At 47.7% G+C, this 144179-nt stretch overlaps 1 protein-coding gene across 4 annotated transcripts; it reads right to left on the bottom strand.

Annotated features, from left to right (window-relative positions):
* Positions 1 to 61985: 61985 nt before the first annotated feature.
* Positions 61986 to 143934, bottom strand: LOC144937210 (tyrosine-protein phosphatase non-receptor type 14-like). 4 transcript variants are annotated; one of them, XM_078864562.1, is made up of 19 exons: positions 143713 to 143934; positions 137895 to 138064; positions 117571 to 117668; positions 115230 to 115297; positions 114050 to 114120; positions 105592 to 105679; positions 101461 to 101549; positions 99953 to 100006; positions 97934 to 98021; positions 94987 to 95069; positions 86698 to 86764; positions 80858 to 80942; positions 76278 to 78034; positions 75472 to 75618; positions 73682 to 73900; positions 68782 to 68910; positions 67929 to 68163; positions 66465 to 66625; positions 61986 to 64660 (listed from the first exon to the last, which is right to left on the bottom strand). In XM_078864562.1, the coding sequence occupies exons 1-19, from the start codon at positions 143881 to 143883 to the stop codon at positions 64532 to 64534; spliced, it is 3909 nt and encodes a 1302-aa protein (XP_078720688.1). In that variant the 5' UTR covers positions 143884 to 143934; the 3' UTR covers positions 61986 to 64531. The 4 variants fall into 4 exon arrangements, with proteins under 4 accessions (XP_078720688.1, XP_078720689.1, XP_078720690.1 ...); XM_078864563.1 differs by having other exon boundaries at positions 61986 to 64657; XM_078864564.1 differs by having other exon boundaries at positions 80858 to 80939.
* Positions 143935 to 144179: the final 245 nt, after the last annotated feature.

The following is a 144179-nucleotide window of genomic DNA, read 5'->3' as shown; positions in this document are numbered from 1 at the left end:
TCCCTCACGGCTCACGTGAAGCAACACTCCACGTGGCTCTAGATAATCTCATCGCTCCATCTCCCAGCCGGATGTCATCTAGGACATTTTCCCTTTATTTTTGGCTGCTTTTGGATGTCCAGCCCATTCACGCTTACATTTCATTTAAACACTCAACGCTGTTTTCCGTCCCGTCCACGTTGTTTCCTCTTCAAGTCTCTCGGTGTAATTCCCAACACGCACCCCTCCCAACGTTTCTTTGCGAAGTTCCGAATTTGATCCATTCTCTTTTTGTCATCGTCCACGTGACCGATCCACGCACCGCAACAAATCTTCCGGGATCGATAACGTTTCTTCAGCACGTACGCATGCGGAACTTCTTTCACACCGTACTTAGCCAACCGCGCAAAACGGAGGTGCAACCGAGTGAGAGACTCGATCGCAGTGTCAGCATAATTGGCGCATGGTTCTGTGACGACGCCGCAAGGCTCACAGAGCCAGCCGGGGGCACACACCCCTGCCGATCCTTGCGTTTCGATCCTGACACCCCTCGTCGCCATCCGTCTCTCCCTCCCTCTCTCTCCGTGTCTCTCCCTGTCTCTCGCCAGGTTCCCGAGCGTTTCCTGGAGGTGGCGGAAATCACCCTGCGCGAGTTTTTCTCCGCGATCCAGGCAGGTAAGGACGTGGACCCGTCGTGGAAGAAGGCCATCTACAAGGTGATCTGCAAGCTGGACGCCGAGGTGCCCGAGGCTTTCCGCTCCCCCAGCTGCCTTCACGAGCTTCTGGGCGACTGAGACAACATTCGCTTTTTTCGTCCGCGGAAAAAATCTCCACCGCGACCACCGCCACCACCACCACCGCCGCCGCCACCGCCGCCTCGTATTATCTCCTGACGCGACCACCAACAGCCCGGCAAGCGGAGCCTCTTTTTGATGACACGGAGGGGGAAGCTCTTCGTCGAAGCCGACGGAAGATCGGATGACGTTTGTGAAGGCCTCTGCAAGGTCGGGGCTTCGAGGGTGGGGGAGACTTTGGCCCTCACTGCGAGGCGGTTCCAGCACTACCGATGGACTTGACTCCCGTTTGCGGGGGTTCTTGATGAGAATAGATATAAATTAAGCATTTCTTCGGGTTTTTTGTTTCTCCCCCACGCCCCCGCCACCCCCACCCCCCTCTTGCTGGGTGCGACCGTACCATATTTTCCCTGATTACGAGTACTTAAATCAGAGAGAGAGTGAGAATTATAGTGATAATAATGAGTTAGCCGTCATCGCGTGGATTGAATAAAATGTCCAAACTCCGCATCTTAATCCAACTGCTCAAGCATCATTAATCCTGCAGTCCCGCATTGCATCATGGGTCAGTTTTGAATTTGCGAATTTCCCTTTGATTCCTCCCATTCCCCCCCCACCCCTCCCACCCCGTCCACCCCATTGTCGTTCATTCCTACACTCTCGCGGTGTCAATTTCCGCATCGACAAAAAAAGGTCGACGTTTCAAACTTCGATTGACGTCTGTCCACAGCAGTTTATATCTCTCTCGACATACATAAAGCAGCGGGGGGTTTTTAAACACATTTGGTACTCAATTATGAAAAACTAAAAAAAACGCAAAAACTAAAACGATGATAAGAAAACAAATATATTCCTACGGTCGTTGCGAATGGGCCGTGCGCGTACACTCAGGCTGTGGCAAGGCCTGCGTGCAACATTCGCGGGTTTTACGCTTCAGAGAGGCTTTCTCCGTACGAGTTACGCCCGTCGTACGCACAACAGGGGAAGAGCCGTTGATTGGGCGGAGGTCGTTTTTTTGTGCGATTCATGAATCAAACCAGCCGTGTTCTTTGCGTTCACCTCCCGAGGGTGAATGTGAGCGGCCGGGTTTTAGTTTGAGTCTCGAGTCAAGCCCACGACGCAACAAGCGCTCGCCGCCACCGTGCGTACATCGCAGAGTCGGCGGGGACTTAGAAACTTGCGTCCGACAGGAATTTTATCCCTCTCATCGACGCCCCCTGACCCCCACACAACCACCGCTAATCTACGACGCGCTAAGCCCGTTAGCCACGTCCATGTCAATTGGCGTTCGCGAAGCTAGAGGTACAAATGAAGCCAAGGTTTTGACTGCATTACAAAAATGGTGCTTTATCCCAGGCGGCGTGCAGAGAGGGTTGGCCGGAACTTTGTGGAGTCGTACGACTTGATCCAGGAGCTCTACGATGCTGGGCCCGGTCAACCCGTGCCTAGCGCCGTGAGCCACCACTAACAAGGCGGGTGGGGTGGTTGGTTGGGTGGGTGCGATGAGAAGAGGGGGATGGGGTTCTTCGGTGTCGCGTTTTGGGCTGGGGGTGTGGTGGCGGATGGAAGACGGAGCTATTGTGGAGTGGGGGGGTGGGGGACACGTGGGTGAGCGAGAGGCGGGCGCGGGAATCGATGTGAAATGAGTTCGGAGCGTTTCAAGTCACATCCACAATCCACTGCTTGTATGCCATGTCAGTCGTGGGGGGCTGTTCCACCATATTTCACCACAGTGGTCAGTGCGGGTTGGTAAATGGTGGGGCCCGGCACCAGTTCAGATATAATTCACCACCGATGGTGAGCAGCGGCCAGGAATCGAACTCGGGTTGTCGGGTTCAAGCGCCCCTTGCGCGATCCATCTCGTGTAAGTCCTCATTCCGAAATCGCTGCTGCAGTTTGGAATCGTTGTCGGGGTGAAAAATGCGCTCGACCGTTCACGCAACTCCCCCCCCCCCCATCGCACGCTCGAAGCGATGGGGAAGTGGGGGGGGGGTAAAGGGGGGCGCTACGTGGGCGTCCGCATCTGGTAACAGCTTGCACAGTCCGCTACACCGGTGGCTCGACCGCTCGACGGTGGATTTGGGCCGCAGCATCGGTGTTTGGTCGTGGAGAAGGCCAGGGCACTTCGGATCCTCCCCCGGCACCCCCCACGTGACCCCTCATTCTGTTGGTGCTTTGAAGTCCCTTTCCTGAAAAGTTTCCCCCACTTTGCAAGAAGACGGAGCGGTTTAACCCCCCCGCCCACCCACCCGCCCACCCGCCCGCCCGCCCGCCACCCTTTCCCGAAGGTTTCAGGTGAAAAGGTTAAATCGGTGGGCAAAGAAAAAAGATAAATGAACCATTACTATAGCAATGCATTCCTTAACTGATTTAAAATGTTAGAGAGACTTGGATTTGTTTGATATAAAAAAAGGTTTATGGTTATTACCCGTTTTTGATCACTGGATTTCCATCCCTTCACAGTTTCATTAAGCATAGCGTTATCTGTATCATATTTAAGACATCATTGATTGGTTTGAATTAGGAGTATTAGGTATTTTAAGAGTTTTATGTATTCTGTGTTATAATAAGATAGTTGTATATATTTGCATTTATCGTGTTGTATTGTACTTCATTGTACGATTTAAAACAAATCTCGGTCAACATTTTCTTTTGAAGTATATTAAAATTAACTTTTGAAGTATCAATATAAAAAAAAAATAGTTTTGGGATGGCTTTAATAAATGAAAATGTAGTTGCTTAGGACGAGAGAGGCAGACAAAGACTGGAAGTACATTGGTCGTGTGCATTTGAGGTTCGATAGATTGTACATTTGACCATATTTAAAGAAGAATAAGAAGAAGAGAAAGACAAACTGCAATTTGTCACAATGAGACAAGATTACTTAAGTGTGGAAATGGCAAGCGCCGCTCACAGGGAACCACGTGGTAGGCTTTCGCGACCAATGCCATGGTTAACAATTGACTTCATTTGATCGGATCGCGCAAGTAAAACGTGTCGTACACCCTCCTCCACCCGACACAGCAAAGTATCTCTATAATATCGTAATCATGAAAAAATAATTGCATTCAAAATCACTATTTATTGGCTGTGTCGGGTGGTGGAGGGTGCACGACACGCTTGCGCGATGGGTTATCGGGCCGACAACACATTTTCTTTGTTGTACGCAAAACAAATTACGCAGCCAATGGAGTTCGTAAATAACGTTTCTCCATTCTTGCCTGTCAAGTGCGACAACATTGCGCCGTGCACGGAACAGACCGTGCAGCACTGGAGGTGGGGGGGGGCAGTCAAACGCCGCAGAGATCACACAAACATCCCCCCGCACCCCCCTCCCTCTCACTTCTGCACCAGCAATCAGCGGCTGCCAACAATCACTGCTACCCAAATAAGTTCACCTGCGAGTCCAGTTTAATTCTTGCTCTTGTTATGATTATTATTACGCATTAGCATTGCAGCAGCATCAGCTGTGACTTATCGGATGTTATTATGATTATTGGTGTGACCTAAGTTAATATTTTGGAGAGGCTGGGGGGGAGGGGAACCCTGCATAATAAACCAGCAGGAAAACGAACAGCATTAGTAAGATTAGTGGCCTATGTTTACACACTGTTTTTTTTCCAAATACATAAATATATATGCGTGTGTCAGTTTAATGTCATTCACTAATATGATGATGGTGATGGTGATAATGATGATAACAATTTACAGCCCTTTATCACAGTCCACTGCTAGAAATAGGCCGTCTCCACAACGTGACCAACCAATCAGCTTGTGCGACCATACTTCACCATGTTGGTCAAGTGCACGCTGGCGAAGAGGAGAGGCCCAGGGCCGATTCAGATTTTTACTCGCGGAGCACAGCGAGTCGAGACCTCGAGTCACTTCAGCTCAATCCTGCGGTGAGCTAACCACTGCGCCACCACTCCCGCTATAGCTATCCAAACAAACGTAAATTTCCCAACGAGTGGAAGGCGTCCAAGTGTACGTCCCCGTTGGAACTGCTTGTTGTTGTGCTTAGTTTGTTGTCCTTCCCCCGCACCTCCGATTGGATACGTACGGTGCAAAAGAAGTTCATAATGCATGCATGCGTGCGTGCCAGGTGTATGAAGAAGGATAATAGGTTCACGCGAAGGGGCTTGGAGGATTGCGACATCGCAGGGCCGTGAGAGGGTGGCAGCGGCATGGGGAGGACTTCATCGAGCAGTGGATTGACCATTGCAAAGTTATGATCACACATTTGATGAGCATGAACCGCCTACTTACTGATGGCAGTGTGAAACATCCCCCACATGATGCATTCTTAGAATTAAGGGACAGGATTTCTCCCATCACCTTATCAATGACAATGTAAGAGTCCCGTATTACAAAAATTCAAACAAGTCTAAATCGCGGTATCCTGCTCCGTCAAGAATAAACAATACTATTTGGCCTCCATCTATTATTTAAACTACTCATGGAATTCACCTTTTGTGGTGCTAATCTTTGTTGGTAGCATACAGCCTAGTGCTGGAAATTCCACATTCCCATGGCAGGTGACAGTCTGCCCATATAAGGTCCATAATTGACTTGGTCCAAATTGTGATCACACGTACGTGTGGACGTACAAATAAAAAAAAAGGTCACGATGCAGCCCTGCAATTATTTGCTCAATGCCACTGCTGGTGGGAGGATCTGCACCAGTGGGAACTCCAGAGAGCTTCTCTATTGAGAAGATATTTGGCCTTAAAAATACTTTTTTTTCAATGTATTTTTGTTACGCTTGGTTTTCCTTGCCCGAGTCAAAATCAGAACTTTAATTTCTCCTCCCCCCAAGCCCATTGAGCTATATAATAATTCATTTTCAAGGAACACTTCACAGATCCCTCCTCTCCACGATTAGCGTCACTTCCAAACCACTCGCATTGTGAAAAACCCTGCCGCCGCCGCTTCTGCTCCTTTTTGCCCAGCTGATCCGTGACGTAGAACCCCGGCACGTTGTAAGGGAAGATGCCCACGACGCCTGTCCACCACAAAGCCAACGCAAAAAACACGCGGTGCGGACAGTTCGCACGGAGCGCCAAGCTTATGTTGCGGAAGAGCGATTGTCTTTGTTTGGCTACTATGTACATGTGCAGCACGTTTCTTGCCGATTCACAATTCTTTTGACCATACTTCACCATGATGGTCGGTGCGGGCTAGCATCGGTGGGTGTGTACTCGGAACGACAATGGATTTTGCTGCTCTGCCTTCCCATTGCCGAGAGACCCATGAATATACATTGTCCACAATGTTTACCACACCTGGATGTTGCGCAGGGGGAGGCGGTGACCCCCTGCTTCTAAGCGTCCGAGATCCGACAACGCATCAGGTGCATGCTGGGAGATTTGGTCACAAGACGGCTCGGGCTTTTAATCCGCCGACTTTCATTCCTGCGCGTGGTTTCTTTGCCGAGTCCGATGTCGAAACGAGGTATTGCGAGGTATTGCGAGGGATTCCAGGCAGCCGGTGGTCACCGGTGCCGGTGTGGCGTTTGGTGTGGGGGTTTACACGAGGGCATTGTGTGACCGAGCCCCGCCCCCCGCCCGGTGGTGTCGGGGTGAGACTTCGCGATGGAAGGCCGCACGTGTTTACGGGAGTTTGGTAAAAGAGAAAAAATTCACGGAGGTGTCCCCTTCTCCCCCCGGAGCCCGAGTACCGACCCTGATGAGCGAATGGATATGTAGACATACATATCCATTCGCTGGGGGTTGAGTTTTCTTTCGGCGTTTCCAGGCCTCAGTCGCCAATAAGAAATGCGTCGTGTGAATTAGATTTTTTTTTTTAAACATATAATCAAGGATTGATTGCCCGATTGAACTTCTCTCTACTAAAAAATAAGTAAAATAACCTCCAAGAGAGACGATACAGCGGTTGGGCTTGCTGTGATGTTGGACTTGTACAGCCAGCCCCTTGAGTCTATCCACTGACGTCTAAGGGCATCCCCATACCTCGTAGGGTCACGGCGGGGTCATTTGACCCACGTTTCACCCACGTGGGTCAGCACGGGTTGCAGAAGGAGCACAGGCATGGGGACATTGTAGAGGACAACAATTGACTTTTGCTGCACTGCCTTCTGTTGCCCAACAACTTCTGCCCACAATGTTTACTGCACACGTATGTATATATATGCATCTCAAACAGAATTAGACGTGTTTCAGAAATGTTTCACGCCGCCAGTTTGAATCCTAATTCGGTTTACCAATGCCAGCTTAGTCTCTCCCTTGGAGGCCCTTGCTTGCGATACGAACAATTAAAGCTTGAGATGACTTTGAACCCAGATTCAACACACAATGTCCCTCTCCTTTCACTAAGCGCGGTGATTCGAGCCAAGCGTGTTCAAGCAAACGTGGACACGGATTAGCGACTTTTTATTTTGCGTCGTTTTTGGAAACTATTTAGCGGCATTTTTACGCCCGCCGGGTATCTAATAAACTAACCTACAGTATTTACAAAGCTTGCCTCGTGACTGATCGTTGAAGAAAAAAAAAAATTCGAGATAGGAAAAAAACCGCAGGAAGAATAAACACAATTATTATTATATATTGCAAAATAAAAAAATACTGCCTCGGTCTAAATTCATTCGATGAAAGTGTGCGCAGAGAAAAAAAAACTCGTGCTTTTTTTTTACATCTTAAATTCTTAACTTCACTGTGTGTCTAAAGTCACTGTGTTCACGACTGTTTGTCCGTGTTGAGTATTTGATAAGCATTCTACTGAGTTGTGCGTTTCGGACGATCGTGCTCGAGAACGGAGAATTAAATTAAGAGGTCAGCCGCTTTTTCGTTTTCTCTTCTGTACGCGGCAACTGTGAACGTGCATACTGTATGGTACCACCGTTTCTGGATGAGGAGGTTTTTTTTAATTTATTATACTTAATTTATTTTGTAATTTATTGGTCAACTTATTGATTTAAAAAAGAAGAGTTTCAAATTTGGTCCGAAAATGACATTATTTTTTAGAGTAAAAGTGTTTTGCAGAAGTGGAAGGGGATGACTGCTGATGTGATTCTTGTTGGTAACCTGTTTGTCAATTTGCTCGTTTTAGCGATACTTCGTACAAGTTGCGTGTGATTACTTTTTTTTCTGGTATTGCGTTTTGCAGTAGGGGACTCCGATGTATTCTCGCCTTGCCTTGTACAGACGGCATTGTGTTCACCACTTCTCTCTGGCTTGTGTGCCTTCCAACCCTCTGGAACAACATGAATGTACCGGCTTTGTTTGTATGCAAACCTTGGGTACAATAAATTGCATTTAACACAATGACACGCGTCTTTTTTTCGAAACCCATTTTCTTTTGCGCGCGCCAGAATCAACATTTAAGTGCGCGGACATTAAAGTGTTTTACCGCTCCCGCCCTCCCATTATAGCAATATGTCATTTGCCACCCTTTGCCAACTCATTGCTTGATGGTCTCCAGTCCATGCCGTGTTGGTCAAGGGGGGCTTTGACCATACTTCACAGGTAAGAGAAGACAGGAAGGTGGTGGGGTGGGGGGAGGGGGGCAGGAAGGTGGTGGGGTGGGGGACAGGCTCTAGACCAGTTCAGTTACCACCCACCACTATTGTTAGCCGTGGCTATGAATCGAACTGAGGTGGCCAGGTTCACATGGCAGTTAGCTAACCACTGCACCACAATTCAACCATTTTTTCCATCATAAGGGAGGGGGTTGATTTAAAATTCGTGAGAACAAAATAAACCAAGGCATGCTTTCTGGCTGTCGCCTGATTAAGCGGCTGGTAATTGCCAGAGAAACGAATGGTAAATGTTGTGGGTTTACCCTCCAACGCGCCGGTGTGCTGAACGAGTAACGCTGTGACATGTTTTGTTCACTTGACAAACCTTACTAATAGGTTGTGTCGGGTGGTGGCGGGTTTAACGACACATTTATGCGATCTAACCCAAGAAACACCTTCTATTATGGATCACAGTGGTCGTGAAAGCCTACATCCAAGTCCTTTATGTCCACGTGAAAGCCATCGGGACCGGTACACCTCTTTGAAGACTGAAACTAGGGGTGTGAATCTAAGTCATGCGGGTTTCAGCAGATCAAACACAGACGTCACATGTCTTTTGGTTCTTTCGGTAAAGTCACGTAGATAGAAAAATAATAATGATAAAAAAGAAAGTGAATTAAAATAATAAAAAACACTAATGTAGACTGTAGCCTGATTGTTAATCGGATTAACATTAACGTACAGTATAGCGTGGTTCTTAATCGGATAAAAAACTAATGTAGACTGTAGCCTGGTTCTTAATCCGATTAAGAACCAGGCTCCAGTCTACATTAGTGTTTTTTTATTCACTTTATTTTTATTATTTTTCTAACCACGTGACTTTACCGAAAGAACCAAAGGATATGACTTCCTGCAGAACACGAACGTTTCAAGTCAAAATTTAGACTTAACATGGTTCAAGTAAATCCTACACACTAGAGTAGTTCCTGAACCCCTCTTGAGAAAGCCTTGCCAGGTCTAAAGGCTCATTATCAGATGAGACCTGATGAGGACATTTCGCCAAGTCACTACGATACCGAGCATCTTCGTGCGTGGGGAGGGAGGGAAACGAGAGTACTCACGGAAACCCCACGCATACCAAGGAAGCACATTTACAATCTGTACACAGAGGTCAGAAACTTACTTGCTGTACTCCCTTACCAATGAAAGCCAACTGCCCTAAGCCAGCTTATGCCACTGACAATCGCGCGATCTCACGACGATTCGCCAATGCCCTCATAGCAAAAGATCAAGGATGCAATCGTCGCGGCCGAAGCGATTGGCACCGACTCACCTTGCCCTCGCTGCCCTCTGCGCTGGCCTCTCTCGGTGAGCGTCCCCACGGCCAACCAGAAAAGATCCCCCGTGTAGCCTTAACAGACTGTTGGGGCAAGTGCTGGCCGCCTTTGTCTCCCTAGTGGCGATGTTTACACACTGCACCAGAGACTCGTTGGAGGCCGAGCTGACCTAGGGGAGGTCCAGGACCGGTTGAGATAATCGGCTCTGGGCTTCCCCTAGGCCAATCACACATGCACGCACGCGATACTCGCACTGACACACGCGACAATGAAAAGCATTAATTACGCGAGAAAATTGTCAACTTTAAATGTTTTCGAGTAGAGGTGGCTGGGCAGCTCAGGTGAGAATGCCGAGTTTGCACCGCTGAGATCCCACGCTGTGATTGGATCCGAGCTCCCACGTGCACTGAGCGGACGGTCTACAGCCCAATCGCCGCTGACAAGAAGAGATCACAATGAAAGTGGGTTTTTTTCCTATCAGGGTGTCTCATGCCACCTCTGAGAATGAAACGCATCCGTTTGATTGGCAAGCGTTCGACACTCGCAGCAGGGAATATAAAAGGCGTTCACCAGAGTGTGAATAGAGAGGCCTATTATTAAAGTCAAGTTTATTTAGTCTGTTACACTGATGATGATGATCCCGTTTAGCCAGTTGCCTGGCTATTCTGAACGGGAGATGCGAGGTGCTGCGTGAGCACAGCAGCAACAACAACAACGACAACAACAACAACAACGACAACAACAACAACGACAACAACAACAACAACAACAACGACAACAACGACAACAACAACAACGCAAATATTAAAACGGCGAGAGTACAGAGGAGGAGTACAGTAGACTCCTTAAGGAATTCTAGATTTGAAGTTTTCGTGACTGCAAGGATTCACACTCTTTGGTTTTTTCGGCACAACTAACAAACGAGGTGTTTCACGGTCGTACGCTTTGGAAGTAGCTCTGTGACATATCTACCAGGGCTGGTCTCTCACGGCAGGGCGATGCACTGCTTGCCGCAAATCATTCAAAAGAGAAATGCATTCGTTTCAAAATGTGACACCCGTAGCACAACTGTAATAAAATAAACGAGTGGCGGTGGCGTGGGTGGAGGAAAATGCATTTTTTGCGTAACGTTTCCAATTTGACAAAACTGCTTCGTAATAATAAATGATTAAGAAAAGTCCCGACCCGTGTGAATTAATTTGAATAACCGGTATCGCAACTCTCGATAAAATATTTTTTTGAAAAAAGGTTATCGTCAGCGTTAAAAATGTCAAGGCGAAACATGAAATCCCTGGCGAGCGATGGGAAAACACTAAGGGCACGCGACCCAGTGGCGAACTGTCCCGCTCGCAATGGAACGGGGGGGCGACGCTGACGATGCTCGTCTAAACCCAGTGTTCTCATCTGCAAGGCCCGCTCCTGGTGGCCTTTAGTGCGGCCCCCGACAATACACGGATGATGTCTTCTCAGCGAAAGTGCCCGCCCACATTCTCTGAAAACGAGTGAAGAACGCTGCTCTGGCGTGACGGACGAGCGCCTCTCTGCGGCCACCTCAACCCGAGCCGGGCCCTCTTACGTCAAAGGTCACCGGTCACGGTCAACTCCAGGTCCAGGGAGTGAACCTGCAGCTGTTCCTCCGTCGAGAGAAGACGAGTTACCGTGCCGAGACGCTTGCCAGCTAAGGATGGAGGCGTCAATGCATTAGCTCTCTCCGCCTGCCTTTGTATCTGTCTGTCTGGTCGTCAACCCATGAGCCCTGGGTATGTGCCGTGATCTCCTGCCAGCGAGCCTTCGACGCTACACGTGGCCTCAAAATGCACCTAGCCTGGCACCGGCGCTGCGGGGACGTCACCGCCACTTTGCGGCGAATGGCGGTCGTTGTTAAGACGATCCAATGTGAATGAAATTTCACTTTAAAACTGGTGGATTCGACGCGGGGGTGGGGGGGTTATCAGGGCAACCGCTCCCTCACCCACCCCCTCCCCCCCCCCCCCCGTGAGACCCCCGAAAATAATTGGTCAGTTATTGACTTTTCCCAGAGAAAATGCGAAGTTCCAACGGCGACGTCTCCGAGAGGAAAGCGCGACGAAACTGACCGGGGGCTTTTTGCCCTCTGGCCGATTTGTCTCGGAGCCGCTCGTGACGTCGCGATTGCCATTCGGCGCGTCCGAAAAGCGGGGAGGCGCGTGGGGCTTGTAATTCGTGGGGCTTGTAACGCGCGGGGTTTGTAACGCGTTGTTACACAGCCCCCCTCCCTCTCTCCGGGGCGTTGCGCGTGAGTTTTTTTTCACCTTCTCTGATTTCTCCGTAAAAAAAAAAACCCAGAAACCCATAAAAGCGTCAGTCGACTGCAGCGAAAAGTAAAACGCAAAAGGTGAACTTGCGCACGCGAGCGATCGCGGCAGTGAGTCACCGGATTGCGGCGGGGGGGTGGGTGGAGGGGGGGTGGGGGGGTGCAGGAGGGGGTGGGGGTTCAGGAAGGGGGGGGGGCATGAGGGAGGCAAGCCCCAATTCCCGTGTAAGCGCTGCTGCTTTACGGGGCGATTTCAGGATACTCCTCTACTTACGAACGAATTCGGTTCCAGAGGTCTGTTCGTAACTCGAATTGTTCGTAAGTCAAACTTTACTCCTGTCGATTCCAAACGTGTTGTACGGCAATATACACTAAAAACACGGGGAATGGCTTTAGAAATTGTACAATCTCATGTAGTTGCCATCGGTTCTTCTTACTCCCATCCTCAACACTTTCACCACTCTTACGCTTCTGAGACATGGTGGGGGTTGATAATGTTCGTGAAGAGCACAGAGAGAACGTTGCAGTGAAACGCACAGCGACAACATGACAACAGACGATGGCGGAAGTGCTGGGAATGCTGGGTAATTCTAGATTTGAAGTTTGCGTGACTGCAAAGATTCATACTCTTTGATTTTTTCGGTAAAGTCACGTAGGTGAAAAAATAAAAAATAAATTCAATCACGACGTTTCGGGCGCAACACAAGCGTCCTTCTTCAGGTGGGGAAAACTTGTGTTGCACCCGAAACGTCGTGATTTAATTTATTTAAATTTTTTACCTACGTGACTTCACCGACAAAACCAAAGAGTATGCTGGGTAATAACACCGAACAACCACCGCCATCTATAGCGTGGAGATTGAACTTACGACGCTTGGTCCGAACAGGCAACTTGGACATACGGACAGCTTTGTTCGTATGTCTGAAAGTTTAACACGTAGGCTTTCGCGACCAATATCATCCATAATACAGGGTTTTTTTTGGGTTAGACCGTGTAAATATATCAATGTGTCGTTAAACCCCGCCACCACCCGACACAGCAAGTTAGTGAGGTTTGTCACGTGAACAGAACATGCCAATTCGTTACTAGTACAAGACACATTTTTAAGATAGTTACATACCATTTGTTCAAATCAAATTACATTTAAAACCGTTAGCAACAGCTACGTAATACATCATGACCAAAATGAGGACAGCTAAATCAAGCAATGAAACTTTTAAAAGGAACATTTCTTAAAACCAAGGCCCCTTTACGCTAATGTATTATCCTTCATTGAAATTAAAAAAAGCATGCAATTAAAATCGTAACTGGGTCAGTCCACAACCATACCTTGGATAACACTACATTTACTCATCATCCGTGAACGTCAGGCTAAACAGGTTCACGTTTTAAGTCCTTTATTAAAAAAAACTTTAGACAGTCATGCTGTCGACTTATCTGTTGACGTTATAGAATTCCACAGTGTGGGAGCCATGTAAGCAAAGTAAAATATATCAAACCAAAACGAATATTCAAATATACACCAGGGAAAGACAATACAGACGAGACGAGCAATTCTATTAAAGGTTACAGGCAAAGTAAAAACTTGACTATTACCAGAAAATGTCGTACTCGAATGGTGAATGTTGTGGGTTTACTCTCCAACATCCCGTGTGTTGAAGTAGTAACGAATTGGCATGTTTTATTTACGTAAGAAACCTTAGTAATTGGCTGTGTCGGGTGGTGGCGGGTATAACGACGCATTTATATTTACATGATCTCACAAAAAACCTCTGTTATGGACAATATTCGTCGCGAAAGCCCACGTGTTAATCTGCCCACTAAATTGCATGATATAAAATGCTGTGTTTTTCAAACATTAACATGCAGTTATTACCTGCTACGGACACGTGGATTGGACACGTGGACACTGCCAAGGAAACGAGGACAAAGGATGAAAGGTGCACAGAGAAGCGCGAAGAGGATTGTCCCACTTGGACTTACGATGAGACCCAGGAAGAGGAGGAGGAGGAAGAGGAAAAACGTGGATCCGAGATCATCGTATTGACTGTCAAGAAGAGCATGAGAGGGCTCAGGGCAGGGAACGTTGCTGGAAGGAATAATGTCCATTTGATGGAGACTAATGACGGATAGGCAACCAGAGAAGACGATGTCCAACCAAAGAGATGAAGATCGGCTCACGCGGGCGAGCTGATGAGACGACATCAACCGGCATCCCCAGCTCACAAGATCAGCACGCTCGCGGGTGTCAGCCGAACCGTCGCATCGCACAACCACGGGAGATGGCGACGGCATGGAGGAGGCCTTCATCCAGCGGTAGATAGACCATGGCAGGCGGCGGCTATGAAGATGACGATAAGAATATAAAAGTGGGGGAAAAAATGCACACGTTCAGATGAAATAGGGAAACACGTGGCAGTACTTTGCACGGCCAATTCTCAAAGAAAACTACAAACGATGCAAGCGCAACAGCGCCTGGCTCATACACAGAGGCAATGGAGATGGCATTGGAAACAAAGCGTAAACCATCACGCAAACTCCAGGTCATCCTCGCAGCGGTTTTTGGCTGGCCATCAAACAAAGACGGTCGCTTGCATCGCGTGCTTTCAGATGCGCTTCTGCGCCCATCTGGAACGCTCTTCCTTCCGAGGTAGGAAGCCACTGGAGCGATGCCCTTTTAAGTCTAGATTGAAAACTAATTTCTTTACAATTGATGTTTGTGTTCAGTTTGTTTTCCTTCACCCGCACCTCCGATTAGCACGGTTGGCAACGTACGTGCGAAAGAAGTTCAACATGCATTCAGCATGTTCTCTAATCAATGCGTTGTAACCCCCATCGGACCTCTCACTACACTCACACACCACAATTATGGCTCTTTCATGCCAGGATTGTTTCTGACAGCGTTGATGTTCAGTGCCTCCCGGGGTACACGAGAAGCTCCCTCTGGGCACCTTCTTCAGAATTAGAGTTTTATTTTTTGCACCTGCTCCGAACCGCAAAGATCCATTGGATTTCAAAAGCTCTGCGCTGATAAGGCAACAGTTACCTCCAGGGATCGTGGGGAAAAATCATTTCAGCGGCTGGAGGGTCGCACTTAGACCAACGGCGGTTGATGTCAGCGTAGTCTTCTTGCTAAGTAAGTAATGTTTAGTTAGAGTGCAGCTTCTTGGGACGCAGTTGTAGTGCTTCGATTGCCATTCGGTATCCGTTCGGCTTTGCCTTTTGGTTTCTCTTAATTAGCGACTGACGACACGGTTCACGGCGGAAATTTGGATGTGAAAAAAAAACAACCTCAGTGTGTGCAGCGAAGGAGGCGTGGAGAGATGCACGCTGTAAATGATGCTGAGAGACAGAGTAAGAGAGGTCACAGGTCAAGGACTTCGTTCTGACCTTTCAGACAAAAGGGAGGTGGGGGGGGCGGGGGAGGTTTTGGCAGGAACAAGTTGTGGTTAGAAGGGACGACCGCTGATGGTGGAGGGCAATGATGGAGTGGCAGCAGAGGAATGGAATGCGTTCCGAGCTGACCTCTAACTGTAGAGACGGAGCGAGATGGAGCAATGGGATGCAGCTCTAAATAATCATAATAATCAACAGAGACTCCGCTGTGGCTAACATCAGCGGCGAGTAATATAGATGCCGGTCCTGGGTGCGCACACGCCACTAGCACCAACCCGTACTGGCAAGCGTGGTGAAGTATGGTGGAAAAAATACACAAACACCCGTGACCCGACATGACGAGGACTTTACCCACTAGTGGATTAGCGATGAGTCGCGAAGTTATTCTGTGTATAAAATCTTGATCAACCCTTCAATCGAACATTTGCTCGCTTTGCGCATTGTACTCCAATTCAACCCAATTATGTCACAGATTTGCCAACTCGATGGGATCTGTTAAAGCCTGCGGCTTCAAAACCCAACCTCTCTTTACTCACCCTTGCCACAATTAACGGTATCTGCCTGCCGGGCAAGTCATTCCTGCCAGCGATATTATTCTGAACACCTTTAATATTCACCCCCCCCCCACCAGCCGAAGCGAACGTATGTAGGAAACTATTATTTTTGGCCGATTTTGCAAAACAGAATAAAAAAAATGTTGAACAAAAAAATACCCCTAAAAACAAAAAAGAGAGCTAAATTTAAAGAACTGCGTTGCCAAACACGAACGAACACCCACGCGCAGAGCTTGCTGACGGCCCGTTTCTTCCAGGGTATTTCCCCCACCACCCACCCCAAATACGGCCCACGTGGGCGATGCAACCATGGGCTCTCGCGCACGCGCGCGCGCGCGTTCATCCTAAAATAAAGCGGCCGTGACATTAAAAGGAATGTCTGTAGGAAAGTTCGTAATCGCCCCCGCCCCCCCACGCGCCGAGCCGTCCGCGCTGCGCTCGCAATTCATAAATGTTATATTGGAGGCGCGGTGGCGAGATGTTAACTATCTCGCCTGGTATACATCAGTTCGTGGCTTCGATCCAGACCCTGACGCCTGTTGTAGATTTGAAGTTTGCGTGTCTCTCTCTCTCTCTCCGCGGTCGCGTGGATTTTTCTCCGGGTCCTCCGGTTTTTCTCCTCCACATTTAGAAGCATGCGTGGCTGATATTAATTTCCACGTAAGTCACTTCGGTGAGCTATCATTTGTGGTCAGGGCTTCCGACAAATATCTATGCGGCTCAGTGGGCCTTACCTGGTAAACTAAATATAGGTTAATAGTTTATATATGACCACGAACAAATATATTTAATTGGAAAAGTTTTTTTTTATAAAAATTATCCGTCCGCCGCAAAAGGTCTTTTAACATCCCGAAATGAGCGAATGTAGATATGAACATGATAAACTCACGACGTTCATCAATAATACTGCCTGGTGGCATTTTGGTCAAATGCCCTTTCTTCGTAAGCGCGTTGATGTCGATCAACCAGCGCTGGAGAAACATAGGTGGCTGGGGGGGGGGGGGTGATGCTGGCCCAATGGGGTCCTCATGCTGGGTGGTAATATGCAAACACTGCCCAGTCACTGGACAGCGGCGACAATGTGCAATGGCTTACGTCGTATCGTGCGACGTCACAGAAGGTTTTTTTTTCTGAGTAACATTCAAATGCGATCGTAAAGATGAACGATAAACTGAGTATTTTAAGTCCATTCACTCCACTCTATGCACTCTCCGCTATGAATAAGAACAGCGAAGCAATACATCACCTACCCATTCATCACACTGAACATTTCGTCCAGAATGCTGTCGGTTCTCATAGGATCTCAGAAGCTAAGCAGTGTTGGGCCTGGTTAGAATTCGCATGGGCGTCCACCACACACAATTGCTTGTTGCCCGCCGCGTGGTGGGCATCAGAGAGTTGTGCCCATCGTTGTATTGTACTTCTGTGCTCCCACGTCTGCTCCTCACCTTCAGCAACTCTCAGTGACCATCGTGGTTAAGTATGATTTCATTAACATCCCCCCCCCCCTCCACAACCTGCATACTGTTGGGATGTCCTCATCCAGCAGTTGATCGAGAAAGGGCCGCATAAGGGGCCGTCCATAAATGACGTCACGCACCTGGGGGGGGGTCAGACATTTGCGACGATGTGTGACGAGATTGGGGGTTGAGAAATGTGACGTCACATCAAAATGCGCAACTTTAAATAATAAAGACAACACGTTCTACTTAATTAAATAGACTTTTTAATAAATGTTTTCTCCTACAACATCAGAGTGCAGCGCCACATTAAATACGCACTACAATGACAATAGTTTAAAGCGATTTGAAACATGTTTAATTTTTTTTGGGGGGGGTCTGACTTTTTGTGACGCCGTGTGACGAGGTGGGTGGGTCAAAAATCGTCCAAAATCGCGTGACGTCATTTATGGACGGCCCCCAAGTGCACACACGTGCAAGGCAGTGGTGTTGACTTGGGCAAGTTTAACATTTTGTCTGCGCAAGGGCGACTGATACAGACTCCCTGCTAAGTAACGAGGGTGCGATCGGATTGCAATTGTCAGGGATGACCGAGAGGCAAATCTTATTAGGAAATAAATGAAAAAAAGAGGACACCCACCGGGTCTAAGGGCTCCTCGTGAGTTTGAACAGCGCGCCCGACTCTCATTGGCCAGGAGCCGTCACATGGGGGAGCCGACGTAGGGGGAGTCATGTTTGCATAGACCACAATACCTGCAGTCATAATGCAAACAAAAACACAACTCTGATAATGTGCTGTCTCGGGTGTGGACCAATCAACTTCAAGGACAGTGCACATTATCAGAGCTGATCTTTGTGTTTGGTTTGTTGCCCTTGCCCGCACCACCGATCATCACGGTTGGCTACGTACGGTGCGAAAAAGTACAAGATACATTCATACTTACACAGCTACGCCAGTGGGCAGGAGGCAAGCCTGACGCTGCGCCGTCAATTTATTGCATTGCCCCCCCTCCCACACCTCTTGGATTCTCAACATTAGCTCCAGGGCTGCTCTCTGACAATTAACTTCAAAAATTGTTCCCACGTACCAACAGTAGTTGCCAGAGGGACGCACCGATACTTAAGTGGCCGTCACGATTCGCACGATTGGCCACGTACGGTGCGAAATAAGTTCAATGCACACGCGCGTACATGGCAATCAGACCGCCTTCGAAATCAATGACTCTGCTGTGGGTGATGCAGGTGACCCCACGGCGTGTTTGGGAGAGGGCCTTGTAACTCCACGGTGCGTTGCTCAGGCCACGGTTTGCCAGACGCCAGTCCTCGCGACCCCACGCCCCAGTCTGCCTCTTTACCACGGTGACCAATCGTCTTCGTTCAGACAGGAATCACGCCGTCACGCACTGCACGCGCCTGATGACTGCTACCCTCCCCCCCCCATACAGCCTTCAGCAGACTGTTGGGGGAAGTGACACGGATAAGAGAGGTGGATGGTGTGACGCATGGTTTATTCACGCTGCACAGGTGATTAAGGCTGGGTTGGCCTAAGATAGGGCGGAGGTGTCAGTTATGATATCACTCGTAGACTCACATTAGCCACACATCTCAAAGACAAAGGTCACCCGTGTAGCCTTAACAGACGTTTGCGGCAAGAGCTGTCAGCGAGCGGCACCTATGAAAGCAGGCACGGCACACGAGGGGGTGGGTGGCCAGCAACCACGCCCGGCCACCTTTTAGGCCGTCCATAAATGACGTCACGCACCTTGGGAGGGGGGGGGTCAGACATTTGTGACGATGTGTCGCGCACGGGACGGTCGAGCAAGCATCAGGCTCGTGCAGCGCGTAACGATTCAATTTACATTTCACCGGAGGAGGAGGGAGGGGGGAGGAGGGAGGGGGGAGGAGGGAGGAGGGAGGTAGGAGGAGGGGGGGTGGGGGAAGTCACGAAGAGCGGCGTCAGGGATGACATCGGCACCGGCTGGGGCAGCGGCGAGCGAGGGAGCCTGGAGTGCGTGCGGAGGAGCCGCGGCGCATGCGGCCCGGCTCATTAGGAGGCGCCTGCTGCCAGCTGCTTGCGTCGCAGAGCCGCCCCCCCCCCCCCCCCCCCCCATTGCCTTTGCCACCGGCTCAACAGAGGCCCGCGTCGCCCCCGCCGCGAGGTGCAACGCTGCCGCGATTATGCGCGTCCACGCCGCCACAGCTCGCAGCGGCAGCAGCCCCCCCTCTCCCTCCGCAGCCCCCCCCCCCCACTCCCTCCCCACCCCTCTCCCTCCCTCCACAGCCCCCCTCCCACTACTCCCGCAGCCCCCCCCCCCCCACTCCCTTTGCAGCCCCCCCTCTCCCTGCCCACCCCTCTCCCTCCCTCCGCAGCCCCCCCTCCCTCCCTCCACAGCCCCCCGCCCACTCCCCCCGCAGCTACCCCCCACTCCTTCCCCCAACCCCCCCCCTCCCTCCCGAACCCCCCCCCTCTCTCCGCAGCCCCCCCCCCTCTCACCCTCCGCAGCCCCCCCCACCCAACCCCTCTGTTCATACCCCCACCCTCCCCCAACCTCCCCCAACCTCCCCCAACCCCCCCCCCCCCCCTCGTTCCAGCAATGGACTCGAGTCAGCCACTAATCCGGTCAGCATTGTTTTTTTTATTTAAGTCGCCGCAGTCTTCGGCTCGTTGATGACAACCTGTGGAATTGTGTTGTCAATTCTTAGCAAATCGGCCGTGGATTACATTGTCATTCTCTCGGCCTCGACAACAATCTGTGGAATTTTAGTTGAGAGGTTTTTTCTTCCGATTTCAATGGAATGATCCATTTTCTTAGGTTGGTCAACGTGAGCCGTCAACCCGTTTCGTCCACTTTTCGTTATTACATTTCATTGTGATGGGGCGTGAAATTTTTACACCCCCCACACCCAACCCGCACAATATCATCAGGTCGGCCAATCAGCGAACTCCACTAAGTATTTGTATACACACATACATTATCCAATTACCACCGTCGGTTCTCCTCGGTCCACAACTGAACGTTGTCTCTTCGTAATGTTTGCTGCGCGATCTCCGTTTGAGTCTTCAAAAACGCGACGAGTTGGTGTCCCATGGTCGTGGTTCCGGCGTGCGCTGGGCGCCTCTTCAGTGTGCAGTAGCCACATCAATGGTCACGCGGGGCGAATTTCGTCCACGCGGTCCAGGTTATGAATTACGCATCGGTTGATTCAAACACTTCGCCGACGAATGTATTCGTCAACAAAATAACTCATAAATGTTACTAACAAATGTATTAGCAAATTTGACACTGGGTTTGATTCGGTCGCCCTGCTATGAAATGTGTGGCTGTTGCGTGCACGTGTCAGCGCGCAGCGGTTAGCACGCTGCGCTACTAACACCCGGTGGCCTGAGTTTGATTCCCGCTCATGGCCACCAGCACCAGTGATGATTCATCTGAACCGATGTTTCACCTCCCCGAGGTTGACTCTGCCTCGAGTGAGTATCTGGTGCAGTGTGCAAACATCGCCACTCGGGATGCAAAGGCGGCCGGGCTTGGTGCTGGCCACCCACCCCCTTGTGTGCCATGTCGACCATCATTAGGTGCAACGATAACACTGAGTGACGTTCAAAGGTAAAATATATATAATCGGTGACGTTTCGGGCAATGGCTCTTCTTTATAGCAAGTACACAGAGAGGTCACAGAGACGGAGTGGATGACAGCTGGATATGAAACGTCACAGCGTGGGTCCGAGGACCCTGATGAATATTTTTACAAAGTTTTCTGTTTACCAGTTTCTTATTTTATTGGCGGCAATTGAAAAGGCACCGAATAGTAGCCATTGGCTATCAGACAACCCCGAAAACTATTAAAGTGTAGAGTATTTCTAAATGAAGAAGTCCTTTGTATAAAACAAAATTACATTCACAAAATGTACACGCCAACGATGTGTACGGTTCGTGCACCACATTTGTGTCTGCGATTTCTACACAATCAACCGCTGGGTGGGCTATGCCTTTATCCAGCAGTGGATTGTGGTAAAAAAAGGCAGCGAATTGTGATTACTATTTGCGATGAGACCAAGTGCAATGGCAAGGAGTGCAAACACACGAGCACATGTTGTAAGAACACGGGCCCGGTACGACTGATGGGTGCGGGAACCGAAAACCCCGCGGCGGGAGTGCTATCGGCGTATAATAGCCATATTTAGGTGAGGGTGGTAGGCTCGATGCCCCAACACATGGGGTTCTTCCGTCGGCGGGGCGGAGAGGAGGGGTGGGGAAGAGATAACCAACATTCGAAGGGGAATCCGGATGTAAGGACGGAGCGGGACACAAGCAACTTTTCAAGAGTTGTCTCAAATATCTTTGGACGACCACCTCGACCACACCCATTGACCCATGCCGAAAAATCAACTGCCGTTCGCCACTATGTGGCAGTGACGGTCACCATGACTGTTGGGCCAGGCTAGGTGCCACGCGAAAGGAGGAAGGATCGCTGGTCGGTCATTGGTAGCAGACCCAGGTGTTATGGGTCGACTGGACCGATGATTGGCAGATGAACCAATCATCTTGCATTTGCGTCCAGGTTGCCGGAGGGATAAATCACGAGATCGCACTCACTAGACACAAAGTGCTTGCCACAAATGAACTACAATACCTTGCTGATCTCTTTCAAGGAGCATAAACCAATCACATGAACTCCGGTCACCCTCGCAGCGGCTTTTGGCTAGCCATGGGATAAAGGACAATTACTGCATTGCGCAATTTCAAACGCACTTCTGCAGCCGTCTGGAACGCTCTTCATTTTGATATTAGGAAGCCACTGGCGTTATGCACTTATAAATGTATATTGAAAACGAATTTCTCGAGAAATAATTTGTGTTGAGTTTGTTGTACTACTCCCGCACCTCGGATTAGCATGGTTGGCTACGTACGATGCGAAAGAAGTTCGACATAAAATTAATTATAAACCCAAACCTTTTATTTTACCAGGTAAGGTCCACTGAGCTATTAGCTTCTTTTTCAGAAGCGACCTGGCCACAAATTATAGCTCAACGAAGTGGCTTATCACGTGCAAATTTATATGCAACCAAATACTCTAAAGGCGTGTTTCTAAATGTGGGAGGGAAAACCGAAGGACCCGGAGAAAAATCCACGCGACCACGAGGAGAACACGCAAACTCAAAACATAGGAGGCATCAGGATCGGGATCGAACCCACGACCTCCTGTCTACCATGCGAGGTAGTTAACATCTCGCCACCGTGGAGGATATATACATCCTAACATACACACAGAACACAACAGCAGCGGGGAAATGGCACCTGATGAATTTTCCCGGTTAAAAAAAAAGATTCCCGTGTGTAAAAAAAAAACCTCACAATTGTCGTCACGACTGTTTTTCATTCTTAAAGAGCCATCTGGCAGCCCAGTTGCGAAGCGGCCCGTGTCGGTCACCGAAGCCCTCTCAGAGGCAGAACTTTTGATGAATACACGTGGACACTGCGCAAGATTCACCCCGCCCCCCCCCCCCGACAACTCGCCCACCCCCTTACCATATTCTTAGGTTTTTTTCGGTAAAGTCACGTAGGTAAAAAATTAAAATTAATAAAAGTAAAATAAAAATGAAATAAATAAAATTAAAAATTAAAAAAATTAAAATCACGACGTTTCGGAGGCAACACAAGCTTCCGTCTTCAGGTGGAACCGTCACAGCCCGACAGCTGTATCAAGTAAATGAGAGATTACAAGAGATACCACTCCGTATATATAATGGTTGAAGGGGGGTGGGGTCCAGGAACGGCACAATTTTTATTATTATGGGCAGAACCAAGTCCACCGGACGCTGCAGCGCCGCTTCTCTTGACAAGTCCACGGCGGCTGCGGCCGAGGGAGAAGTCGGGGGAGACGATGGAGAAACAAAGGAGTGAGAGACAGGCCTCCAAGTCAGCTAAATGAGTTCCTGTATACTTCTTAGATCTTTCTTCAGCTTGGCCAACGATTAATTTATATATTTACGCGACGTACTGCGCTTTATTAGAAAAGCTTTTTGTGTGTGTGTGTGTTATTAATTGTCCTTGTTATTAGTGAGAAATATAAGTGGGTAGGTTTAAGGAGGATCGTTTTGCTTGCGCTTTGCCGAGGATGGTTTGTCCTAGCGGTGGAGAGAGACTGGGAGGAGGGTGGTGGTGGTGGTGGCGTCACGCTGCAGAATGCACTCCATAGCCCCGGACCCTTTGACCGAGTAGCGGACACAAGTATCGTGAATAAATATCCTACAGCTGTTTAATCGTTTCATAACCAATTGTGGTGCGTGAGTGTGCGTGTGATCGAGAAGGACCGCTACTGGTCAGTTAGAGGCAGTGGGCCCTCCAGCTGCAGAGAAGCGACGCTCACAACGACGAGCGGAGCGCCGGGTGGATTCAGTGCAGCAAATTGGCACAATCTTTATTTTAAGCTTTCGTGACTGCAGGAATCCATACTCTTTGGTTATTTCGGTAAAGTCACGTAGGTAGAAAATAAAATAAATCACGACGTTTCGGGCGCAACACAAGCGTCCGTCATCAGGTGGGAAAGCCAAGTTGGCACAGTAGGGGGTACAACAGCGGGTGCATCTGCCAGTCATCTCAGTCAGTCAACCCATGGCACCTGCTGGGTCTGTCCCGCGACCTCCTCTCAGCGAGCCTTTGACACTCCACGTGGCCTCAAAGTGCACCTGGCCTGGCACAGGCGCCGTGGTGACGTCACCGCCACTTAGTGGCGATTGGCGGCTGTTGTTGTTGTTGTTGTGCGCTGCGCTAAGAAACCCGGCGACCTGAGTTCGATTTTCGCTCACGGCAAACACCGTTGACGATATCTGAACGGGTCTTGAGTCTCCCGTAGGTCGACTCAGCCTCAAATTAGTACCTAGTGCGGTGTGTAAAACATCGCCACTGGGGAGACAAAGGCGGCCCGGGCGTGGTGTTGGCCACCCACCCCCTCGTGTGCCGTGCCGGCCTTCATTAGGTGCTCGCTAACAGCGCTTGTCCCAACAGTCTGTTAAGGCTATACGGGGGGTCTTTGTCTTTGCGCACTCGTTGCACGGGCTAAACACCTTTCCTTTCGCAGCCCTTTGTCAATCCACTGCTGGATGAAAGCCTCCCAATCCCATGACCATACTTCACCATGCTGGTCTGTTACTAGTCGGTCCAGATATAATCCACAGCGGATGTTAGCCATGAATGGGAATCGAACTCGGGTCGCTGGGTGTGCTAACAACAGAGGCCCCTTTGCTCCACCCGTGTCGTGAAGACAAGTAGTATTATTATTATTATTGCTGCGATCTCTTTAATTGGTGACCAGATGACCTATTTTCCAAAATATCCTTTTAAGAGGGTCAGCTTGTTTTAACTGGAGGGTGGGGGTGGTTGGCGGTGCAGTGGCCTGGATCAAAAGGTTTAGAAAGGGGTGCACATTCCAGAGTTGGAGTGTAAACACTACCACCGCTGTCTGCGGGTCCACCTTCCTTCTGGCAGAGAGGCCGACTGGTTAAAGTGGATCACGAACACGAGCTGTTGATTGGCATCTGCGCAACAGGAGGGACTTTTGTTTTGTTACGGCAGTTACTGCCGCCAACACGTGCTCGCGTGACGCAGAGACCTTGGCAACATTCTTACGTCTGTCAATTGTGCTCGAAACCAACTGCCCTAGCAAACTGCAACGTCAGCTTAACTGTGTACATAACTATACAACGCACACAGATCCGGAACCCCTCCCATTCCGTTTAACGCCACCATTTCAAAGCTCCCTCTACTCTTCTTCTTGGTTCTTTCGGTAAAGTCACGTAGAAGGGAAATAATAAAATAATAAAAATAAAACATAATAAAATAATTCTCACGACGTTTCGGCCACAACGCAAGCAGCCGTCCTCAGGTGAAGAACAGGTCTGTCGGGAAGATAGCGTCCCTTCTACGTGACTTTACCGAAAGAACCAAGAAGATGAATCCCTGCAGTCACGAAAGCTTTAAATCGAAATGTAATTATTTAATGTTTAATTTTTATTATTTTATTATTTCCATTCTACGTGATGACTTTACCGAAAGAACCAAGAAGATGAATCCCTGCAGTCACGAAAGCTTTAAATCGAAATGTAATTATTTAATGTTTAATTTTTATTATTTTATTATTTCCATTCTACGTGATGACTTTACCGAAAGAACCAAGAAGATGAATCCCTGCAGTCACGAAAGCTTGACATCGAAATGTCCTCTCCTCTCTCAAACATTAATTGGCAGGGCTTCAATTGTCACTGGACGTGCATATTGAACTTCTTTCGCACCTTACGTAGCCAACCGTGCTAAATCGGAGGTCCGATACCTCCGACTATGAAGCTTGTGGCCAGAGTTTGCGTTCCCCAGTGGTGTGCAATATCGGAACCAGTCTTGGGGAGCCCTCCCTTCAACAGACTCGCATTGACCAGCGTGGCCAAGCATCGTCAAACAATCCTCTCCACCGGCGTGGAAATCCAACAGTGGGATGTACATGGGCATTGCCAGCTGCACAGGTCGAAGTTGGCGAGGTCAAGGCACCCCATATACGAAGTTGAGAGAGGGGGGGGGGGTCTTACCCAAATAGCTCCAGGCAGCTCACCAGCATGATATTCATGAGAGCCCGAATCCGCTGGCGGAGACCCTGCGTGTCAAAACCAGTGCAGAGTTTTACTTGCCGGTGCAGAAGGAAGTCCGTGGTGCTGATGAAGTGTCAAATAAAAAAAATATTAAGAAAAAATACCGAGACAGATATGGGGAAGAGACGACGTATCATCTGCTTATCTGTCAGTTTTCCTTCCGATATTAGGATGCCACTGGAGCTATGCACTTTTAAATCGTCTAGATTGAGAACTCATTTATTAAGAACTGCTTTGAGTGTGCGTTAGTTTGTTGGCCTTCCCCCCCTCCCCGCACCTCCGATTAGCACGGTTGGCTACGTTCGGTGCGAACAGCAGTTCAACACACACACAGTCCGACGATGATTCTGCGCGTCCAACCCATATTGTTTTTAATCAACCCACGTCTCCCGCACCTCCCCTGTGCAACTACTTGTGCAGTCACGATCCATTCAGCCGAACGCACGCACGCACACACACACACGCACGCACGCACACACACACACACACGCACGCACACACACGCACGCACGCACACACACGCACGCACACACACGCACGCACGCACACGCACACACGCACACACGCACACACACGCACGCACACACACGCACGCACACACACGCACGCACACACACACGCACACACACACGCGCGCGCACAATAAAACAAAAAAGGCGGCTTCCGTGCGCATGAAATTGCCCGAGCGTGGTGCGCGTTCTTTCGCGGCCCACTCTCCGTTTCAACCGCACTGGAGACCCCCCCCCCCTTTCTTTTTTTCCAAGAGAAAGGAGATAGAGAAACCGAGAGTGCCCTACAGCATTCATTTAGACGCGAGCATTCAGTCGCGCAAATCAATGACGACCACTAAAACAAGACTGGGGGGGAGGGGGGGGGGGAATTGTTCTTTTAGATGCCCCCCTCCTGCAGCGCATTTATACCGGTGTAGGGGGGGGGGGGTTCGTGCGTAATTGAGATAATTAAAAGCGCCTTTGTTAAACCCAGGATCGCATTATGACAGCCACACTTAAGAGATGGCGGGACGTAGCGCGCAATTAGTAGGTGGGGGAGGGGGGGTTGCGGACGGGCGCGCGGAGAAACGCATTTGCGAAATGTTTGGCCACTCCAAAAAAATAAATCTAATCGAGGACAATAAACTTGTTCGCAGGGCCCGCGAAACAATCAGAACGAAAAAAAACCCGCTCATAGCCGCCGATGTCAACCCTCGCCGATGTCAAGTGCTCGAATGTAATTATCACGCCCATTGTTTCGCTTTGGATGGGCGAGTTTTTTGGGGTTTGTTTGAGTGGGGGGGGGGGGAAGGGGGTTCAAGGGCATGTTTACACCTTTCCAATGTTAAAACAAAAATGGGTTCAATGTAGGGAAAAAAAGGAACCGCAAGCGTGCAGACATGGGGCTCGCACCTGTTGCATTGTCCGGCGATGCACGGGACGACGATACGAGAGAGGCGAGAAATAGAGGCGAGAGAGAGGCAAGAGAGAGAGAGGGAAGAGAGAGAGAGGCGGGAGAGAGAGAGGCAAGAGAGAGAGGCGAGAGAGAGAAGCGAGAGAAAGCGAGTGTGTTCGTGGGTTGAAAAAAAAAGCCGGCACTGTTGACGCGCCAAAATGTGCGCTATTGGAAAGCGCCCCGCACCTCCGATTAACACTGTTGGCTACGTACGGTACGAAAGAAGTTTAACACACATTACGCGTACGCACGGCGCACACTCAGACAGGCACACCCCTCGCGTGCGCTTCCAGCAGACGAAGCAGTGCATTTAATATAGCGGCTTGGGTCGTGATCAAAATATCAGAGGGCTAAAAAGGTCAAACTTGGAGGGTGAGGATTCATTTCCGACACAAAACGAACAGTCGCACACGCGCGCATTTGTGTGTGTGGGAGGTGGAACGGCAGTTGAGCGGTTAGCGCGCAGCGCTACGAACCCGGCGACCCGAGTTCGTAGCGCGGCGACCCGAGGTTCGATTCTCGCTCACGGCAAAAACACCGGTGACGATTATCCGAATCGGTCATGGGCCTCCCCTAGGTCGACTCGGCCTCAAATGAGTACCTGGTGAGGTCACCTGGGGGAGACAAAGGCGGCCGGGCGCGGTGCTGGCCAACCACCCACCCCCTCGTGTGCCGTTCATTAGGTGCTGCTCGCTAACAGGACTTGCCCCAACAGTCTGCGCAGGCTATATGGGGGGATCTTTGTCTGTGTGTGATCTAAACACTTTCAAGTGATGCCTGTGCATAGAGACCCATGTTTAAATAGGAACACGCGCCCCTGTTAAATGTCACAGTTGTTGACATGCTTCGTTTGACCATCAACGGCGGTTGTTGTTGTCGTTGTTAGGATGGGCCGTGCGGTCAAGGATATCTCATCAGCAAGGGAGATGATGTGGGCGAGATTACATCGTTTGGAAGCAGTCGTCTTAATATCAGCCAGGTCTGTCTGGGTCAGCGGCCCGGAAGATATACCGGAATCCGTCACACTACATCCAGTATACCTAATCGCTTTGCCCGAATAATGATTAGTCAAACAGCCTTAAAAGTCGGGGAGGCTTTCATCCAACAGTGGACTGCAAACGTAAGTGTTTAGCATGCGCGAAGAAGACAAAGATACCCAATATAGCCTTTAACAGATTATTGTGGCAAGTGCTGCTAACGAGCGCCCATGAAAGGGCGGCACAGCACAGAAGGGGGTGGGTGGGTCAGCACCACGCTTGGCCTCCTTTCCCCAGTGCCGATGGTTACGCGCCACACCAGGTCCTCATTTAAGGCTGAGTCAACCTAGGGGAAGGCCAGGAGCGGTTAAAATATTCACCACTGTTATTGGTCGTGAGCGGGAATCGAACTCGGGTGGCCGGGTTCGTAGTGCAGTGCGCTAACCACTGGACCACCACTCCCACGTGTGCGCACAGGACACACACTCCACACTTGTGTTTGAAGCTGGACATGGGGATATTAAATAGCTCATTCAGGCACGCACATTAGACGAACCAATGTTCTTTAACATTAATTAACACACACACACATATAGCATTCAACTGTTCATAAAAAAAAAACAATAGAATCATGACACCTCCTCAATGGAATATACGCTACTGCAGCAAACAATAGGGCTCTGTTGGTAGGGCTAGCCTATTCAGAACCTATTCACAAGAGATTCGCCGTGCAGGAGGAGAGGAGCTCTGTAAATGAGTGGAGCACAAAGACAAAGACCCCCCGTGTAGCCTTAACAAGGCTGTAGGGGCAAGTGCTGTTCGGGAGAAAGGTTGGCACGGCACACGAGGGGGTGGGTGGCCAACACACCACGCCCGGCCGCCTTCGTCTCCCTAGTGGCGATGTTAACACATCGCACCAGGTACTCGTTTGAGGCTGAGTGGACCTAGCAGAGACACGGGACCGATTCAGATAATCGTCACTGGTGTTGAGCGGGAATCGAACCCGGGTCGTCGGGTTCGTAGCGCAGCGCGCTAACCGCTACACCACAGCTCCCCCCACGCTCACACAGACACACACACACACGCGCGCTCTCACACACACACACAGAGCACTTACGAATTAGTCACCGATAAATTGATAAATCTATGCTAGTACCGGCCCATATATTATCAACAACGCCCACATTCGCCCGTTGGCTCAAAAAAAAACACAAACAAAACGCAGTTATCCACAGCAGAACACTGTCAACGCCTCTCTACGTTAGCACAAAAAAAAACACGCGCCCGAGTAGCCACGCACATCGACTAAACTTCACCATCGGACACGGAGACGTTTTGTGAATCTCACTGGTCGACGAGTGTCTCGCCGCATTCGGTGCGAGCGTGGCAAATGCGGCTGGACACCAACAGGCGAGAGAGAACTCGAGACTTTCTGTTCAGTAGGGAACGTTGATGCGTCCGTCCATTTGGTGTCGTGGGCTGGGTCACCTAACACGCACGCCTGCCTGATCGACGCGTGCCTAAAAAAAACAGCGCTTGTTCGGCCGGATAGAGGGGGCTAAACGGACGCGGCACGGGCTAGAGAAGAGATGGAGCGATGTCTAACGAAAGGACGTGGAGCTGAGCGAACGTGCCGATGGCCGGTGCCAGCGGTGTCAAGATGGGCCTCTGTGGAGGAGGCTCGTGAAGGACGATGCTGCTACTGGGCAGTTGGGACGCTCACAACAACGAGCTGAGCGCCGGGCGGATAAAACACAGCAAGTTGGCACAGTAGGGGGGCACAGGTGGTGCATCGGCCAGTCATCTCAGTCAGTCGACCCGTGGCAAATGGGTCTGCCCCGTGACCTCCTGCCGGCGGGCGTTCGACACTTCACGTGGCCTCAACGTGCACGTAGCCTGGCACAAGCGCCGTGGTGACGTCACTGCCACTTAGTGGCGAATGGCGCTTGTTGGCCACCCACCAAAGATCCCCCGTATAGCCTTCAACAGACTGTGGGGGCAAGTGCTTGTTAGCGAGTGGCACCTATGAAGGCCGGTACGGTACACACAAGAGGGGGTGGCCAAACACCACGCGCTGATCGCCTTTGTCTCTCTCTCTCGTGGCGATGTCCACACGATCCGCGACAAGCAGGAGGACGGAGGCGGACACTGTGGTTTCTGTGGGGAAACTAACGCTGCGATCGCACCGGGGAAAGCTGCCAGCACGCGCCGGAGATACGGAGGGGGCCAGGTTTGAACCCGGGGGAGGGCGTGGTGCGTGCTGAAGGTTGATTTGACAGAGGCCTTGCCCCGTAACCTGTGTGTACAGCGTTGCCACGATATCATTGCAAAATATACGGTATTAATTTTCAGGATGCGAAGGCGATGATGATGATTGTCGTAATTTCGCTGAATTAGTAACTTTATAATCGGGTTTTACGGTGTATTTATTTATTTTCGTTTGCGCGTGCGCTTTGCTGTTCTTCCCGTACGAATGCACGTTTCAGGCTCAAGTTTGGTTCTGTTTAACCAGATGGGAACTTTTCAAAAGAGACAAGGTTATTTACCCAATCTTCTGCATGAGTGACTAACCAGGGTCACCAAAATGACAAAAGTCGTAGCATGAAAACTAAAAACACAACAATGAAGCAACTATAAATCAGTGCAAAAACAAATCGCATTTCAAAAAAAATCGAAAACAGTGCAACAAACATGAATAAAAAATTAATACATTTCTCCCCAATAACAAAAGTAGACTTTTATTAATTATTTTTAAAAAATGCAATGGAAAATTATTTTACAGAAACATGTGAATTTAGATGAATTCTACACAAAGCTATACAATTCAGCTCAGGCCACTCGTAAATCAAGTGACTTGTATAGCCACACCCACTCTGAGGCACCCCACGCCCACTGTGAAAACAGACGCTGCTGCTCCGTGCAGCAGCGTCCTCATTTATCTTATTCCTCCCCATCAACTTAACCTGACCCTTGAATCCCATATCTCAGTTCCATCTCAAGCCTTTTCCCTCTTATTTCCTATTTTTTTCTATTCCCTATTCACTTTCCCCTTCCTTTATTTATCTATATACAATGTTTCCCGGACTCTGCTCCCTCGCACATCCGATTAACACAGTTGGCCCCGTACGGTACGAAATGAGTTCAACATTACTTGCGTACAATTCCCATGGTGCAACCACGTTGCCTGATACTTCCACTTCAACTACAGTTCACGACACAGAAAGCCTGCCATGCATATGCTAATCATGGTAACATTACGACCTACACCGCTTACACTGCAACACGCCGTCAGTTGCACAAGACGCTATTATTGAACAATTACATTTACTATGACAATCAAGGTTAAATATAACCATCACACCGTAAATTACTCCGAGAAGATATGTCGCAATGCACTCATTTCGTTCGTAACAGCTAGTTATTTTAGAGCCTCAATTATTGGGTTTGTTATTTCACAAAATGTTTGTTGGGAAATGACGCTGAAGAATCTCATCATTATTCTTGAAGTATTACATCGCGGCCATGCAACTGCGTCTCACACACAACGAACGCCGCACACTCCGGAAAGCACGGACGCACGTGCACATCAAAGATGATATCAGTCAGTCAATAAATGAGCGTTTTTATACAATTGGGAGACCAGAGCAGCCGCAGGAAACCCACGTGCGAGGGGGCAACGCTCTATCCTTATGTAGAGGAGTAAAATGGGGACGTGACGTCAGGTGTGCCGTTCAGTGCGATGACGTCACGTCTCCTAGGGTACTTAAGGGATACCATGTGACGTAAGCGGGGTCACTGTGGGAACGGGCAGAGTAAGCAGGGTGAAGAGGGTATCAGGGGTAGAGAGAGGGATCGAGTGGTGAGTCTGGGGAGAAGCCGGTGGTAGTAGCCGTAGAGGTGCTTCTCTCTCCGGTCGGTGGAGTCGGCAGAGTCCACGATCCGACACGAGAGAGAGACTGGAGCTAGCCGGCAGGGACCCGGACTCAGAGTAGGACCCCTAGCCCCTGGGAGTTGTGTACCCTGCTGTGTAATATTGTAACAGCTTTAATAAACCCTGGCGGAAGCCCTTAACTTAGCTCGTCTCCGAGTACGTCCGTCGGGACACTTCTCTACACTTATTACAGAAGGGACAGACGGAGGTTGGTCCATGCCTGCTGTGCCGCGTACAGCTGACAACCCCGACGCTCACCGGAAGGGGAGTTTCGGCGACATTTGTTCGATCCACAAACCCTCGCTGCCTCCATACTGTTGGATCACGAGGCATGCACGACGTTTTGCTACGTGGACGATAGGATTATCGTGAACCTTCACATCGCAGGACATAATGGCGGTATCGCTATATGTCACGGCAAACCACAATCCAGTGGTTGGCATGGACCCGCGTGTAAGGAATAGACATGGGGCCGGCTGACTAATTCATTGCAGATTATTCGTGGTGGCGAGATGTTATGTGCCTCGCCTGCTATGCAGGAGTTCGTGGGTTCAATCCCAACACGGACGCCTGGTGTATATTTGGATTTTAGATTTGAAGTTTTCGTGACTGAAAGGATCCATACTATTTGGGGTTTTTTTCGGTTAAGTCACGTAGGTAAAAAAATATAAAAATAATTTGAATGAAAACAAATAAAATTATTTGCAAATATTCAAACACATTTTTTAGTTTAATTAATTAAATATATTGAAAAACATTTTTTATGAAAACAAATACAAAAATTTTTTAAAATATTTTTTTTTATTTTTTTCATTTTAATTTATTCTATAATTTTTTACCTACGTGACTTAACCGAAAAAACCAAAGAGTATGTATATTTGGATGTTTCTCCGTCGTCGCATGGAGTTTTCTCCGGGTCCTCCGCTTTCTTCCCCTCCACATTCACAATCGACGTGCGTTTCGAGTAGTCGGCTGCCAGAAATGTCCACACATAAGCCGCCACCTCGTTGAGCTCTCATTTCTGGCCGGGTCGCATCTGAATAAGAACGAATAGTGGGCACTTACCTGGGTAAAATAAAAAAAAAGTTTCGTTTTAAGTTTTCACCGCCGTAGAGAGGTCTGGGCATCTGCTGTGTCCCGGGTGCAGTTGTACCACCTGCACACTCGATAGCTCGGCCACGGAGAGCAATCGAGGAGGCGCTCGAGTCACCCTACTTGCTGTACTGTCTCGTGCCTGGGACACCTCTCACTCCCCCCGTTCACCTCTCGCCGCCGCCGCTACCACTGCCGATTGGGTCGGTGCGTCGCGCCGAGATGGATGGGACGCGAAGTTAGTATCGGTTGCGCAATTACAGCCATCACTCGGGCAGCTATTTTGGGGCGCTATTGCAATCTTTATTTCGGACTCTGCGGGTCTTGCGGTCTCCGTGCTCTCTCTCTCTCCGAGGCTTTTTTCATCTCGAACAAGGGCAATTAATGACAAATCCCTTAATATTACGGCTGCTATATTTGTTCGAACTCCGTTGCCCAAGACCATAACTAAGTAAAAAAAAGACATGTAATTTTCCAATCGGTGTATTCCTGACTTCAGCCAAAACATAATTCGGAATTATTTTTAGCTCGCCACATCCATACTCCACCTTATTTTAAAAATATATTTTTTCTTTTATTCTCGATAAGTAATTTAATAATCATGAATGCAACCTGTTCATGGGGCCGCGTGCAGTGCGGCGATTGTGTGGATACTCCCACCTCTACCACACCGGCTAGACGTCAGGTCAGCGTGGAAGAGTAGGCCAAATACCCTCGAGAGAGAGAGGGGTGCTTTCTAGAGCCCCCTTGAAGTGAAAGCCCTTCCCGCCAGCAGTGGCGTGAGCAAGTAATTACAGGGCTGCACCTTTACCGGCTTTTTTGTTTCGCCGTGCCATGTATCTCTCTTGGGCAGAGCCTTTAATTGCGGTGTCATTAATCAGCCAGGACCACGTGTCATGATATCCTGCTTAAAAGTGGCATGAACACGCCACGGTGGTGATGAAAGTCCCCTTCACCCCGCCTCTCTCTCTCTTCTGTTATGCAATAATTCTTCGCCATGATGAGTCACGGAGTGGGTTTAAAAAAAAAACAAATTCCGTGGAGCTTGCGCTTGAAATCCGGCCACTTGGAGGGCAAGGTGGGCGGGGGGGTTGTTGGATCACGCAGAGATGGAACTTGGTAGGGTAGGGGGGATGTTGTTTGTTGGGGGGGGGGGGGTCAACGAACCACTGAAAAGCAGCAAAGCAAGTAGGCAGGTTTTTACCTACGTGACTTTACCGAAAAAACCTAAGAGAAAGTAGGCAGGTTGTCGTTTGTTGTTGTAACCTTCTGACCCCGCGCCCCTAATGGGCACCTGGGAAAGAGAGCTTTATAGCTCATCGGATTCTTCCTGCAAATAAAATATTCTGATTTACGACTACAGTACGGTTCTGTTTCTCCGTATATTGCGTCATAGGGACCGTTTGAATATACTTCACCACGCTGGTCCAGTGTGGGATGGTGGAGGGAGGGCTCGGTTGCATACAGCGATACACTACTTCGCCACTCCCGACGCGGTTGTTATCTGAGCTTGACCACCTGAATGTGAAATTGTAGTCCTCGCTCTGCATCTGCAGCCGTACGAAAGAAGAATGGCTGCTGCTGCTGCTGTTGTTAGCCGTGGTCGTGGAAACGAACTCACCTTGACAGGACGCTGACCATCGTGCCACTGCTCCACAATCTTCTCAGTGTGTTACAAATCCTAATTGTGTTGTAAAATATATTATTGTTCTATATCGCTGAGTAGCCTGCGTACAAATAAAATACAAACTTTCGTAAATAACACTGCTCTAAAAACACACATTTTATTTATTATAAATGAGGCCGATTGCCTGAAACGTCGTCTATTATACATTTTCCTCTTTCAGCCCAGTGTTATGAACACGTGAAGTTTTTTCTTTAACTGTGCACCACTGCCAGCACAGCAGCAGCAGCATCACCAAACAATTTGCATACAAAAATGGGACCGACTTTAAAAGTTCACACGCGACTTCTGTTTCTAAAACTTTCTCGAAAGCTCATGACGACCACCGTCCCTAAACACGGCGTGCATCTGTGTGTGGTGCTGGCTACCCATCTCCCTCGTGTGCCGTGACCGGCCTTTCGTAGGTTCTCTCTAACAGCACTTGCCCCAAAAGTATATTGGGGCTAGACGGGGAAATGTGTCTTTGTTCTTGTGCGTGGTGACGGTCGGCGAGGGGGCGTGTAGCGGTGAGCGTCGCTACGAACCCGGCGACCCGAGTTCCATTTCCCGCTCACGGCCATCAACACCAGGTGACGATTTTCTGAACGAGTACGGGGACTCCCCTAGGTCGACTTGACCTCAAATGAGTACCTGGTGCGATGTGCGAACATCAGCACTGGGGAGACAAAGGCGGCCGGGGATGGGGTCCTGACCACCCCCCACGCACCCCTTCGTGTGCAATGCCAAACTTCCCAAGGTAGCTCGCTCACAATCACTTGCCCCGACAATTCTAGATTTGAGGATTCATACTCTTAGTTCTTTCGGTAAAGTCACGTAGATAAAAAATGAAATTAAAATTAATAAAAACTTGCCCCGACAGTCTACGACACGGGGGGTCTTCGCGTGCATGCGCGGTTTGTCCGACGTTGAGATGCCCACGGGGAGCAGGTGAGCGACGGGATCAGAAAGCGGAATATTTAGACCGAAGGAATCCGATGAGCTATAAAACACTTTTTTTCGACAGACGTCAGAACCACGCCAACACAGCCCTGACACTTCGCCGTTGTGAGGTTTAACGGCTTTATTCTTTGGTTCTTTCGAAATAAAATTGTATTTCTACCTACGTGACTTTACCGAAAGAACCAAAGAGTATGCATTCCTGCAGTCACGAAAGCTTCAAATCAAGATGTAACGTCTTTGTGTAGACAACTTTAATCGAGCGCTCATCGGCTGGTCCCACGATATAAAATTCCGAAAACGCCCAATTACGGCCATTAATAGAAAGAGATGCATCATTCAGATACGACGGCTTCCAATACGCGCGTGCGCGTCTGTGTGTGAAGACTCGCGCTCGTATATATATAGCCTATAGCCTTCGGCCACACTCGATGGGGGATGTGTCATCCATGCAAGGGGATATTTACACGAGGGGTGGAGGTGTTGGTGGGAAGGGGGGGGATATGCAGCATCACCTCGTTATAACGAACCATGTGTATTTGTTTCGATTTAAAGCTTTCGTGACTGCAGGGATTCATCTTCTTGGTTCTTTCGGTCAAGTCACATAGAAGGGAAGTAATAAAATAATATTAATTATTATTTTATTATTATAAAATAATATTAATTATTATTTTATTACGTTTTATTTTTATTATTTTATTACTTCCCTTCTAACGTGACTTTACCGAAATAACCAAGAACATGTGTATTTGATTGTAACGATCGCACGTTTAATATGAACACACCTCATGGAACGTCCTCTTGTGTTGATGCATTATACCTCCGCTTAGCGGTAGAGAGATATTAACTACATCGCCTGGTATACATGAACGCCTGCTGTATATTTAGAGTTTCCATGTCTCGCTCTCCCCGTGGTTGCACGGATTTGGCTGCAACTATAAATTCCCACTTCGTTGAGCTATCATTTGTGGCCAGGTCGCTTCTGAAAAATAGCTATATAGCTCAGTGGGCCTTACCTGGTATTTTATTTTTCTCGGTGAAATAAGTTTAGTTTAGAACACTCACGTTATGTCAGCAATCATAACGATCTCACGGTGTTGCCAAGTATCCAATCCCTTGTTCGTTGGATTGCATGTACCACAGAACTCTCTCTCTCATCCGTGGCGATATGGAGGACCTATTTCACAGACCCTATAACCTGCGATTTTACTGCTCTTATCTGTAGTGATATGGGGGTGTGCAGTATCGCGGATCCTATATGGAGCAGTCCATAAATGACGTCACGCACCTAGGGGGGGGGGTCAGACATTTGTGACGATGTGTGATGAGGGGGGGGGGTTGAGAAATATCGCGTCACATCAAAATGCGCAATTTTAAATAAATATAGACAACACGTTCTACTTAATTAAATATACTTTTTGATACATGTTTTCTCCTACAACATCAGAGTGCAGCGCCATATTGAATACGCACTACAATGACAATAGTTTAAAGCGATTTGAAGCATGTTTTTATGGTTTTGGGGGGGGGGGGCAGAGCTTTGTGACGTCATATTTGAGGGGGGTCTGACTTTTTGTGACGCCGTGTGACGAGGGGGGGGGGGGTCAAAAATCGCCTAAAATCGCGTGACGTCATTTATGGACGGCCCCTAATTCGCTGGGTTATCTTTTTCCTCCTATCCGCGTGGCAAAACAATCTGGGAGTTTTTGGAAGTCGCTTTGATATGGATTATTGGTAAAGTCGCGGATAACTGTGGGTAACAGAAAGAAATAGTCCTACAGATTGTGTTTGTTGCGGACCCTACAGCCTGCCACTGATAATTAACAGGAGTAGCGGACGAGTTTCGTATGCAGTACCATGTACTGCATCGTGAATACAGTACACGTGTACCCCTGTGCACAATGAGTTAATCGGGCCCAGTTGACATCGTCAATAAGCCATTTCACCACCTTCAGAGTTCGCGAGGTTTCCTTCCATGTCGGCACGGGGTTGTCTCATCACGGGGTAGCTCCCGCGTTATGATCAATTTCGTGAAGGTGGCCACACCAAAGCCACCGTGCCGTGTCTTCATTTCAATTCCATTCTGGCTAAATGTCAATGCTTCGATGCCTGCGAGCTGCCACTCGGCGATGTAGGGAGCGGCTCCCAATCGGAGGGTTGCGAATTCAAATCGCGATTGGCGGGCGTTGACTCGACCCATCATCCCTCCGGGGTCGATACAAATATAAGTACTATTTTGTGCGGAAGTCAAACAGTGGTTTTATCCTATGTGCAATTTACACCACTGGCTCAGTGCTGGAAGCAGGCGATGGAGCGCCGCGTAATACTCACCTGTTAAAATATAAATATATCACGGACCTATTGAGCTGTGTCACCCCATGCAATCGCATTGTCAATGCCACTAGAATCGCAGTATCAACAATGGCACTTGTGCATCCTGATAAGTAAGCCTCGCCGAGTTCTCGGTATCATATTCAGGATCTCCTTGCATCGGGATGTTTGACCAACTCGGCTTGAAGCGAACGCTGCTGCTGTAACCCGGCAGTTGTGTCAGCCCGAACTTGCATGCCCATATTGAGACCCAAAAGACGTTTTCATCGTCTCTTCTGCCGACGAATTGGGTGCCTAACCTCGAAGATAAATATGCGAGAACCTCTCACGCTCTCTCGCTCTCTCTAAAGACGGCGTCTCGAGAGTGAGTGGTATTTTGACAGGATATAAATCCACGCTGCCATCGACGGGCACATCCGGTAACAATGAGCAGTTCGCGCGACTGCAAACTGAAAAGACAGGCGATTTTAATCCTGACCATGATTGTGTGCCGTGTTCGTCTCGATCCGAATTAAACTAAACTTTTTTTTTAGTTTACCAGTCAAGGCCGACTGAGCCTTAATAGCTCTTTTTCAGAAGCGACCTGGCCACAAACGATAGCCCAATGAAGTGGCTTATCGCGTGGAAATGTATAGTCGTGGCCGAATACTCCAAAACGCAATGTTTGTAAATGTGGAGGGGAAAAGTCAGAGGACGCGGAGAAAACTCCACGCGACCATGCAAACTCCAAATATTGCAGGCGTCCGGGTCGGTTTCGAACCCACGACATCGTGTATACCACTCAGACAGGACAAGCCTCTTGCGGTCTCGTGCTGCTACGTTGACTGCGACGAACACCCAAGAACGTACAGAGGACGGGGCAGCGGTGGGGGCTGTCAAGGGGCTGGCGGATCACGCAGTCAATGGAATCATGTGCGTGAGACTGGCACATGTAAAGAGCCCATGCGGTGGAGATAGCACTCCCTGACCTACTCCCTACCTGTGCCGAGTTTTGAGTGTTGGTCCCTCGCATTACTGCGTGGGCGGGTGGCTCTGCTGCTCATGCGGTTTCCTACCGCGCGGAAATGTTCAGTAATAATACATTGGTAAAATGTATAAATATATAGTCGATGGGCGGAGGGTGGGGGGGAGGGGAGAGCCGTCACGGTGACCGAATGGTTGGCGCACACTGGACCTTCAATCCAGAAGCCGCGGGGTTCGATTCCGTCTCCTGGCGTACCAGCTAAAACGACGGTGCCAAGTTCGTTTTGCCATCACCGGCATAGCGGTGCGCATTAAATGGGTACTGTACACACCGTTCGACCGGCAAAGCCGCGTGTGGTATGGACAAAGTTGTCAGCGTGGGAAGTGTAGGCCAAATACAGCAACCTTCTAGAAGCTCCCCCCTGTAGAGGAGACCCTCCCCCCCATCTGCCGGCAGTGGCGTGAGCAAGCAATTTCAGGGTTGCGCCGTTACCTTTGCTCAATATGGGGAGCGGTGGGTGTAGTGGTGAGCGCCCTGCGCTCTAAAACTCAGCGACCTGTCCCAGACCAGTGGAACGCCCTCCCACAAAGACAAAGCTCCCCAGTGTAGCCCTAACAGACTGTTGTGGCGAGTGCTGTTAGCGAGCGGCGCCTCTGAAGGCCGGAACGGCGCACGAGGGTGTGGGGTGGCCAGCACCACGCCCGAGCCGCCTTTTGTCTCCCCTGTGGCGATGTTGACTGCACACCGCACCAGGTACATCTCATTTGAGGCTGGTCCTAGGGGATGCCCGCGACCCGTTGAGATCATCGTCACTGGCGTTGGCCGTGAGTGGGAATCGAACTTGGGTCGCCGAGGTTGGTAGCGGAGCGTGCCTAACAGCTTTACTATAGCTCCCCGCAATGTACAGTATATGTGCTTTCTTGAGCAGGGGGACCTTGCGGGCGCTGCAGGGTTTCAGTCCTTCACGGCGTAGTGTGTTAGCAACTGTTTTCTTGGTGACTTTGGTCCCAGCTGCCTTGAGATCATTGACAAGATCCTCCCGTGTAGTTCTGGGCTGATTCCTCACCGTTCTCATGATCATTGCAACTCCACGAGGTGAGATCTTGCATGGAGCCCCAGGCCGAGGGAGATTGACAGGTCTTTGTGTTTCTTCCATTTGCGAATAATCGCACAAACTGTTGTCACCTTCTCAGCAAGCTGCTTGGCGATGGTCTTGTAGCCCATTCCAGCCTTGTGTAGATCTACAATCGTTGTCCCTGACATCCTTGGAGAGCTCTTTGGTCTTGGCCATGGTGGAGAGTTTGGAATCTGATTGATTGATTGCTTCTGTGAACAGGTGTCTTTTATACAGGTAACAAGCTGAGATTAGGAGCACTCCCTTTAAGAGTGTGCTCCTAATCTCAGCACGTTACCTGTATAAAAGACACCTGGGAGCCAGAAATCTTTCTGATTGAGAGGGGGTCAAATGCTTATTTCTCTCATTAAAATGCAAATCAATTTATAACATTTTTGACATGCGTTTTCTGGAGTTTTGATGTTGTTATTCTGTCTCTCACTGTTCAAATAAACCTACCATTAAAATTATAGACTGATAATTTCTTTGTCAGTGGGCAAACGTACAAAATCAGCAGGGGGTCAAATACTTTTTTCCCTCACTGTATCAATACAGAGACAAATACACGTTTCAGTCGATCGGCTTATCGGGCTGTGCCTGTAGACTCTATCTCTCCATCGAGCTCAACCTCCTTGGGGCTCTCATCCGCCTCACCCCAGGGGACTCCCACCACCGGCCTTCGTCCCGACGCCCGGAGGTCATGGGGGGTTGTTTGACGATACTTCACCATCCTGGTCACAGTGTGGTTTGGTGATGGGGGGGGGGGTGGTATTGGAGGACGGTGCGCAGTCTCGACTCGCCAGCAAATTGAACTTCGATTCCCGTTCACAGCGCGGCGCGTTGACCACTGTGCCACCGCTCTCCCGCACCACGTGGTTGTGTCAAGCCGTGGGTGCAGCCCTGGAGCGTTGACCCTGCTTAACGGGTTGGGGGGGGCATAGAAAACCTCAGGGAGTGGGGGGAGGTAAGCCTCCTCCAGCCCCCCCCCCCCATGGGTTATTTGCCATCTCGCGTTCAACATTTTATTTTTCACCTACGTGACTTTATCGAAAAAAACAAAGAGTATGGATCCTTGCAGTCACGAAAACTTCAAATCTAGAATGGTTCAAACGTGTTTTTATTTAATTAACCATTTAGAGGGGGCGGGGGGCAAAACATCACCAGGTAGGAGGAGGTGAATGAGGCTTACCCGCGTGAATAGCGGAGGTGGTCAAGGAAGAGAGGTGATGAGAGGGGGGTGGAGTGGGGAGTGCTAGGAGTGGTAAAGCAAGCGAGAGTGGCTCGTGTATGGATGAGAGGTGGGGCGGGGGGGGGGTACATTTTGGGTGGCAGTGTTCGCCAACCGATAGAGTGGATCTGGTTTTCCCGGAAAGCGTGTTTTGGGCTTTATATATGGGCAAGAGTAATCTCCTAGCGGATGCGCGCGCCAGATAATGACAATAGCCACAGCGATCAACACCATTTACTCGTTAAAAACACGTGGGGAAGGGTGGCGTGATCGGTGGCGCAGCGGTTAGCGCACTGCGCGCGATGGAACACGGCAAAGCCGTAGCCATGGAGTCAACATTGGGGGGGACCAAATCTTCCAGGGCGTCTGGGCCCCCCCCCCCCCAAAAAAAATCTACATTTGAAAACTCATTTCCTGCCTAAAATAAAATAGAAATCACTAACACATGGGATGGACTTTTTATTTATTTATTACAATAATGTCTAATAGTGTATTGGATTACATTGCTCTGTTTTTTCTGTTTTACATTTTCTTGTTTCATTTTATGTAATGGCAAAGGTTAGGGATTAATAAAGTACAACTATAACCACAATCATATAAACAGAAATCTCTTTTTTTTGCAATATATTGGGGTGGGGGACATTTTGAGCATATTTTTATATTGGGGGGGATGTGTCCCCCCCAATATTCAAATATGCTCAAAATGTGTGTGTCCCCCCCCCCCCAATATATATTATAATTACGGCCTTGGAACACGGGATACCAGAATTCGATTCAAGGTCACAGTTAACATCAGTGGCGAGTTACACCTGAACCGGTCCTCAGTCTGCAACGCCCATCCACGCCCTCCACTAAATAAAATAAAAACTCCCCCATTGCACCAACCCACACTGAGCAGCCTGGTGAAGCATCCAGCAGTGGATTGCCAAGGGCCGTCACAACGATCGTCATTCAAGAACCTCATCGGCCACGATGATGAATCTACTGCTGGATGATGAACTCCCCCCGCACCCACCCCCCAAGCCATTTCATTCTCGACGTTCGGGTCCTTTGGGTCACTTGTACCGAATATACTGCAAGACGTCATCGCAAGCTTAAGTTCTGTAAAAGTAGAAACCATCCACGTTATAGGAATACGACAACAGATTGCGAAACTCATTAGATGTGTATTGACACAGTGTATGCACGTGCACATCGAATTACAAGCCTGTACAACGTTATGCAATAATAACGATAATCATCGTTGTCTTTACTATTCCATTTGGATTACACTTTAATCAGAAAATGCATTTATACTGGAGGAATCCGATGAGCTATGAAGCTCTTTTTCACAGATGTCTAGGCGGTCTCATGAACCCACTTGCTCTACTGCCATCTCCTGTTCGCCTCTCAGCGCCCCCCCCCCCCAGCCCTCGATGGGGTTTGAACTCACAAATCTCTACGTGATCCACCAACCCAACCCTTGCTTCCAGCCATAAAAAACCACAACACATTCAACTGCACAGAAGACATCAAAGCTATTGTCTGATAGTAAAATATAGTAGTAGGTTTTTACCCTTTAAACTGGTACAAAACTGACACCTTTATACAAGGCATCATGTTTGCAATAACCGCAACACAAGCAGTCAAAATGCAAACAAAAAGAAACAACTCTGATAATGGTAATGATATGCACTGTACCATTATCAGAGTTGTTTCTTTTTGTTTGCATTTTGACTGCTTATGTTGCGGTTATTGCAAACATGATGCCTTGTATAAAGGTGTCAGTTTTGTACCAGTTTAAAGGGTAAAAGCCTACTACTATATTTTGCCACTGGTAAAGGAGGTCTCATAGTGTAAATGATAGTGAAGTATTGGAAGAAAAAAACCACCGTGCACATACATTAAACTCGTGTAAAACGCACACGCGTGTATTTACGGATCTTTGTCAATCGAATGCTGGATGAGGAGGGCCTCCCCAAGTCGTGTCGATCGTGGACGTTGCTTTGACCATACTTCACCGCGCTGGTCAGGACTGGTTGTTCCGTTCTCACCCGCCGACCGATGCCGGCTATGGTCGGGAAATCGAAGTTGGGGTTGATCGCGGGTTCATCGCAGCGCGGAGCGCACCAACTTGCTGGGCCACCACTCCACCCGCTCATCAAAAAAACACGCGCACGCACACACACACAAGCTCATAGCAAGCAAGGTGACAGCATGGACAGCGTGCGAGTCTCAGAGTCTCAGAGTTCGAGGGGTTGGCAGCCGACAACTCCGGAACAGCGTGCGGATCTTTAAGGACCGCTGCTTCGCGACTCGTTATTAATTAATGATCACCACGTCTCTCGTGTTCTTACACGGTGCATTGCGGCTCTCGAATTATTTTCGTTTACCGAATTATATAAAAAAAAATTTCTTGTTATATTGGTTGGCGACCCAAGGTCAAGACTAACATGTTTTTTGTTGCTGTATTATACTATCATGGTTTTGTATCGCGTCTGTTGTTGTAGCGTTCTTACCTCGTGCCCCGACTGTGAAAAAGAGCTTTACAGCTCACCGGATTCCTCCTCCAGTACAAAAAACACATTCTGATTCTGACTCCACGTACGACACACAGAGCAAGCCCGTTTTTCCTGAGTACTCTAGAGAGCGTAGGAACGCGTCCGGCTAGCGAGCACACATCAAGGTCCGCACCGGCGCTCAACACAGAATGGGTTGATGGTGGTTGGTGGTGGTGGTTGGTGGTGATGGTTGGTGGTGGTGGTGGTGCCAGCACCACCCCAGGTCGCGTTCGTCTTCCCACTGCCGATGTTTGTACACCGCACTCGCATGCGCTTGCTCAACAAAGGCCGAGTCGACCTAGGGGGGAGGGGTCCCGGATAGTGTCACATTTCAGCTGGCGTTGTGCATGGCCGGGGTATAGCAGCAACAGTGGCGTGGCTCTGAGTCTCACGCGCACATGATGTCCATCTTTCAACAGCTAGAAAAAGTGCTGCTAGCGAGCGCCCACGAAGGACCAGCACGCACGAAGGGGACGGGTGGAACACCACCGCCGGCCGCCTTTGTCTCCCCAGTGCTGATGTGTATCACATCGCGGCAGGTACTCATTTTTAGGCCGAGTCCACCTAGAGGGGAGGCGCGGGAACGGTTCAGATAATCGTCACCGTCGTGGGGAGTCGCGAGCCGGCAATCGACCTCGGGTTGCCGGGTTCGTGGCGGAGCGCGCTAACCACTGCGCCACCGCTCCAAACATACACAACACAAACACAACACACACACAGACACTAGTCGCGTTTGATAATAATATAGTGCGTTGAACCGATTGAATGCAGCTTGTTTTTTTCACGATAAGCTGGGTATGCTGCGTCCGGGAAGTATCATTTACTGCAAGTGGCACGTCTGGCCATGACCCGAAGAGGGAAAAAAAAAACCACGCACGGACACTGTTGATCCCTCCCATGTGGTTTCGCGTCGTACCGCGTGTTTGATCGGCACGATGCCCGACGTTTCGCTCCAACGGCAGTTTATGCCACTGCGAAGCAGATGGGGCATCTGTTGCGGCGCAGTAACAACGACATTAATCAGCTCAGCGGTGGTGGGGGGCGGGGGGCAATTCGTCAGGTCGGGCCTCAATGTTTGATTAGTCTCCCACGCTCGCGTCTAGAGGCTGTCATACCGAGGCTCCTCTTGCCTAAATCGTCATCGTCATCGAGCATTTTCATGAACAAAAATTCAACCGCGTTTAAAATAAGATGTGTTGTTCTTTTACACTGTTGTTGAAAACATATTCGCATGGTGGTTGTAATTGGGGCCCCCCCTACTCGTAGCTTTGGCCACGGGCGGGGGGGGGGCAAGGCACCCCTTGTCCCCACGCTCGTGATACTACTGCCGCCCTAACCTTACGTTCGATGCACACCGCAGTGTTAACCGGGGCGGCCGCCGAAATCTGAACCGCGAGGCTCTGCATCGACGAACGCACTTACCGCTACGGCTTGGCCACGTCACCGCCCTTAAATCGCGTGCATAGAAAGTACAGCAAATAGCCCGTGCATAGGATCCTGTACGTATGTTGAACTTCTTTCGCACCATACGCAGCCAATCGGAAGTGCGGGAGAAGGTCAACAGACTATACACACGCACAAAAGTTTTAAAACAGAATGAGTTTGTAATCTAGACGATTTCAAAAGTGCACACATCCAGTGGTTTCCTCATATCGGAAGAGCGTTCCAGACGGCCGCAGAAGCGCATATTGCCACACACCGGACATCGTATACCGTATCCATATATCGAATCCGCTGAAAGGTCCCGTAAATCACGTAACTTCGAGTGTGGTTAGCGCGCTGCGCGACGAACCCGGAGACCCGAGTTCAAGTCCCGCTCAAGGCCACCACCAACACCAGTGACGATCATGTCAAGCGGTCCTGGGCCTCCCCTAGGTCGACTCAGCCTCAAATGAGTACCCGGTGCGGTGTGCAGTAAACATCACCACCGGGGAGACAAAGGCAGCCGGGCGTGGTGTTGGTCACCCCACCCACCTCGCGTGCCACAGTTGCGGCCTTCCTAGGAACTGCGACTCGCGACGAACAGCACTTGCCGCAAAAGTCTGTGACAGGCTATACGGGGGATCTTTGTCCTTGTCTGAATAAACTCTCCCCCGCCGTGCACTGCCTCACCGCGCAGCAGCGCCGAGGTCTTCATGCAGCCTCACATCCTCACATCCTCACATCCTCACTATTCTCTCTATTCTCATCCTCACATCATCGCCATTCTAATCCTTCTGCCCCCCCCCCCCCCACCCTTTTGCGTTCAAATTTACCCGTTCAGTTTTCATCCCAATCCCCATTCTCGCTCACCCCTCTTCCTTTTCGCATTCCTTTTTCCATCTCGCCACCCATTCCATCATTGATGGTTACCGCGCCCTTCCTGCGGTGCGGCCACGGCTAACGACGTTTTTTTAGTTTTCATTCTAAAAATCAAGACGAGAGACGTCATTTAGCCAATGCGCATCGCAAGGGTGCCGAACAGGTGACGACGGAACACGCGAATGACCGTGAAATAATTGATGCCGATTTTGATAGAGGCACGCATTGTCACCGGATCTGAGTACGTGTGCAAAATGTGGAATTGATTGGACAAAGGGAAGTAGACGAAATGTAGATTACAAGATTTGACCACGACACAGGAATCAATTTAAGTAAACCCGTTGAAAAAAAAGGAGACGTGCCCAATTTACATTAGACCAAAACAAAAACATATATTGATTTGAAGCTTTCGTGACTGCAGGAATCCATACTCTTTGGTTCTTTCGGTAAAGGCACGTAGGTAGAACATAAAATAGATCACGACGTTTCGGGCGCAACACAAGCGTCCGTCATCAGGTGGGAAAGCATGCTTTCCCGAAACGTCGTGATCTATTTTATTTTATACCTACGTGACTTTACCAAAAGAACCAAAGAGTATAAAAAATATATACTACTTCTAACATGTACAGCCCTTTTCAATCCACTGCTGGATGGATGACAGCCCTCCCCTGCCCCACGCTGCCATGTTGGTCGTGGATTTGTTTTATTCAACCATACTTCACCACGCTGGTCAGTGCGATTTGGTGACGGAAGGTGGTGTTGGCACGTGCCCGGTTCCAATACCACGCGCACTTTGGCCTGGAATCGAGCTCGGCTTCGGAGGTATGCAGGGCAGTGCGCTAACCACCGTGCCACCACTCCACCCTCAATTAGGCAGACGACTAAATGTAGCTCCTTCTTCCAAACTAATTGTATAAAATGCCATCAATTTCTCAAGCTCTTTGCTTGGCAATAATGTATAAAAGAATAAGACTTTAAAAATATCTATTTTAAACTGGATCGACGTAATTAAACAATGGACTTTCCAAGTCCACGGGTGTAATTAATCTAAATTCGTTGCAAATTATATTGTCGAATTAATTAAGGCCTAATTTAATTTGGCTGCGGGGGGGGGGGTTATGTATCGAATAGCACGACTGGTACCGCATACACACAAGCTTCTCTTACATCATCATCCATGTTCAACCTACTGCTGGATGAAAACTTCTCCAAACCGCTGCCACCACCTCGAACGATCCTCCAATGTAATAATCCACCAAGCACCCGCAAATAAATTAATTGCATTTGCTCGATCTGCCATGTGGATGTTCCCCCTCGGATTCGTTACATTTTCCTTCTTGTCTGCCATTCCTTCTGTGTGCTTTCCGGTCGACCATCACCATCATCATCATCCCTTTCTAGCAACGCGTCCTGCCGAAACCTACAGACACTCATCTTAACAGTTTGAATTATGTCATTAATCTGCGTGCCTTCTCTAATCAATGCTCTCTCTCTCGTCTCTCAAGGTGCCTTTTAGCTCCGTTTATTAACACCAATGTCCTCATTGCATTCGTTGCAACCTCGTCTCGCGGGGCTGCAATCGGTTGCTGTGCAGGCGGGCATATGAACGGATTTCATCGCTCCATCTCCACGGAGGCTGAAATTCTCGGATATGAAGGTTATCTTAAGGATTCACTGAAATGCTTTTGAAGAAGCGCCAAAGAATGTAAAAATATATATATATATATAATTCTACTACAAATGGAAAAAACCTACTTCATCTCTTATCTCGTATTTGTGAATCGAGGCAGTTCCCTTACGAGGCAGCGTCAAACGGCAAAAATATATATAGATACACTTTAAAGTTACGGTCATATTGGTCGTTGTGGCGATGTCGTGACGTCGCTACAATGCACGTGCACCGATGTCGCTACAGCGCGCCGGTCGTGAGATGGAAACTGCTCGAGGAGGAGGCCTTCAGCCAGCAGTGGAGAGATCATGGCTGACGGGAAAGACGACCGGTGGTAATGCGGCGCTATCACAGCAAAGAGAGTCTGACAATTATTTACAGTATGTTTTAGTCGTAAAATGAAGCTTCCCAATATAACTCGAAACGTTCGTCCAACGTTGGTCCATCACACGCCAATGTTGAGCCAACGTTGGCGTGTTTACTGGGTTCACACTCGTGAAGAGCACCATGCGCCTCATCCATTGCACGCATCTTTTTTAAAAAAGAAAGAGAGACGAGAAATATTTTAAGTCTCTACAAACAGCGATCAACAATCCACTGCTGAACGAGGGCCGGCCTACGTTGTTGCGGGTCGAGGGGTCATTGGACCATAGTTCCATAGCGCACGCTGGTTCAATGCGTGTTGTGTGAAGGTGGTGGTCGCATGCGGGCAGACGGACAACGGTGGCTGGCTACAGCGATGGGGTTTGCAGCCCTGCCCTCTACCGCTCACGGTGCCTATGAACACTTGTGTCTGCACTTTACTGGATGTCGCCCATCCAAGCACCTTCCCAGAGTCGGCTCCTGCTGAGCTTCCCACACCCTACTGGTGATTTAGTCGAGGCAATCAACGCAACAGTTCCCGTATTCATATGCTTGGTTCTTTCGGTAAAGTCACGTAGAAGGGAAACAATACAATAATAAAAATATAAAACAATACAATTCTCACGACGTTTCGACTGCAACACAAGTAATCATCATCAGGTGTGAAAAACACAGCAAGAAAATTATGATGCTTGTGTTGCAGTCGAAACGTCGTGAGAATTGTATTTTTTATATTTTTCTTATTTTATTGTTTCCCTTCTACGTGACTTTACCGAAAGAACCAATAATATGAATCCCTCCAGTCACGAAAGCTTTAAATCAAACGTCCCCGTATTCTTCGGATTATTAAGGCGAACTTGTTCACCCATGTATTTTAAAGCAGTGGTTGGGAGGTGCGTCTGACAGTCCGGCAGGTGTTCGCGCACGACCGAAATTTGTAAAAACAAAAAAAAAGTTGTTGACACCGGGCACAAGTTATGGGCGCGTTCTTACTTTCCGAAGCGTCTTTTCATCCGGATAACGCGGTATGCCATGCGTAACATCCCACAGCACTGCGTCACGAACAGCTGGGCTGCTTGCTCGCTTGCTCAATAGAGCGAGTTACGCACAAAGACAGAGATTCTCTCCCCCCTCCTCCCTCAGTGTAGCTTTCGACAGACTGCTGGGGCAAGTGCTGTTAACGGGCTCGCATGAAGGCTGGCACCAGCACACGAAGCGCTCTGTGCCGATGGTTTTGTCCAGCCCACACCGACGTACTCGTTTAAGGTCGAGTCCACCTAGAGGGGCAGGCGCCTGAATGGTTACAAATCATCGCCGCCAGCCACCGTCATTGGTCGTTAGCGGGCAATCGAACTCGGGTCGTCGGATTCGTAGCGGCAGTGCGCTAATCACTGCGCCACCGTTCAGTTACGCGCGCGCGCACACACACAATCACGCGCGCGCGCGCACACAACACGCCAGAGCCCTCTTGTTAAGGGCTCACTAACAAAATAATCCCTCCTCTCACTCTCACATCAACCTTCTCTTTGCAAGCCACGGTCTCCCCCCCACCCCCCACCAGATAACCTTTGGACGCAAGGTTATGTCAGAGCAGAGCGGTAAATCAGAGGGGCACGGCCCATTCTGAGCAAGAGGAGGAGACCTCCGCTTTTTAAAAAAAGACCCCATTGGAGTGGGGGTAGATGATAGCTTTGGGGGGGGGGGGGCTGGCGGTGGCTCTATAGTGTGGCAGCAGCAGAGGCGCGTTACCCTATAAACCCGCCTCGCATGCACTGCGCGTTATACAATATCAGGCTTCTGCAGCTGCCGAGGCATTCAAGTGATTTATACCTATGGCTGGCGACTGGCTTGTCGCGACTGTGGGCAAGATACAGGTTATCACGGTGCAATTCCACTGACTGTTTGCCATCAATCACAGCGATCTCTCTTCTCTCCGTGTCTCTCTCTCACTCTCACCCCCCACCACCACCTCCCCCAACTGCACACACTTCTTTTTACACACCCGCCCCCCAACAAAACACACACAAACACACACACACAAACACAACCATCATCATCCTCCTCCGTTCTCTCGGTCTCTCTATCGCCATCCACCCACCCACATGTCTCTTCTTCACGGCAACCTACACACGCACCCCCGCACACGCACGACAACCATACTCGCCTCGATCCTCTTTCTGCACCCCCTTTCACTGCCACCGATCTCTCTCTCTTCTACAGCCCCCCCCCCACCCGCCCAAAGGTAAAGACCCCCCGTATAGCCTTAGCAGGCTGTTGGGGCAAGTGCCGTTGCGAGCGCCTATGAAGGCCGGCACGGCACACGATGGCGTGCTGGGCCAGATCCACTCCCGGCCGCCTTTGTCTCCCTAGTGGCAATGTTTACACATCGTACCAGATACGCATTTTAGGCCGAGTCGAACTAGAGGAGGGCCGGTTCAGATAATCGTCACTGGTGTTGACGGTGAGCGGGAATACGAACTCGGGACGCCGGGTTCGTAGCGCAGCGCGCTAACCCTTACACCCCCCCCCCACCCCTCCAACACACACACGCGCGCGCGCACAGCCATCATCTCATCTCTCTCCTCTCTCGCTCTCCTCCTGCGCCTGTGATGTGGCGGTGGGAGGGCGATAAAGAACATTAAAACGAGGCGATATTTAAGATCTGCGCTTGTACGAAATTAACTCCCACTGGCCGTGCACGCACACGAACACACTACTGGAGCCTCTTGTCCGAGTGGAGTTACGACCTCCATCCTCACACCGGGAGAAATGAAGCGCCGTGCGCGGAGTGGTGGCGAGCGAGCGGTGGGTCCGCGTGCGTATGCACAGCGAACTTCTTGCGCGCCGTACGCAACTTGCGCCGTCAGACAAAAACATTTTGGAGCCACCAAAAACGTGGTGCCACCTCGGGGTATTTGCCGACCAATTGACGTACCCCGGGCTGGGTCTCAAGAACCAAGGGAGTAGGGCACGGAAGGAAGCCACGAGAGGGTGGGGAGCGACGCGCCGTGGCGGTCTGTACCATCGCCCAGAGCATCCTCTCTGTAGCCCCTGTGGTCAGAGCCAGATGAAGCTAGTGCGGGGCCTGTAGCATGTGCCATAAATAGACCATAAATTAAAATAAATAAAGCACGTAAATATTCAAACACACATTTTTTTACTTGCATAGTAAAGTAATTGTATTTTTTCATTTGCTATACAGCCAAATAGAACGACAAATCGCGAACCTTAAACACCCAGTCGTTCATTAAAGTTGAAGGCAGTATAGTACTACAGTAGTAGAGCATGTGCAGAATCACTGAACCGGAATTGATAGCTTGAAAGCATTTAGCGCGGGGCCCTTGAAAGTGCAGGGCCCGTAGCTACTACACATGTAGCTACTACATATGTAGTAGCCAGATGTGTTGTAGCTACTACACATGTAGCTACTCATGCTACGAGGATAATCCGGCACTGCCTGTGGCCTGTCAGAAGCACAATCTCGTATTTAGACTGGGGGAATCCGATGAGCTATGAAGCTCTTCATTTTTACTTACACATGTCCCAGTGGCCATAATAACGTTTTTTTTTGGAGTTTGATTGTGTAAATATAAATGTGTCGTTAAACCCGCCACCACCCGACACAAGCAATGAGTAAGGTTTGGTAACGTTAATAAAACGTGCCAGTTAGTTACTACTTCAGCACACCGGTGTGTTGGAGAGTAAACCCACGTAATTTACATTTCGAGTACGACGTTTCGCTGGTGAATTACAAACAGCTTCATCATCAGGCGACGGACAGATTTCGTGAAGAAGTCTACTCCCTGTTTCGATCCAAAATAAATATTAGGGACACTTTTTTTTTTCGCAACAAGCCGACGTTGTCAAAACCGACACGTCCAGAAAGGTTCACAGACGTCCACCGTTCGGGGCGCCACTACTGCCCACGCACGCGGCGACTGCATAAGCCGCGATTAGCACCCCACCCCCCTGCCCCTGCCTTACGAAAAACGGTGCTGCAACGGATTTATATAGAGAATGTTGTTATCGATAAACGGAGCTAAAATGCGCATTGAGAGGCAAGAGAGCGAGAGGAACACACCATGGATTAGAAGAACGTACGCAGATTAATGGCTTAATTGAATCCGTTAAGACAAGCGGGCGGGCTTTGGCAGGACACGTTGCTGCAAGCGATGGTGGCCGATGGTCAAGAAAAACAATAAATGCTGTGAAGCAGCCAAGGAATAGAAACGAATCCGACAGGACGTACATTGCTGAGATGGAGCAATGGGGTCAATTCACGTGGCGGTGCTGGGGAGATTATTACAGTCGCAGGATCGTGACGAGGTGACGGTGGTGGCTTTGATGCCTTAATCCAGCAGTAGATTGTTTTTCTTTTGTTTAAAATCAAGCGATCGAGTGACCATGGCGGGTGATGAGGACGATGAGAAAGGCACGGCCAAACTTAAATGAGAAATTAGCCTGAGATTCTTGCTTGGAGAGATGACAGGATCTCACCGAATACATTTGGACCTTATAATTTAATGAGGTGAGATATGATTGGGATAACACGTTATACTTGCGAGTGTAGCTTTATTTTCATGTACAGCGCTTTGGAGATACTTCAATGTGAAAGGCGCTTTGTGGAATATGAGGTTGTTATTAGTATTAGCTCTAATCTAGGCCTCTTCATCATCATCAGCAGCCATGATCTACCCACTGCTGCTTGAATGCCTCGCGGAGAAATTTTGCAGCGTAACAATCCATCAGGGCCCTGCTCACGATCCGACCTCATTGCTCCAACTCTGCCACCTTGGTTATCGCATATAAGTCATCTATCCATCCATCTATGTTTAACAAGAACACGGATGGGGGTCACCGTAGTAACGAATGGAACATTGTATTTTTAAAACGGTCCAACTTTCTAATGGCCCGATTGGCAAGTTTTTTGTATTTATTTACGTGCCTTCACAATGGCAGGCAACTATCTGCAGTGGCATACTGTGTCATATGATCTTCAAATGGCGCTTGCGTTAATCCACGATTGGAAGTGGAAATGAAAGTGGGAAAATATTTAAAAAAACTGAAATCTGCAGCTTTAGTTCATCGGCATATTGGCTTCCCAGACAAGTATTACCCAGCAGCACGAGTCAAAGCAATCGAGCAAGCTAGTTCTTGGCCGGTTTCAACCTTCTGTGTCTCATAAGAAGAATCAGCAGGTTTGTTAAGCACATTTTGCTGGGTTACCAGACGTTATTGGCAAGAACATTCCCCATCTCAACAGTTGGGCCCTGTTCAAAAACAAAAACGAAACATTGTTTACAAGGACATTGTGTTGTTTATGGGGCATTTTGTGTAAATACATATACAAGCAGAAGTGTTACTTGTCTTCACGTTTAAATAAATATATATTTGGACCATCAACCTATTATGTTTCCAGGTTCAGTGCTATAGTTTATACATCAGCTGGTTCATGTCCTCACACATCCGGCGGAGTAACTCACATTTGGTTAACGGAGACAGCCTATGGGTTGCGTATATTTGAAGCAGTTTGTAAACACTCTTTGGATCTTTCGGTAAAGTCACGTGACTTTACCGAAAGAACGAAAAGAGCATGGGTCCCTGCAGTCACGAAAACTTCAAATCAAGATTCAGTCTGTAAATAGTGTTTGGCGTACATCAACTATTGTATGCAGCATGTTCAGGTAATTAATAAAACAAACATGAGTTGTCTACAAATGCCTTTGGTATGCACAAACGACCCAAAATATGAAAATAATTTTAATAACGTTCAGCCTCCCCGTTCCCTGCAGGCAGTTGAGGGAGCAGGTTGGTGATGGGGGGGGGGAGAATGGAGAAGGTGGCGGTGGGGGGGCAAGACAGGTTGAGAAAGCAGTCACCACAGGCCGGGCATCGAACGCGGGTAAGAGCCGGGTTCATAGCACGGTGTGCTAACCATTACACCACCGCTCCACCCCAACAACCTTGTGCATACATCATCTATAATATATCAAAACACATGCTTTTGTGTGTTTGCCTCATACTGATTAACCGACGTGCAAATTGATGCAGTGGAAAAGGTATTAACCCTCATCATTCATGTTCAATCAACTGCTGGATGAAGGCCTCCCCCAAGCGTGGGGAGGTGTGTGGATTTGGGAGTATGGGGCAACCCTTCGAGGTTGCGACTCGCCGTATTCGCCGGTCACGCACGGCATGCCTCCCCTCCACAGCATCAGCCTTCGGCTTTTATCATTCCCAGTTCTCTCCGTCAGTGACAGCTGCATAATGGTCGGGCACTCTGCCCTCTCCAAGTCCCTCCCCTTCACTCCATCCCCTCCCTCCCACTCCCCTCCACCCCCCACAAGCCCCTCCACCCCCCATCCCCAACAGCCCCGCATTGCCCTCGGGCCAATAACCTTCAGAACGTCACGAGGCGTCCCAAAACCACGACCCCCCCCCCCCACTAAAGCCACCCCCTGCTCCCCCCAACGTCAATGTTCTCTCGCCAAGTGACATCTTTTCGCTTTTTTGCCCTTGGCCGCTTGGAGAACAAACAAACAACAACAACAACAAAAAAGCCACGTGGCCGCGTGGACATGTGACGAGGCTGGCTTGAGCAGCGAGAGCAACAGACCTGGCGGGGAGTAACAATCCGCAACAAAAATATCTGCATTGGCAGCTTTCGCAAGATTACGTCTCACGCGGCACCACCCCTCCCCCCACCACCACGACAAAGCTCTGTACGACTCTGCCGCCACGGTGTGCCCGGCCGGAGGCTGCCCGGGTATCTTGACATCTATCTTTCTCTCTGGTGTGCCAGTGTGTGTCGTGTCACGTTGTAATTACGGCGAGTACGTACGGAGAGGCAGACGGGATACAACGTCCTCGGCCCCGTTCCATCCACACGCACGCACGGCTATACTGCCGCCAAGCGGTCTGTGGACCAGACCTCCCCCTCCGTGATTGCTCACTGCGCTAGTTGGTAGATGCGCTGCTGCTGCTGCTGCAGCGGATGCGTTTTGGCAGTGGCGCGCCACAAGCACAATTAGCTAAAAAAACAAACTAGCTCAAACATAATCGTCAATAGCACCGTGGGCCTTAATATGAAACGAATATAACAGGCGACGTTTTGGGGCAATGGCCCTTCTTCATAGCGCGTCAATTCGAGGCGCTGGAGAGATTGAATGGATAAGCGTTGGAGACTGTACTTTGTACACATGAGGGGGTGGTTGGCCAGCAACCACGCCCGGCCGCCTTTGTCTCCCCAGTGGCGATGTTTGCTACACACCGCACCAGGTACTCATTTTATGCCGCGCCCGATGATTGTTAAAGACGGCCCAAGCGACGCGCTCCTCAGCAATTAGCGGCCGTGTCCGTGGCGTGGTACACGCACAGAGACCTCGATCTTATCTTCAATCTGCAATCTCTCCCTACTATTGTTGAGACACGATTACCTATTACCTACTATGGAGACATTATTACCTCCTATATTTTAAGCAAAAGTTGGGGGCGCGTCTCACAATTCCGTAGCTGTGTGTGAGAGACCAGATTTGGATAATTGACACCTGAAACAAGTCGGGGGTGCTGTAATAGCTGACCCAGCGTTCTTGAATGCATAATCCGGTATTACTTTTAAATTCCAGGTAAACTGATTTGTCAATTTTTTCTCTTGTTTCTCTTCCACGATGAATTTCAACCGTGCTATCGGCGGCGTCATGAGATCGAATGTCACAGACCCGCTCGCCTCATCGTTGTCGGAACGTTGACCCGTGCAAGAGGTTTGATTTCCACTGAACTTCTCCCCAAAAAATCTCCTTCAAGGGGGGCCCTAGATCCTCTCTTACACAGTATTGGGCGTACATTCGCGTGCACTCTGCGATTATACTGTCACGTGGCAGTCAACGCGATCCTATACATCGTCAGAGCTGGAATTCAAGCGCAAATCGCAAATACATTGAACGATACGATTATATATTTGTTTTCGATTGCCCGGTTTGAGACCATTCATTTCATACATCGAGAGACACTGGTTTGTTTAATTAATTAGAAGCCGTGCGGAACGTTTCCTCTCGTGAGCTAATAACGCCGATGTATAAAGTGATAACACTATGAGTTTCGATTTAATTCATTTTATTCATTCAGACTCTGTCTTCCCGACAGACCTGTTCTTCACCTGAGGACGGCTGCTTGCGTTGTGGCCGAAACGTCGTGAGAATTATTTTATTATGTTTTATTTTTATTATTTTATTATTTCCCTTATACGTGACTTTACCGAAATAACCAAGAAGACTATGAGTTTCCTCTCGTGAGCTAATAACGCCGATGTATAAAGTGATGGTATTCTTAGGTTTTTTCGGTAAAGTCACGTAGGTAAAAAATGTAAATTAATAAAAATAAAATAAAATAAAAATGACGACGTTTTGAAGGCAACACAAGCTTCCATCTTCAGGTGGAACTGTCACAGCACGATAGCTGTATCAAGTGAAAAAACCTAAGAATATGAATCCTTGCAGTCACGAAAGCTTCAAATCTAAAGTGATGGTACTATGAGTTTCCTCTCGTGAGCTAATAACGCCGATGTATAAACTAACAATACTATGAGTTTCCTCTCGTCTCTAACGCACATTGATTGACTGCCGTAATGCCCCAACCCGCATGCGCGAGTGGATTGCAGCCACGCTCGTCATCTACCAAGATCTGTCCGCTGCTGGATGAAGGCCTCTCCAAGCCATCGCCACAGTTCGGCAACACAACAATGCGACTCGCGTCTGGCCACGAGTTGACTTTATCACTGCCTGGCTACGATCGACGTCTTCTCGGGCGTGTTCCATTCCCTCCTTTGTTAGTGTTGACTACCGATGAGCATATCTTCGTGGTGGCTAGGAGATGTTAACTACCTCGCCTGGTTGTACAGGAGGTCGTGGGTTCGATCCCGACCGTGACGCCTGTCGTATATTTGGAGTTTGCGTGTCTCTCTCCGTGACCGTGTGGATTTTTATCCGGGTCCTCTGGGTTTTCCCGCAACATTTAGAAACACGCGTTTAGAGGAATTTGGCTGCTATCAATTTCCACACGATAAGCCACTTCGTTGAGCTACGATTTGTGGCCAGGTGGCTTCTGAAAAATAGCTATAATCTCAGTGGGCCTTACCCGGTAAAATTAAGTTTCGTTTTTAGTTTTATTGCGACATTAAATGTCTCTACATATGCATGTGGTCTCTGAACCATGTTCTTCTATTTTCCACATACAGTTTCTTAACCGTTACAATCTGCCTCTATACACACCTGCACTCACGAGACGTATGCGTGCATACAGATTGGGAAGACCGGTGGTGCTGTGGTTTGTGCGCCGTGCTGTGTGCGAGTGATATCTCTGAACCCCTTCAAACCTGCACCGATCAGCGTGGTGAAGGCTGCTCAAATAACCCCAAGGGCGCGAGGCAATACCTTCGGCAGAGATCGAACAACGGGCTGTAAACTTTACATCTTCCTTACCGACAGCCCGCACGTGCTTTGGACGCGACTTTCGGTCCCTTCCTTACAGCCAGCCAGCCAGCAGGGAAAAGTGTTTCTAATACAGCATGACTTACACAGCCCGGAAGCATTCCGTGTATTTCTCGTTATAGTGGGCTTCTTCAGATCTCAAATCAACAAGGTGTAGCTGGGTTGATTGCAAGACTAGGCCATTATGTAACCTACGCCATCGTACGTATGAAGCCCCGTTTGTCAATCCGCTGCTGGACGTGCAAGTTGGCGCTGGTTCGTGAAAACCATCGGGAACAGAGGGGGTGGAACATAGAAGTACAGGACAATTAATTTCGCTGCACTGCCACCTACTGCACATCAAGTAGCTCTGCAGCACTACGACAAGCTGTCCCCCCCCCCCCGTATAGCCTCGAACAGACTGTTGGGGCAAGTGCTGTTAGCGAGCACCTATGAAGGCCGGCACGGCACACGAGGGAGTGGTTGGCCAGCAACCAGGCCCGGTCGCCTTTGTCTCCCCAGTGGCGATGTTTACACACCGCACACCAGGTACTAATTTGAGGCTGAGTCGACCTAGGGCATGCCCAGGACCGATTCAGATAATCGTCACCGGTGTTGGCCGTGAGCGGGAATCGAACTCGGGTGGACCGGGTTCGTTACGCGGCGTGCTAACCGCTGCACCACCGCTCATCACACACACAAACACACAAACATTATCCAGGCTAAGCCATTGAGACTTGATGCGGACGGAGAGAAATTCCGGTGTGATTTAGACACTCGCCCGCAATTGCATGCAAAGGTACAGGTCATGGCCAAGCAATACACAAGCACACACCTTACACGCGCGAAAGTTATACATTCAATAAGGACATTTTATTACTTTGTAAAGATTCAATACACGAAACATTTCATTTACTTGTTTCTTTTATGAAGGACTATGTACACACACCCCCCTCCCTCCCACACCGCGGTTATTCTGAATATACGAATGACATATAAAAAAAAAAGTCTGTACACACGAAACAAAGTGAAATAACATAGTCAAATACGGAACACGGGGGGGGGGGGGGGGAGTTCCAAAAGGAGGGGAGAGGGAGGGGGGTTTGTGTTTTTTTTAAAAGCTTAGCTAAATTGCACAAGCGCGTGTAGGTCTACTAAACGATTACAAAAAAAAATACTGTCAAGTGACCTCACAGTTTCTGTAGTTTTTTTGGTTACAAATAAAAGGTTGGAAGAAACAAAAGAATAATAACAATATTTGTTTGGAACCCACCAAGAAGCCCACGACGATATGGTAATAAATAGGTGAAAGCGAAACAGAAACATGCATAGCTTAGAAGAGATTTGCACAAATTATAAACGATTACGTCTAACTCTCTACACGCTGTTCAATTTTTGATTATTTTATACTGCAAACGAACAAACAAAGCACAGCATATCTCTTTAACGTAAAAAAAACAACATTGTATCATACCAAAGGGTGTTCATGTGTTTTTTACTGCGATTTAATATTACTATGCACAATTAAATACAATCGTTTATGAATGGCATTTTGTTTCTTAAAAATACAAAGGAGCCCACGGGGGGGGGGGGAGTGGTTCTTGGCTGTGGCTAATGGAGGAGATGCAACATTTTTGTTGCCCAAGGCAGCTATCAATGCTGCTCTGTTAGCTCCGGGTAAGCAACGCCAACAGCTGCTTGCCCCCTCGCCCGCCCGCCCTCCCACTGGAGAACGTGAAGCATTCCTCGGCACGGCGGTCAGTTAGTAGGACGCCGAAGGGAAACACCACACGGCCTTGCCGCCCGTGCGTGAGCCCTTGCCTGACGGCGCGTGCACGTGGACTGGCACCACGTGCACGCGGATTGGCACGGCGAGATTAAATCTCCACACCGGACCGGACCCGGCAGGACCATCTGCGATGGCGATATCCAATTGTGCCCCAGCTCTCTAGAGGATGCCGGTTATCCAGGGGGGGATGCAGAGGTCGCAACCGGGTACCCGATACCCGTACCCTACCCGATACCTGGCTACCCGTACCCGGCCGGGTACGGGTACCCGTTTGCGACCCTGGTGCGGCCGGGTACGGGTAAGGAATCAAAACCCGTTTGCGACCTCTGGGGGGATGTTACCGCGTCGTGCCGGCACAACGTCGCGACGTTTACGCCGCACGCGCGTCGCGTGTGTTCTTTAAAAAAATCACTTCCCCCAAGCACGTGCAGCGAAACGTCGGACATGGCGCCGTGACAGCCCCCCCGGAGACTTGTTGGAAGGCTGCGCAGCGCGACCGATTAGAAACCCACGTCCCTCGGGGCGTTCCTCTCTTTGCTGCGCGTCAAATTTTACGCAACTACCGCTCTCTCTCTCTCTGCTCTGTTAGTAACCCCGGGGTCGCTCGCTGCTCATTCCTGCCGACTTGTTTAAAATAAAATCTGTCATTTCCCCACCCCCTCCCCCCCATCTCAGCTGACGGCTATTTAAGGGGGGTAGTGGGGGGTTCGCCGCACGTCTTGAATGTTTGGACAAAGGTGCGGATTGTACTTGAGCGAGCCCCTCATTAGCCATCGATTGTCTGTGCCTTTACGAGCCGGTGCGCCAAGCGATTAATAGCTCATTCCTTGACTTCATTGTTGGTTGTTTGCCCGAACATTTTGGCGTTGCGAATGTCGCGTTCGTTTTGTCGTCCAACGGGCAACGAACGTGAAGCTGTCCCAAAAACTAAAAAAAAAGCGATAAAGTCCTCGGTAGATGACGGGAGCAAGTAACATCAGACACGAAGGAGGAAGAGCTCATCACGTGATGATGTTGTTGCTTGCCTCGCTCTATTAATATAATTTACAATTGCCGGCTGTCTGCGGCGACAGGCGAAATGTTTACAACACCAAGCACATTAAATAATTGAATAGATTGGGTTTACAAAATGAATACTCGTAACATATTTCTCAACAACTTATGGATGGTGTCATGGTTAGTAACAATTAATGCCTTGTTAATTGCGCAATTATATAGTTTTTTTAGGCAGCGCTATAATACCTGTGAGCTACATCGTACCCAGCAAGGGTCGGACACTAATGCATCGATTCATTGTCCATCTCGTGATAGGCACATTTAATGCTCAGAAAATGTTTAAATGTTTACAATTGTAATAAACGTGGTATGCAATGGGTTCAAGCCACCCGTGCAGCCACAAGAGGCGATTCCATTCACCACACGTTCGGATTCAGTTCTTGCATTCAATGATGAATTGTCCTTGAATCATGCCAATTCATCGCTTAGTTCAAACCCAATATATAACCGTGGGTCTGTTTGATTATCTGATGTCGATGTTTTAAAAAAATGGCCTTGTTCTCAAATTTAAAATGTTAACCTTAAAAATGACTTCTTAGTGAAGTCATATCTAACACTGCAGACATATCACCGTTACTGCACTTGATTTAAACATGGCCAGGATAAAAGTTCAGAGATGATTACATTGAAATTCATTCAGAAGGTAAAACCTCTTTTGGTTCCCAACAGCACTGCATTTTGCAGGTAACCGACCTGCCATGCCCAATGATAAATATTGGTAAAATTGTCTCCAGCTTTTCTCATCATTACAATACACATATATATTTACTTTTGTTTAACATTTTGTCTATGGCAATAGCATTGGCAATTATAGCACACTTTATTAATCTCAGAGAATAAGTGCTAAGTGGATTGATGGATGCATCACTGAGGTACACAGTACGAGTACATGGACATTTGTGGTCCCACAAAGCTTTGGTAATTGTTTTGAACATTTTAAAATATATATGCTGTACACAATATACACAAACACTTAAAATACAACTTTGTTTAACCCGACGATGATTGACAAAAGGGAGACTAAGCTCTACTGATTAATCGTGTAACCTGTGTTGCTTACTTAAGACAGTAAGTCCTCCATGTACGTTGGGGGGATGTGTCCCTGGAACACATCGAAAATCTAAACCAAACTTACCATTGACTTAATGTTTATACACATTTACGATACGTTCCTTTGGGGGGGGGGGGTGGGGGTGTCATGTTTTGGTTCAGAATTTTCAGAGAAATATGAAGTATCAAAAAGATAGCAAAAGATTCCCCCGAAAAGAAAATACGTGACAAGTTTAAATATGTAATTTTAGAGAGGGCGGCGGAGGTTGCATTTAGAGGGAGTAGTAGAGCCACTGGAGCTATGCACTTTTAGATCCAGATTGAAAAACTAATTTCTTTTACAACTGCTTCTTGTGTTTAAGTTTGTTGCCCTTCCCCCGCACCTCCGATGAGCACGGTTTGGCTACGTACGGTGCGAAAGAAGTTCAACGTATGCACGTCACAGTATGGCGATGTTGTAAACACCGAGGCTTGGGCGCCCTCATTGGGAGCGCCGTGGCGTAGCGCGTCGTCGCGCGTCGTCGCGTACACCGCCCAGGACACCACTGCTCCCCTTTTCGCGCGTCAAGCGTTCAAAACAACGCTGTCGTGAACCGGATTACGTTCCCTCCATTCGTTGGCGATGTTACGGTGAAGCGATGTGAACGGGAGCAGCGTAAATAGAAGACTTCCCGTACAAAACGACGGGAACAACGCACTGCGATCCCTTTAAAGCGGCGATTCTTAACCTTTACTGCAGCTTTGCACCCCTTTGGCTCTCAGTCGTAAAAAAAAAATGTTTTGTTAATAAATACACAGAGGGTTTAATGATACCAAGTAGTTGCACTTACATGCCCGTGCTTAATTTGCGTTTCGATGATTTACCTTCTAAAGAAATCTGGCCATGTCTCGCACCCTCAGAAAGGGCATCTCGCACCCCAGGTTAAGAACCACCTGCTTTAAAGCGAAGAGGGTCGCCGCGGCTTTCACGCCGTCAAAAGGTGCCACCGTTCCCAATCCGCGGGGAGCAATGACAGCAACTGGCCAGGGCATTTAAAACGATTCAACTAAACTATTTTTTTGTTATTTACCAGGTAAGGCCCACTGAGCCGTACAGCTCTTTTTCAGAAGCGATCTGGCCACAAGTGATAGCTCAACCAAGTGGCATAACGTGTGGACATTTATAGTCGACAAATACTCTAAACGCACGTTGATTCTCAATGTGGAGGGGAAAAAAAACCAGAGGACCCAGAGAAAAATCCACGTGACCACGGGGAGAACACGCGAACTCCAAATATACAGGCATCAGGGTCAGCATTGAACCCACGACCTCCTGTATACGCGGTGGGGTAGTTAACATTTCACCACCGTGGTGCCCCAATAGAACCCCCCCCCCCCTCATGGAACTTCATGTTAGAAGTTCAATACACGCAGTTCATATTGCAATCGAATTCAAGCCAATGTTCATCAAGGTTGTTAGCGGTGGACTCCGATGTGTACGAGTTTTGTGGCAAAAAAGGTTCTGTCAGACTCCCGACGAAAAAAAAATACAAAAGAAGAAAACTTACACGAGTGTAAATATTTAGCTGCCTTACGGTAAATGCACAGGCAGGCGAGAAGATGTGTAAATAATACTGCTAAATGTATACAGGACATTTCATATGTGTCTAACAAATGCATCGACCGACCAACCGCCCTTGACTGCTATCGCAAGTCACGTATATTATCGGAGACACACACGCAGCACGACAGCAAAAAGGAACCTACGCGTTTAAACCATCTTTAATTAGCAGCTGGATGTCGAAGAAATAGTTGCTGTCCTATGCGTTTGGACCATGGGAATGACTGAAGCATCAATCATTTTGAAGCTCAGGGCCAGACTGAGCCAAGTAATGGAACTCCTTCCAAGCGTCGGCAGAAACAAACACTGAACTCGGCACTCGTTCGTTAAAGGAGATGTAAGTGGCCTAAAAGAAAGAAGCAATCGGAACTCACGGGGGGACTAAGAAATATCAATACAATTCATCGAAAAAGACACTCTACAAAAGCCAGTTCATGGGAAGACTTTTTCTTTTGCTTATAAAAAAAAGACCACGCATAAAAGAGCCGGTTTAACGAGAGAGTTAAAACTTGTAGCGAAACAACTTCTGATTACGAAAGATGTCGCCCCACAACCGCTTCGGAGGCTGATGCTGCAGCAGCCAAGGCTTCATTTGGCGAGAAATATCATCCTCGGGATAGGTTTCCTCGCGTTTCATTGCGATACTTTGATACAGAATACAAAAAAATTTCATTCACGGAAGCACCCCGTTCTCAGGATTGTAAAAGCTGAAGTTGTGCCTGCCCTCAAACTGAGATGGCACGGTTCTCAGAACAACCTTACTGCAATGCTGGGCGGCAAACACACATTGTCGAGCGTAAAGCACCAAAAGGGCAGATTGGCACGGGAAGAAGTTTCAGTTTCCTTTTCAATTCGCTCCTCCAAATGAGAAGCGCCGTGGAAGTTCATCCCAAGCGACGCCGCTCTTCTGCGGCGGAGCCCCGAGGAAGCGGCGAGCACCCAACGCGCAGAGAAGACATTTTGGCCGCGGCAAGGAACTCCTGCGAAGGACAACTTTGGCCTCTCGACGAGGTTTGGGGGGGGGCCCTGGCGAGCTGGTGCCGGCCCCTCCCCGGCGGTGGCCCGTCGTCAGATGAGCCTCGAGTTGTTGAGGAACTGGATGAGTGCCTGGTAGACGAACTGGTACTGCGGGAGCGTCTGCACCATGAGCATCCGCTGGCCCCGCAGGACGCCCAGCGCCTGTGGCACGTCCAGCTGCTGCACGGGAGAGGGGAAGGAAGGCGCCGACGTCACGAGCGGTATAGGCAACGGCGGCAGCGGCGGCAAAGGCTCGGTCACGTGCGCGCACGTTTCGGCGTTTGCTTTGTTGCACGTTGACAAACACACACTTCGCAAATCCTACTGGAAGATTTTTTTTCTTTTTTTGTGAGTGAATGTGAATGCACGCCGATTTTCGTCAAAAGATGCGTAAGTATGTACTTATATTTTCATAATAAAGATGTTTGGGTTAGATCGCGTTATTTATAAATGTGTCGTAACCCTCCACCACCGACACATTTATAAATAGCGCGATCTAACCCAAAAACCTTTATTATGAATAATATTGCTCGCGAAAGCCTACGTGTTTAACTGTACGTATGTATGTTGAACTTCTTTTGCACCGTACATAGCCAACCGTGCTAATCGGAGGTGCGGTCCGTGGATAAGATCTGACGTTATTATCAGTACTGATAAGAGACAAAAGGTGGTTGGAAATGGTGCTGTCCTCAGAATCGCCTTGTGTGCCGTGAGGCCCTTCAAAGGTGCTCACTCACCGCTTGGAGTCCCTACGCGAGTGGGGTGAGCGAGCCCATTTCCTCCCTCCCTTTTCCCCAACTCGTGAGCACCGTCGCGTTTCGGGCTTCTATCCGAGGAATTCCCGTGCTCCCCTTCCCTTTTTTATCGTTCGCGCTTCATACCGGGCTCTTGTTGAGAATGCGAAAAAAAGAGAAAAAAGTGCCCATTAACTGCCCTTGCCCCAGCAACGTTAAGGCTAAAGCGAGGGATCGTTGGGCCTTACTCAGGAAATATATAATTCAGATTTTCTTGCACCTGTGTATAGTTTGATGTTCTCGCCCCCTACGGGTGTATGTCAGCACCGTCTCTCTGCAACGCAACAATCCCACAGAGCCCATCGGCCCCCGCGCGCGATCGCTGGGGCTGCCATTCTGTCGAGGAGGCTCACGACGATCGTGGCAGGGGTAAATTTGAATACAGTCCAGTGGCTGTAGAGAGACACATTTTGAATCGGGCGCGTCCGTCGTTTCCTTTCAACACTGCCGTAAGGTGTGTGCCGAAAATACAGACGGCACCGCACGGCCTTCGCTTATTCCGTGAATGACTGTGTTTTTTTCTCACACCTCGACTGAGAATTTTTTTTTTAAGTAATGACCGTGTGCGTTGTCTTGCAAGAGAGGCAACGTCAGCTGGAATCGGTGATAAAAAAAGGCCTTGGTAAATCAAGCAGCAGCAGGTAAATCAGACACTAACGAAGAGCTAATGATGCAATGATTTAGTTCACGTAGCTTCGTCTATTAATAGAACGCACAAATGCCAGCTGATTGCGTGAAGCTTCGAGGCGACAGGCCAATATTTACGGCCAAATGTTGAAAACACTTGCACACGTTAAATAATTGAATAGGTTGGGTTTACAAACGTTACACTCGCAACATATTTCTCAATAAATTACGGATGGCGTCAAGGTTACTAACATTAGCGCCTTGTTCATTACGCGCACCTAAAAACTGCGTTGCATTTTCATTGCATCGGCGCAACGACGTCTGTAACCCTACACTGTGCACCCCAGTCAACCGGTGAGGCTGGATCGACGACACGTCATCGATCCATTGTCCACGTCACTGAACGACGGTGCGCGAGAAGCGATCGTTTCGCCGCGTCGTTGTAAAGGTCGCACGCAAACGGGGTTCGGGGCAACCCCCCCGGAGCCGTGAGAGACAAGAGAGTGGCTGGGCTGAGGGGGCCTGTGGCATTGCGCGCGTGGCTGCACGTGGCAGACGCTCACCACGTTGTGCTCCAGGCCGGCGATGGTGATCTCGGTGAGGATGAGCACGCCGGAACGGCCCACGCCGGCGCTGCAGTGCACCACGACGGGCGGGCTCGCGGTGTGGGGCGGCAGCATGGAGTTGGTGTGCCGGCGCACCGACTGCACCTCCTCCAGAAATGCTGTCGGGGTGGAGGGGGCACACACAGGATCCGACGACCGACAAAGTAGAGAGACATATGGACAGAGTAGAGAGACAGACAGAGTGGGGGGGGGATGGATGAGAGATGGGCAGGGCCGGTGTTAAATTACGGGGTGGTTTCCATCTTAGCAATCGTCATCTGCATTGTAATTAAGTTGCTTGCGAGTCTGTTAAGTCTCCAGCGCACAAATAGTGACTATCCAACAGACTGAGGGCCCATTCTGAATGAACGGGATGGGAGACCTAAGGCAATGACGATGATGACCAATTTACAATCTATGTCTTCGGACCCAAGTAAAAAAAAAACACCTACTCGTTCATTCGGCGTGCGCGTAATCGCCGAGCCACGCAACAGCGTCCTCGGTGGCCATGTGTGATTCTCGTAGAGCTCTGCCGAACTTAGCCAGTGGACAGTCGTCAACAATTCTGCGACATTGCTTGTACGGTGCCGCAGCTGCCAGCTTGGGTTGTCATGAAGACCCCAACGGTGGAGGTTGGCTGCACAGAGACCATGCCCTGTCCGGAAGCTCTAAGCGAGGCCCATTGATGGCGTGGTCCAGTGTTCTTCACTAATTTTCAGATAAGACATCGATATGAGGGCTGAGACACAAACCATTGGGTTTGCCAGCACAATGGGGGTGTTTTTACAAGTTATGTCTGGAGGCCGTACGTCAGGGCCCGCACTAAAGGCCACTAGGGCTACCAGTGGCCCACGGGCTTTGCAATTAATAATGCTGGCGTGGCGGGTTGGAGCCAGGTGGACAGACTGTGGGATTTGCGATAAGGAGCTGGGGATTGGTGCTGATTTTGCCCTCCATTCCTTCCGCCAGCTGGTTTCTGACAAGCAGTCTTGGCACGGTTAAAAAAAGTCTATTGATCGAACTTGAAGTCAAAGTGACCGGTGGTCTGTGGAAGGTGAAATGTAAAAATCTTCAGTTCACGCATATAATGCAGTGTCATAAAGGACTGGAGTTTAGAATATTTACCCCATAAAGAGATACGTACATACGTACAAACCAATACACATTATCATCCATATCTATAGGGTGGTATCTACATTATTTGTGATTTTAATTTGCAATTGTATTACATTCATATAATCTGTAATTGGTATCTCTATTACATAACTCAAAGTAATTGGTCATTTGCATCTATGTATGCATCAGGGTCAGGATTAAACCCATGAACTCCTGTACACCAGGCGAGATAGTTAACATCTTGCCACCGTAGATACCACATTACGCGCGGACACGACGCACAGCGGGGCTCGCGCGGTCACCCACCCAGGAAGCGCTGGACGTCTTCGGGGCAGCCGTGGTCGGGCCAGTCCGGGTAGTGCAGGTGCCACACGGTGCGCTCCTGCCCAGAGGGCAGGTGCTTCACCTTGAGACCCGTCGTCGCGTAGCTGCCCGAGTCCGTGCGGAACTTGGTGGTGACGCGGTAGTCGCCGTAGTTCGCCGAGTTGCGCTTGGAGCCGAGCTTGGGCCAGTAGCGGTGGCACTTCTGCCGTCCGCTCTCCTGTTGAGAGGGGGGAGGGGGGTGGCGATCGGCCGTGAAAGAGTTGTCCCGCGGTGAGCGCCGATGGGCCGAGGTGACCGCCGGTCTGGGGATTCGAACCCAGGTCTCGGGCTACAGCGCTACCCGTTCGGATACGCTTGAACAAAGATGGTCAGACAACTTGGGACACACAGTCGGTGTAAGTGTATTTACAACCCGCAGGATATGTGAGATCGGTATTTTCTGTTTCTTTTCCTCTAGGCTAGCGTAGTCAACAAGAAATTTAAATTGTATGTAAGTTCAACTGCTTTTGCACCATAAGTAGCCAACTGTACTAATTAGAGGTCTGGAGGAAAGACAAAAACTAAATACACAAAGGTGTTCTAAAGAAATTAGTTTTTTTATCTATATTTAAAAGTGCATAGTTCGAGTGGCTTCATAATATCAGAAGAGCGTTCCAGACGGCCGAAGGAGCGCATCTGAAAGCACGCAATGCAGGTGACCACGCTTGTTCGATGGTTAGCCAAAAGCTGCCGCTGTGAGGGTGACCGGAGTTTGCGCGATGGTTTTGGCGGAGAACATTAAGCGGAAGAGTCGTGTGCGACACATCCCACACCGTGGCTTTGCTCGAGGTCTTACCTGCTCAGGTGTGACCATGGCTATGACGCTCACACTCTGCTCCCAAACCATCTGCCAAAAGTCCTGGCAGGTGTTGGGCAGAGGGCCCTGCGTGGCGATGTAATGCCACTGCTCACCACCTACCCTGACCTGCACGCACACACGGACACACGCGCATATGCATGCACAATAGCAATCATGTGTCAGGGCCTTTACTTTATCCAGGAAAGCCTCAATAATCTTTCATGAGGGTCCTGCTTGGAACCTTTGGCCAACTCCTTAATGAGCGTTCATTTCGGAATAGGAAACCAGACTATACCGTGAAAGCCTACCCATAGGATGGGGATAATACAAACATCTGTGGATATCTCAATAGAGGAGTAACATCGATTGCCGTACTATACTTCCACATCTATGTTCCCTTATTTGACCAACACACACTGACCAGCATGGTGAAGTATGGTCAAATAACCCTCACGACCTACACGATGTGTGGAGGTCTAAATCCACCAGTAGATTGCCAAAAAAAAGCTGTTTATGTAAATATGCAAAGGGACTTCTTACTACACTGCCAACTTACTTGCACTTGTTAATGACAACAATAATTTTATGTTCCCTTCTTACAAAAATATTTAAAAACAAAAAAGTGTTTTTCACATAAGCACTTAAGACATATATATATAGATGCTCTATTTCAAAAGAATACAATGTTGTTTTAAATTAAATTTACAAATGTTTACTCCAAATTTTTTCTTTTCTTTTTATTCACGTTTTTTGTTAAATTCTCTGTAACGTAACACATTTATTATTCCGGAAACAATAACAATTTACCCGAATAACGTACATACTTCAAAACGTGTACATAGTTCGTACACTTGGTAATAAATACATTCTTGAAAGAGGAACTGACAGCTGAGATGTCTAATGTGCCACATGTCCTTTCAGCAAATACTTACACATTATACACACACACACACATATACATAAACAAACTCTACAAGCATTCTATTTCCAAACTTCCAAACCTAACTTTCACGTGTTCGGGGGACACGCCGCCATGTGTTCTTTACATGCCAGCGGCCGGCTAAAGAAAATAAAACAAAACAAAAACCCCGACTAATGTGTGCCCGCTTTGTGTGCAAGAGGCGCGCAATTGCAGCAAAGCGCCGTTTTCACGGGGCGGCAATAATGCATCGCAGCTGTGCGACAAATCAGCTGCCGTGTAATGCGTAACGGCACGCGCCTGTTTACTCCACCGACCACGGGCTGGCTGGACGGGACACCTGTGCCCTCTCTCTCTCTCTCTCGCCCGCGGGCGCCAATTACCGACAACTGCCGGGGTACACTTCCACGCCACCCGAGACGGCCGGGCACTTTGATGCGGGACACGGGGAGGAGCGCCACGGCGGGTGTTTTTTCCCCCCACGCCCGAAACCGCAAGCGTGGAACCGTTCATTTGGAGCCACTTATTCCGTAACGAGCGTTAATCAAACATTTAATTGTTTAATCGCGGATCGGCGTGGCCGATTGATTGGCTTTAACGCGATGGGGTTTTTGTTGTTGTTGTTGAGCGCCGTGCCGTGTAGTCGTGAGTGCTGCATATGACGTGTGCGCGTGTTTTTTTTCGTGTGCGTACACACGCTCTTGCGCGTCCGTACGCGTGTGCGTATAGTAGCATCGCAATCGGCCCATTGCATTATAATCCCGTCAACCCAGGTTCAATTCCTGCTCATGATGAGTAAGTACGGGGGAGCTGTGCTTAACATCCGAAGTCGTGTGCTTGTACTAGAAATCACCCATGATTTCCCGCCCACCAATGCAATGTAAGGATGTGTTTTCTCACATTAGAGCCGTGCTTGTATAATGGTGTGCTCATATACAGCATTTATTGTAACTAATCATGTCCTGGGCCACCACAAATAATTATTTGGAGCAATCGACGAATATTGACGTGACAGCTACAATACCCGTCCCCCATTGTGTGCCGAGCCAGCCTTTAATAAGTGCTCACTAATAGCACCGTGCCCTAACAATCTACACGCTGTCTTTTGCTCGATTATGTGTGCACTCTCTGGAAATAGAGTTTAAAATATATACATATATCACGGGCATTGGGACGACGATCCATAAAAGGCACATTCTGAATGTTAATGGCGAGGTCTTGTGTGGCGGGCGGCACTTGTGAACTTATCGCGCGGCCGTAAAAAAGAACAGTGATAGATAATGATCGTTACACAATCGTAATGTGAAGTAGGGTGTGACGTGACCCCTTTTTTTTCGCGACAAGGTGGTTTGTTTCCGCAGCCGGGCTGAGCCGTTGGTTAGTTTTTTGCCAAGCGCTACGCCATTTGCACTCGTGTGAAATGTATAAATCGGCCACCAATAAAAACACACGGGAAAAAAAGTACCAACAATTATCTCTCTTTGTTGCAATTACCAAGGTCTTAGAAAATGTACGTTTTATCTGACTGCTGCCACCAGATAGATGTAAATGGAATGATCAATACTCTTTTGTCCACGGGAGATCCATGTTACTTCGGCCAGGCAAAACTACTCCATCCGCTGGCCATTTAGTGAATTTATTTTTATCTTCCACAAACCAATACTGCTCTGAAAACAGAAACAACCGCACTGTTTATATAACATGGTCATGTTTCTGGTAATGGAATTCACGAAGAATAGAGAGAGAGGTTAGAGCCTGGCTTATAGTTGGGTATCACACTGTTAGTTTGTCCTTCCACCCTGCACCTCCGATTAGCACGGTTGAATACGTATGGTGCGAAAGTTCAGCATACATATATTTAAACTACAGCGACCACAAATGTTTTGAAGATCACAAAATAAACCGCTTTTAAGTCTTTCCATTAACTCACTTGGAATTACCGACCCCAAGCGAAAGGTTCGTACACAAGTTTTCATGTAAAACATGCAAATTATTACAAACTAGCTTTACTACCCGGCTTCGCCCGGGACTTGGATTCACCACGCCCGGCCGCCTTTGTCTCCCCAGTGGCGATGTTGACACACCAAACCAGTTACTCGTTTGAGGCTGAGTCGATCCAGGGGAGGCCCAGGACCGGTTCAAATAATCGTCAACGGTGGTGGCCGTGAGCGGGAATCGAACTCTGGTTGCCGGGTTCGTAGCGCGGCGCGCTAACCATTACACTACAATGCGTTACGCTTCCATATGCGCGGGTCACATGACAAATTTGACGTCACAGCTAAACTTGTCGTGCAAAAAATATATGCAATATTGAGCTCCCCCCCCCCCCCCCCCAAAAAAAAGTATATTTTTATAATTTTTGCATGGTGTACAGTCTGGAAAGTACCCACATGGCAAATTTCAAGTTTGTTGCATGTCGGGAAGTACGCTAAACATTTTGAACAGACACACATAATCACAACTTTGCCTTTTATATATATGGAGATGATTCTGCAATACATAACACTCGTTTACACATACAGGGACTCCTCTACTTACGAACGAGTTAGGTTCCAGAGGTCTCTTCGTAAGTCAATTTGTTCCTACGTCCAACTTTACCCCTGTAGATTCCAAATTATGCTGTATGGCATGGACACTAAACACGGGCAATGACTTTACAAGTTGTATAATCGCCTGTAGAAGCCACTGGATCTTCATGTTCTGGAAACGGGACATATAGACAGGCTTGTTCGTTTCTCTGGAAGTTCGTTAGTCGAATGTTCCTAAGCAGAGGAGTCCCTGTCTGACCAAATCACCATGAATGTCCCCAATTCTCATCACGGAGGGCCAAGTACGGTTGAGCCTGGATAGTGCTTAGATAGGTGGCCAGTTATGCATGGAACAGGTGTTCTAGGTTGCTGTGTGGAAACAATGTCAGGAGAGGGCAGTGCAGCAAATCCATTATTGTACTGTACTATGCTGCAACGTTGATGCTCCCTGCCTTCAGTAATCCGCACTGCGTAGTCAAGTACAGTAAAACCTTGGATTGCGAGCATAATTCGTTCCGGAAACGTGCTTGTAATCCAAAGCACTCGTATATCAGTTGTGATCACGTGACGCTCGGCAGACAAAGCGTATGCACGTACTACTCGCATTGCAAGACCTCGCTCGTTTATCAAATTAATATTGACTTAAAACTTTTGCTCGTCTTGCAAAACACTCGCAGACCAAATTACTCGCAATCCAAGGTTTTACTGTATGGTCAAACAACTCTTACGGCCTGCACAGTGCGAGGAGACTGTCATCCAGCAGTAGCTTGCCAACAAAGCTGTATGGTACATGTCAGTGGCCATTTTGCTGATTGCGGTGGTGACGACTGAACGTGGTGGCGGCGGTGACATTTTAATGGCAGCCGTGGTGGCGGCGGTTGCGACGTTGCGAACTCGTATAAACTATATTTTATTTGACCAGGTAAGGCCCACAGAGCTATATAGCTCTTTTTCAGAAACGACCTGGCCACAAATGATAGCTCAACGAAGTGACTTGAGGTGGAAATTTAAAGCAGCCATACACTCGCATGCATGGAACACACGCAGCCATACACTTGATACAGTAAATCTAGCTGTGACGGTCCCACCTGATGACGGAGACTTGTGTTGCCTCCGAAACGTCGTGATTTATTATTTTATTTTATTTCTATTATTACTTTTATAAATTTTAATTAAAAATTTTACCTACGTGACTTTACCGAAAAAAAAACCTAAGAGTATTAACGTATGTTGATTGTAAATGTGGAGGGAAAAAATGGAGGACCCGGAGAAAAATCCACGCAACCACAGGGAGAACATGCAAACTCCAAATTTACAACAGGGATCGAACTCGCGACCTCCTGTGTACCAGGCGAAGTAGTTAACATCTCGCCACCGCGGCTTATATCGTGCTGGGCCGGTAACCGCTCCTCCCTCGAGTGCGCGACCACAACCTCCCCGGGGCCCTCACCCGCACGTGCGAGGCATTGATGTATCCCGTCGGGTTGTCCTTGCTGGGCAGCAGCTCGACGCGCGTCTGCTCGTAGGGCAGCACGTCGCCGAAGCGGTTCCTCTCCTGGTTGTCGGGCAGCTCCGCCGTGCTGTAGACGGGGTCCGGGCGCGTGCGCGGAATGCACTCGTACTCGGCCGACACGAGGCCGCGCGCCACCCGCTTCTCCAAGCGCGCGCACTGTCGTCCCCCGTACCAGATACCGGGGGGGGACAAAGGGAAGGGCAAGGCGGCGGCGGTGGTGGTGGAAGGAGAAGGGGGGGGCGAGCGGAAGTGCAGCGGTTAGCGCACTGTGCTACGAATCCGGCGACCCGAGTATGACTCCCGCTCACGGACAACACCATCAGTGACGATTGTCTGAGCCGGTCCTGGTGCTTCCTCCGCAAGGTCGACTCGGCCTCAAATGAGTACCTGGTGTGTTGTGCCGGCCTTGACAGGTGCTACTCACTAACAGCACTTGCCCCAACAGTCTGTTAAGGCTGCACGGGGGGGCGGTTTTGGGGGGCAGGGCAGTGGCGGCGGTAGGCGGAAAAGAAATGTACGCTTTTAATTCCACGGCACGCACACTAGTTTCGAACTTCGTGACACGCCGAACCAAACGATCCCAACGGAGCATGCGTGACCGAGCAAGTTGAGAGGGTCGGGGGTGGGGGCCCGATGGCCGCCTGCTGCCGCGCTACTGCGCCGTGGCCAATGGAGAGGGGATGGCATCACGTGGGGGGTGGGAGGTGGGGGTTGGATTGGCCACTGAACGGTATGGAGGAGCAGCGTTGGTCTGGCACAGCGCGCGAACACCTGGGGACTCTACCGTGGTGGTACTAGCGGACGGACACGGTGACAATCATAATTACAAAAGCAACGTTTAGACTCTTAATGAACCAGACTGAATGTTAACCAATCCATTTTGGCATATATGTAAAGAATATGCAAAGGAAAATGCAGTGCTGGATGGCAATATAGACAGATACAAAGACGGACAGATGAATAAAAGAAGAATACAAAATACAAACCGATATTAAACATATAACAGCAAGAGAAATATATGAAAATAGACAAATTATTAGGTTGACAGGACATATACTCAAATAGACAGCAAAACATGCGTAAAGACAGATAGTGAGAGACCAGCAGACATAATAAATAGATAAGATTGTATTCATTTCAGCAGGAAGGGCCCAATGGGATGTTAGGCTCTGTTTCATGGGCATCCTGTGATGGTACAGATGTTATACTGTACAACTCTTAGTTGCAATCATGGTTACATATAATAATTCTAGAGACCCGACAGAGTAAGTCAGGACATGGAAAAACAATGCAATAAAAAATATTATCAAACAGAATCTGCCGGGCAAAACTACTGATACCAACAGACAGACGAAGATGGAAAACAACCAGGCAAGGCAGACAGTCCAAGTTACAGACGGGCAGACTGAGAAACTGAGAGTCAGGCAGAGAGCCAATGGGAAAGACCAACAGAAATGCACAGAATCTGACAACAGGCAGAAATCTAGCGAAAGACAGACCAATATGCATTATGTACGCATGTACGTTGACCTTTCTTTCGCACCGTACGTAGCCAGCTGTGTCAATCGGAGGCGCGGGGGGGGAGAAGGTAGACAACTAAATGCAAAAAAAGCAGTTCGTTACACACGTACAGGAGAGAGGCCCAGCTAACAAAGAGACAGACACACATACAAGATAGAAGGCCCGTGTACCCGTCCACTTGGACATAACCCATGAACGGAGCGTACCCTCTCGTCCAGCTGTCCCCTGGCAGTCTCCTCCCTGCTCTCCTCGGGCACGGGCAGCTGTGAGATGGACAGGCCGTTGAGAGCGGCCAGCTTCAGGGGACCCAGCTTGGAAATGTCAGCTGGCCCAGAGCCTCTCTTCTCCATGTTCTATAATGGAAAAATAACTCGGACCTATTAACAGCGGCCAGCAAAAGCTGACACTGTTTTAAAGGCGAGGAACGCCACAACCGAATGAGTCACTGCGCAAAACAAAAAGCAGTCATTTTTTTGTAGTTTTTGTTTAATGGCTTCGGCAGACCGTTTGGCGCCGTTTTACTGTCACGGCCGTTGCGTCACGGTGGCAAAATGTTAACTACCTCACCCGGTACACAGGTCGTAGGTTTTATCACGACCCTGAAGCCTGTATACATATGGAGTTTGCATGTTATCTCCGTGGTCGTGTGGATTTTTCTCTCGGACCTCCGTTTTTTCCCTCCACATTTAAAAACATGCATTTGGAGTATTTGCCCGGTATGAATTTCCACATCAGCCACTTCGTTGAGCTATCATTAGTGGCCAGGTCGCTTCTGAAAAAGAGCTATATAGCTCAGTGGGCACTACCTGGCAAAATAAAAAACAGTTTAGTCTTAGTTTCGCAGGTGTCGCAAGGAAATCTCAGTTTTGTGAATCAGTGCGGTGGGTGCCATCCCATTTAGCAACGAAGAATCAGTGCGGTGGGTGCCACTTTATTTAGCAAAAACGAATAAGTGCGGTGGGGAAGCCACTCAATTCCACATCGACGTATCAGTGCGGTGGGTGCCACTCACGCGGAGCACAAACTCCCTCTCCACGATGCTGTCCTGCACGGCGAACAGCTCCGACACGGGCCGCTCGCGCGCCGGGTTCGCCCTCGTCCGCGTCTTCACGGCCGTGCTCAGGTCGGGCTCCGACACGGACGGCACCATCGCCGAGCCGCCAAAGTGCCTGCCGTCCCCACCCGCGCCGCTCCCGTCTGAAACACCGTTCGAGTAGGGGTGGTGGCCCGGCGCCCGCCCTCCCGACATCATCGGCAGCGGCGGAGGCGGAGGAGGCAGCGTGGCCTCGCGGCGCGGGTATTCCGGCGGGGGCTTGTTCGGCAGCCGCGCCAGCATGGCCTGCAGCTGCGGGCTGTACGCGAGGTTGTGCTGGTAGGACTGCGCAGGCAGCTCGAACGGTGGCCTAGGGGGTGCCTGGAGCCCGTCCGCGTGCTCTCCGTTTCCGACGAGGAGCGGCTGCCCGTTGTAGTAATGCGCCGGCAGCTGCTGCTGCTGCTGCTGTTGCTGGTAGGGGCTGCTTGTTCCGATGGCCAAGCTGGACACGGCGCGGTCGCCCAGCGACAGTGCTTCCATGTCCCGCACCACGCTGCTGTTCACCTCGAGGCTGTAGCGCTTGCGCACACCCGCGGCGCCCCTCCTGCGCGACGAGCCCAGCGCCCCTTCACGAGTCGGCCCCGCTCCTCCACCGCCCCCGCCGTAGCCGACCCCAGCGGCATCGCACAGCTCCGCGGGGGACTGCCCGGCAGCCGTCAGAGACTCGGTCCCGCCGGACGGGAGCTGGGGAACGGTGTTTTGCCGGTAGATGGGGTGCACGATGGGCTCGGCGAACATTCGCTCGTGGTGGTGCTGCTGGTGGTGGTGGTACCCGCCGTTAGCGCTGGCGGCGCCCGCGAACGAGCGCTGGTGGCTGATGAGGTCCGGCGTGCTCGCGGCGGGACGAGGGGTCGGGTAGGGCGGAGGCGGGCGGGAGAAGTGGTTGCGCAGCATGGCCGCCACCTGCGGCGGGTACTGCGACGGGTCGACAGCGAGCTCCGGCGTGCTCACCGCATGGAAGATCTCCGCGTTGCCGATCACCGACTGCGTGGCACACAGCTGCGACGGCGCACCCGGGCCAAAAGGCGGCAGCTGCTGATGTCCGTACGGGTGCTGCGGGTGGCTGCTCTTGATGCACAACATTTGTTGCTGCTGTTGTTGCTGCTGCTGTTGCTGCTGCTGTTGCTGCTGCTGATGCAGGTGCTGATGTTGCTGGTGCAGGTAGAAGTAAGGTGGCCGTTGCTCGTACTGGCCTTGCCGGATTTCCGGCTGGCTGTACGCGAGAGTTGCGGCGCGGCCGTAAGCGTAAGCCTCCCCGAGCCAGGGTCCACCGCCGGATCGGGCGGCGCCACCGCCGCCGCCACCGCCGCCGGCCGCGTACCCCACGTTGCCGTCGGCCCGGCACGGCATGCCGAAGCGTCCGGCCTGCCGCATCACCGTGTCGTAGTCGGGCGTCGGCCGGTAGGAGGGCATGATGAGCGCGCTGTGCCGCTGCTGCAGGGGCTCGGGCGGCCGCGCGGGGACGCCGGCCGCGCCCTCGCTGCCGGGGATGCTGAGGTCGGACGACATGGGCGACGCCTGCGCGAAGTGGTTCAGCGAGTTGACGCTGGGCGCGCTGTACACGCTGCCGTTGGGCAGGCGGGCGCCGCTGCCACCGCCTCCGTTCACGTGCACGTGGTCCAGGCTCGTCTGCGAGCGGTAGTAGTAGCCGTCCTCGTTGGGGTAGAAGATGTTGTCTGTTGAGGGGCAGCCGGCAAAGGAAATGCGTTGCGGGGATGCTGTTGTTAACGTCGGGTTTTTTTTATGACGTCGGAGGTTTAGCCCTCCGACGTGTTTTTTTCTGGTTGAACCGCGCTCTTTAGGGCACGATGCCCGACACTGCGTTCGACGTGCCGGGAGCTTCGGCTCGGTTCGGACATAATGTCAAAACGTCGAACATCATGTCAAACACGATGTAAGCAAACATAAGACCCACGGTGGCAAGATGTTAACTGCCTCTCTTTGATCATGTTTGTATATGGAAGGACACAGAGCCCGAGGAAAACCCCTGCTCATGAGAATAAAAAAAATTGGTCTGAGCTACTTGCTGTACTGCCTCTTACAGGCACCTCATTGTCAAGCAGGTAGGCGTCTGGCACTATGCACATTTCTGCACAATCCACCAATAATCCCTTGAGGGTGCCAAGGTGGCGAGATGTTAACTACCTCGCCTGATATACAGGAGGACGTGGGTTTGATACCAACCCCGACGCCTCTACATTTGAAGTGTGCATGCTCTCCAGGTGGTTGTGCAGATTTTTCTCTGGGTCCTCTGGTTTTTCTCTCCACATTTAGACTTGACATGCATTTAGAGTATTTGGCTGCTACAAATTTCCACGTGATAAGCCACTTCGTTGAGCTATAATTTGTGGTCAGGTCAAAATAAAAATTGTTTGTAGTTTAGTTTATAGTTTAAATAGCATGCGTTACAAACCAAAATCAGATCAGAGCTGTACAGCACAACAGTAAAATCTACAGTGAAAACCAGAAGTGTCGCACGCAAGAAAATATCCTGGGTGGTATTCAGCTCCATAGTTGGTCCTAATTCAGATGTAAAAATTCCACGGTCATATGACAGGAACCAGTCGATCCCTGGTGACGTATGGTCAAATAAAGCCCACGACCCGCAGGGCGTAGGCGACGCCTCTTCCAGCAGTGCATTCATGAACAGGCTCTACATTTACACAAATTGTACGTAAACTGCCGCTACTTCTCAGAAAGTGGTACTCATCTCATTGATTTGAACGGCCGATAGCGTAATTGGACTCCCAAACAATAATTAAACTGGAACCACTCGGCCACAACCACTTTCATCATTGGCTGAACACAAATCATTTCTCATTCACCGCTGACCTCATGGCTAACCAGGGCATTTTGCACAGAAATCAAACTGCAAACGCCGCATTCAGCAAATAACAGCGGGTGACGATTCAATTGCTCTGGCGCAATTGCTAACGCACTGCCCATTCAGAGGAAATGTCCATTCACATTTGTCAAAAACACTGTGGGGCCTTTAAAACTGAAAAGTATATCATAGGTTACGTTTTGGGCAATGTGTGCTGATGACTAAGTCTCTGGCCTCTCTATGTGCTGTGAAGAAGGTCCAATTCCATGAAACAAATGTTTTAATTTTACCAGGTAAGGCCCACCTGAGCTATTATCGCTCTTTTTCAGAACCGACCTGACCACTGACCACAAATGATAGCTCAAAGAAGTGGCTTATCGCGTGGAAATGTATACCAGCCAAATACTCCAAACGCGCATTCATTCTAAATGTGGAGGGAAAAACTGGAGGACCCGGAGAAAAATCCATGCGACCACGGGGAGAAAGACATGCCAACTCCAAATATACAGGCATCAGGGTCGGGATCGAAACCACGACCGCCTGTATTCCAGGTGAGGTAGTTCACATCTCGCCACTGCAGCACCCCATAATTTGAAATCTCGTTTTTATGCAGTTTTATTGACAACCATGTTGAGTTGTTTGTGTTATTTGTGCTCGTGCATCACTGCCAACGCAGTACCACCAAAATAATTTGTCCAATATCATGTCAGAACACCTCGCTGATATGCCTGATATGTTGGCTTTAAATCTGGGTATCATCCACCAGTGATTTAGCAGTGATCTCCAGCTTAGTGAGTTGCATGCTCCAAGCCTAATCACCAATTATCGCTTGAAGAAAGCAATTAAATTTGAGGTTGACTTCAATTGGCTTATATCGTCGAGGGCTATTTTTTTCCCGATTTCCCTGCTAAGAACACCTCGATAGCAGGACATGCAAGCACCTTCATCGCCGGATAACCGGGACCTCAGAAGAATTTCCAAACTGCCACCTTTCAGTGACACTTCTGACAAAGGGTAGAAAACAATCCTTTACATAAAAGTTGCAAGTGGTAATTTCTGATTTGGCATCGATAGCACAATCTATATATGAAATAAAAACATGTGTACAATGCGCAAGTGTCCGTCCGGCACGTTCCGTATCTCGCACATGATTCGTCGTGTGATTTTTTTTTTTACAACAAAACTGTTTTCTCTTGGTGAGGACATTCCCCACAAAATTGTTGCCTTTCTCCATTAACAGCATTTCCCCCCCCCCCACCTCCCCCCAACATCACGAAAAATAACATCCAATACAAACCAATGGGAGCCAAAGTCTTCCAGGAGAGCGACTTGCGTTTTATTGATAGAATTGTCTGGAAGTTCGGTTCCCTATTGACTTATATTTAAACCCGTTCCATATGTCACAGTCCCTTAAACAACGCCTATCGCTTCGCCGCGGTGACGTCGCCCTACAGGGCCGCATGACACCGTGATGACGTCATTACCGATGACACCGTGATGATGTCATCGTACTTCACGCTAAATTCTTACACGACGCATGCATGGACGGGCTAGGGTGCGCAAACATGCGGGCGGTGTTAGTCGAAATATATACATTTGTATTTGAAATTAACCGGCCAAAATTGCGATCGAGAGATGTGAAACAAGACAGCGCAGGTTATCTTTAGCCACATACCTTGAGAGGCCAGGTGTGGTTCCGGGTAGCGATTGCCGTAGGGAATCTGCAGGGGAGCCGGAACGATGGGATGGCTCTGCACCTGCTAAATTCACCACCGACAAAAAAAACATAATGTTGAGCCAGCATCGGAACACGATGGAAGTGTGCACCTTACCCCGCTTAAAAATAACCCCGTAGTGAATTCAAAAAAGTACAATCACACACACCTGGCGTGGCCACTACAAAAGCCCAACCGAATTTATCTTCTCCCTCAACGTTCGTCGTATCATACACCTTTTCCTCACGGTGATATCGCGTGCTCCGAGACTTCAACAGCTCACTCCGCTCATTTTTTTCACGGAATGGAAGTGCCTTCTGCGCCTCTGGGCGACCTGTCCCCCGTGAAGCCTGCTTAGCGCGATTGCCGTCTTAATTATAGCACCAGTACTGGGAGCTAAGAATAGCAGTTTAATTACTCAGCAGTGTTAATTACGAGGCATTGTGAGTCCTACATCACTATGCACAGGCCGGCTCTCTTAGCCAAACCTCTTATGTGTAAGTCATTTTTTGTGTCTGTGTATCTGTCTGTCTGTGTGTCTGTCTGTCTGTCTGTGCGGATACCTTGAGACGTTTTGAACTGACAAACTGTGGTGTAAACGTATCAAAAAAGTACACGGATGCCACGCCATATGCCCCAGAAAAAAAGCGCTATTAATATTACACGTCTGTCAACTTTAAAGTAGTTAAATTATCAATGTATTCCTTTTATAAGCACAGAGTGGCACCAGAGCACGCATCTGGGCATGCGCAAGAACACCGGCTCGTGGTGGTGGTGGTTGCCCTGGCAATGCACACACGTGATCGGTGGGGGGAGGGGGGAATTCACGTTTGCGTAAAAAATGCAACAACAAAAATACACAACGCTTACGTAAATTCTTCACAGTGTGATGTCCTCTTCTCCGCCCCCCCACCCCAATGTGTGCACTTACTACTATCGGGTCGGTAGATACTACTATAGTCATATTCCTGCAGTCACGAAAGCTTCAAATCAAGACTACTATAGTGCTTAGATACTATTACTGTAGAGCGGGCAGGGGGATGGTGGGGTGGGGTAGCACCCCAGCCTGCAAAAGTGCCACCTCGGCCGGCTGGGCAAGCTCGGCGAGGCCGGGGGCACTGCACGGGACTAGGCCTCACCACGGCACTCTATTAAGTCAGTAGATACTACTACGGTCAGTAGATACTACTATGGTAATTAAATCCTCCTACAGTCAGTAGATACTACTATAGAGTCAGTAGATGCTACTATAGAGTCGGTAGATACTACCGTAGGGTCGGTAGATACTACTATGGTCAGTAGATAATACTAAAGTCAGTAGACACCACTATAGTCAGTTTATACTGCTGCAAAGTAATTAGATACTATGATAGAGTCAGCAGATACTGCTATAGAGTTAGTAGGTACTACTATAGCCAGTGGATACTACTATAGAGTTAATAAATACTACTATAGAGTTAGTAATTACTACTATAGTCGGTAGATACTACTGTAGGGGCCTGTAGATACTATGGTCAGTAGTTACCACTACAGTCAGTAGATACTACTGTACAGTCAGTAGTGACTACTGGACTCAGTAGATTCTACCGTACAGTCAGTAGATACAACTACAGTCAGTAGATACAACTACAGAGTCAGCAGATACTACTATAGAGTCAGTAAATACTACTATAGAATCAATAGATACTACTATAGCGTCACTAGATACTACTCACTCTATTGTACGCAGGGTGTGTATATGCCTACGTGGGGGGGGGGGGGGTGGTCAACAATTTTTTAAACCTTTTAGATCAACTATTTGCCCCCCACTTTCTATAACTTTTTGGACTCCTACAAGCCTCTTATAATGTTGTTAATGGACAAATGGACAGACAAACGGGACGCCGGGCTTTCACAATAGCTTCGCATTTGTGTCTGTATGTTATGTTAAGAGACGTTTTTAAATATATTCTTCCCCCGGGCAACGCCGGGTACTTCCCGCTAGTAGAATATAAAAAGGAGTAGCAGAGTCGACTTCAATGGGCGTAGACGCTACAAGCTGTGTCAACCCAAGTCTATCTCTGATGGCTCAGATTTATGCCCTGGCCAAATTTAAGTTTTCCATTCAAATAGCCAAACCCTGGGTAAACCTTGACTCAATCCTTTGGCCAACAGTTTATGTGCACGTAAAACCTGGCAGCCACCTACCCACATCCACACCCTACAACACCAAGCTCTGTTAAAATTACGTACGTGTGTTAACCTGCATTGGCAAGCCATTTGTCACTGCTTGTTAAGTCACGTGGATTTTGAGCCTATATTTCACTGTACAAGGCAAATAGTTTTTTTAGTCACGCAATTTACGGCCCTTTGTCAATCCAATGTTGGAAGGCGGCCTTCTCCATGCTACGTCAGTGTTGGGGAGGAGGGGGTTTGGCAAATCTCCACCACGCTGGTCGGTGCCGATTGGTCAAGCCGGTGCCCAGGACCAGTTGAGACTATCACTCGTCACTGATGCAAGCCATGGCCGTGAATCAAACTCACGTCCGATGGGGTTTCATAGTTCAGTGTGACCATTGAAATCGATCTTCTTGGTTCTTTTGGTAAAGTCACGTAGAAGGAAAATAATAAAAATAAAACATAATAAAATAATTCTCACGACGTTTCGGCCACAACGCAAGCAGCCGTCTTCAGGTGGAGAACAGGTCTGTCGAGAAGGCAGAGTCTGACAGACCTGTTCTCCACCTGAAGACGGCTGCTTGTGTTGTGGCCGAAACGTCGTGGGAATTATTTTATTATGTTTTATTTTAATTATTTTATTATTTTCCTTCTACGTGACTTTACCGAAAGAACCAAGAAGATGAATCCCTGCAGTCACAAAAGCTTTAAATGGACATTAAAATCGAGTTAAATAAAAATTCAAAGCCTTAAAAACGTTGCCCAGAGTTGGTTGGCATGCCAATAAAATATACTACTATGTGTAATATTTAATGCTTACAGAACAGAGAGAGAGGGGCTTGGCTTAATGTCTCATCACAGCAGGCAGATCAGGCCCGTGTACTCTCGCACAACACTTAACATTGCAAAAGTTACGCAGAACGGTGGAGTAGAATTACACACGATAAGAAATGTAGTCTATTAAATTTAATTTGGTGCTCATTACCCTTACATATATGAAGCTGTGGTGAAACATAAAGATAAGCGAACTGGTAATGGCCAAAGTGCTGTGATGATTTGTCTTACGTATGCAATTCTGAGTTGGGAGGAGGTTGGGTAGCTCACGGAGATAATGCATGTTTACAACTCTGAAGCCTTCACTGGCAAAATCCTGCGTAAAAAAATCAGGGGGGCGGGTTCTTGGGTTTAACATTTGGATCAAGTGCGGTGGAACACATCTGTGATCCAATGATGGCTACACCGTAATTGACGATTACAAACATTAAGCCGATATACAGTTGTCTGAAGTAAACTATTTTTATTTTACCAGGTAAGGCCCATGTGAGCTATAGATCTCTTTTTCAGAATCGACCTGGCCACAAATGACATTCAATGAAGTGGCTTATCATGTGGAAACGTATAGCAGGAAAAGACTCTCAAAGCATGTTTCTAAATGTGGAGGGAAAACCCGGAGGACTCAGAAAAATCCACATGACCACGGGGAGAGAGACATGCAAATTCCAAACTATACAGGTGTCAGGGTTGGGATCAAACCCACAACCTCCTGTACACCAGGCGAGGTAGTTAACATCTCGCCACCACGGCGTCTCAATGTTCTACCGCTGCCTTAAGTAATATGGCCACGATCTTTAATCTTGGTGGCTTAAAATAAGGCTTGTGTGCATTATACATAAGGTGATGCATCTCAATAATGTGTTGTTTTACTACCCTTAATGTTGGTGGATTGTGCAGAAATGTACATTGTGGCAGATACCCACCTGACATGCCTGTAAGAGGCAGTACCAGCAAGTAACTCAGACCTATTTTTTGGAGTTTTGGTTCGGTTTTCTCAAGAGGAGGGGTTTTCATCGGGCACCATGTCCTTCCACGTAGAAACATAATCAAAGATAAACTGCCAGATCATTCAAGCAAGGCCTGTTCAAGCAATGCCTATTCCAGCAAGGCCTGAATAAAGGTCGAGAGACTCAGAGCAGCTTGTCTGAGTACATACATATACAACCCTCTGTCAATTCACTACTGGATGAAGGTTTTCGCATAACACGCGGGTCGTGGGGGTTATTTGACCATACTTCACCATGCTGGTCTGTGAGGGTTGCCAAAGGCTGGGGGGGAGCAGACATGGGAGCAAAGAAGTACAGCACAACGATGGATTCTACTGCAAGTGCCCTCACAGCTGTCCACGATTTAAACCCTCAGGCTTTCCTGAGTAATAGAATGAAAACTAATCAGTTGACACTATCAGCCATTACTAAAGGCTTGCACATGAAACAAACCTGTTCTCGTTGATTTGGGATGCAACTCGTTTAATATATGAAGCTGGTAGGTAGTCGAGCTGAAATAAAATCTACGAAGGAAAGGCTCTCTCATGTGATGGCGCCAGGTGCAGCGTGGTTAATGAGTAACGTGCGACCACCACCGACGGAGGAATGTGGAGAAACATGTGATTAAACAGACACCCACACGACCATCTTAAGTGTGACTTGGGTGGCCCCCGTTGTGGGTTTTCCCGAATGCCCAACTGATCCGATGGTGCATATTATAATTTTCAAATTATTGGGAGCTAAGTCCTCTTATTGAAGCCTGTCAATTCTTACACGCTTAAGTTGGCCTTCCGTCCATTGGCAAGGAAGACCGACTGCTCGATTAACTTCGCACAAGAAGCAACAATAACATTGCTATGCATCATTCTCGTGCGATTGGTGGGGCAACGTGTGAAGCACTGCGGACGGCCGATTGCCGAGACGGTTATTGGAGTGGTCTCCACGAGCCCGACCACCAAGGGGTAGACCCAAGAGCAGATGGTGGGAGACTGTTCGGACTGATCTTGGAGGGTGGCTGCGTGTCTACTGTGCAGCAGCTATGGGGTCTGGCAGAGGGTAGAAAGCTTTGGCAGTGAGCTGTGGTGATGGCATCAACGGCTATGCCCCTTGTAACTTCCCGATCTTAATCATGTCATTCAACTGATTTGCAACTTTCGTCCTTACCAGACCGTGCAATTGTATTGAGGGACTGTGTGTTTTCTTGGTGTGGTCTGGGACTGTTTTCTGATGTTGTTTTGCTGCCTTGCCCAAGCTTGCATTTAGTGTTGACCAATCAGCAGGATTCGATGTACTTTTGCAATTTGTACTTCTCTATTTGATTTATTTTTAGAAACTTGTTTACCTTTCCTATACTTTACACTCCTATCGGTTTTTGTGATGTTTGTTGTTTTAACTTTGTGACCCACCCCTAAAGGACACCTGTGGAAAAGCGCTTCATAGCTCGTCGGATTCCGCCAGGATAAAGATTCCGATTCTGAAATACAACACCGAGATATTTCTGCGTAGGTTCCACCCCCCTTCCCCCCGTTTACAGGTGTGCCATGTAACACGACACGCCAAAACCGGTCCAGATATCACTCGTCACCCATGTTAGCATGCGCTTCACCACGCTCTCTATCCCCAGTAAGAAAGTTAAGCCGCGATGAGAGTTGCAAGTGTTGAATGTGGGGTGGGGGGGAGTGGGGGGTGGGGGGGAGTGGGGGGTGGGGGGTGTGGGGATCAGTGGGGAGGGGGAGTGGGGGAGGTTGGGAAGTGGGGGGGAGGGATGAATGGGGGGAGTGGGGAGGGCGCTCCGAGCCTTCACGACAAGACGGCGGCCTCACCGACGGGATGCGCTTCAGCGTGGTCCTGCGCCTCGCCGCGGTTGGGGACGGTTCGGGCGGCTTTGGCCTTTCGCGGGAGAGCCGGGGAGAGCGATGGGGGTAGAGAGGGGGAGAGGAGGAGGAGACAGCAGTGGGGAGAGGACAGGAAGCGGGGAGGGGGGTTAGGCGCGCGTTGGCAGTGAAGGGTCGGCGACGCACAGCGAACAACGCAGGCATGGGTCTCTCGTTGGCGCGTTGAGTTTAGGCGGTGGCGAGACGCGGGCCTGGGTTTGGGAAGGGCAATGCCGTTTGGCCCCGGGTTAAATTTACTGCCAGATGCCGCTTCACGGCTGAGTGCGAGCCGGATTGGTAGGTTCTTTACTCTTACATTAACCCTTCGGTTACATCGATCAAATACACCTGGCGTGATCCATTAGCATAATAATGAACAGATGCCACTGGCTTCTCAAGCTGGGCTCCCGCTTGCACGGCTTGCAGAAGCAAGTCGTGCACGCCGAGCGTTATTAATGGCAACACGAGGCATTAACCTCAATGACACCTCCATCGGCCAGATACGTGCGCCAAGGGTGTCATCGGCACAGATCATCAGGCGAGCCATTGCACTTCCGTTTAATCGAATGGAATGCACATTTGCCTAATTGGCATGGAGGTTAATCCCTGCAAATTAACGTAACTCAACCCTGCCTTGCAATGCCTCCAACGTTAATATTCCTTGCGGAGCATTCATTCATTATTTGTTTCTCTTTTTCTCTTTCCTTTGTTACAAGTCGGGTCAGACGAAGACCTTTTCATTCAATGAAACATTGACGAGGCCGTATCGATCGCTACAATCGTTACAATGCGTTCTCTTCACTGGGGACGAGAAGCCGCGCGGGTTTTCCCTGGGGCCCAAGGTCAGTGGCATGCAAGCGCTATTAGGCAATTAGATGACATCAGCCACATATGACTTTGCTTTGCAGCAAAGGCCGTGCAAAACCAATTGGTCCTTTTGGAGCAGGGGAGTTGCAGGAGGATTTAACTGCAGTGCCCTGCACACATCATTCTCCGCTGACCTCGACTTGCGTGAAGTGTTAAGTCGGTCACAAACACACAGAGCACACACGATGATCTCCAGTCTGTACAGCCTGCAGAGACAAGAGCCGCCCGTTAGCAAGCGCCTATCATTGCCGGAAGAGCACACGAGTGATGGCATTGGTAAACGCACCGCGTATGGACACACACCTCCAGTGAAAAGTGGTATCTGAACCTGTCCTGATCCCTCTGATGACGGCTCAACTTAAGTCTTAAATTAGTGCCTGGTGCCTGTGTCAACATCAGCATTAAGAAGACAAATATGCTCAGGCATAATGCTGACTAAGCCATAGCTGCATGTGCCGTGCTCACATAGAGAGCTTATCAGCTACTCATGCACACACAGGCCATTGCTCCCTTAGGTGTGGACATGGTACCCGATGATCCATTTGCATGGGTTTCAGATTCCTTTTGAGTTGAAAGCACAATGTATATCCGTCACAACATGCCTACCTATACACGCGCAACAACATGCTAATGGTATGCACATTATATGTAACCACATTTCCTAATGACACATCCGCTTTTGTGTCTCCTTAATTACTGCTGGCTTTTTTATTGAACAAATGTCACAGAGGTCTTTTAGTTCACGTGTACGATCCGCCTTACATTGGATCGGTGATCCATTTAGGAAAATGTATCATATGATGATAATATTATTACTTAACGTGTACATATTTAGCTTTTTTTTTCCTTATGTACAATTATTTGTAAAAACACCGCCGCATTACCGCGCGGGCCAACACACGAACCGGCGACATTAGTTTGGCGTCAAAAGTCGTCCGCCGATTCAAAGCCCCGCTGATCCAATTAGGATGAGTGCTGCCCACTCGTGTTCGAGTTCTCAGCAACGGAACCCTTCACTGCTGAGAAAAGAACCGCGCTTCCTGGCTTGGCACATTCCGATCCTCGGTCCCACGGTGGCAGCCCGCTAGCTCAGGATGATGTTGACTTTAAACGCGCTCACGTTTTAATGTGACAGTTCTTTTGTACACCCAATTAAACGCCGCTAAAGCAAGTCCTCGTTCACAAGACTGAGCTGATAAATTCACTGCTTCTCAGTTATGCACTCCCGTTTTTGTTCCCCCCGCCCCCCCCATTTATTTTCATGGTTCCTGCTCAATACACTTATAAGGAAGATTAAAGACTCCGCTGGCATTTTTACACTTGGCTGACTCGTGGCTTAAACCAGAAAAAAACATTCAACAACGGTGTTTGAACGAGAACATTTTGTAAGAATGTGCACTCTGAGCAAAGCAGTCGTCGCCTACAGCTTGCCAGGTAGCGGCTAAAATGCAGGAAAGTCGACGGGAGTGCCAAACAAAGCACGCGGTCATTTCAAGGGACTGAAAAGGAAACGGTACTGTATGGAAAGATGGAAATTTCTTTCACAACAAAGATCCCCCATATAGCCTCAATAGACTGTAGGTGCAAGTGCTGTTAGCGAGCACCTATGAAGGCCAGAACGGCACACGAGGGGGTGGGTGGCCACCACCACGCCCGACCGCCTTTGTCTCCCTAGTGGCGATGTTTACACACCGTAACAGGTACTCATTTGAGGCTGAGTCGACCTAGGGGAGGCCCGGGACCGGTTCAGATAATCGTCACCGATGTTGACCGTGAGCGGGAATCGAACCTGGGTCGCCGGGATTATAGTGCAGCGTGCTAACCGCTACACTATCACTGAAAAGGAAACGGCACTGTATGGAAAGATGGAAATTTCTTTCACAAGCAAGCGCACACACACACACCGACGTTCCTACAAACGCGTGTGAGATAGTGGACGCGTAAGTTCTTGTCAATAACATTTTACTTTTTTACTTTATCCACACTTTTTCATAGAGGGCGCTATTTAACCATGGCAGTCGCCTACTGTTGTGCTTTGTCTGCCCCAATGTTGCATCTTCCAAACCACATGTCAATTGCAGTAATGGATTAATCAATATGTTCCACATGACACACCTGGCAAAGAAAGTGCCATGAAGGAGATAGTTAAGAACACATGACCTCACAATGCTCGTGAGCACACTGCCTGGGCCACTTGCTTCAAACATATGCATTCATAAATACAGGTAGTCCTCGAGTTACGATGGTCCAACTTACGATATTTCGATCTTACGATGGCGATACGACAAAATTGTAAAATATTTTAAATTTCGCAGGCAAACGCAGCAGCGTACGAGGTACGATACTGTACGTTGGGGACGCTGCTGGGATGTACGCATCTCCCGCCTTGTGTGGTGATGCCTCACTCTCACCAGCGGTCAACGGAGTTAAGTTGTCTCGGTGTTCCATGCATGTTAAAAGTTTGTATAGCAGATAGGGTTGTTTCCTGAAAAAATCTTTATATTAAATTGCAGTTCATATAGGTAGGCTAAGAATTTACCTTGTTTTTTTACTTAACATTTTACTGTGCAATACAGTATTGTAATTAATAAATACATACAGTATATAGTTTATACAGTACGGTACTGTAAATTGCTGTTTTGCTAAATTATCACCGTTCTTTAAGACTCCTGGGGGTAGGCTAGGCCATCTTCGACTTACGATATTTTTGACTTACGATGGGGTCGTCGTAACGCATCTCCATCGTAAGTAGAGGACTACCTGTACATAATACATAGAAAGATCATCACGCTAACATTTTCAAGCGCCAGAAGTTGCCAAAAGCTGCCCAATCCAAAATGACACATTTAGAATTAATTTGTTTGGCCTATTTCCCAAATTGTATTCCTCTTGTGCTATCCACGCCATTCCCATGAGATGAAGCATCCATTCAAATCTCTCAAGAGCATTGCAACCTTCCACGTTAGAAAAGGCCAAGAGAAATGGTTATCAACTAACTCTACCTTTGAAATCCCTTCACATGACCCCCCCGGTCCACACAGCAGAGTGCAGCACTCTCCCACCCACACAGTGTCAAACCAATACGTTCAATTCTCAGAGATGGAATCTATACAAAATTAAGTGCAGAATAACATTTAAAGTAACAGTTTTTTTGTGCAGTAATTTGGAGACCGGACTGAGTCCATGAATTCGCTACACTTGAGAATATGGTTTAACTCCCAGAGTGCTACCTGGATTGGAACCCAGAATCTAAATCGGTAGACAGGTGAGCGGTCTGAGCTCTGAGTCAGCCGGTCACCTATATGCAAGATTCTCAGGAGTGAGTGAGAGAACAGACCACTCGATGAATCAAAGTAAAGTTCCTTATCGGGAGCGCGAAGATTATCAGGAAAAACGTTGCGTGCCAGATGTGTTTCATGCAATGACACGTTACCGTGGGGCGACTATCGAAAGTCTACTGATCAAGAGCTTCATGGCTCATCGGATTCCTCCAGTATGAATAAAGATTCTGATTCTGAAGTCTCTGCCATGTGAAAACCATTTCCAAACTGAAAATGTTGTTTTCTCTTCTCAGCCTACTGGCTGGAGCCCAATATCTCAAAAGTGCTGGCGTAGAATCTGACAAGAGGAATTAACCTCGCACGGCCATCCAAGTTACTTCATTTATCAAATTCTTTTGAGCAATTACATGGAAATAAATTCAAAGCCCTGGATCGCTGCAATGTGTCTCCAAGTTACCGTTGACATCTGAAACAAAACATATCCATGATAATAAACTAAAACTAAACTATTTTTTCTTTTAAAATAAACTATTTTAACCAGGTAAGACCCACTGGAGCTTTATAACTCTTTTTTACAAGACACCTGGCCACAAATGCTAACCCAACGAAGCGGCTTATCACGTGGAAATTGTATAGCAGCCAAATACTCAACGCATGTTTGTTTATAAGTGTGGAGGGGGGAGGAACAATCTCGAAAAACTACTCGCATCTAAATCTTTTTGTGAACGAAAATAAACAAATTCACCCGTTTTCTCACTGAAAATAGCTAAATAAAAAAAACATCACTGTCCTGGTCACAAAAGCGAAGTTTGTGAGGAATAATAGCCATTTTCTATACTTTTTAGGCATAAGCAATTACGAAATAACACTTACTACCCAGGAACAAAAATTGTGTTACATAGTGTAATCCATGTCCATTTTTGTATTAAACTGAATTATCACGTAAAACCATGCCATGTCTATGTACGAGCTGTTGGGACAAGTCCGGAGTTGGTTGCTGCTATTTCATATTATGGCTTCGTTCATGTGTGGGATCTGTGAGCGAAGGGGTTAAAGGGCAGGAGGATTTATAATTGTGTCAATGCTGCACATGCTTTAAAACACTAATCCACCATGCTTAAGCTGGCATGCATGAAAAATTAAGCAAGCATCCGTACAAATTGAACATCAACTGCTCGTGCCAAAAAGTCTAGGCAGGTGCTATTAAAAAACATATCAATGTAAAGCGTCGTGTTTACAGCCCTTTGTACAAGCCATGGGGGCTGGACAAAGTCCTCCCCGTGCCGTTTCAAGGGGGCTGTTTGACTATATTTCACCATGCTGGTCAGTGAGGGTTGGCGAAAGTGGGCGGTCAGGACCGGTTCAAATATTACTCGCCACTGATTTTATCCGTGGCTGGGAATAGAACTCGGCTTGCTGGGTTTATTAGTGCCGTGCGCTAACCACTCTGCAACTGCTCCTCTCCATATGATAGGTACAACCTATTCACGTACACTAGTCAACAAATAATTTTAATTTTGATTGATCTGTTGGAATTGCTCCAGTTGTACGTTACAGGACTCAATCCGGCTAGGCTTGGAATGGACTATTCCAAAGACAAAAACAGTTTTTCATCCATGATCTACTTATCACTCAGCCAACTGCTGAGTGTCATTGACTACATTGACTGTCATTGGCTACATTGACCGTGAATAGCTACGTCTTCTTACAGCTCAAACGCGTCAAGGGAAATTCAACGTACACAGTACAGGCTATCAGTCTCTTTGCTCTTAATTTGCTACGACTTTAATGAGACCAATGGCACTACCTAAGCATATTGGCACAAGACAGAGGAAAGTAATGTGCAGTGGACACCTACGGCCTATCTGCCCATGGATCATGATGATGACGATGAATGGCCAGTGGTTCCACTTTCGTGACTGCAGGGATTCATCTTCTTGGTTCTTTCGGTAAAGTCACGTAGAAGGGAAATAATAAAATAATAAAAATAAAACAGGTCTGTCGGAAAGACAGCGCTGTCTTTCCGACAGACCTGTTCTTCACCTAAGGACGGCTTCTTGCGTTGTGGCCGAAACGTCGTGAAAATTATTTTATTATGTTTTATTTTTATTATTTTATTATTTCCCTTCTACGTGACTTTACCGAAAGAACCAAGAAGAAGTAGTAGATGCCTGTCCAATCAACTCCAGTTTGTGGCATCACCGAAAGCAAGCTGGCTTAGTTACAGGACCAATCTCAAGACCATTTTCCAGACACCCATCAGCAGCGGTGACACAAGATCCCACAACCATGCACGAAAAACCAGCGGCATGTTTGTTTTATTGTTAACTGCAGCAGTGTATACAGACACCAGCCAGTTGTAGGAATCTAACACGTATTTATCACTCTGCGAAAGGGGAGAGTGTGTGTCAATTCTCCTCTGGAGAATGAGCTAAACCCAAGGAGCTGTGTATCCCCTGCTCATCATCGCACAGGTCAACGCCACAATGAGCCTTTGTTTATATTGGGTATGCTGTTGATTTCAGGGTACATTCCCGATAATTTGGTGGGTCCCAAATTTTTTTTATGGTGGTTTCGTGTCTGCCCCGTGTAATGTTGATTAACACTAAATGACCTTAATTTCGATTCAAAGCTTTCGTGACTGCAGGGATTCATCTTCTTGGTTCTTTCGGTAAAGTCATGTAGAAGGGAAATATAGACCTGTTCTTCACCTGAGGACTGCTGCTTGGGTTGTGGCCGAAACGTCGTGATAATTATTTTATTATGTTTTATTTTTATTATTTTATTATTTCCCTTCTACGTGACTTTACCGAAAGAACCAAGAAGATTAAATGACCTGTTTGAGTTTTTTTTTTCACAATTTCATTGCCATGAGCAAAACAACTCCACAACGACACCAACACATGAAACGATGTTTCGCTTGCGGATTATAATGGCTGGTCAATAATTTATAGAAATGCATCTTTCCAACACATTTAACAAAAAAATTAAACCACAACAACATACGCGGTGAAGAATGCTAATTAATTATTGTATGCGGCATTTGAGATCAATGAAAGTGACAAAAATCAGGAGAAAATATAAAAATTACAAATTCCATGCATGCAATGTTGCCATCAGATTGAGATTTTCCAAGACTTATTATGAACACAATTTGTTGGCTGACACGTTTACGTCCAATTTATGTGCTGGTGGAAATGGGTTTTATGTAAATATTGAGGAAAACATGTTTCAAACACCCCAGCAGTTGAACTGTTTTCTAACAAACATTGCAAAGAAAAATGGATTTGGCCTTAATCCCACAAACTAAATTAACTCTGACAAACCCTATATTCCATGCCGTGTATTTATGCTGCACAAGCTTCCACCTCATCTTCTAAACACTCATAATACTCAAACATATACTCCGGGGGTTACCCTCTGTCTCGCCAGTTGTGGGGTAAATATGCGCCAGATTACTCGCTGGAAGCTAGGGGTGTAACAATTCAGCCACCACTGCCCCTCAGCCATTCAATGATGAATAATAAACAATAACAAACAATTCATAACCTGCGCATATTTCACCCATCGGACACAATGTTCGATTGGCAACTCGGAAGTGTGGAGCCAGGGATATGTCAGCCTGCGATTGAGAATCGAATATTGAGTTCAATATTGTGGTCAATGTAGCGGCCACTAGTGGCTGCATGGGGCACACTTTTCCATTACACGCAACATGTACAAATCTAATAAAATTATTATGTTTGTAATCTAATGCATGCATGTACGCGAGCTTAGTAATCGATATTGCTCGATAATATTAATTGACTATGAATCTACGTGTAGTTCATTAGTTATTCCATCGTCTCATTATAATCTTTCTCCTCTATCCTTTCTTTTGACATTTTACTCATTTGCATTTTCAGATGCTTTGGCATTTAGGTACAAAGTACCGTGCATGCTAATACTTGTTATTAAAATTTTGTTCTTTTATTCAAGAACCCAGAATACAAAGTAGATTCCGAAGAGGCGGTGGGGGGGGGGGAAACGCGCGTAACTTCTAATAGCCGACACCGCTACGCTTCCCACAACATCGGCAGCCACAACTTACATGGTGAGGTTTTTGTTCAGCGTGTAGAACTTGTGACGCGCCTCGATTACCCGCGACAGGTACTTTGCGGTCTCGATGTCCTCCTGCAACAGACACAAACGTTTGCTTGCGTCAAGTCTGCTTGCGACCCCTTGCTTTGTTTACAAAAGGCGCCGAGGGTCTTTGGTGCGAGCGAGCCCGAGACGGACGCTCAGTCCGCAGTCGTCCTGTGCTACGGGCGATGTTACTCACTTTGTCGTGCAGGCCACAGGTTACTCGGTAAGAGTTGTGCAGAGTGGTCATGAATGTACAACCGTTATTAAAAAATCATAATTATGAAGTGGTGGTGCGACGGTGGCAAGATGTTAACTACCTTGCCTGGTATACAGGAGGCCGCGGGTTCGATCCCAACCCTAACGCCTGTATATTTGGAGTATGCATGTCTCTCCCAGTGGTCGCGTCGATTTTTCTCTGGTTCCTCCGGTTTTTCACTCGACATTTAGAATCAACATGCGTTTAGAGTATTTGACTGCGATAAATTTCCACGTGATAAGCCACTTTGTTGAGCTACCATTTGTGGTCAGGTCGCTTCTAAAACAGAGTTATATAGCTCAGTGGGCCCTACCTTGTAAAATAAAAAAAAAAGTTTCATAGTTTAATAGTTATAGCACTGAAGTAAAAATCCAGCCACACCCAAGTTTGGCCACGACCTAACACAGGCCAACATGGTGAGGTCTGGTCAAAAAAACCCCATGACTGACATGACACGAGGCCTTAATCCAGTGGTGGATTAAAAAAGAAAGATGTAAAACCAGAGCACAATCCGAGCTAGGTCGATTACATTATATATATGTCTAAAGACAAAGATCCCCGATTATAGCATTTAACATATTGTTGGGGTAAGTGCTACAGCATTGCCCCAACAATATGAAGGCCGACACGGCACACAAGGGGATGGATGTCCCAACTGCCTTTGTCTCCCCAGTGATGATGTTTGCACACTGCACCAGGTACTCATTTGAGGCAGAGTTGACCTAGGGGAGGCCTAGGATCAGTACATATAATCTTCACTGGTGTTGGCCATGAACGGGAATGGAACTCGGGTTGCCGAGTTCATAGCGCAGGGCACTAACCACTACACTACCCATCTTACACATATATATACATATATACATACACAATTGGTGATATGAATATATAATCACACCAGTCTCATCTCGATAATCTTCCACATGTTTGCAATGGCATCGGCGACACGGATCATAACAACATTTGGGAGCCCATCTTGGCTGTGACGGTTTCAAATTCTTCTATTGAGTGCTGCTGAAATTCACTTAAGCCATTTGGTTAAACAAAAAAATACGTAAGTATAGAAAGGATGCATTGCTCAAAATTCAAGTTCAGCAGTTCAAACTGGCGAGTGATTATTATCATTTCATATTTGATGATACCTTCAGGGACACTCTGAATAACAGCCGGTTCTACAGCAACTTGACGGATCATGGATAAGTCTGCGGTCTGCAAAAAGCACCCACTTACAGTGAAGGTGACCTTTAGGTGACAGTACAGCAAATATGTTTGTGAACTTTAATTGCAGAGTTTAAGTGTCCACGCCTTGTACGTGTGGAATCTTTCCAAAGATTCCAGCACCAAAACAAAAACACTCAACATGCTAAAAACAAAACCCATACCAACAGCAACTGACCAGGGGGGGAAGGGGGGGGGGAGGAAGGGGAGGGGGGGGTCTTACCACTAAGTGAAGTAATCATGATGAAATAAAGAAAGTAAAGAACTAATCACTGTAAATGCTTTTAACTTGGTCACACTGGCAGATGGTGTACCAGAGGTGCAATATCAGAACGTACCTCTTAAAAAACACATACACAAACGCTACATTCCGCCGCTAATGGAAGAGGCATGCATGCAGCTGTAAGCATTAATCACTGGCTGTTCCACTCACTAAAGGTTGAAGCGCCCACCCACCCCCCCCTGCTGTCTCGACCACCAACACAAACAAAAACGACGAAACAATCTAACCCACTACAAGCCACACGAAGTCGGTACAAAGCACGGCGCCCGCATGCGCTGCCACAAGCCTCCCGGTGTGCGTTATGTCCACGGCACGCCGCAGCGTGCGGTCACATTCCCGCGGCAGCCTATCATCTCCGCAACGTGTGCGTGACTGTCGCCGCCGGAATGCTGCGGGTAACTCCACGTGTGGGTGCAACTGCCGAGAACTCTTTTTTTAAACGTGGCGACCAACGCAACCGCCATCGCCGCGGCCAACAACAACAACAACCGTATTTGCAATCTGGGAGAATATACCGCAATTCTTTTGGCGTGTTAAGTTCTTGGAATCATTTTTTGTTTCTTTGTCTAATCTTCCGTGCAGGCGCCGGAAACAAGCGGAGGTTTGTGTTGTGACGGTTTGAATCGGCGCTTTCAGTTCGTGTTGCAGGGGTAATAATTGCATTGGAAACATCTACTCTGGCTGGGAGCTCACTCGTAGTTGAAATGCTAGGGATTGACGTTTGGTTTGCGATCAAATCAACCATAGTTTTTTTGCAACAGAACAATCGCAATCAGTTCGGGGAATCAAGTCGACCCAGAGGCTGAATCTGAAGGTCTCTAAGTTGACATTTTTATCAATGCCACTAGACGGTGCATTGTTCCTCTCTGTCCAACATTTGGAAGTCGCTCACTCTACTCTCCCTATAGTCGGTATATCCCTTTACCACCAGCCTCCTGTGCAATCGACTCCCTGCCCTTGTTTAAGGCCAGGTGCAAGACCTTCCTATGTTTTCCCTTTCCTCTGCCGAGCATGGACTTGCCACCCCCTCTCTCATTAAAACAAACAATGCCCACCGTTTCTGTGCCAGCGTCTTGCGAGTTGAGAAAACCGGGCTCTCGTCGAGCGAGACGCTGCATAAAATCCTCGAACTTTGTGCGCGCTGCGTCGTTCTCTCACCAGCTGGTAATGCAGGCTCTCCACACGGCCGGTGAGCTCGATCACCAAGGCGGACTTGCTATGAGACACGTGCGAGATGTTGCTCCACCTGCGCGTCGAACAAATAGAAAGCAGCGGACGCCGCTCGGTGACTTTCCAAAGGCAACAACGTTCGCGATCTTAGTTTTTTTAAACTATAAGCTATTTTATTTTATTTTACCAGGTGAGGCCCACTGAGCTATAAAGCTCTTTTTCATAAGCGACCTGGCCACAAATGATAGCTCATAGAAGTGGCTTATCACGTGGAAATTTATAGCAGCCAAATACTCTAAACGCATGTTGATTACTGTGGAGGGAAAAACCGGAGGACCTGGAGAAAAATCCACACGACCACGGGGATAACATGCAAACTCCAAATATACAGGCGTCAGGGTCGGGATTCAACCCACGACCTCCTGTATACCATACTCTTTGGTTCTTTCGGTGAAGTCACGTAGGTATAAAATAAAATAAATTAAATAACGACGTTTCGGGCACAACCCAAGTGCCCATCATCAGGTGGAAATAATTGCTGAAGTGGGCAAAACGTCGTGATTTAATTTATTTGATTTTATACCTACGTGACTTTACCGAAAGAACCAAAAAGTATGGATTCCTGCAGTCACAAAAGCTTCAAATCCTGTATATGCAGCATGATCGCCACCACGGCGATCATGCTGCAACAACTCGACGCCAAGCCGTCGACAACTTGTGCAACTGATTCAATAAAAGGTAACCGCAGACGAATGAGCATTTTGATCAATGTTCAATTTCACCGAAATGGAATTACGGAAAAGGACAACAACCGAAAGCGCAAAGCTTAAAAATCAGCCATCAGATTTGGGAGCTTTATCAGATAAATATGCTTAAACAACAAGTTGCCAAATATCAAACACATTTTAAAGTGTAACATATATGCAGTGTGATTGTAAATTCAATTACCACAAAAGTGACCAAACATATACTTTAAAACAAGCGTACAATGCTCCGTGTAAATGTACAGCCCTTGTCACAATCATCTGTCAAGATGAGGGTCTCACCACGCCGGGCAGGATCGTGGGGAGGGGCTTTATTCGACCATACTTCACCATGCTGGTCAGTGCGGCTTTGGTTGAAGGTGGGGGAAGGAGCATTAGCCATAGGAACATAAAAGTACAGTGCAACAACTGATTTTGCTGCAATGCCTTCTGCTGCCCCACCACGTAGCCATGCAGCCCAAAACACCTGTTTTATGAATGTCTGTAACCAATTCAAGCGCTATCCAAGATCAGACACACCAATCATATCCTGTATAATTTGGTCACAGGCGAATGCTGCATTCACTTAACATTTATTTTTCCCTCTGAGATCAAACAGTCATGATAACATCATTGACTTGAGTGTACTTTAAACCACTGCCATGGCAATGTTGAATTTCAACCAATTGCTCTCGGCCGCCAACAGAGAAGAAAACAAGCCCGACACTGAGCTGAGCAGGTAAACAGACCGCTCGGGCTTTGTTCCCGTCACGGCTTGGCTCTGGTTTTGCCTCTTTCACGTGGCTCGGCTCACGCTTGAACCGGCTCAGCTGTTGCTCTCGGAAGATGCTCGAGCGGCTCAGCCCTGGCTCGGCTCAGGCTCAGCTCACGGTAATTCCCAAGCACGGCTGGGACCATGCTCACAGGGCAGCTGAAAGTTGAGCGTGACTTTGAGTTCGTCTTCGCTTGAGCTACTACAGCCAATGCTCAGCCGAGCCGTGACTCATAATACGGGCGCCCCCAGGCGTTACTGAAATAATAACAATAATTAGAAATTTTTACTATTACGATTATTTAATCCTTTATGAGAAGCTTCCACGCGATCGCCCATGGGAGCTGCTTGTAAAAAGCCCCTGCGGATGTTTTATTATGGTTTTTGTGTGATAGGAAAGGCAAGATAAAGCCTTCACTCGACCGAGTGGCCAACCCTGGCAGGAGCAAACGGAACAGCACACACACCAGCATTCTCACCCTCATTACTCACTTCCGACAGGGAAAGCGTGAGTTTGGGTCTTGCGGGCGCTTAATCGTGGTTTTTCTACCGAGAAATATAAAAGCAAGACGTTTTAAAATAGTGGCTAGACATTGTGAAATGTAATAACACAGTGTAATTCTAACTTTAAAAAAACCCACAAAGGAAAATGGTGATGGAAATTGCACAAGTGAAACTATATATTCACCACTGACTGAACGGATATATGCAGAGACAGGAAGAACACTCAAATTATTCGCAGAGAGGCCAGGAATCTACTTTCTCGACTGCATACTAAAGGCACCCCCTGTTGTTCTTAGCTGCTGTGTGTGTGTGTTCACCGCTTGATATGTAACCACACCTCTAAGTTGCTAGATTACAGGCATGAGCTACCACATCCATTATACAGGTACATGCATGCATGTGTTTGCATTAAAAATGGTGTTTGTTTTTACATCTTACCCTGGTCACATTACAATTGTGCTATCAGCATCCTGTCATTGGACAATGAAACTTCCACTCGGACCTCTGCAGCTTGCAGTGAATCGCAATGTGTCAGATAAAATGGGCCCGGAAGATGACATCACAGAACTAATTCTGAGTTCACTTCAAAAGGCATCTTCATACACACTAGGATTATGCCTTTTTACACACCCCGCGAAGAGGGTTCACTGTACGTCAAACAAACTGCAATGTTGAAGTCTCACAGATGGAATTTAGTCCAATTTAGTGAAAAAAACATTTTATTTTAATTTGGTGACCAGGCCTGAGACCATCAAATTGCTGCACTTAAGAGCCCAATGTAATCACAGGTGTCTGCCCAGATCTAAACAAAAAATGTCACTAAACTTTTTATTATACCAGGGAAGGCCCATGAGAAGTGACCTGGCCATAGATGATAGCTCAACAAAGTGGATTATCAAGTGGAAATTCATAAAACGCATGTTTCTAAATGTGGAGGGGAAAAAAACGGAGGACTTGAAATCCACACAACCACGGGGAGAACATGCAAACTCCAAAATATACAGCAGGTGTCAGGATCGGGATCGGACCGAGGATCTTCGCTGTGCCAGTTCAGTACTTTGCTGACCCCTAAGGTCACCCAACCACCTCTTGGGGTGTTCACTGGTAACTTGGTCTAGCCCTCTTACGATATGCAACTCTTAGTTTAAGTTTGGATGGCACAGTGATAACACATGTGCCTCACAGCAAGAACGTTCCTGGGTCCAACTCCCAATTCGGGCGACTTTCTGCATGACGTTTGTGTGTTCTCCCCCCCTCCCCTGTTCTGCGTGGGTCTCCTCCAGGTTCTCCAGTTTCCTCCCAACGCAAAAAAACCCGTAATATTGCTGATAAATTTCCTGCAAATTATTAACTCGGGATTACACATAGCAGCATCGTCCCAACCAAACCACCCCTCCCCCTGCCCCAACTACTGCGAACACTTGGCAGGACCCTCCCTGAAAGACGCATGAGACTGAGAGAGACTGAAAGAAGAGAATCCAGGAAACCACCCCGACCTGAACGTGACGGGAGGTTTTTCGTTCCGGTGGCGAACAAACACTCCGTTGTAGGAAGTCCCCAGCAGAACGTCGCTGCCGGATGTGTCCTGCAAGAAGATATGGCTGTCAGGTTTGCACAGCTATTCGTTGACGAGAGAAAAATAACACAACTTCATTTTCACTGGCGAGGAGTTTTGCTTGACGACTTAAAAAGCATGCTCAGCTCCGGTAGGCAGTAAGCAACGTACAGCTGTCCGCACACCGATCACTGTACAGCCACTGTCTCTCTGTCAATCCGTCACCTCCTCTACCGCTACCGTCACACGACCGTAGCGCAGATTTCTACAACACAGTTTACGTGTGTTTGGCTCTCGTCTGCACTGCATCCAGCGGGTTAAATGCAGCTCAGCACTGGAAAAGCTCACGTAGCCCGACTCAATTCTAGAAGCTTGTCAACTCTCGCAAGCTTAGCCTTAATCAAGGACGTCTCGAGCCTCCGCTTGGCGAACGCGAAATAATATATAACATGGTAACTTTTCTCGGCCTCATTTTAAGCATTTCTGACAACACCGCAAAGGGCAAGAGAGCCAGAGAGTTAAAAAAAAAAATTGCGTGACATTTCCACTGCTGCAGCCACAAGCGCAGAGGTGAAAATGCCACAAGCGCAGAGGACCCCCCCACCCCTCAACGAAGGGGCCTTGCACGAGCCGCGCCTCGCTGCCATCGAGGTCCTGTGTGACCACTCGGCGCCCTCGGCTCCAAACGCCCAAACCGTCACATCGTGGCCAGAGGTCAAACAGACGTGACTAAAGGGGAGAGCACGATGGAGGGGAGATGGTGAAGTAGGAGGAAAAAATTAACCCGTAAAAACAAAGTTTTTCACTATAAATCTTTTATATGCGTGTTCAATGGGCCACAACCCAGCCCACATTGGTCTTTGAAATGGGCGGCTAGAGTCCTCTCGTCCTCTGGCTTGAGATGGCTGCCACCTATGGGTCAGATGATTGTCTGCCACCATTAAGCAATTGGTAATTAAATATAAAAACATTTTCCTAAAAGGTGTAAAATTTTTGAAAAAAATTTTCACGAAAATACATTGTCACGCACAACGAGTCTGTGTGCAAAATGTCAGCTCGATTGGATCACGGGAAGTGGGTTAAAAAACGACCGAAAGATTTACACGGTCGTAAGCAAGCAAGCAAGCAAGTGAACTTAGTATAAAGGATTCAAAAAGGGTACGTGGAGCGGAAGGGTGAGCAGCGAACAATCACACTTACGGTGCCGGTATAATTAGAGCTGGAACAATTCGCCAATTAAGTGGGAGCTTCATCGACTATGAATTGTAAAGGACTGCTTTATTTAGGTCGATTACTCTGGCCCCTTTTTAAAACGGCAACCCCACCGGTAATAGGCGCCACAAGGACTAGAGTCAAACGGAGTAAAGAATTTTATTGTTTTATTTTTATTATTTCCCTTCTACGTGACTTTACCGAAAGAACCAAGAATATGAATCCCTGCAATCACGAAAGCTTTAAATCGAAATTTAGAGTCAAACTATTAATTAACCACTCTGCCCGGTCCACGCAGCTATTATGAACGTGAATGCTCAAGTCATTTTATGTCAATTGTTTGAGCCACTGAATTCAGTCGGTACCAGAGCAGTGGACACGTTTTTTCCCCTTTTGAGAAAAATGTAGGACAGCAGCAATGGCTTCAGAGGGCTCTATATTCAATTGGCTGATGTGCCTCACTGATGGGACTTGGTAGATGAGCGAACACATGAATTATTCATGTTCCCTATTAAGAAAGGCACTCGCTAAAAGTAAGCATTGCTCGTAATAAGTGAGAGGATGCGCACAATTGGACATGCACGTTTAAAAATAAATTAGGAACACCGCTGTATTAGCATTGTTTAGGTCTCTGCGTTATATAAACGGGAGCTATACGTGGGGTTACAGTTCCCCACTGCCATTAGAAGAGATACAAATCATACTAAAAAAATGAATGCATAAATAATTAAGCCGTCAAACGTCTAAATATAATTGTGTTTTTCATCACTTTCCATAGCAGGCCACTTATATTGCTAGGCAACAACCTCCAGAAATCACCGCTAAAATTGAACACATCAACATTACACATCGCCATTATCAGTGCTGCACTGACGTAGCATGCATTGTACACGTTCTAATTTGCTCGAATTCACAACGAGCTCTACTCAACTGCTGCAGTTGGTTCCTCGTGGATCGCTGGAAAGATACAACACACGTCGCAACGTGATTGGAAACGGCTGAAATGCCCTGCCTGTCCAGCCCCCTCTGCTATTATTCTGTCATCAGCGTTCCTTGTAAACGTATTTATTTTTTACTTCTTTAAGAGGGGGGAAAAAAGGCTTTTTCCCAAACTGTATCCCGTCGTGCTGTCAACATCATGTTACGAGACGAGGAATAAGTTCGCATCTCTCGCACAACCTCTCATGTTTGAGAATGACCCGTGGAAGCGGACACCACAGAGCTACCTCCGAGTTCTGTTCCAGTGGGGCCTGGGCAACCACTGCACTTTTCCACCCCACTCTACACTGTGGGCAGCAGATGGCAGTGTAACTAAATCCACTGTTGTACTGCACAATGTTCCATACGTCTATGCTCCCGGCCTTTACCAACTGACATTGACCAGCGTGGTGAAGTAGGTTCAAATAAACCGCACGACCAAATGCAGTGAGGGCAGGGCCCTTCATCTATTATATTTTAATTAGGATTAATCTAGCGCCCTTTCCCGGGTGCTTTACAATGCAAGTCGACAGTGGTACACACAGGGGGCAAAAGAGGAGCAACGGGTGGGGTGGAGCAGCTGTCATCCAGCAGTGAAATGACAAAAAGAGGGCAGCACCCATACAATATTAGGCATTTTAAAAGGACATTGAAATAAAGTGAAACCCGAACCTACAGAACAAAAGCACATGGGTTAGAATGCATTTGAGCCACAATGAAAAATGCACCTACGCGCATGGATAGAAGCCAGCGTGGGCACTTGATGTCCTTAGTAAAAACGAAAAGACCTAAAAAAATTGTAATTAGACTATGTACCAAGCTGGCTATCAGAAGCAAGTTTGAAAGTAATTTTCAAGGGCCAATGCCATCGTGAGCTCCTTTGGCATCGCACCAATGTGATTGCTATTGCCGGTAACAACAGGCTTACGTTATGACATGAAGTGCATGGTGGGAGCTGCCTGTGTTAAACCAACACATTTCATAATGCACTGGGGTAATTCAAATCACCTAATACAACTGTGATTAGGGAGGCGATTATGCAAATCAAAAGACAATGGGGAATTTTCCTTTTCCAGAAAAGTGATTCATGTTTTGTCTTTCCCCACAGTTTCCACCGCCATTGTGCCACGAGGCAAAGACTCAAAACTGTCCAAAACAGCAGCGCGTTGGAGGGCAGCCCATGGAAAGTGATGTCGCAACAACACAAAAACTGCTTCAGAGATCCCTTCAAGCGACCTTCACTTCATGCACACATTAGCGCAGGGGTCGGCAACCAAAATAACAAGAAGAGCCATTTCTTTCCAATTCGGTACAAAATTCAGTATTTCAAGAGCCGCAATGCATCTGAGTACATACTACTCACGTACATATCGTCAAGAAGCAACCCGTAAAGAGCCGCATGCGGCTCCGGAGCCGTAGGTTGCCGACCCCTGCACTAGGGGGAGCATTTTCCCACATACACTGCTACACTTGAGACGATTGTCGCACGCCAGTCTAGCAGATATGTTTTTTTTTCCTCTCTCTCCCAGAGCTGGAAGATAATGTCGATGGTGTATTCTTTTGCGTGCATTCACTGGCGAGACTAACATAAACTCACTACAACGCTTGAGAACTAGCTTTACCGATGGGTGGCTACCCATCTGCAAATCCAGGATTTCTCAGCAGTGCTGGGCTCATTGCCCCTGAGCCAACCGGCCACATCTTGCACGTTTCATTAGTAACTTGGTGTCGTAGCCCTCTGTCGCCTCAAAATCTACGCGACGCATTTAAAACCGTCGCGACCTCAATGGACGGACGCTCGCTTTTTGAGAACAAAATAAAACGTAGGCGTTTTTTTTCAGGCTGCGTTTCACCGTCAACACATGGTCCCATCCGGCCTCACCTTGGCTGAGAAGCTCTCTTCCCCATAGCCCTCCAGCTTCTCTGCCTCCTGGATGTACAACAGCTCTGCCTCCGCTGGCCTCATGCCTCTGGGAGGGGGGGGGGATATACGGACAAAGTCAGTCACACGAGCTGCCCGAGAAATGGTTTCTCCCGGAATAAGCTCCCTGCAAATCCCTTCAGAACACCCACTGACAAACAATGATCTTAAAATGGTCCCAGAATAGTCGTACAAGCTGTCCTATGACCAGCCATGGCCGAGGGCTCCATTATGTGCTCCCAATATACAAGTGCAAAAGTCGCCCCCCCCCTACCCACCCACGGTCTCACCGAGCTGATAAAATATGTATGCTTTGTGGGAGAGTTTTTTTTTATTCAGTGAGCAACAAGGCTTCCCAGTACAGAGGACCTTTTATATTTAATTTATTAATTTCGCTTTGCGCTCATGCGGCTAACGACCTCACACCCGCGTGCAAATACGCCTGTAAATACGCCAGGAAATATGTTTAATCCACGCAGCGTTATTCACCGATTAGAGAGACAAGAAATTTGCACGCACCGCATACAAGCTTGCCTATATCATGCCACACAGACGACCAGGCTGGTAAAATATAACTGAATGTTCAATTGCCTCATGAGTCATGCTTGCCAAATATTGCACAAGCCCTGATATTTTTTTTCATACTTTCCACCTCTGAATTTCATTTGGGAGAGACTATGAAATTGATCGCTTGCTTTGACTGCAGGCTTAACCTTGTTCAGTGAAGGATTCTTCTTCAAAACTTTGTTCGTACTTGCCACAAGCAATGCACGAGTAACAAACAAAAACCCTGATTACTGTAGCAGTGCGATGCATTTACAGATACCCCACCAAAATAACAGCTAAACAGAGAACAAAACTGCATTTTAATTCAAAGCTTCGACCACATCTTTCTGAGAGATCCGAATCCGCTCGTTAAATATTTTTAACGCAATCTCTCATCCGTAAAATTAAAATATGCAGCCGTTGCTTTTTCAAGATGAGATCACTTGCCGAGTACAAAAAGGGTCATGATAAAACAGTGGGGTGTCTACAAATGGATCGCCGTGTTTATCAACATGTAGACACAATGGTTGTACCTTGCAGTGTGTAGACCACTATACTCCAAAGGCAGACAAACGTCTACAAATCACAATCAGGATATGTATTTGTCCTGGAGGAATCTGATGAGCTATAAAGCTCTTTTCACAAATGTTCAGTTAAATGAACCTGACAACAATGGCCATTACTTTCTCTCTCTGCACTCACCGCGGCCCACAATACCCACTCCCCTACTCTTTCTCCAACTCTCCTCCTCCCTCTGATTGCAGGCTTCCCCCCAAACAAACATAGGCACAATGCAGCGAGGGAGGTGAGAGATTCGCTTACGGGGGTCAAAGATTAACGGAACGGTGAAATCGGCAAGCAATGTTACGGCACCACTCAAGTAACTCATAATAAAGGTGTTTGGGTTAGCTCGCGTTATTTATAAATGTGTCGTAACCCTCCACCACCCGACACGGCCAATCAGCAAAAAAGTGTCATGTTGACAAAAGACAAATAGTTCACTAGTTTAGCCCACCGGTGTGTTGAAGAGTGAAACAACTACATTTACAATTTTAGAGTACGACGTTTCGCTGGTAATTGCATCCAGCATCATCGGGCAATTCGCCACTCTTCAACACACCGGTGGGCTAAAGTAGTGAACTATTTGTCTTTTGTCAACGTGACACTTTTTTGCCGATTGGCCGTGTCGGGTGGTGGAGGGTTACGACACATTTATAAAATAACGCGATCTAAACCCAAAAACGTTGATAATGAATAATATCGGTCGCGAAAGCCTACGTGTTAAACCACTCAAGTAAGATTTCGAGTTGAGGTTTGCGCTGGACACCTTCCTCCCGGTGTGTGTTGGCGCTGTTACCGCCTGTTGGTCGGCGTGATGTCTGACGCTTCACTCTGCGTGATGGGAGCTGCAATGCTCATCTGCAATTTTATCGAGCGACTGTGTGTGGTCTGGGACCGATTTCGCTGTTGTTTTGCCGCCTTGCCCAAGCTTGGGACTTGGCGTACTTATGTAATTGTAACTTCTATACTTAATTTATTTAATAACTATTTTAAATATATTTTTTGTGATTTGCTTACCTTTCCTATACTTTGCACTCCTCCCGTTGTTTCCACTGTTTGTTGTTCTAACTTGCTGACCCACCCCATACTGGACGACTCTGAAAAAATAGCTTCAGAAGCTCGTCGGATTTCTCCAGGATAAATAACGATTCTGATTCTTCGGGAATTGAGGAACTATTCCCGAGTCCTGAAGAAGCTCCTGACACTTGGAGCGAAACGTCGGACACCGTGCCGAGCAACACGTGGCACAATAAGTATACATTTATTATTTACCTATTGTTACTTTTATATGGGTAGACAGAGCAATGCAACTCACTGCATTATCACCCTCTATCATGTATCATCATGTTAAAGGAATGCAATTGTTTAGCATGTTGTGTTAGAGACAATTTAAATTATCCGCAGTCCAAAGCTCAAATAAATATTTATTTTATCGATTCGTGGTGAATATTTTGCGCATGTGGCCCACCAAGGGACGCAACTTTTGTTTACATTGTGATCCTGGTGGTAATTAAGGTCGCATTCCATTAAATCGGCAGAAAAACAGACGCAACAAGTCCAAGCAGCAGCGCGAGACGAAAATTGCTTTAGAGGCCCCAGAGCATTTTTGGATTCCAGTGAACTTAACGCAGCTGCACAGAAATCGAGGTTTGAAAAATAAATGTTGCCAAGCAGAGACATGTCTTTCTTTTTTCAACAGATCCTGATGATACCAGTATTGCAAGACATCACGGAACTCTGAAGGATAATCAAGCAGCAGAGAACTTTTTTGTTTTACTATAAAACAGCCCTTTGCGGACCACACAGACGTTTTGCTGTAATGCTTTGGCTAGCTGCTTACATTCTCGGAAGCGATCAGTGCATTAATCACACGAGATAATGTGTTGCACAACAGAGTGTGGTGCATGAGTACAGCATCGAAGTGTGTCCCTGTAATTAAACGAGCGCTGGGCTGCTCAAACATCTCCGCTGGTGGTCTGAGGCGATGGTCCGCATTCTTGTGGCAAAGCGCAATCTGTCCGCTCCGCGTGTAACAAAATTTACCCCGAGCCCAGAAATCCCATGAATTGTCGCAACATTCGGGTGCCACGATTTCGATTCCAGCAGAGATTATTTCTCGTCTTAACGTGTTTGTGTCTCGTCGGTCATGTTTGTAAAAAAAAAAATCCCCATTCTCATTTTGTACAGTTTTGCTCATGCTATTAACCAAAATGTCACGCGAGTGCGTAATTTTATTAGGACGCCACTGGAGTTACGCGCTCACAGAACGGAGGACACTGTGTATACATCAGCTCATTGCAATCTTCCAACACAAAAACTGCTAACATCCCACGTATAAGCTGCGAGATTGAAAACTCGTCTCTTAATTAACTGCTTTGTCTTGAGTTTTTTGTCCTTCCCCTCACACCTCCGATTAGCACGATTGGCTACGTACGGTGCGAAAAAAGTTCAACATACATACATACAATTTGCATATAAGTAGCATGAATCGTCAATAACAGACCCTCCCTAGACACTAAAATGGAATAATCGTGATTATCAAATCGATTTTTATAAATTAATCGGCGCATAGTGGCATCCATACTGTTCATAGGACACCCACTGCTGTTTTTCCATCAAGTGGTACTCATTTTATAAACCAGGTAGAGATGATGGGCCGAGCCAAACGCTGAGGATTTGAGCTGGGTATTCTTCCACAGCGACACCCCACTTAGCAATTTATAGTAAACCTCAACTTCATACAGAGGTGGATATAAACATAGTAGTAGGTTTTTACCCTTTTAAACTGGTACAAAACTGACACCTTTATTCAAGGCATCATGTTTGCAATGACCACAACACAAGTAGTCAAAAAAGCAAACAAAAAGAAGCAACTCTGATAATGATAATATGCACTGTCCTATTATCATTATCAGAGTTGATTCTTTTTGTTTGCTTTTTTGACTACTTGTATTGTGGTCATTGCAAACATGATGCCTTGAATAAAGGTGTCAGTTTTGTACCAGTTTAAAAGGGTAAAAACCTACTACTACATTTTGCCACTGGTAAAAGAGATCTCATAGTGTAAATGGATTTAAACATTTAGAATTCTAGACATCTTGCAAGTCTATGTCTGTTAAACTTCTTTTTCACCGTATCCAACCGTGCTAATTGGAGGTGCGGTATAACAGTGGTTGTGTATAATTATAACACTTTACTCAGTCATTTCGCAACACATTTGGCAATAAACACTGCCTTAAATGAAATAAATATATAACAGGCGATGTTTGGACAATAGCCCTTATTCGTAGCAGAAGGATGGCCATCTCTTTTCGTGATAGTCAAAAGTGTTGAGGTTTTGTTATTTGTGCACCACAGCCAAAGCAGCGTCGCAGAAATGTCTCCGTGATTTGTGTTCCACGAAAACAAAATAGTTTACTTACTACAACATTAACTCTGTAATTTCCATTCCCTAGCATACATTAAGCTGCTATTACCATGTAATTTTCCTCCGGTGGTCTGGAAATGTGTGTACTTTATTCTGAGCAGCAACAAACGTAACCCCTATTAACCACTACTGAAACCTTATACGACATCCTGAATGTATACGTGTGCCCATGCTTGTGTGCGGGAGGTGGTCATGCAGTGGGTGGTGAGAGCATTGACCTACGAACCTGACGACTTCAGTTCGCTTCCCAGCTACGGCTTAAAATTGCGGCAAGAAAATATCTGAACTGGTTCTGAGCCTCCCCTAAGTTGATTTCAGTCTTCAACGAGTACCTGATGCGGTGTGTAAACGTGAGCACTTGAGCAGGCTGGGTGTGGTGCCGGCCACACCAGCCACTCCCTTAATAGGTGCTCTCTAACAGCACTTGCCCCGGCAGCTTCTGTACTGGGATCTATGTGAATGTGTGAATGTAGGTCTGTTGAGAACCTAGCCTGGCACAGATTAGCACGGTTGCCTATGTACGGTGCGAAATAAGTTCAACAAAGAGTACGCACATACAGGATGCCTTGGTGACGTCAACTACAATTTAATGGTGAACGGCAACTGTTGCTGATTTTGTATTTCTCTGTGAGAGTTTCAGTCTGCCAAGAGATAGTACAATTCCAAGGCGATTATAGACTTAATATTCCAGCCAGTGTACTCGGGTGGGTCACATAGGTGTATTATCTCATTTCCTGCATACTATTTTCTAAGGGTGGATGGGAGATACTTTTGAATATCCAATCCACTTATTTGGATAACTGGAACAATGTCCCACTTAATCCTTGTTGTGGTTGTGTTTATAGCTTAGGATATGTTAATTTCTTGGCCACTACACATCATGTGCTCTCTGTCTGAAACAAATAAGAATGTGGGCTCTGCATCTAATCATTAAGGTTTACAACTAACTGCGTGATGAGAAATGTTGTGTAATAATTTTCATCACCTTATCAATCAACTGCTGGATGTCTCCCAATGCCATGTTCGTGGTGGGTTTTTGTTTTTGTTGTATCACCTTACTTGACCTCGCTGGTCATAGTTGGTTTCATGAAAGGGAGGGGGGGGTGCCCCCAGGAGTTGCGCAGATATCGCATCACTGCTGATGTCAACTGTGGCCAGGAATTAAATTCAGGTTGCTGGATTCACAGCATAGTGAGATAACCATTGCTCAATTGTTCTAGCAAATGGTGCATATACACAATCTGTGGCTCTGCAAGACCGATAATCGAATCTGTAAATAACGAGAAAACCCATCATGACAGGATCATCGTGCAGACCAGAAAACCCATAAGACTTTGTGCATTATGCAAAAACTATTAGCAGTTCCTGAAGAACTGCGTGGTTGTCATCTTGTCTTCCTGTGAAGTACAACACAATTAGAATTCAAATTTGGTTTACAAATGATGAAATTATTCAATTATATCACATTCATGACCGTGCCGATGGTGGCGATGGCACCATCGGCATCAACTTAAGGACCAGGGTCAGGAAGCGCTTTCACTCACGATCTGAGCTCCTGTTAACAACCTAATGATGTTGGATACAATCTCCTGGAAAACGTCCATTTAAATGTCGTGAGGTTATTCTCCAACAAACACCGGTGGCGCAGCTGGAGCAGTGACACATTTGGCCACGTTTCATCCACGAGACACTTTGATTAATTGCCTGTGTCGGGTGCAGGAAGTTTTACGACACGCATCTTATTTACACAACGACCTAACCCAAAAGAAACCAATCACTCATTATTTTGACTCAAACTAGAAAATTAGTACACACTAATGCGTGGCTACAAACCAACAAACTCTTGTTAATTTAGCACAAATAGATTGTTGTATGCGGTTTGCCAATACTGCCAATACGCAACAAAGACTAAACACATTTGCCAATATCACGGACTTAAAAAAGGGGGGGGGCGCCCGAACAGCACCCAGATAATTTATGTGCTACAAAGAAGGGCCCCCCATTCCCCATAACCTCGTCGTCCATTACATTTATTTCACTGTTAAGGCAGTGTTGTTGATGAAGGTGTCGGGGTTTCGTTATTTGGGCCAACACAGTATCGCCATTTAATTCGTCTATGAACATTTTACACATGTGTTGTTGGCGAGTCAGCGCAGGCACCAGAGATGCTGGTGAACGTAGCAAGCGGAAACGAAGCATCATATTTGTAAGGATTTTTTGCACAATTGTTCTTTCAAGTGCCAAATCTATAAAACGCATTAAGAGTCAACAGGGGTAGTAAAGATTTCTAAATAAAGAACAGAGCTAAACGGAGCTAAATTCTACTGAAGTTATATGGCAAACACGAAAGACTAAGGGTTCACCTTGCAAAAAGGAAGTATCTTATTCTTCAGTGTGTATTTTGGGGCAGAGAAAAGAGAAAAACGCTCTTCAATTGTAAAAATAAATTCCACAAATTCCGACAATTTTACTGCCACTTGCAAACCTGATAACGGAGAGCCACAAGAATGGCTGTTCTCGATAAGGGTTATAATCAGTCAAAGGCACCTTGTTGACTTGAAGTCTTCACATTTTAATGTGCTCGACTGGTTGCCTGTGTTTAAGCACGGTGGGCATCACAACGCTTTTAAATCACTCTCTCCTGCACGTTTGTGCAAAGCTTTGTGCGACTTCGAGTGCCTTCCTTGGGAGGCACCGCAGGCATCGTCGTCTTATTGCTTAACAGATCACAAGGCAGCAGACATCGTGCTGCTCGCAGCAAACATCGCGATTTTCACCTGAAGACGGGCGCTTGTGTTCCGTCCGAAACGTCGCGATTTATTTTGTTTTATTTCTACCCACGTGACTTTACCGAAATAACCAAAGAGTGTGGATTCCTGCAGTCAAGATTGCTTAACAGATTATTTGGCGAAACGGCGAGCGTTGGCGGCAGTGGTGCACAAGCACAAAAATAACAACAATGCACTCAAACGCATGGCCTATTATATAGTGTTTCTCTTTAAAGCAGTATAATTGACAAATGTGTTGCGTTTTTTTTTAAATATACGTTCCAGATCCAGGCAAAAATAAACTTAGGACTGTAAATGGATGTCTAAACAGGCTCTTTAATTTAAACAAAAATGTGCAAATGTAGTTAATCCTACCCGCACTGCTAAATTATGTAAGGAGAAAGCAAACGCGTGATTAGGAAATCAATATACATGTGATCATGAAAGTTCCAGAACACTATAAAGTATATGAGCAAACAAGTGAGACACATAAAAAAACCTTTGATAATAAACTCAGCAATGGGTAAAGTGTTTTAAGGACTGGTTAAAAGAGGGCTGTTTGTGAGCACCGATTTCTTCAGGTAAGCTGAGCACAGGGCACAGGGCAGTGTGTAGCCACACCATGCCCCCAGCCTTCCTTAGTTTCTCAGTGCAGGTGTCATACAGAGAGTGTTCATTTTATACTCGGTCAACATCGGGGAAGGCCTCGACTGGATTTCTATGCTCGGTACGCTTCCAGGAAACCCAGGCCAAGAATAAAACAGCGATTGGAACTTGTATATATTTTATGTATATTTATCTAGTTTTCGTGTTTTGCTTACCTTCCCTATACTTTGCACTCCAATCGTTGTTTTACTGTTTGTTGTTGTTACTTTCTGACCCACCCCTACTGGACACACCTGTGAAGAAGAGCTTCATAGCTGACTGGATTTCTCCAGGATAAAGATTCTGGTTTCTAACGCTGGGCTCAGATGGCCGCAATCGCGCCAGGTGAGAAGGCCCAGGAGTTTAACTCACATTATGGAGATGTTATTGCTACGCACTAACTTACCATGCCACCACATTACACACAAAACACACAACAATAAACAAAAATGTGTATATCAAAAAGTGGTACCTGTGCTTTTGGTGAAAGGCAGCTACCTTTTGCGTGAGTTCCTCCACTATTCGATCATCCTGAGACCAGGCCTAAGAAAGAGATGTCAATCAGTCTCGCCGACTGTTCCGTACAATGTGACGAGCATGCATGCAGTCGCATCACCTTTAAGCTGAAAATTGTCACCTCGTATAAGCCAGGCCGGGTTGCGACAAACCCACCACATGGAGGAGAGACCATCACGGTATGAAAGACAAATGGGTTATAACATAACAAAGCTTGAACTAACACAATCTCAACAGACAGCTCTGCAGCGTTGAGTCTGGATAGTGTGCGCCTCGATGGGTGAACACTAAGCACAAACAGGTTTGTGTTAATTCTAGATTTGAAGCTTTCGTGACTGCAAGGATTCATACTCTTAGGTTTTTCGGTAAAGTCACGTAGGTAAAAAATAAATAATACAAATACAAATAATAGAAATAATAATAGAAATTAAAAAAGAAAAAATTATAAATCACTAATAATAATTTGAATAATAATCATTTTTATTTATTTTTTCTATTATTATTTATATTATTTGTATTTTTATTATTTATTTTTATCTACGTGACTTTACCGGAAAAAAAAAACCTAAGAGTAGGTTTGTGCTAGGCTACGTAGCTACGTGGTGAGTGGCAGGAGTGCAGTGCGGACACAATCTATTGTTGTACTGCACTTCTAAACCTACGTTACCTCTGCTCCCCACCTTTACCAATGCGCCCTGACCAACGTGGCTTTGGGCTGGATTGTAGATCAACTCGAAGAGCACGAGGCCAAACAAACACCCACCACTGTTCCCCGAGGCTTGAAAAATGTTGTCCATCTACTCTTGTAGATTTGGCGCCTTTGGCAGGCTCACTAAATAAACTGGCACATTGAAGCGGGTGCTTTTTCTGTAAACAGCCCTGATTGAAAAAAATATTATAATAATTAAAAACAACTCCACTCTTTCATGACACACAAAATTCCTGTGCTACAAACATAAATGCACTTCCGTGGGACTGGCCCACAATGGCAATGGGTGGCTTGCGACAAAAGAAAAAAAAAATTCCAAGACTTGGTTGAAAAATAACTTAATCAGAAAAGATAAGCTATGTTTATCGCACACCCAGAGATTCACGGCCCACAGTAAAATAGCGAATTAACTTTTCGTTTGGCTCACCAGGGGAAAGAGCACGTAGTCTCGGAGAAAGTCCTGCGATTCACGCTGATCGTGGTCTCCGAAATTTGCTGCAGGCGGGAAACGAAACAAGTTTTGCACTTCAGAGATAACCGCGTAAAAAATATGCACATCCCAAAACAGCAATCATTTCCACTAACTGTTCAGAACAAGTGCACGTTAGCATATAGAGTCACGTAAAAGTGTGCATACATTATTTGCACATTATATGGCGCAACTTCCATTTCAATATTCCTATTTGACAGCGAGGTGAATTACAATATCAATGGGTATGGACGCTGCAAACGGGACACGTGCTCAGCTATCCACAGTTTGTTATGCGTGGCTGTTGTCAATACAATTTGCAGCATTTGGCCTAAAAAAAAATAAGCCAACCGCTTGCCCAACAAACGGAAAGCAGGCCTAATCCAGACACTGGACAAAGCAGACCACACAGTAGGCACCCAATTCTTAATCCATTAAAATTGATTCTCATGTTCAAGATACAAGCACCGTGAGTGTAAACATTGACAATTTACAATTTGATAATTGGTTGTTTACCCTGTTATCTGGCAACAAAACTGAGACCTTTTTTTTACAAGGAGTCATGTTTGCATTGACCACAATACCTGCGGTCGGAATGCAAACAAAAACACATCTCTGATAATGTATGCACTGTCCTTGAAATTGATTGATCCACACCCGAGACAGCTTTTCTTAGAGCCTAGTCTCACATGGTGTTGGACCAGATGACGCCAAAAGGCGCACTAAAAAAAAAGGTGTCAGTTTTGTTGCCAGATAAAAGGGTAAAAAAACAATTATCATATTTTGCTACTGGCAAAGGAGGTTCCAATGGTGAATTTACAATTTATTAAAATTACGGTGGAAATTCTTATCCGAGGACCCATTTGTTTAGCGATTGCTTCTACACGTGACTTGTACACAGCTAGAGCACCAGATGCACAAGACATAAAAAAAATAATAATACATATTTGTCAATGTTATATTGTGCGTGGACTTCATCCCACATAGCCACAGATCCATGTGACAGCCTCCTCCTCCAGCCCTATTCACCTGTAACTTCCATTATCTAAGGCCCAACCAGATGCGCCAAACATACTACCCACTATTATTGGTGGATGTATATTTCTATTTTAACTTTTCGTTTTGGGCACGTCAGATGAGTGACGATGGCAACGTCGTCATCGTATTTTGTGGCATTTAACCACAAAAAACTGCGCAAAATATCAGGAGCCATGTTTACGGTTAGGAGCAAATTATAGTAATCGTCAATAGCCACTCTCCTATAGCAGGATGGACAAGAAGTGTTCCACTGTGCACGCTAAAGGTGTAGGTTCATGGAGCAAACCAGCCCTACAAATAATACACATTAACAGTACAGATAAGAGAGCAAAATAAAATAACTGTTGAATGAAACGATCGACCCCTAATTCAAATTAATATTCATTAAATTGCAGGACAAGCCTGGGATCACTATACACCAAATAATAAAAGTCCACTCTAAAAACCAAAAGTCACTAACTTTGCGGATCACTGCGGAAAACTCCACTCACCACCTTCAGACGCACTGCATTTACAACCATTCCCGAGGGAGGGTGCTCCTCCGCATGGGCGGATGACAAGTCAGCTGGCACGTAATGATTTCACGGCACGCACATCCCGTGATAATCAATTATTGCTCTCACGACACATGGATTAAATCACGTGTATTAGCAATCAATGACATTACATGTAGGCTCACAGAACGGACACGGCACAACGAGGCAATGAAAACGCGATGTTACAAACCACACGAGCAACGCAGACCAAGGCGGACAGTACTAACGAGACATTGTAAATGCGACGCGCAGTGTAAGAGTGTACATAAGGGACCAACAAATGTAAAACCCCCAAAGCTTAAAACTAACCGTGACCCCAAACCGTGACAAAATTATGTTTGCTTTCTCCTTATATGGGCACCTCAGTGCCGAGATGTTAACTACCTCGCCCGGTATACAGGAGGGAGTGGGTTCGATCCCAACCCTGACGCTTGTATATTTGGAGTTTGAATGTTCTCCCCGTGGTCGCGTGGATTTTTCTCCGGGCCCTCCGGTTTTTCCCTCCACATTTAGAATCAATGTCACGCATTTAGAGTATTTGGCTGCTATACATTTCCATACAATAATCCACTTTGTCGAGCTATTATTTGGGGCCAGGTCGCTTGTGAAAAAGAGCTGCATAGCTCAGTGGACCTGACCTGGTAAAATAAAAAGTTGTTGCGAGTTTAGCGATTATTCAAATCGCAAGGGATCCATTGCTACATGGCTATCGTGAGGATATTCACCCTGAACGGAGAGAGCTGCCAGACGGACGCCCTGCTCGAACGTGCAGAGCAGCTGTCCCTCCACCACCGCCTTCTTCAGCTGCAGGTAGTACTGGTACCTGTACAGAGCGAGAGGTGCACACGAAGATCATCCATAAAGCCTTAAACTCCGATGAGCACAGTTGGCTATGTGCAGTGCGAAAGAAGTTCAACATGCGTACAACAGACTATTGGGGCAACCACTGTTCTATATAGCCTCTTGTTACAGCAGCTCTTTTGCCCACTTCAGAAATTGTTTCTTGCTGTGGTTGTCCCACCTGATGACGGACGCTTGTGTTGCGCCCGAAACGTCGTCATTTATTATTTTATTTCTATTATTATTTTTATTATTATTTTTTACTATATATTTTTACCTACGTGTCTTTACCGAAAAAACCTAAGAGTACTGTTCAGGGACACTTAATGAAGGGCGGCACGGCACGCAAGAGGGTGGGTAGGCAAAACCACGCCCAGCCACCTTTGTCTCCCCCAGTGCTTATGCTTAAACACAGCACCTGGTAGTCATATGAGGCTGAGTCGCCCTAGGTCAGGCCCATGACCGGTTCAAATATTCGTCACCAATGTTGTTCCATTTCCATTCATGGCCTCGGGTCACGAGGTTTGTAGCGCAGTGCCCCAACCGCATCACTACCGCAACACAAACACCCACCCCCCGCTGTGGTCACACGCCGGCGACCGGCGAGCCTGCAAACTTCCACGACTTTCTCCAACGTCGCCTCGCCTTGTACCAAGTGCTCACTTGTATCACACACACCATTCCAGCACGTTCAAATGCATCTCACGATGCGAAGAACCCCTTCGTGTTTCCCACACAGGAGCGTGCACCGTTGTGCCAGGGAATGACTGGATATTTTTTTTATTTACTCAGTCATAGAGCACTTTCCCACGCATGCTGCTATGGGATGCTTCTGCTACGAGATGGTCAAACCAACATTGTTCATTTCTCAGAGCTAGAATCGAGTGCAACACCTCATTTAATGTGATGGGATTTTTTTTATGCAGTCATTATGAACGGGGCCAAGATCATCAACTCGCTACACTTGAGATTCCTGTGAAATCCAAGGTGGACGCCCGGATTTAAACCCAGATTTTCAGCGGTGTGAGCTCAGTGCTGACCTCCCAGTCACCCTGCCACCTCAAGAAAAAAAATGTCTTGAAGCAAATTGCAACCATAACGATTCTTACAAACGTATATATCCGTCTCCGTTTAATGGGGCTCAAGTGTCTTTGCCTATGTGAATGCATGTGTTCGAGGCTTATGCACGTGTGTTGACATACAAGTGTAGTGACGTTGGAGATGTCACTATGGTGCCGGCCTGAGAGGGCCACGGCACGCGATACACCGTCATCGCGTACACCCCGTGGGCGGGTGTAGTACCAGCCCGAGCGGGGCTTGGCGCACGCTTGGATAGCGCGAGCACCACGCATGGCGTGTGGTGCGGGCCCCCACAGGGAGGAGTGAGAGAGTGTCAGCCCAGGGGCAGGGTTGCCCCGGGCCACGGCACTCTGGTTGACCCTGCAGACACGTGATCTAGAGTGTCCACAGAGAGGCCCCCAGGTGGGGGGGCTAGGGGGTGATCACGTGTCTGGGGAGAGCTCTCGAGAGGGAGCTGGAAGGCTCCAGAAGGGGGCGGGGCAAAGGGTGGAGCGGCCCCGACCCGTGGGGGGATATAAGGCGGGTCCCTGAGAGGGACCGGGGTTCGCTGCATTCTACAAGCTGGAAGCTCTACGTCTCAAGCTGGAAGCTCTACGTCTCAAGCTGGAAGCCCTACGTGTCAAGCTGGAAGCTCTACGTCTACAAGCTGGAAGCTCAACGTCTACAAGCTGGAAGCTCTACGTCTCAAGCTGGAAGCTCTACGTCTACAAGCTGGAAGCTCTACGTCTACAAGCTGGAAGCTCTACGTCTACAAGCTGGAAGCTCTACGTCTACAAGCTGGAAGCTCTACGTCTCAAGCTGGAAGCTCTACGGCCTACGAGGCATCAACACGTGGTCGCGGACCCGAGTGAGGGCCCGACCCTTCGTAGCAGTAACTCCTCTGTATAGGGTAGTTAGCTGGGTGGTCACCACCCTAGGCTGTATCTGGTGAAGGGGCAAGTTACCCCTTTGTGTTATGTGTTGCAAATAAATGTGTTGCCTCTAAAAGGAACAACGTCTGTGACTTACTTGGACCCACTACACAAGCATTAAAACTGCCCTCTGTATATACAGTACTCTATACATCAGGGAAGTGTGGTAAAACTCTAAAAGTGTGCAATGAAGCTTCCCAAAATGCACGCTTGGGATCACACGGAGGCGCTTCTGTGGCCGTCTGGAACGCTCTTCCTTCCGATACTTGGAAGCCACCGGAGCTATGCACTTTTAAATCTAGATTGGAAACTCATTTCTTTAGAACTGCTTTTTTGTTTAGATTGTTGTCCTTCCCCCACACCTCTGATTAGCACGGTTGGCTACGTACGATGCGAAAGAAGTTCAAAGTACGTACACACCAAAGTTAAAGATGTTTAATTGACTAATAAAATTGTAACCGGCCATGCTAGAAGGGATGATGGTTGGTGAGTGAGAATAACAACAGAGTGGAAGCCAAGGGAGGGCACACCCAAGAGGACATCCGGCATGGAGATAAAGAAATGAAAAACAATCTCAATCAGGTCAGACGGCGAAGGGGAGGCCTTCACCCAGCAGTGGATTCTTGATGGCCGATGTTCGATCCAATACAAATAGGTGCATGCTGCATATATTGGCAGTGCAGACACAAACACAAGAAAAAACTTAATTCCATTCTCCCTCCATGCCAACAGCATTGTTTACTAAAAACGTCTTCTACTTCTTTCGTGTGGCTGATGGAGATGCACAGCAACAACTACAATTTCACATTCAGGTGGTCAAGCCAGATAACCCCGTCAGGAGCAGGGGAGTGTATGGCTGTAAAGTCTCCTTTGTACACGTGGATCGGGCTTTGCGTCATTATATGTTTTACGGGCTGTTCTGGATGACCAGACTTGGACTCTGGAGAGTTTTAAAATTTTCCATTTGTGCATGAGATATCCGCATCTACCATGGTTTGTGCAGATGCTGTTTCGGGTGGACCATGAGCTTCGTGGAAGATCAAAACCAGGGATATTCTGCTTTGGGTGTTTCACAATGTTGGCATAAAGCACATGCCAACGTTGTGGGATGTGAACACCAACATTCCACGTTTTGGATGACAATAATAAACCCTTAAATTTCGATTTAAAGCTTTCGTGACTGCAGGTATTCATCTTCTTGGTTCTTTCGGTAAAGTCACGTAGAATGGAAATAATAAAAATAAAACATTATCAAATAATTCTCACGACGTTTCGGCCACAACGCAAGCAGCCGTCCTCAGGTGAAGAACAGGTCTGTCAGAAAGACAGCATCTGAGGACGGCTGCTTGTGTTGTGGCCGAAACGTCGTGAGAATTATTTTATGTTTTATTTTTATTATTTTATTATTTCCATTCTACGTGACTTTACCGAAAGAACCAAGAAAATAAACCCTTATTTCTCCACTAAACTTCATATTGACAATCATCCGTGTGGCATATATAAGGCATTGGACAAGTACAGTACGGTTAAACATCGCACTTGGAATGTGCACAGGGGGGCGTTTGCATATGAAAGCACAAAATCTGATTTCAATAAAAAAAAAATCCCTGGGGGCTTCCAAAAAGCTGCCGAGAGACTGCCAACCGCAGGTGCCTTTTGCCACATTTTCTCCATGAACACCTTTTGGGATTTGAAAGAAATTACTGCAGAATTTCTCGTTTTATAGTTTTACGGTTCCTATGCTTTGTGATATCACGCAGAAAGCGCGTGCCAATGAATGTCCTGCATACCTGTCAAAATACATTACGCCCGATATTTGGAATTTCCGGCCACTGGCTGGTTAACGATTAAAAATCAAGTCGGAAAATTTGCAAGAAAATTGTCAAGCAAATCGTGGCCAACTACGTTACTCGTACAGTAAACTGAGCAGACAAATCAGGAGTATTTTATTTGCTTGGAAATAGTTTCCCTTTTCCTGCTGCAAAATCCACAAATACACCTGTTATCAAATTTCCATTACATTCACACATACAAAACCAAAGATCCCCTATGAAGCCGTAACAGACTCTTGTGGCAAGTGCTGACAGCGAGCACCTATGAAGGTCGGCACGGCGCACGAGGAAGGTGGGTGACCAACAACATCCGGGCTGCCTTGTCTCCGTCGTGGTGATGTTTACGCACCATACTAAGTACTTGTTTGAGGCCGAGTTGGCCTAGGGGAGGCCCAGGACTGGTTAACATAATCTTCACTGATGTTGGTCATGAGCAGGAATCGAGCTTGGGTCGCCGAACTCGTAGCTCAGTGCGCTAACCACTAAACTACCACTCCCCACGTGTGTATAGACACAGATCGCCCGTATAATTTTAATAGACTGTGGGGGCAAGTGCTGTCAGCGAGCACCTATGAAGGCTGGAACGGAACACGAGGGGGTGGGTGGGCAACACCACGCCCGACCGCCTTTGTTTCCCCAGTGGCGATGTTTACACACCGCACTAGGCACTAATTTGAGGCTGAACCGACCTAGGGGAGGTCCAGGACCGGTTAAGACGTTCGTCACTTGTGTTGGCCGTGAGCGGGAATCGAACTCGGGTCGTGGGTTCGTAGCGCAGCGCCGCGCTAACCGCTACACTACCACTCCCCCTGGTGTGTATACCCCCCCCCCCTACATACTTATACGGTAATGTTCACGCACTCACACCACGTGATTTTGGAGCTGCTCAGGCGAGATACATCCTGAACAAAGGCAGCCACATGATCCACGCTGTCATGACCTCTTTATTTGCGAGTCTGGATAGCAATGACACACCGCAGCCACGACATTGTAGACACGACGGGCGCGAGAATTAAACGTATTTTTTTTTGTTACAAATTCAAACACCGGCTTACCTTGCTGCGAGCCAACTGAGGAGCGGCGCTGCCTTGCAGGGTTAACGGAGACCCGCTCCGCGCACGGAGACCGTCGTACCCCGGACGCACGGCCCGTCATCTCACGGCAAGACCCACGACGCCGGCTGTACGTGGGCTCGGCAAAAAACACTGTGGCTTTGAAGCAGAATTTTAATGATTGCCGCTCTTTCCCTTTGTTACGCGACGCGCGCGCGAGAGAAGCAAATGCCACGGTTTCGCAGATCAATGACGCATCGCGATCCTCAAATCGGCAGTGCGGCCACGCTGAGTGTATTTCCGTAAATAGCTCAAGAGGTCTTTTTTTGTGAGGGGGAAAAGGACTTACTGTGAGGCAGCGTCGCATCATCATCATCATCGCTATCATCATCGCTATCATCATCATCATCCTCGCTATCATCTCTATCATCATCATCTATCATCATATCTATCATCATCGTCATCATCTCGATCATCATCATCACTATCATCATCGCTATCACTATCATTGCTATCATCATCACAATCACTATCATTGCTATCATCATCATCGCCATCATCGCTATCATCATTGCTATCATCGCTATCATCACTATCAGCTATCATCATCATCGCTATCATCATTGTCGTCGTCATCGATTATATCTCATCACTATCATCATCGCTATCATCATGTCAACTTTCTTATGGTTCATCAGCATTTTGTTTAAATGTAACCCCAACTGATTACGTTAATGATACACCACGGTTATTTTCCCAACTGTCATAACGGTGATTATAATTTAAAATAAGACCAACATAGCCACTCAGCGTAATTTAACTTGAGTTGGAATTACAAAAAACGCAAAATAGAATGTATGTCCTAAATTTGAATTATCTCTTGACTTAAAGCTTTCGTGACTGCAGGAATTCATATTCTTTGGGTCTTTCGGTAAAGGTTCAAGAACTTATCTCTCGTGACTTTACCGAAAAAACCAACGAATTTTAATTATCTCATTAATAGTTGTATAAACCGAAGATACCATTACCAATGTTATAAAAAAATATAATGATCACCATACAATACACTATCTGGGTCGCCCGAGGATAACATCAAACGTGGAGAACATTTCAAGATCATTCGTGTATATCTTTTTAAAAACATAAGATTAGAACACCTAATAGTGACGTTTATTTTTTGTCCGCTGAGCTGAGGCGTTCTCAAACATTGTAGCCAACACACGAGTTATTCCATACGATTTGCCAAACATTTCCAGCTTCAAGAATCTTTCAGATTTCCTTGATTTCCAGACAGGTATCCTTCTCTTCGTGAATAATTACACACATGCATCGGATTGTCTCCGGTTCGACACACACTACCTGGCATTTAATGGGAAAAAATATCTCACGAATCAAACATCCTCGACAGATTCATTTTGACATCTGTATTCATTTAATATCTCGGCGAATCAAACGATATGCAAGAACGACGGATTCCTAACGCCATCGAAATGCGCATGGATAACGGAGCCAACTAGCAAGTTGAAAAGCCCGAGCAAGAAAGGTGAACTCAATCACGGCTACAGCAGGGCCCCCCCACCATCCCACCAAAGTCTGCAGATGTCACGCGGGTGTGCGGCCTCCGGTGTTGTTGGCAAGACAACGATGCTCTGGTAAGGGGGGGGGGGAATGCCTGGCGAGAGCACAAAGTAAAGCCCACAGCCGTAAATTAGGGCACACACAGAACCGAGGACAGCGGTGTGTACGTCAGCTCATTGCAACCATCCAATACAAAAAAAACGGCCAACGGCCCACGTATAAGCTGTAAAATTGGAAAAAAACTCGTTTCTTAGGAGCTGCTTTTCGTGTCTCGTGCCTTGTCCTTCCCCCGGCACCTCCAATTAGCGCGGTTGGCTACGTATGGTACGAAAGAACGTCAACATACACGCATGCGTAATGCAGACTGCCGGTTAGCAAGCGTCTCACTAAGGCAGGGGTTAAACCAGGTTCACAAATTAGTGCGTTAACCATTGCAGCACTGCTCCAACACAGTAGTAGCACAGCACTGGAACGGTATGGTCAACACCACGGCTGGATGCCTTTGTCTCCCGCCCCCAGTACCGATCCAACCTTTATAGTCTCTTCCAAATATTCTGCACAGGCCACCGCTTTTCTGGTGTCGGCATTGCCAAATCTTGAGCGGTGCATTGCGGTGCTGACAAGCACAGTGTTGGGTTGCGCAGAAGCCCCATGTTTTCACAAGAGATGACGTACCGAACCAGGTACTCATTTGAAGGCTGACTTGACCTGGGAAAGAAAACCTGTTCAGATGATCACCACTAACGTCAACCGTTGCCAGGAAATTTAACACGGGTCGCCGGGGTTCTGAGCAGAGTAGCGCTAACCACCACACCGGTCGTCAAAACACACGCACGCTTTTGCATGTACGTATTTATTCCCCGCAAAAAAAAAAGGAGGCCGCACATGTTCAAACTATTATTTTACAAACGAGCCAAATTGGACTGGCAGAGTCGAAGGGGTTCAACAATTTTGAGACCGAGAATGAGATGCAGTCAATTATGGATTGAGTCGAGTGTTTTAGCACGTAGCCCCCCCCCCCCCCCCCCCTATACGCTGCAACACTGCACGAGAAATGGATCTACTGCTGAAACGCAAGACCCTCAAAAGTTCCCTTGAGAAATACATCATTACTCTTGCAATGTTCTACTTTTACTGGGGGGTGTGGTAGAGTGGTGTTGCAGTGATTAGGGCACCAACGCTATAAGCCTGGTAACTTAAGTAAAATTCCCGGCCACAGCCTAACATCAGTGGCGAGTGATATCTTAATATGCGAACAAGTCCTGGGCCTCACCACCTTCACCAACTCGCACCGACCAGCATGGTGAAGTATGGTCAAACTCCCATGACTGGCCAGACATGAGGAGGACGGCTTTCATCCGTCAGTGGATTGACGAATAAACGGGAAAACTATTTATTTTAATTATTTTATTCTAACTTTATTATAAATGACAAATTCTGTCCACCTATTGTAAAAAATTTTTTTTATAAACTCTTCATTATTCATCGTACACAGAGACACCACTGTTTCTGTAATTAATGCATTTATTTAGAGAAAAAAAATTGGTTGCATTAATGTTTAAATGAAAGAGTAAAGTTTTTTTTTGCTGCATGTCCAAATGTTCAGCCGATTATTCTGGTAATGGCCTGGATGCACTTCCACCAAACTAAACAGGCACTTAATGGTTTAAGCTCTTCGCTGCTCCCAGTCGCCACGCCTCATACGCGTATAAAGCTCTTCTTGTTGAGGTAGTTTCCGTTAGCAAGCGCCCACACACTTACACATACACACCTACACAAACACTTCGGTACTTGGCATGCACACACCTACACACATCCACCCACATCGAGACAAAGATTGAACAAAAATTCCCAAAGAGCCTACACATAGAGGCTCTTGAGGCAAGCGTACACCCACCCCCACCAGGTAGGCATATGAAGCCGAGTCGACATTTCATAGGCCCACGCACGACCTGTTCAGATATTCGCCACTGATGCTCGCCATGAGCGGGAATCAAACTCAGGTCGCCAGATTCGTAGCCCAGTGTGCTAACCACTACACGGCACAACAGCTGCCATTCGCCACTAAGTGACGGTGCTGTCACCCCAGTGCTTGTGCCAGACTAGGTGCACTTTGAGACCATGTGACGTGTCGAAGGCTCGCGGGCAGGTCACAGAACAGCCTCAGGTGTTCTGGGTTGAGTGAGATGGCCGACAGATGCATTACCTGGACTCTCTACTGTGCCAACTTGCTGCGCTTTACCCGCTTGGTGCTCCGCTCGTTTTTTTAAGTGTTGCTACTCTGCTCTCCGTTGTTGTTGGAGGGCGACATCCGTCTATCTGCCCAGCAGCATCCGTCATGAGCCTCCTACATAGAGGCCGATCTTGATACCGCCGGAACCAGTCATCAGCAAGTCCACTCCACTCCAGATCCTCCTGTACCACATCAGTCCATCTCTTCTCTAGCCAATGCCATGCCCATTTAGCCGCCTCTATCTGGCCAATCAGAAGCTGCTTGGGCATGCGGTGGCTAGGCACGTGAGCTACATGTCCCAACCAATGAAGCCTTGCCTGCCGGAGGAGCTCACTGATGGAACTGTGTCCAGATCTTTCAAGGATCTGCAAGTTCATCACACAATCTAGCCTTGGTAAACGCAAAATGGATAGAAGTTAGTTCCAGCCTGAATGTTTCAAACTGGCACAGATGTTCCTTCAGAGGGGTCCAAGTTTTGTAATCATAAAGGGTGAGCATTACTGTGGCTGAGAAGACCTGGAGCTTTGTATGGAGGGACAGGCCAGGTAGCTTTCACACAGCATTACGCAGCTGATGAAAAGATAATGCCGCTCATTGAATTCAGAGACCTCTGCTGCCCAACCGGAACTAGTCACAAGCACCCAGCTCAGGTATGGGAACTCCTTCCCTCTCTCCAATACTGCCCCATCACTCATGGAGAGTTGAGAGGGTGGAGTGTTTAATGACAGACAATAATACCCAGGCAGATGCTTTGTTTATGTGGGGTTAATGGTAAGGCCCTACCTCTTAGTGGCACGTTCTAGGTTCCAGTCTCCAACTCTTTCTCAGAGTAAGCAGAAATTACCAGGTCATGAGCATATATAATATTGTTGATCGTTAGGGACCCATCCCTTGACCGCACTCAGGCATCGATAAACCTCCCATTGTATCTGTACCATATGGAAATTGTTCTGATGGTACAGCCATGGAATCTTATCGAAAAACGTGGTTAAACATTTTTTTGTTAAATAATTGAAAGCCAGAAGACATCCACTCCAAGGTGAACATATAATGGTTCTTGACTCCCGGCCACACAACTAAACCACACAAAGACATACCCACACGCAACTTTCTGGGAACTGCATCTCTCACAACAAATATGTCTTCAGACACCTTAGACCAACTGGGACAAAACCATGAAAGGAATGGAAAAATTTGCACTCTACAAATATCCACAAACATAACAGCAGTCACAGACAGCTGCAAATCTACAAGAAAGCGAGACATCTCATACCATCTCAACGCCGGCAAACGCTGCCATTATTTGTAAACCAAAATTATACTTCAGTGGGGATTAAAAACTAAGAACAAACCTTATGTACACTGATGGGATTTGCATTCGGCATTCCAAAATAGCACCGTGGCAATGGCGTGCGTACGGTGGCTGTGCATTCTGTTTCTAGTGGAAATGAAATTATGCGTATTACAGTGCCTCCATCAGTTCCGCACCCATTGAAATTGTGGACGTCTCTGCTTGGCACATAACGTGATGACTTTATTTTCCAGCACAAGAAGAAGAAGAACGCAATTTTGAGAAAAACAAATGAATGCCTGATTTAATTAAATTAAATGTAAACTATGATCAAAAACAAAAAAATCATATAAGTTCACCTACACTGTGACAGTGAAAATTAAATATTAAAGCATGTGCCACGAGGCAGGCAGTTTGAATGCGGTATCCTCCACGGAAGTGTCTGTCGGTGTCTATTATTGCTCACTAATACACGGCCTAGCATTCCCTGGAAATACACTTGCAGCCAGAATGGCATTTTCTCATGAAATTACATTTTTACAAATATCATAGTTGCCCAAGTGGGTAACAAAAGTCTTGGGACTGTTTATCAGATCTGGACCTAAAAACATTGGGACGCTTAGCCGATTCATTTTTAAGGGTGTTTTTCTTGTAAGAGGTTAAAAACGGAGCACTTAGTCAAAACTCCACGAATGTCCGCAGAGGCAGGTTCAAAAGCCACGATTGCTGCAATGCCATTCCTTGGCCACCTTGCAGCCCTCTCGACGGGTTTGAGTTTCCCAGATCAATCTACGTCATTCAACTCGTTCCTCCAAAGCATGTGATTGCGAGCGTGTGCCACCATGCCCCGGCTACGTATGTACGTATCGCACCTCGTTATCCGCACATCAGGTTTTACCGAAGTGACAGCTATGACTTGGAATAATATCTCCCATGTGATCACAGGCGAAAAATAGTACTTGTAAGCAGGCACAAAGTAGTAATGCAGTAAATTAGGCACTTTGAGAGAAAAAAATGCCTCTGTTTTATCACAGCACTGAAGTAGACTGACGGAGCCTATTCACACGAATTATTTTCACATCCATACAAACGATGCAATGGAGTACATGTTTGCTATCAGGCGATCAACAATTCACAAACCGACTATCTATCCAGTGAATGTTCACGATTCGGGCATTGCCGTTCCACGAAATAAGTTTATTTTTTGCTTCACGATTTGGTGCATTGCAATGCGTTTAGTGGCTGCAGGGGTCACATGAACTAGTTGCACACAACATGAACACATTTTGCGGCCCTTTGTCAATCCACTGCCGATTGAACACTTCTTCCACATTGTCTTGCTCATAGTTGCTTGTTTGACAATACAGGTAGTCCTCTACTTACGATGGAGATGCGTTACGACGACCCCATCGTAAGCCAAAAATATCGTGAGTAGAAGATGGCCTAGCCTACCCAGGAGTCTTAAAGAATGGTGATAATTTAGCAAAACAAAGCAATTTACAGTACCGCACAGTATAAACTATATACTGTATGTATTTATTAATTACAACACTGTATTGCACAGTAAAATGTAAAGTAAAAAACAAGGTAAATTCTTAGCCTACCTATAAGAACTGCAATTTAATAGAAAGTTTTTTCAGGAAACAATCCTATCTGCTATAAAAAAAAAATCCAGTATCGTATCTCGTACGCTGCTGCGTTTGCCTGCCGAACGAAATTTAAAATATTTTACAATTTTGTCGTATCGCTATCGCCATCGAAAGATCGAAATATCGTAAGTCGGACCATCGTAACTCGGGGACTATCTGTATTATACTACTGTGGTCAGTGTGAGTTGGTGAAGGGGACACCATGCAGGACTGGTTTCAATATCCCTCGCCACTGATATCAAACTCAGATTCATCGCGCAGGGGGCGAAACATGCCGCATCCCACTGCCACAACGTATATGCATCAAATATACTGAAATGTTCGCAAAACAAAAACAAAATCCCTCCATATAGCCTTAACAGACTGGAGGGGCAAGTGCTGTTCGCGAGCACCTATGAAGGTCGGTACGGCACACGAGGGGTTGGGTGGCCAGCACCATGCCTGGCCACCTTTGTCTCCCCAGTGGCGATGTTTACACACCGTACCAGGTACTCATTTGAGGTAGAGCTGAACTGGAGGATGCACAGGACCGATTCAGATAATCGTCACTAGTGTGGACCGCGAACGGCAATTGAACTCGGATTGCCGGGTTCGTAACATAGCACGCTCACCATTGCACTACCGCTCCCCAATAAAATGTTCACACGCACACACAAACACGTGGCTTAATGCACGCATCGTGAGCGTTGGAACCCAATTGAATCGACGAATTGAATCGACGATGCGGCGTGACACCCACCCTTGGGTAACGTCCCAGCACCGCCTAATCGGAGGCAATGAGGATGGAACGCCAAACCGGCCAACGCCAATTCCCGTGCCTTGAGCCCCGTTGTGCAGGGAGTCACACCGGCGGTGATTTAAGGCGGAATGGCTGCGTGCACATCCGCTGGCGGTCACACTTTAACACGCGCCCCGCTTTCATTTCAACTTCAATTTCCTGCCAGCCATCAGCGGCGGTGCGTGAAAAAAAACGACGAGTTGGCCTCGGGCGGCGACAAGCTGGGCAAGCCAGTCCAATTAAAACGTGGACCTTTTTTTTCCGAAATGAAAAGTTAAATACGTCCTTTTGACTCGTCAACCCCGAAGCATAAAAACCTCACGTGCGCGTCGGCTCAAGATCCTAACAAGAGAAATTTAAATAGCCACTCGACTCTTCTCTGTCACCCCCCCCCGCCCCCAAAACAAACATTAACCTCCCGATGCCATGCAGCCACCTAGTGTTCATCAATTCCATGAGCTGACCATGCGATCACTCGGGATAAACAGAATCGCATGAATAGGATCCCCCCCCCCCCGCTCTTGTCGTGTGCGGCGAGTTTCATCGTCACAGCCAGGATAAAAGCAATACTTCCCTGCCTGAAAGCCATCCCTCTATTTACTGCACTTAACCCAGGCCTGATAGCAGGATCAAAATGTAGTAGACCTCAACACCAAGAAAGTTTGCACAAGACACACGCCCCTTCCATCGAGGCACGAGGCATGAACAGCGAGGCTGAGTCCATTGCCGTTGAGATGAGTGTTCAAATGCACTCTGCAAGAAGTCACCTGGGCTGTACAAAGACGTAATAAATATATATTCTCTGCTGCTGCTGCGTAGGATCACAGTGCAATGCAACGGACCGTAAATTAGCGAATGGCTTTCTTAGAGCCGAGCGACGTCCTCTGCCACGAATCCGCTGTGTGAGGAAGCCACAGTGCTGTGATTAAGAGCCCCGAGTAATTGCAGTCATTATCGATCGCCATCGAGCATTCTCAGTCCACTGCTGGATTAAGACCTCTCAATAACAACTGCACCTTCCACAAGTCATTATCGTGTCAGACGTTTATACGCTATTAGGGAAACATCAATATAAATGGCTCCATTTATTTCTTTTAAAGCCTGGACATCAAAAGAATGTTTATTTTTTTTATCAAACGGACACAGGGTCCCACAAGACCTCCGTGAAAAAAGATTACATCACAGCAATCGATGGCTTTTATCCAATTGCCATACGCCAGTAGACCAAAGGATCTTTGGATGTCTGAAGAATGGTTGCTCTTCATGAGCAGAATTACGACTTGAGCTCTTTGCTTTCAATTTAGTAAGACTTCCTTTGCCAATAGACGCCGATTTTATTTTATTGAAGGATTCTTCATTCGACACGTTCATAGCAAATACACTTCATCAAATTGAAAGGTTGTTAGCAGTTAGTTGCTTATGCTTTTCAAATGCTTTTCAAAGCATAATCAACTACACTTTTCAGGTTACGTGATGACGGTGAGATATAAACTACCTCGCCTGGTATACAGGTCATGGGTTCGATCCTGACCCTAGCGCCTCTATATTTGGAGTTTGCGTGTTCTCTCTCCCCATGGTCATGTGGATTTTTCTCCAGGCCATCCAAATTTAGAAACCTGTGTTGATACAATTTGGCTGCCATATATTTCCACGTGATAAGCCACTTCATTGAACGATCATTTGTGGTCATGTCACTTCTGAAAAAGATATATATAGCTCAGTGGGCCTAATCTAGTCAAATAAAAAAAGATATCGTTCTATACAGCAGAATGTGCCCTGTCCTTCGGTAGAGACGTTAAGTCGGCTCTTCCCATGGGCTTGTATGACAAACTCATCCTACAAATAGCAAGATGAAGCACTTCACGACCTACGTGGTGTCATGTGATATTACGCATGGTGTATGATATTTTAAAGGATTTGGTTTCAATGCGGCACCACGCTGTGATTCACTACTGTGCTGTGGAATATTTAACTCAAATAAAAAAAGCACATCATTTCATAAAAGACAAAAATGAAAAATTATTATTCCACTCACAAGCGGCTTGCCAGCATGATTTCCCCAACTCCCCCCTCCCCTCCTTTTAAAAAACAATCAAAAAGCAGCAGTCTATTGCTCAAATTACAATTTTTTTTACAACTTCAACAGGAAATAAAGGAATGCATGGCGCACTGTGAATGCGAAGTTATTGTGTCTCACAATATTTTCGCGAGTTAAATAATTTCACTTGTGCATTCCAAATGAAGCTCAGGTTTTTTCTATTCGAACATTTTTTTTTAATGATCTCTCTCAAGGGAACGACTGTAACGTCTATTAGGCGATGATGTATTTCATATTGCTTTGCACGCACGCAGGAGCGAGTGGCGATCATAGCCGATGACCCGAGTTCAATACATAACCATAGCTAACATCGGCGGCGAGTAATGTGTGAACCAGTCCTGGGCTTCCCCGAGATAAACTCGGCCATTAACACATTGTCCTTGCGGAGGGAGCTGGTAGGAACGTTGGGTTGCTCGGTCAACGGCCAGGGTCAACGGCGGCGCGGCGTGGTGTATTCCGCAAATATGCCCGACTGCGAGGGCGGGCACAAGCTGGCGTGAGTAGGTTAAACGTTGAGTCGACCAGCCCCTCCCCACCCAGCCCCACCCCTCCCCACCCAGCCCCTCCCCACCCTCCCCACCCAGCCCCTCCCCACCCTCCCCACCCAGCCCCTCCCCACCCAGCCCCTCCCCACCCAGCCCCTCCCGACACAGCCCCTCCCCACCCGCCCCTCCCCACCCAGCCCCACCCTCCCCACCCAGCCCCACCCTCCCCACCCAGCCCCTCATCACCCTCCCCACCCAGCCCCTCCCCACCCTCCCCACCCAGCCCCTCCCCACCCTCCCCACCCTCCCCACCCAGCCCCTCCCTCCCCACCCAGCCCCTCCCTGCACGACGGACGGACACAATAATCCCCTGTGGGCTGGTGTAACCAGGAGGTTCCTACCAGTATAAGTACCTGGTGTTGAGTGTAATCATGAGCAACGGGGAGACACAGGCGGCCGGGCATTGTCCACCTCATTGACCCCGTGCCACCCTTAATAGGTGTTCAGTAAATCGCACTTGCCCCAGCAATCTGCATGGCTGCACAGGGAAGCTTCGTCTTAGTGTGGGCGTGCATACGTTCAAATGTGAGCACGTGGAGCGAAGAGCATGGCCTAGTCCAGGGGTCGGCGACCAGCAGCTCCGGAGCCGCACGCGGCTCTTTAAGGCGCTGCTACATGACTCGTTATACTGGTAGGAACCGCCAGGTTACACCAGCCCACAGGGGATTATTGTGTCCGTCCGTCGTGCAGACAGGGGCTTGGTGGGGAGGGGAGGGTGGGGAGGGGCTGAGTGGGGAGGGTGGATAGGGGCTGGGTGGGGAGGCTGGTGAGGGGCTGGGTGGGGAGGGTGGGGCTGGGTGGGGGGTGAGTGGGGAGGGGCTGGTCACCCCGTGGTGCCCTTATAAAACTCAACGTTTAACCTACTCACGCCGGCTTGTGCCCGCCCTCACAGTCGGGCATATTTGCGGAATACACCAGCAGCTCCCTCCGCAGGAATGTGTTGTCGAGACCACAGTCTTGTATTCACATGCATTGCAGCTCTTTAAACATTAAGGTTTTTACCGCATTCGAAAAAAAAATTCCTCTGGTTATTTTGGTTTGCCGACCTCCTGACCTAATCACTACTGTGGTGAAGAGAAATCGGCTGGCGATGTTTTTCGGTGTTGACAATACAAGCAGGCTTCGGTTAGGACCATGTTCGAAGCCGGATAACCTCCAATGTTTAAATTCAGTATTGTGAAGAGCATGAACTTAGAAGGTGGGGTTTGCGAATAGAATAAATTACGGTTGGCGATGACTGAAGAAAAGCAGAAAATTATTGGACACGTGAAAAACGTACACGTACACCTATTTGTCAATCCACTGCTGGATGAGGGCCTCCCCCACACCATGTGGGTCGTGGTGGCTATTTGACCATACTTCATCACGCTGGTCAGTGTGCGTGGGTGAAGGCGGGGGAGCACACGTAGTCGACAGAAGTAAGAGAACGATTAATTTTGCTGATCTGCCCCCTGCTGCCCACAAAGTAGCCCCGCAGCCTCTGGCAACCTGCCGTGCGTGGTGTTCGCCTATCCCAGCGCCGCACCCGAGTTCAACCCCAAGACCGGGCGCATTCCAGCCGATTTGGTCGCACATGACTCAACAGCACGAATCAATTAAAAAAATAACCACTCCTGACCCTGAAGAGTTTGGTTTATTACCCAACTTCCCTGGCAACTTTTTGGGTTTAAATCACAAGGTTTCTATTTATTTATATATATAAAATATTTTTTTTAAACATAAATTCTCTCCCACCAAAGGCAAACTCCCACACGCGAGCCAAGAAAGCCTCCCAATGCCATCAATCACCTCACGTGGTCATTCGTGCACAGCCAAGTATGACGAACATTGTTAACTGCTCTCCACGATAGAGAATTTGAAAAATAATAAATAAATGCGTGGATGTATGGGGGACGGCAACACTTGTAGCTCCAAAATCCCACATTCTCCGAAAGGCTCGAAGCGTCCGCCATCGAGTAAAATACACTTATTTTTTACGTCCGATTCTTTCGAAAATCGGTTCGGATGAGAATATATTAAAAAAATCAGCCCGGGCTACTGTCGGCATCAGACAAGTGGGTGACGACAACCTTCACTTGGTCCACCTGTGCAGTTACTTCCACATGCGAACCAATGTCACTCGCACGGCAAGAAGAGTAACTTAAAACGCTGAGAGAAGCCCTTGTCAAGGCCACTTAAACCAGAACAACAGGCCCCAAAACTACGTATCGACCAAATGAACATCGCAGCCTCACCCAATGGCGTCACGTGGCTTTCAAGCTTGGATATAGAAATGTTGGTTGCTGTACACCAACTATTCCATACGCGAGAAGAAGAAAACTGTTCCATTTCAGGTGTTTACAAAGTGCTGACATTCACACACGTGCTGTTTTAGATCTCTGCAAAGGTCACACCCACGGGCGAACGGTGTGAACAAACACCAGAGCTGTAGGAACATTTTGCTTTGCGTTTCCTCTCTGCAGATGGTGGATGTCACAGCAGCAAGACCGATACACCCAGTCAGAAATTTCGTCACCGGGCGTCAAGACTGACGAATATAAAAAAAAATCCTGCAAACGTCACACATTGGGAATGGTGTAAACAACTCTAAGCGTTAGATTTTGGTTTTTTTTATCACACACACACACCTGTGGTAAAATCAGTTCGAAAATATGCAGTTCGGCTTCGTACTTATTTGCCGTGCAAATGTCATCACCGTCATCGTCAGCCATGACCCAGACGCTGGTCAAAAACCACCCCTCTCAACCCCCCCAAAAACGTCGCCGTATCTCACGGTCGGACGCAAAAATCCATCTGTAGCACTCGCGCACGAGCAGCTGATGTCATCGCTCCAGCCTCCGGTGTGTGTTCTCAGCCTTGGCTGCCAGCAGCAACAGCCACACGCCGTTTTGTCAAAACGGACAATCTTTTTAAAGGTGGTATGTGAAGACCCTCCGCACACAGAACAGTATTTGCATTGAACATTTGTGGAATGCCCCAGACAGAGGTCAACAGTATCTATGGTTTCAATTATCCAATCATATTTAATTAACCACAGTCCCATCACCATCTAACCCCTTTCAATGAGCCTTACAACAACCATATCACCATAGATGTACTAGAATTGTAAATCTTATGAGTTTACTCTCCAACACACCGCTGCGCTGAAGTAGTAACCAATTGGCTCGCTTTGTTCACGTGACAAACCTTACTAATTGGCAGTGTCAGGTGGTGGGTGGGTTTAACGACACATTCATATTTTCGCAATCTAACTAAAATAACCTATGTTATGGATCGTATCACCATAAATGTGGCTGATCCTATCATATCTCAGAAGCTACGCAAGAGTTGAAGCTGCTTCGTGTTTAAATGGGTGGCAACCAGTGCTTGCCAGGTGTTGTAGACATGGGTTAGCATGTCTAGATTTTAATTTTTCGTGACTGCAAGGATCCATACTCTTTGGTTCTTTCAGTAAAGTCACGTAGGTAAAAAAAATAATAATAATAAAAATATATAAAAATCACGACGTTTCAGATGCAGCACAAGCGTCCATCATCAGGCGGGATGACCACAGCAAGAAAAAACTTGTTATTTTTATAACCCCTTGTTATTAGCAGCTCTTTTGCCCACTTCAGCAATTGTTTCTTGCTGAGGTTGTCCCGCCCGATGACGGACGCTTGTGTTGCGTCCGAAACGTCGCGATTTAATTTATTTTAATTTTTTACCTACGTGACTTTACCGAAAGAACCAAAGAGTATGGGTTAGTATGGTTGGCTACAAACGGTCACCAACCCTCTCTTGAGAGCTTTGGTTTTCTCTGGGTACTCAAATTTCCTCCCACATTCATATTATTGGCCAATGATCCCAATGCAGGAGATGACCCTCCTGTAAAAGTATATTGATACTCTGTTAGTTAGCCTTTTTTTGGGTATGTAATAATCGTTACAATTCTTCACACATACCAACCAAGACTGAAATCACATGTGTTTGCTTCATCCTCCACTGTGACAATATCTGGCTCGTAGTTATCCTCACCAAACCCATCTCTGCACACCCAAAAGGCCTCCCGTATGTTTATGGCGCCGAACAGTTATGGCAAAACGAGTGATTTTCGAATTCTAATTTAATGCAATGTGAGCTGACGATTTGAAGTAATTGAAACTGGGATGATGTGCTGGGTCAAAATCTGGCAGCCCACTTCACCTATCGGGAAAAAAAATCCCTGTAAAAAAAGATGACGGACAAAAACAACAGCCAAATCGCTGCTATTATTCAGCCAATTGGAGCAATTTACCGTGAACAAAAACTGGCATAATGGTATTTTATTCCGACTCAATTATTTAAACCTAGATTTTCCTTTGAACGAGAGACTTCTTTTCTCAATAGGCTTCTCACAAAATGTACAGCTGTTTTGTCTCTCCACTGCTGGATGACGACCTCCCCACGCCAAGCAAGTCGTGGGGGTTTATAGAAATTGCACTTGAACTGCCCAGGCTAAAAAAATGTTTTTAGAAAAATCTAGGCAAGTGTCATTTAAAACAAATTTGCAAAAAATAATGTAAATGTCCTTGCTAATTACTCAATTGGGATTGCAACGTAGCAATCACGGTCCCTTACTGGACGACTGATGTCCGCTTTTGCAGGCCAGGCACCGAGTTACCACCCTGCGCTGCACAGGGGACAACTGCTACTGGGGGTGCCCTTGCGAATGTTTGAGGGACAGTGTGTTGTCTTGCTGTGGTCTAGAGCTGTTTTTGTTGTTGTTGTTTTGCTGCCTTGAACACCTTGCATCTAGCGTTGGACAATCAGCAGGAATTGCTTTTGCATTCTTGTACTTGTATACTTATGTTAAAAAAAAAATCTAACTTGCTTACCATTCTTATACTTTGCAATCCTATCGTGTTTTTGTATTGTTTGTTATGGCAACTTTATGACCCGCCTCGACTGGACATCTGTGAAAAAGAGCTTTATAGCTCATCGGATTCCTCCAGTATAAATACAAATTCTGAAAGACATTTCTCTCCGAGGAGGAATTCTCGATTTTAATGTGTTGAGACGAGATGTCCTATCAAGTTCTCCGAGATGCCCCGGGCATTTAGGAGGGTGCAGTATCGCAACACAAATCATTACGACTGTCATTATCATTATCATCACAGCTATCCCATTGTGTGACGGTGCAGCACCTGGTGGCCTCCTGCTGCGGTAGAGCGCAGCTCGGGACGCAGAACATGACTCCGAAGTTGACCACGGACTCGCAGCCGTGCTTCTCCAGCTGCTTCTTGAGCGGCTTCTCCATCTCGGCCCAGCGCATCTGCCGATGCCGAGTCCGGTACCACAGTCCGAAGAGCAGCACCTGCGATGGACGGTGGCGGCGACGACGAGGACGACAATAATGCACCGCACACAAATGTCACGATTTACGTTCGTTGTCTTTGACCGCGGGAAGAACGCCGCCCCCTTGCGTCACGGTTGGCGCACTGTGGACTTCCAATCCAGAAGTCCCCAGTTTGATTTGATCTCTCCCAGAGTGACAGCTGAAACAATGGGCAGGTTAAATTTCGATTTAAAGCTTTCGGGACTGCAGGGATTCATCTTGATTCTTTCGGTAAAGTCACGTAGAAAGGAAGTAATAAAATAATAAAAATAAAACATAATAAAATAATTCTCACGACGTTTCGGCAGGTTTCTTAAATCTCCCCACATCCTCCGGTAAACCCCCACACCTTTCGGTCATCCCAGCAAGAAATGGGGGCACCCATAGTGAGTCGATCAGCAAGGTCGGTAAAGCGCGGGTAACTCCCCACGTCTTCCAGGTTGTTTGGCTGGCATGGAAGAGATCAAATTCCATCCACAGGGGCTCCCTGGAGCTCCCTCTAGTGGAGGCCCATCCACCAGGAGGTGGCGTGAGCAATAAATTGCTGGGCTGCATCTTCCCGTTCATTGCCATTGACAAAATCACATCAACAACAACAAAGGTCCGAATCTCATCAGATTGCAGAATTTAGGCAGAGTGGAGCCTGGGTAGTGCTGGGTAGTTGGGATGACCAGCATGCATAAAAAACGGCCGTTGTAAGGTGCTTGCAGCAGGGCTGCGTCGTTGGCAGAGAGAAGCGCAGCAAAAACTAACTTTTGTACTGCACTATGCTTCAACGTCTATGCTCGTCCCCATCTTCAACCAACTCACCCCGACCAGCGTGGTGCAGTATGGATATATAACCCCCACAACCCGCACGGCACGGGGAGCCACTCATACAGCAGTGGAATGAGAAACAGTAGCTCGTCACGTACGCATGCATTGCCGCCACCTCTTGTCGATGTGCCGCTGGAAGATGGTCTCCCGAGTGCGCACGTAAGGATGCATTGATTGGCCACTTAAAAATCGATTCCTACATTCACAGTACACACAATCCAATCGTGCGTGTACTCAAAAATAATGTACGATGCAAAAAAATTATAATTCAATGAGTCGCGAAGTGGGCGGTGGGTGAAAAGTCACCGCTTACTCTTCACTCTCGTGGCCATACCCCGCATGAGTCCTGTAATGTATAAATCCACCTCACTCCTGCACGTGAAATTATCTCTCCGTGGTGGTCGTACCGGGGCATAATCTCTCCTTCGGCTGCCAATGTTTTGATTAGTCTAGTCCAGTGGTGGCCAACTGGCGTCTCCCGAGCCATATGCGGCTCTCTCATACACCACATGTGGCTCTCTCAAAGGGGTGTCATGTAGAGTGCACCATCACAGTTCCGAAGAATAATAAATGTCTCCCGTGCTGTGCCGAAAACTGTCAATATACAGTATACACACACTTATATATCCACTTGGCACTTTGCAGAACTCATGGGTAATTTGGGGCTTTTGGTCTGTTACAGGTTGGCCATCCCTGATCTAGTCTGTACACCATAATGCCTTCTAGCGATGTGCACTGATCAAGCCCACTCAATTTTTCAACAATCAGCACGAAAGTATGTGATTTGCATCTCTTCCCTGAAACGCGTTTTGCTCAAAGCTTGCACTGGGAGGAAAAGGGAGGTTACTTCCCTGTAAGTATCTCAACTGATAATAGCCAAAACAGGTTTAAATGGTTTTGAGACAGCTTTCCATCTTGAAGCACCCACTAACATCACAAGCTTCTGCGAATCATTGAGAACAGCGAGACGGGGAGTCTCTGCTGTAAAGAGATCCATTTGGGACAGGAGGTCCACTTACAGGATTTCGAGGCATGACTGAACTTGCCATGACCGGAAGTGAAATAGCCTCATCTTTCAACATTAATTATGGAAAATAGGATTTGTGGTTTCAATTCTAAAAGTAATGAGAGTTCTTATATTTCCTTTCAAACATCAAGAATTCCTCAAAGCTGAAGCTGTTTGGTGCCACCACTCAGAATGATCGCTTGATTCCTTGTTCGAGTTAGATTAACACGTAGCCTTTCGCGACCAATATTATCCATAATAAGAGGTGGGTTTTTTTACGCCATCTAACCCAAAAGAACTTGTATTGTGCACTTGTCCAAGTCGTTTGCAAAGTCGACACCCTGGTCTGTTCCTTCAGCCATCCCACACTCGAGCTCAACAAAACAATTTGTCTTCATCGTGCCCAAATGTCAAAAGCTTCTGATACAATAAATTACTTTAAATGTAAATAATGTCTACCTGAGCTTTGAACCTTACAACAGCCGACCACCACCACCACCATTATTCAGTATCTATTTTTTCCAGTCCACTGCAACATTCACTCGTCGTTTAGATAACTACATACATTATTCGGCTGCTAGGTGACGGACATGGAAATTCAACCTGTGGTTGGCCGAGGTCGGAGAGCGGGGCGGGGGCGGCAAGAGGCCTGGAATTTGGGAGCCGCTGCTTTCAAGTCCGTTGCACAGGTTTGCCACGGGTGTCCTCAAGAACAACAAATCTCGAGATAAAGGCGCCGGCTGGGCTCCTAAATCAGCATTAAAGTCAAACTCCCTCCGCAGTGGCGTGGCGAGACGATGGGCGCAAGAGATGACATTTGAGACCGGGAGTGAAGACAGACGATAATCGTTAAAGCTCACATCTGAAGTTCCATTCGTGTAAGCTATACCCCCCCTTGTGATGCAAAGGTCAGAAATTATATCAAGCTCGTCAGCACTCGGGGTTGGGTATGGTAACTCAATAACTATAGAATGTCGGTTGTTAAGAGTTTTGCGTGGTGTACTTTTACTTAAAAATTACTGATAAGCTGGTTCTGTTCTTCTCTGTTGGTGGTCGCAAGCCAGGAGTAGTAATTCCACATCCCCATGGCAGGGGGCAAATGTACTCTTAGTTTTTTTCAGTAAAATCACGTAGGTAAAAAATTAAAATAAATTAAATCACGACGTTTCAGAGGCAACACCTACGTGACTGTACCGGAAAAAACCAAAGAGTATGAATCCTTGCAGTGACGAAAACTTCAAATCTCGGGGAGTGTGTTTATAGGACAACTATTGGTTGAAGTTCAAACAAATTGGTACTCATTTTATCAAACACATCGAGATGAGAGACCATTTACCTCCATGTGAGATTTCAGCTGACCTCCTTAGGGCGATGACATGGCCAAGTGGTAGCGCATTTATAGGCTGTTGGCAGAGGTTCAAGGTTGGAATCCATCGGCCGCCCCGATTATAACCGCAGGTGTATTAGCCATACAAACACAACGTGCCATCTGCTTCACAGTGGATGTGAAACATCCGCTGAAGTCATTATCAAGAGTAAACTAAAAACTAAATAATTTAATTTTACCAGGTAGGACCCACTGAGCTATATAGCTTTTTCATTAGCAACCTGGCCACAAATGATATCTCAACAAAGTGGCTTATCACGTGCAAATTTATAGCAGCCAAATAATAAAAACACATGTTTCTAAATGTGGAGAAAAAAACCGGAGGACCCAGAGAAAAGTCCATGCGACCACGGGGAGAGAGAACATGCAAACTCCAACTATACAAGTATCAGGGTCAGGATCGAACCCACGACCTTCTGTAGTCAACATCTCGCCACCGTGGCACGAGACCGTTGTGTGCTGGCGTCAGGGTCCAAATTTGCACTAGTTCATAAATGTGCCACAAATTACACAATTGGGATTGTACATAGCGATAATCGCCCCCTACTGGCAGCCTAATGCCCCAGGTCACTCTTGCAAACAAGACTCCTCCTCCTGGTCTCTTGAGCTCTAACCTAGGAAAACTAAATAAACTTGAAAGTTTAACTCAAGGGGAAATAATTACATTTTTTACTCTATTACAAAGTCATTAATTATTGAGTCCTGACATTAAGAAATATTTTAGGCCATCCTGAAATAAAATAGGAACCGACATCCTTCGTTGATGATCAGAGAAAATTAATTACTGACCTTCTATTTATTAACTTGCGTGCAATCACCCAAGCGGCAAACGCATTATTTATACGCGTGCACGTGCACAATGTGCGACCCACACATTTCTGAAAACTCAAACGATTGCATTCCGTTCCACCGACGTACGGCACATCTCCGTGCGCAAGCGTGTACCGGAGAAGCTCGGGGTCTATCACAGAGAACTCAAAGCATGTGCGCTATGCACTCACATGATGTTGAGCACCCTGCTTTAATGTGTCAGCCCACGAGGTGCATGGCCATGTGTTAGTGGCTTCGCATAGCGCAATGGAAAGGTGATCTCAGTGTGGTGGGGAGCTGGAGGAGGGGGGTCGATTTATTGCCTCTCCCATGCAAGCATTCCCCACCATCAAATGTTTATTAGAGGAAGAGGCCAGGGGACATCACATGTGCTCAATGACACCTGTTATTTAATAGGTCGTTTATGTAACGGCTGCGCTGTTGTCTTTGGTGCCTGTGGGGTGCCGTTCATTCAGAGTTCATCTCACCACCAGGTTGTCCTTCGACAATTTTACTGCATATTCAACATTATGGGAATGCACACAATTTCAAAGGCACACACAATATCTGGCTGGTGCTCGCACACATTAAATTGGCAGTCGTCATCGCTGTTATCAGCAATAGCAACCGAAGAAGGATAATGCAATTGACATCTCCGATAATGTAACCGAAGACTAATCCCCGTGCAGAGCTACACAGCCAGAATCAAAAAGAATCCTGGGTTCGGGATCTGTGTTACCATTCATTGACACGCTCACAAAGACTGGACCCCCCGCCATAAAAATGAGGAATTTCCACCCACCGGCTCAAAGCCATTGATAGAGATGATCAACTTCCATTACTCATTGGAGCACAGAAATGCATTTTCCAGACAGCCTCACACCTTTCTACCCTGTATGAGTTTCCCCTCGCTTTATGCAGGTTCGGTTTGTTTGATCGCACGCACACGCATGTGGCCAACCTATTTCTACCCAAAATATCGCTGGATGCGGTCCGAATTCACTCGTACGCGGCTATGCGGTCAGACGTGGGACAATATTGTCTGTGCGTACTGGCGCTGCGCGCTACTCGGCAGGCAACCGTCCCATGCGGTTTCGCTCTGTTGCGCTCTTCCCTTGGAACGCGTTAACGGCATAAAGCGAGGGAAAAAACGGCCGTACGTTCGCACGTACGGCCGTTTTTGGCAACGCACCATTGAATGAGGGCCTCCGCATGCCGCGCGGATTACGGGAAGTATTCACCCGTAACTTGAGCACGCCGATCCAGTGGGTTTGGTGAAGACGAGGAGAAAAAACAAATGGAGTGCAGTACACAGCAATGTACTTTGATGTGGTCTGCTCTGCTGATGACGGAGCATCCACCTACAACACACCAGTTTTTCCACGTGTTGTTTGCCCACCCTGACACTATATTACAAAGGGAGCCTTTAACCAAAATTTTGCCAATGGTAGAATTTTAAATCCACGACGCCAATTTCCCTGATTACCGGCAGAGGCCCAAAAATGCAAATTTTCACCTCCAACTCCCCACCCAGCGCCTCGAGCGCACACACGCACTCACGTCCGCCCGCACACACGCATGCATGTCCGCACACACACACGCACGCACCTCTTGCAGCTCCAGCCTCTGCGCCACGGCCTCCAGGCACTCTCGGCCCGTCCCCTCGGCCGACAGCGTGCACTCCACCACCGAGTCATCGAGCAGGCGGATGCGCGTCACGAAGCAGGCTCGGCCCGACACGTTGTAGCGCCTCGTCCGCTTGAGCAGGCCGAACGGCATGGCGCGCCGCTACCTCGCTCGCTTCGCACCCCCGTCAGTCACCCCCCCGCCCCCCCCCCCCGGCGAGATCTGGCGCCTGCCCGCCCGCCGCCCCCCCACCCACCCGACCCCCCCCCTCCCCCCCCCACCGGCCTCCGCTAGGCCCTCGGCTCCCCCCAGCCGTCAACACTTCAACGCTCGCGAAGGTTCGGCGGAAGAGATTTTCTCGCCGCCGAGCAGACGGGCGCCCACGTCTGGTCCCCACTCATTTGTTGCGCCGAGTCGGCTCTGGGCGCGATTGCGCACGTGGCCAATTT

This window comes from Lampetra fluviatilis, chromosome 18 (assembly GCF_964198595.1).
Source record: "Lampetra fluviatilis chromosome 18, kcLamFluv1.1, whole genome shotgun sequence".
Classification (NCBI taxonomy): Eukaryota; Metazoa; Chordata; class Hyperoartia; order Petromyzontiformes; family Petromyzontidae; genus Lampetra; species Lampetra fluviatilis.
Note: the sequence above shows the minus strand (reverse complement) of the source record. Positions and strands in the feature narration are given on the sequence as shown.

Excerpts from the sequence above, each read along its gene's own strand:
- LOC144937210 (XM_078864562.1), bottom strand. The coding sequence starts at position 143,883 with ATGCCGTTCGGCCTGCTCAAGCGGACGAGGCGCTACAACGTGTCGGGC. Across the intron at positions 105,680-114,049 it reads GCCTTTCACCAAAAGCACAG|AGGCATGAGGCCAGCGGAGG; the intron begins GTACCACTTTTT and ends CCCCCCTCCCAG. Across the intron at positions 98,022-99,952 it reads TCACGCTTTCCCTGTCGGAA|GTGGAGCAACATCTCGCACG; the intron begins GTGAGTAATGAG and ends TTCGACGCGCAG.